The sequence below is a fragment of the Micromys minutus genome (assembly GCF_963924665.1).
Source record: "Micromys minutus genome assembly, chromosome: 10".
Taxonomy (NCBI): domain Eukaryota; kingdom Metazoa; phylum Chordata; class Mammalia; order Rodentia; family Muridae; genus Micromys; species Micromys minutus.
In genome coordinates, this window is record NC_137979.1 from 13,705,185 (window position 1) to 13,848,590 (window position 143,406).

Genomic DNA, 143,406 nt, shown 5'->3' on the forward strand with positions numbered 1-143,406 from the left:
TCAGAGGCACATGCCACCATGACCCGCCCCCGTTCTAGCATTTAAGCTTTCCTATCTACCATGTTCATCAAAAGCAGAACTTTAGTTATTTTGTTATTAAGAAGAAAATGTAAATCATCCCAAGTGTCTACTTACAAGTATTTACGGTTAAGCAGATCCACAGACCTGCGGTTACTCAGGCAGAGATATAGTTGGTCGGTGGACCCCTCAGAGGCCTGTCTTGGTTAGAAGCAAAGGTCTTCTTCCAAATCACACAGTAGGAATATGTGAGCAGCTCCCCTTATGGCCCCCATGGGCTCCCCACTGAAGTAGAGACATTCCAGGGCCCAGAGAGATACGACAGTAGACTTCCCCTCTGGGCTCTGGTCAATGAAGGCCTTAGATCAAGCAACACTCACCATGATTCTGTGTTGAAAAGAACAGACAGGAAAGAGAAACTCCATACAAGGATGAGAAAGTCTATACTTCCAAGCTGAGAAACGTCTGGAATAATCCCCAAACAGGATTCTAGAGGCTGGTGACTTGGCTGATTTCAGTTGTCAACTTGACTGGCTCAAGAGAAGTCTTGCCAGTGGTGCTTACCTTTAGCTCTCTGGAGACAGGAACAGATGGAAAAAAAAAAAAAAAAAAAAACCCACCCTCCCAAAAAAGAGAATTGTGTAGATTTGTAAAGCACAGCTCTGGGTGTGTACAAGGGTGTTTCCAGAGATACAGGTCTCTGAGCTAATCAAAGGGTTAATTCATTGATGGGATGGATGTGTTAGAGCCACTGAAGGTGAGGCCTGGTGAGTGGAAGTGGGTCACTGGGTCACTGGTGGGGTGGGAGTCTTAGAAGCTATAACCTGTTCTAGCCCCTTCTTTTGTTTTCTTTTGCTGTGTCGTTGGGGTCCTAGAAACATTGAGGCAGTCTACCTCTGAAACTGTGGTCCTTCCTTCCCGTAAGTCATGCTCATAGGTGATGAAAAATCTTACACAGATTCTAAGAAATATTTTAAGGTTAAAATTCATGCCTTAGGGCTGGAGAGATGGCTCTGTGGTTAAGAGCACCGACTGCTCTTCCAGAGGTCCTGAGTTCAAATCCCAGCAACCACATGGTGGCTCACAATCACCTATAATGGTATCCAATGCCCTCTTCTGGTGTGACTAAAGACAGCTACAGTGTACTTATATATAATAAATAATTTTTAAAAATTCATGCCTTAGACAACAAAGAATTTATTGACAATAAAGATTTATGCTTTAAAATTGAGGTCCTTGGTAATTGTCTTATGACAGTCCCTGTTTATATCTGACCAAGATGCCACAACGTAGCACCATAAGCTAAATCAACAGATCCAAGTGTATACAGGCTTAGTTTCTTCTGCATTCTCTTCTTGGCTTGTGATGGGCTTTCTCCTCCAGGGTCTTCATGTGGTATGTTTGTGTCTTGGTCCCTTCATCTAATACAATAAGTCATAAGGGACTTCATTTATAACTTAATTTTGTCACTAAAAAGCCCTTTTCTACAAATTGTCACCTTTGGGAAGTGTCAGGAGTTGAGACTCAACATGTGACACCACAGGAAACAATTTAGCCACGTGGAACTGGTGAATGAGGAGAACTCTGAGAGGTTTGGGGAGTCCAGAGGCTGGATAGTAAGCACACAAAACTGAACTCGGTCTCCTAAAAATAACCACAAAGGCAGAATTTGCAGCAGCTTTTGGACCTGGCTCTAGCAGTTGGCATGGAGAGACCCTGGAGATAGAGAAACAGGGACCACTTTAAGGAGGGGGGGCATAGAAAATGAACTTTCTTCTCATTAACCTTCAAACCATTGAGGTGACTGTTTACCCCTCAGCCCATTTCACAGATGAGAACACTAAGACATGGAGAGGTTGAGTGATTTTCCTAATGTTCCCAGCTTGCTTGCTCTGCTTTTTCTTTTGTTGTTGTTTATTGTTGTTTGTACAAGTCAGGGTATTATGATTTGGATATGAAATATTCTCACTGGCTTCTGTCTGGAACATTTGCTCCCAGCCGATAATGCTGCTTTGAAAGGTTATGGAACTTTAGGAAGTGGGACCTTGCTTGAGGAAGTGGGTGACTGGAGGCTGGGGACTTTCAGGTTATATCCTAGTTTCTGCTGTGACACAAGGGAGTAGATGAAATCTTGAGTAGATGTTTATTGTTGACATAAGCATGGCCATGCCAAGGGTGCCCGTGCCTCAGGCCCATGGGAGCAGAAGGCCTTTCCCTCGCCCATTCAGATACTGACTGAGTGCCTCTTCCCCCTCCCGGGTGGCTGTGGCCTGAGACTGCTCCTCTACAGGGACACCTCCCCCCACGGATGTTTGCTCACCTGCATCCTCATTCTGTTGAATAAATAAAACAGTGAATCGGCCAGGCTGCTGGTGCATCTACATCAGTGCACACGGCCCACCTGATCCCAGCTTTTCAGTTCCTGTGTTCGTCTGTTCTTTCCTCTGTCCCAGGCAGGTAAACCTCAACGCTGTGCCTGTCTCAACCCTGCTACTTCCTAGTCTCTTGAGGGCTAACAAGCTGAACTACCATCTTCCATGCCACAGACAGAGCCACCATGCCATCCCCATGGAGGTGGACTACATTCTTCTAACCATCAGCCGGAACCGATTCTTTGTCCCTTAAGCTGATTTTTCACAATCAGGAAAAGCTCCTGATACAGAGATGCTCCGGAAGCTGCCCGGTTGGTCTCTAACTCCTGAGCAGAAGCAATGCTACATATGCCCCCCTGCCGGGATTTTCATAGCAGTTTCTTATGCGTATACGTGTTTCTATGTGAGCCTATGACACATGTGCATACATGGAGGCCGGAATGGCGGGCTACGCCTTCCCGCCTCCACCCAGAGCCGGAGTTACAGGGAAGCTGCCTGATTCGGGGGTTGGGATCTGGAAGAATCAGATGCTCTTGACTGAACCACGTACCCAGCCCTACATGGAACTTTCGACAGTTTTCACAGCCAGGCTTGGGGGACCCAGCAAGCAGACCAGGTTTAAAGGAAGGAAGGAAGACAAAATTCAAACATGCTCTGCCCACCTTCATAGCTATAAAGTCCAAGGGGTAGGGGAGCAGAGACTGGGTCACTAACTGATGTTGGAGACAGCAAGAAAGGAGAAGGGGGTGACTGGTAAATCCAGAAGATACCATGCAGTGAGAATTTTTGTTCCTTTAAAAAACATAGAAATGTTATGTTGAATATGTTTTTGATTTAATCGCAAGCGTAGATATGGGCCTGCTTCAGACTGTCCACAGCAGTTGACTATGATTTGCCTTGTGCCCTGGCAGGGGTGTGATTTTGCCAGCTGCAGATAGTTTCTTCAAGTGTATAATGTTTGGAATTCTGGGGAAGTTTGAAAGGGTCTAAGAACCCCAAGAGAGGTGTGGTTGCAGCTGCTGTTCCTTCTCCGGCTGCTGGTTGCTGGTTGGAGATATCTTTTTTTTTTTTTAAGATTTATTTATTTATTATATATAAGTACACTGTCACTGTCTTCAGGCACACCAGAGGAGGGCATCTGATCCCACTACAGATGGTTGTGAGCCACTGTGGTTGCTGGGAATTGAACTCAAGACCCCTGGAAGAGCAGTCAGTGCTCCTAGCCACTGAGCCATCTCTCCAGCCCCGGGTTGGAGATATCTTAATGACAAAGATCAAAATTACCCCAAGGAACTCAACACCCCTAATCAGCAGGAAATAGTCTAACAATACCAACGGCCCCCTTTCCCCTGTAGCCTTCTTTCTCTCCTACCTAGTGCTGTGGGGTTGAAAGGGATAAGAGTAGGGAAGGTAGTGGATATAGTAGAAATAGGAACCCAGGAAGCTGCCTAGAGGCCGGCTACAATATCATAAGCATCCTTTCGGATGTTCATACCTGCCAACCCCAACAGGGAATGAGGTACGGTTTCTCACTGCTGGCAGCCAACTCATCCTCACAGATCATCTCCTACCCCTAAGTTAAAGTTGAGGCTTGGCTCCAGATGGCTCCCTTCCTCAGTACCAACTCCATGCCAACTCCCAACTGCCTACCATGACCTCTGTCTGGAAAGACCAAGCATCCAGGAAGTTGAGAAACATGGCCTTCTTGGTCCCTGTATTGCAACAACCCCACACTTCCCAGCTGGACCCAGACCCCTGAGACCCCTCTGGAGTGAGAGGAGACCAGATACAGCCGGTCTGATGTCCAGATGGGCAGGAACAAGGCTAAGAGATGGCTGTGCTCCAGACTTCTGCCCAGGCCCTCCACTGACCAGCCAGCCTGTTCTTTTCTACATAAACCAGACCAGCAGGATGGTGTGGGATTCTAACCATACCAGGCTTTGGCACCAGACAAGCCTTTGTTCAGAATTAGGTTCTGTCATCTCCCTGGGTGCAGCTACTCCCCTTTCGCTTTCTTAGAATAAAAGGGCTAATGTGATCACCCCTGCAGAACTGCAGAGAACTGAGCACAGCGCTCAATAAAAGCTGCTCTTCACAGACTGGTGGGAAAATGTGGTCCTCACGGTTTCCAGACCTTCCTAGCTCCGGGGAGCCTTGCCTTGCCTCTCAGACCCCTCTCCTTGTGGCCTCTGAGCCCTGTGAAGTAGGGTCATAGGGAACAAGCTTAAGGAGAGAAGGAAGTAGTTTTCTATAGTTATTGTGCTGATAATAACCGTCCAGTACATTTGCCAGGCTCCTTCTAATATGCTGTCTTTCAAATCTTTAATGTCCATCCAACTCCTCCAAAGGAGGGGGATATTGGCTCCACTCTACAGATGAGGGAACTAAGGCAATCCACATAGATTACAGCCAAGCCCACCTGACCTCTAACGTACTCCCCCCCCACCATGCCCACTGTAGTGTTTCTCTGAACCCCAGTCAACTGTGTACCTCTTTATGGCCTCCTAGTGCATGACAGGGCAGTGTGAAACAGCCCCAGCCAGACAGCAATCCTTAAGGCCCCAAGCTTGTTGGTGAAATCAATGTAGAATCATTGTAGAGTTGGGCAACAGGAAATGAACTCCTAACCCCAGAGGTCAGGAGGGAGGATGTCAAAAGATGTAGAAAGCACTTCTGCTTCTAACAACGGGGCTGATGGCAGAGAGTGGAGCTGCCCTACATCCTGTCTGGCCTCTCCACACACACAGGCATTTACGCTCATATATGGGTACCACACACACACACACACACACACACACACACACACTATACCACACCCACACAACACAACACACATCATATGCCACACACAATACACTGTCTCTACATCAAACCACACAACAATACAGTACACTCAATATATTTCGTGCACATACAATAAACCACATATATAATACACACACAACACTACACACACAGTACACGACCTGTATACATATAACAATGATAACATGTAAGACAAACATACAAAGACTCTAAAAGGAAGAAAGAAAGCAAATGGGCTAGGGAGTTTCAAGTCCTAGATGGCGGCTTCCTCAGGCATTTTTTTCTGCCTTATATCTCTAGACCAGGTCCTGGAGAACAGACAACCTGTTTGTGGAGTTTTTATGAGAACTCAGTATCTGGATACTTAGTCACCATGAGAACTCAGTATCTGGATACTTAGTCACCATGAGAACTCAGTATTTGGATACTTAGTCGCCAGCTGTTGGTGTTGTTGGGGAAGCTGTGGCGATCCGGAGTGTTGGAGCCTTTGAGGAGGAAGGACATCACTAAGGGTGGGCTTTGACTGTTTACACTCCTACCCCACTTCCATGTCACAATTGAGGATCTGAGCTCTGGGCTCCTCTGACCATGTCTGTCAGCTCCCATGCTTCCTAGCCATGACAGACCCATCCCTTTGGAACTGTAAACTCCAATAAACTGTCTTCTATAATTTGCCTTGGTCCTGGTGTTTTAAAACAGCAACAGAAAATATTTCTTTACAGCTGCGGAGGCCTCTAGCAAGCAGAAAACTCTAAACATACCTATCCCAGATAAATGTCATAAAAAAAAGACCACGGCCCCACCCTACCATGCCACAGAGGCTAAATCTTCCAGTCTGCAGGCAGTGACAAGGAGTTCCAAGTACATCCCACATGGGATGTCAGAGGAAGCCAAGTGGGGAGCTGTCCAGAGATCACCGGGCCCTCCCTGCTGCCATTCACATAAGATGTTCCCTCCATTCACCAGTCAAACCCCACTAAGAGCCCAAGAAAGAAAGAGGAACATGGATTTCTATCCTTGTCTGGCAGAAAGTGACAAGGGTATCAGAAAAGCTAGCTAACTGGGTTCAAATAAAATGCATTTTCTTACACAATAACATTAAAGGTCCAGATTTTTTTAAGCACTTACTATACCTAGAACCAGGAAGATCTCAAACTAAATGACAGAGCCATTGGCTAACATTGGCGTGGGAAAAGCAGAGTTGTTAGGACTATTTAACACAGAACTCAAAGCGGTCATAAAAAAAAATAAAAACCACCTCAGTGAGCAATGGCAGACAGACACACTGGAAACATGAATCACAGAAAGCTTCAGCGAACCCCAGAAACTATTTTTTAAAAGGAGCCAAATGGAACTAGAAATACGATAATAAAATTAAAGCTCAGTTTACAGGCTTCAGAGCAGGAGGAAGGAAGAACACAGCCAACAAGACAAAGACATGGATGGCCTTGCAGACAATTCAGACAAGAGAGACTCGAGTAGGAAATGAACAGAGACCTGTAGGACTGAGACAAGAATCTACATCTCTGTCATCACAGCTCTGACAGAAAAGTGGTCCAATCAAACATGGCTGGGTGTGGGTAGAGACCTACACAGAGCCAGGAATGTGAGCATCTAGGCAAAATAAAGCCCAAAGAAGTCCAGGGCAAAACACATCAGAATTAAATTTCGGAAAATTAGGGGCTAGAGAGAATGCTCAGTGGTTAGAGCACTAACTGCTCCTCCAGAGGTCCTGAGTTCAATTCCCAGCAACCACATGGTGGCTCACAACCCTCTGTAATGAGATGCCCTCTTCTGGTGTGTCTGAAGACAGCTACAGTGTACTCTTATAAATAAAATAAATATTTTTAAATAATAAAATAAAAAAGAAAGAAAAGGGGAAAAAAAAGATCTTCAAAACCTTGCAGCTAATATACAAAATGGCAGAAAGCTGGGTGCCTTCTCTTTGAAATAAGGAAAAGGCAAGGGCGGCTTCCCACTCTTACTCAACTCAGAAATGAAAGTGTTGTCCGGTGCCTTAAGGCAGGAAGAGGACAAGCACACAAATGGCAAGGTGTGACATGAGTTTGTTCCTAAATAAAAGAGTGGCAAACAAACACAACAAAAAATGTTGGGCATAGTGGCACACACCCTTAACCCCACCATTCGAGAGGCAGAAGCAGATGAATCTCTCTCTCATTTTTTTTAAGATTTATTTATTTTATTTACATGAGTACACTGTAGTTCCAAAAGTATCTTTGGAGACTGGTTTCCTTGGTCAGCTCATGTCACATGTTGCTGCCCTTAGTGAAGATGGCGGTGAAGCCAATTCTTGTAACTTCTTCAACCCTAGCAAAGATGGCAACCAGCCTGGTGGTGTTGAATGGAATGAATGAATGGAATCATGTCACATGGTTTAAGATTACCTAAGCACAGACTTTCGATGGCTAGTTTATGAGTTTTAAATTAACCTTTTGTTATAGATATTATAAAATTTTAACCATGTATACGTCAGTAACACTGTTTTTGACTCCAGACCTTAAAAACATGCCTGGGCCTGAAAAGGGGGAGCACTAACCAGTTTTCAGAGGCAGCGACAGAACTTCATAACGCAGAGAGGACCTCCATTCACTTTGTGCTAAGGTGTGTCTCTGTACATCCAATTGTTACCTGCTGGTCTGGCCGTGATTGATTAATTAATTGTTAATTAAATGCTGGCAGAATATTTGGTGCTGTCCTCCCCTTTACGTGTGAACGCTTGTCCTTCTTCACCTGTTGGAAAGATGACTTCTTTGAGACCATCACACCATGAAGGAGGTCGCAGAGCCCTCACATGTGTCCTGCAGCTGACTGTGTTCAGATTGGAATGTGAGTCTTTTGTAGAACAAATGCTGATGGCCAGAGGCTGGGCAGGATGTGGAAGAAGCGTCTCCAGGTAGAGGAGAAAGTGACTCTGGGAAGAAAGAAGGCTTTTTTTTTTTTTTTTTTTTTTTTTTTTTTGCCATGAGACACAAGAGACAGATGTGACTCCGGGCCTGAAAGGTATAGCTGTCCATGTGTCAGGTTGGGACTATATGGTCAGGTTCACTTAGATGAGCTACTTTAGAGTCTGCCTAGCTAAAGCTGAAGATTTAAAATACTAAAAGATCTTGGTGTCTTTATTTTTGGCTGAATGGCCACACAATAATATAAAACAGCAGTAGAACAGTAAAAAAAAAAAAACTATTTTAATATAATCTATATTTAAATTACATTTACATTTCTATTATATTAAATCCAGTGGCCAGAAAACCTAGAGGTGAACTGAGCCCAGAAAGCTGGTGTCAGGAAAAAGAAACAGCATTTATTCATGAATTCAAGACCAGGCAAAAAGAAGCATGCAGTGGCCACATTTAAGTTAGCTTTTATTAATCAGAGTAGACCTTTATAACCTTGACATAGCATCATTATATAAAGAATATTTTAAACCAGGGTTTGATCATATGTATATAGTACATTGTAGCAAATATAACTTTGAATTTCTATCATCATATAAAAATCCATACTAATTTAGAATATGAAATTTGTTTTCTTAGTCTAAAAGGAGATACATTAATGAACTAAGGGCTCAATAGGACTGGGAAGTTTTATAATTGTTGCTTTATACCATGTGGTCATCTTAAGATGGACTCACATAAGTTGCAAGTCATATGGTACTTATATCCTGGTGAATGCACCAGCAGAGATGAAGAAGAGCCATATGGTTGCTATTTAAAGCCATTTGTTTTTCTTATATACACATATGTATATAATATATATATTACATGTGTATATATGTATTACATGCACATGTACACATATGGACTTGAATTTAAATTATATATACACATATGCCCTAAAGAAGAGCTTAGTCATATTTTTTGAAATTATAAGTCTTATGTTATATAAGTTTAATCCAAATATTATTGCAGATTATATAGATTTAAAACCATACCTAATGAAAATCCTTAGATAAGAGTCTGCAGCATAATCTTAATTTTTTTTTTTTAAAGCAGAGTGCAAAGAAATCAGAGATAAAAGACCAAGAGCTAGGACGTAGAAACTTAGGTGTAGAACAGAGCAAGTTAAGATGTAAGATATTTGGAAATCATCTGTCCACGGCAGTGAGAATTTGGAAATCAGATGTGCCAATTTGTGATGAAATCTGAGTCTGTGATGGGAAAGAGCGTGAGAGTTAAGGAGGCCTTGGCTTAGTGCAGGCTAGCTGCAGGAAACTGTGTGAATGTGTGAGTGTGTGTGTGTGTGTGTGTGTGTGTCCTCGCACTTGAACACACAATGCACTCCCTAGTCTCACCTGGCTTCTACCTGTCTCAAACTTAGAGGCAAGACATTTACAGTGTGGGGAGAGAAAGCAGACAGAAAGAAAGGAGAAATTTTTTTCATGCTCCCATAATCGCTTGGCAGTATATTGAAGATTTTATTTAGATTTATTTAGATTTAGTAAGTGTAGAAGCGAGGTGTATCAAGACACAATTCAGATGGATAGGGTATGGAGGAGTCTTGGGTCCAAGGTGTCTCACAGAGCTCAGGGGTGAAGGACCTGAGAAGGCACAGCTGTCCTGGTAAATCACCATTCAGACAGGGGTCAGTGCTAAAAGCATGAGCAGACATGGTTTACCTGGTACCAGGAACTTCGAGAGAAGCCGGGAGGCTGAAAAAACAAAAAACAGACAAACTTACAAAAACCCACATGCGGGGGGGGGGGGGGGGGGGAGACGACGAAGAAGCCTCGCCGGGAAAATGGTCAGACTCAGAGAAGCATTTAAGAGTGAGAACTCACCAGTTGCCAGTGGAGCAGAGAGCAAATCTGTTGTCAGTGAGCATAGCGGCAGAAGAGATCCCAGTGTGCCCAGACCACCGCCACCGCCGCCGCCACCGCCACCGCCACCACCATGTCACAGCACCAAATGTTATGAACTATGTGGCAAGGGGGTGCCCTCGGTGGGCCGGAGCCAAGGCGTACTCGGAGGAGTTAGGCCAGGCAGCAGAGCTAGCGTGAAAGGGCTTTACTGGGAGAAGGGTGAAGAGTGAGGACGGGGAAGGGGTAGAGGCGGACAGATGGGAGGGCAGAGAAAGGGAGGCAGAGAACAGAAAGAGGGACGCCAGGAAGAGTGCTGGGCCGGCCCCTTTATAAGCGGTACAGGCGGTACAGGCGGGCGATGCAGGTGATGATGTTAACAATTGCGGGGTCCCTGAGGGCAGACCTGTATGGGAACAGTGAGCACCCCTCTCCTGCAGCCTCTGTCACTGCCACGCATCACTGCCATCAGAGCCCAGCCCCTTCAGCCTTTCCCCTGAGACTGTCCAGGGATCCTGTCGGCCAGGGTCATCAACACCCTGGGACTCCTGAGGCATTCCATCTTGGGGGCTGAGCAGATACAGGATTCCCAGCCTCTCCAGTGATATGTGTGTGTGTTGTTTTCATCCTGCTCCTCCAGAGAGCCCTGACTAATACAGATTCCAAGAATAAGCCCTCAGGCAAACCATAGAGGTTGAGCAAGGAAGATGAGTCGCCAGAGGCACACTGAGTTTAACAGATGTAACAGGTGGTGTGATGTTGCTATAGAGAAAGGCTGTTGGTGTGTCTGGCTGGGTACCGGGCAAACCCGTGTACCTTCTGTTCATTTTGCTGTAAACCAAAAGCTGCTTTAAAAAACAGTCTGCCCTTTTGTGGGGTATAGACCCTGGGGCCGTGCTATCAGCCAGAAGCGTTTTTTGTCCAGGGTCAGTCTGTACGGTGGATGTGGAGATTCCTACACCCGTTCTCCGCCCTGGGAGCAGCAGGTGGTGAGAACACAGTTCAACTGGCCCTGCAGAGGCGTCAATTCCTAGCACCCACATGGCAACTCATGAGTGTCTCTAACTCCAGTTCCAAGGGATCAGATATGCCCACACAGGCATATAAAACACCAATGCGTGTGTACATTTTTTTAATGTTCTAAAAGCAAGTCAAGAATCAAAATCCTATCTAGTTTTGTGTGTAGTATATTTGTATGCCTGTGAGGTGTTATATAGCAGAGGACTTCGGCAGATTGGCCAGGGCCAAGGAATGCTAAGAAGATTACATACACCACACAACAGATCCCATGCAAGGGGGTCGGAGTGAAAAGCCACCTTGTAGTGAGACGGGGGTGGGGGGGAGGGGCAAAGACAAAGAGAGATAGACAGATGGACAGAGGGACAGACAAAGGGACAGAGAAAGCAAGAGAAAAACAGACAGATCACAAGAGTGGGCCATGAAGGCAAGGACCTTTTCAAAGATAGGAGTGTCACATTTGGTGGCTGGTGATGACGTGGCACCAGGATCCTTATCAGGTGTCTCCCTCAATTATTTTGACACTTCACTTTTTTGAGATGGATATCTCACTGAATGTGGAAGTGATTGGTTTGGGGAGACCCCAGCGCTGGGTCCTCGGGCTTTGGCAGCACTCACTCCATCCTCTGCTTCTTTGCTCTTCCCGCTTAACGTTTTAGTCAGTAGAAATGATTAGGTATTACACTTAGGCTCCAGAAACTAGAACTTAAAACAAAATGATGAAAACGTTAGAGAGAAAAATAAAGGGGTTATGTAGGATGCCCAATGTCCAAATAGTAGTCGTCTAGAGAAGATGTGGGGAAGAAATTTAATGGGCCATTTTCTCAGAACTCAGGACACAAGCTTCTACTGTGCCGGACACAGAAATATGATACAACTCAAAGTTCACCTGGCCCCAGAAAGAGGCCTCTGAGTACCCCCTTTCCTTTCAAACCATGTAAATGAACTCATTTGACCACTGACCCACACGTATTCAGCTCGTCTCCATCTCCCCAAAATGCTACACTTCCCAAGTCAAGGTGAGCACCTAGACTTCCGGTGTCAGCTCACCCCTCTCAACACCTTCAGATCAAGTTTGTACGTATTAGCCTGGCGTCCAGCCCTGTCTCCAACCTCCCTCTTCTCTAGCTCCAAAAATTAAACGGTTGCGCATGTGCAGGTCAAAGGGTACCTGAGGCACCACTTGGTACTTACTGCAGGCTGACTGGAGTCTCCAAACTTCACATCGAAGCTCCAGCCCCTACCACCTGCAGAATAAAGTTATTTGGCCACAGGAGTTTAAAAAGGTGACAATATACTATGAAGTCACAAAGGTGGCCCTAATCTGATCAGGACTGATAGTCCCCCTGTCCACTTGGCTCCCAGGGTCACCATGTCCTGGCCCCTCTCACACCTCTGTTTTGCAGATGCTGTTATACTGTTGGGATAACCTCTAGGAGGCCTGGATTTGGCAGCTCAGCCAAAACTTCTGCTGGCAAATGACTCCACACCTCTTGCAGATGCCTCGCCTTTTCTGAGTAGGAGGATACACTAAGCCCCATCCCCCCTGCCCTCCATGGCCCTTCCATGAAGTGTATATGTAGCCTTCAAACACTTCCTGGTCAGCCTTCTCCACTCACAGTGGAAGAGAAGTGTGGCCATCATAGGCAAACCTCTGAGAGCTCTTGGCAACTGTGGAGAGGAATCTGGGAAGGCAGAAAGGCCCTATCAAGTATACAGCTATATTTTGGCTTTATCTTTTTTGTTTTGTTTTAAGACAGGGTCTCACTTCCAGCTCTAGCTGGCTTCAAACTCAAGTGATCTACCTGCCCCTGCCTCTTGAGTGCTGGGACTAAGGGGCTGTGTCTCAGCTTTACTTTTTAAAGGAGCTGTTTTCTTGCATTAAAGAAGCCAACCTGAGTGTTAGGTCATCCTGGATCTAGTACAGTTGGAAACCATTACTATTGCAGGTTGCAGGTGTCAGAGAAGAACACAGGATTATGACAGCAAGAGACTAGGGTCATGGCTAAGCTGTAACCAAAACCCTGTATTAGGGTGAAGGACACAGCCATTGCTAACAGTGCAATGCCTAGTAGGGCAGGAGCCAAAAGGAAGTGCTCTCTCTCTCTCTCTCTCTCTCACGCGCGCGCGCGCGCGCGCACACACACACACACACACACACACACACATGTCTCCATTCCTCTGCTGGTCACTGGGACCCAGATATACACTCCATGCATCCTAGTGCCTGGGTACCGAGCAGGTTGGACCATGGGCCAGGGAAGGAAGGCAACTGGCACAGGACCAGTCCAGAGACAGGAAACATTCACTTAGAAAATATGCTATCAAAATGGTACACAGGAAAATCAGGGAGTCTCCGGATGTTACTTAACCATCAGGATATGGCACTACTATGGCGTAAACTCTCCGAGGACATTAGTGGACACTTCTGCAAGCCTTGAGCCCCTTTGCCCTTTGAGTCCTGAACAATCTGCATTGCAAATGTGCGCTGTATCAGGCCTTCCCATTCCAGCATCCACCTGGGTTGCCTCAGCACTCAAATCAAAACAATACGAGGAGCATTTAAGGGAAGAACCGATAGCTCCAGGAAAGCTCCTATCACACGTGTGACCCAGGGAGGAAGTGGATGCCCACCCTGTCTCACGGCCTGAATCAGCTTGCAGAGACTCCAGCAGAAGAGTGTCCTCACTTCGTTCTTCTGACTCCTTCCAAATCCAAGTGAGGCTGCTCTCCAAAGGGCAAAGCCATGAAGAAAGGCACAGCGGCAGCAAATAGCATGTCTGAGGCTTCCCAGATGACCTCAGCTTCCACCAGCAAAGGCAGTGAGAGGCTGCCACCTGCAAGAAAATAGTCTTGATTGAAGCCTGATAGAAATACTAGGGGCTGGAGAGATGGCTCAGTGGTTAGGAGCACCGACTGCTCTCCCAGAGGTCCTGAGTTCAATCCCAGCAACCACATGGTGGTTCACAACCATATGTAATGGGATCCAACGTCCCCTTCTGGTATCTCTGAAGAGAGCAACAGTGTGCTCATAAATAAAAATTTTAAAATTAAAAAGAAACACTAGTACAAACACCTGTCACAGCTGGAGAGATGGCCCTGGAGTTAAGAGTCCTGGCTGCTCTTCTGGAGGGCCCAGATTCAATTCCCAGCAGCCAGTGGCCACTCACAGCCATCCATAACGTCTGGTACCTTCTGGCCTCCAGGAGCGACAAACATGTGAGACACACCACATTCCTACAAACAAAACACCCATACACAAACATTAAATTAATTTTTTTAATTAAAAAAACTCAAGCTGAGCATGGTGCTGAATACCTTTACTCTCAACACTCCAGAGACAGAGGCAGGTGAATCTCAGTGAGTTCAAGAGCAGCCTGGTCTACAGAGTGAGTTCCAGGACAACCAGGTAGAGCCACACAGTGAAACCCTATTTTTTAAAGATGTTCTGGCAGCAGTAGAACATTCCCTCCCCCTCCTTTCCTCCCTCCCTCTCTCTCTCCCTCTCCCTCTCTCTATATGTATATATACGATTCTTTGTGAGTTTCACATCCTACATCCCAATCCCACTAATTTCCCTGTCCCTTTGTGTCTGTCCTCCACCCTTGCAACCTCCCCACCAAAAGAAAATTAAAAACTAAAAGAAAAAAAGAAAAAAGAAACAAGAAAACATCTCATCGCGGCAGCTGCGGTGGGCCACAGTGTGCCCCACAGTATAGCCTTCTGTCCACACATCTTTACTTGAAGTGTTCGTTGCAATGAACATTACATTGATCCGGTTCGAGGCCTCTGACTTCTGCTACACTCTCAGTACTGGATTATCCCTGGGGCTCCTCTCGGCTCTCATGTTGCTGCCCTGCAGCTTTAGATGTGCAGGGGCTTCACGAAACCTAACAGTTCATAGTTGGGGTAGATACTGAGGTGGCCAACTCAAAGGCCTGGATGTGGGCCTGGATAGCTGAGTTGGTGAGCCCGGCAGCTCTCCCACATCTATGCCACCGGGGCCAGCTCTCCAGCACTGCCCTGGCTAGCTCACCCAGTGCCAACACTGGCAAGGGGTAGAGCCAGTTCTCCAACTTCCATGACCTGGGGCAGGGGGCAGCTTCCCCATGTTCCCTCACCCCCAAGGGCTAGCTCTACTGTGCTACCCTACTGTGGCACAAGGCCTGCTCTCCCAAGTGCTGCAGCAAGTGAGGAGTCCGGCCAGTTCTGGGCAGCCATGACCCTCAGCGCTTCCCTTTCGCGCATGCGCGCACATGCACGCACGCGCGCGAGCACACACACAAACACACACACAAACACACACACACACACAGCCCCCAGACCAAGGACCCGCATTGGCCCTCACTGTCAGCATGAGCCACTGGCGCTGACAACAGACCCCTGCCGCTGCGTGGTCACAGATCCAGACACACGACCTACAATAGCAGCACAGGCTGGAACCTCACGGTGACCCCAGACAGGCAGAGCAGGCCACTTTCATCCGGGCCACTTCTCGCTATCCTTGCATCTCCAGCTCTGTCCCCCTCACAATGTTCAAATCTTTCTGCCTCTCCCTTCCCCTCACCCCTCCACCACACATTGCAGGCAGACCACAGAGCCGATGGCCTTCTGGGCGTCTTCCGCCTGCCTGCTTCCTATGGCAGGGGTGCAGGCGGGCCTTATTTTCATGTTTTTATGCGTAGGACTGTTTTGCCTGCACGTATGCCTGTGTACTGTGTGCGCTGGTTGCCCGCAGAGGCCAGAGAGAGCATCTTAGGATTGGAGTGACAGATAGTTGGGAGCTGCCCTGTGAGCGCTGGGAATTTAACCTGGGTCCTCTGTAAGAGCAGTCAGTGCTGCTAACCGCTGAGCCATCTCTCCAGCCTCACTTCTTGTTTGTTTTGTTTTAAAATAATATTTATATTTCAAAAGTTTCATATACTCATACAATATATATTGAACATGTCCACCCATTACCACCTCGCTCCAACCCTCCCTAGTGTGCCTGCCTGTCTCCCGGTTTCATGTCATCTTGAAAAAAAACTGTTTGCAGCTGGGTGATTCTTTCTGACTGCTCGCATTTGTTACCACATGTCTCTTTAGAAAGAGTTACCCTAATTCCTAGTTAATTCCCAGTATTTATTTGGAAGGATGCCTGCCAACAGAGCACCTGCCCAGACAGCGCAGGTGCCCATTACCATCCAAAGAAGCCTACACTGATTTACTGAAAACATGATAGCTCTGGTCACTCATCTCATAGTTTCCCCTCCGACCATTCTTAGTTCTATCCTCAAAGGTCTCTGTTATTGGACGTTGGGTGTGTTTTATTTGTTGTGATGACCCCGCCCCCTTAGTTTCCCTTCTGTAGTTTTATGCTAATATTTGCTGAAGGAAGGATTAGGATTAAATACAGCTTGTGTTACAGGGGCCAATCCAGAGGCTTCAATTAAATGGAAGTTTCTTTCTCTTCCACAGGGTAGGACAGTGCAGGCCTGGCCTGAGAACCACTCCACCCAGCAGGAAGACCCCATACTTCCATCTGTCTCCCCTCTGCAACTCCCCACAGGAGGCCTCAGTCCTGTGTTCCAGGAAGCAGCTAGGACTCCATCCACTTCAGAAGCAGAAGGGAAAACGAAGATCTATCTATCTTCCATTTGCATCTTATTGGCCAAAATTCAGACCTGTGACCTCACCCAGCCACATGAGAGACTGGACAATGGCCCAGCTAAAACTCTGGACAAGAGCAAGAATGATTATCATGGGGTGGCCAACTCTGCCTTCTACAGACAAGGGTGAAAACTGTTGACTACAACCTACTCATCTGAGAACAATCATGATGTTTATGATGATGATGAGCTAATCTGGGCTAAATAGTTACTACAATCCACCAGATAGTATTTGGGAAGCCGCTGACTGGTTCAGCTTCTGCACCGACTCTGACTTCAGCTAACTACAGACGGCTCTGAAACCAATTACTCAACTAAGCTGTAACCAATTAAGCGGTCTCTGCTCACACTTGTCTCCTCTAAGCACTGTCAGATCCTATTATTACTGGGAGTTGTCTGAATCCGCCTTGGACTACTCAATTCGCAAATCACTTTTGCTTTGTGTTGCTTTGTTCTGTTTTGTTTATAATTGCTCAAATAAATTCACATTGAGTTTAATTAGGTTAAGATGTCTCCTTTGGACAAGTCGGTGTGGGCACTGTTCCTGGCACGTGTTACGTGGTACTGAACCCTTACCACACCTCCAAGGAGTAGCTTCCTTATTGCACAGAGGAAGAAACTGAGGCACGGAGGAATCTGCCCAAGTTATTCCAACTTTGAAGAGGGTGGGATGCATTGGCAGCTAGCTCTGGAACCCCCGAGGCTCAACACAACTACAGATAGCTTTAACTAGCAGCTACACTCCATGTTGAGGAGGCCCAGTTTTTCCTGGGTCTTTTCTCCTTTTCCAGGGGGTGGAGAGAGGATCTAAGCTATCTCTTTGCTCTGGACATGTCACATACTCAACCCGTCACATTTGTGTCCCTTCAAGGCATTTTGGTTCATTATCCAAAACATTCCAGGGGCTGAGTCTGCATCCCCAGCAGCAAACATATTGTATGGCACATAGTAGGTGCTCCAAAACTCTGTCCTTGATGACTATATCCGCTTTACTGAGTGTGCTGAGTGTGCAGAAATGGAGGTAATGAGCACTGCCCATTAGTACTCATAGACAGAAAGAAAGACCAGTGGACGTCAGGAGGAACAGCCCAGGCAAAGGCCCAGTGGCCTGCTGGCCAGAAGTCTGGGTAGCTAGACAAAGTGTAGGAATCAAGCAGTAAGGAACACGCTCTTGAAGGGAGGCTGAGCCAGACTAGTAATTCCTTTCAAGTCCCTGGGGGAAATGTTGGCCCCAGTCTTGAGGGAATAGAGAGCCACTGGAGGCTTAAACAGGGGAACACAGACCAGGCACCTAGGACACTCTTCCTGCACACAGAGGATGGAAGAGGCTGGGTGGCCAGGAAGGCGGGAGGCACGCAGAAAGCAGACTTGAGGAGGACAAGGAAAGCGGGCAGTGGGCTCGGTCTGGATGGAGGAGAAAGGGCGAACGGCTCAGCCCTGAGCAGATGGACTTGGAAGGGAGGAGGGGCTGAGCTAGGAGAAACAAAAGCACCCCAGATGGGCCAGGGAACTGTAGGAGGGAAAAGGGTGGGGGCACAGACACCCAGCAGGGGAGGGGGCCAGGAAGGAGTTGGAGAGGGCCCTGGCTTCAGTCGAGGCAGACAGAACTGCTGGCCGCCTGCAGCTTTGTGCTCATGGCTCAGAAATGTCCCAAGCTTGCCAGGAGACGTCGGGCCCCTGCTGGCCCTGTCTCCTACCAGGCCAGGCAGCTCCTACATTGGGAGCTTTGGGGCTGCCTCCCCTAGCCTTCCCATTCCCAATTGGAGACCCTTATCTCAGTCCCAGTGACTCTTCCATTTCTCCCCTCCCCCAACAGCTGATTGAACAGATTGCTAGGAATGGGGGACACGCAGACATCAGGAAGCGTGGGGGTCGGGGTGCTGAGGCCAGCTGGGGTTGCCGAAGGGCCCACAAGTCCAGCAGGGCGGGAGGCAGAGCAGGGTCCAGGGAGCAGTTGCAGCGAGTAAGGAGTTAATGTGTCTGGTTCGCAGTGCTTTCCTGACAGGCCTAATGAGACCCAGGTGGTCCTCTGGCCCCAGACGATGTAAGCTGATGCTGGGGGCTGGTTGTTGGGGTGGGGGTGGGGGGCATTCTGCAGTTTCAGGGGCGGAGCTGGGTCTGTGGGCTCAGACCCAGCACATAACTGTGGGCGGCTGCAGTCTGGGGCCCCAGACAGCCAGCCTCTCTCAACTGAGCTGACAGCATGAAGGTACTGGCCTGGAGGAGCGCTACCATTTGTGGAGACAAGCCACTTGCCAGATATGGAACAGAGAAGCATAGGGGTTCTCTTGAAACTTGAGTTCTGGGGATATTGGGCCTTCCTCGGAAAGTAGAGAGGGGAAAAAAAGACGGAGGGTGGTTTTAGGCAGGGAGAGCCCTGGGAGGTGTCTGGCCCATGTTGGGGGCTACACTCATCCCACTTCCCATCACCAGACCCTTCCAGGCCTGCCACTGCTGCTGCTGCTGTTCTGCACGCCTCCTCCCTGCGCCCCACAAGCCTCCGGGATCCGGGGAGACGGTAAGCAGCCCCCATCCACAGACATGGCCTGTTCAGCAGGCTGGATGACCTGCAGGACTGTTTCCTCCTCTACCAAGTGGCAGGTATCCCCCTAAAGAAATCTCCAGATTTCTCGTGACAGGGTCCCCTAGGTCTGGAGCAAAACTGGGATATGGAGGTGTTCTTATGTCTTAGTCTTTGTCCTTACGGTCCCCACACTGCCATTCGCAGCTCTGGAGAAGTCCTGCCTTCAGCAACCCCTGGACTGTGATGATATCTACGCCCAGGGCTATCAGGAAGATGGGGTGTACCTCATATACCCCTATGGCCCCAGTGTGCCAGTCCCTGTCTTCTGTGACATGACAACTGAGGGTGGCAAGTGGACGGTGAGTAGGCAAAGGGGCCTCAGGCCAGATGGGGTTCAGGCAGCCACACGATCCTGGGTGTCATTTCTGTGAAGGGGGTTTCTCATCTTTATGGGGACTGGATCCAGGGCTGCTAACACTTACTTGCTTGAGAAGGTTAATGCATGCTGTCCTCAGTGGTAGGTAAGTGCCTTTTCTAAATGAGGAACTTCGAGCCCAGATAAGTAGTATTATTAGCCTTGGGCCACACAGTACCAGAAACCACAGCCAAGTATTCTAGATCCTCCGGCTGTTTTTATCATGTGGGTGGGTGATGGGATGGAATCCAGGGCCTCTGGGCTAGGTGGGTGCTTTGCCACTAAGCTATGTCTATACAGGCCCTTAATCATTTCCCCTTCCAGTCTCTCAGTGGACAAGAGTCCTGGTAGGTAGCCCCTTTTCAGCAGCAGATGTTCAATGAGAGGCAGAATGTATTGTTTTAGCAGCTCCCTAATACCCACTAAAGTACCTTATAAACTGGCTCAGAGTCACCAGGGGGTACTGGACCTCCATCATCCAGCCGCTTGTCCACTTGCTTCCAGGTTTTCCAGAAAAGATTCAACGGCTCAGTGAGTTTCTTCCGGGGCTGGAACGACTACAAGCTGGGCTTTGGCCGTGCAGACGGGGAGTACTGGCTGGGTAAGGTGGGGCCATGGGGTGGGAGCTGCCCCTCAGCCAAGTCTTTGCTGACCAGCGCCACCCCTCCCTAGGGCTGCAGAACCTGTACCTCCTGACACTGAAGCAGAAGTATGAGCTAAGGGTGGACTTGGAAGATTTTGAGAACAACACAGCCTATGCCAAGTATGTCGACTTCTCCATCTCCCCCAACGCGGTCAGCGCTGAGGAGGATGGCTATACCCTCTACGTGGCTGGCTTCGAAGATGGCGGGGCAGGTACACCCCCCCCCCTTCAGCTTCTTCAGGGGCAGTGGCTGGGGTGGGGTAGGGAAGTCAATAATGTAGGATTGGCCTTGTTCCATTGGTTCCTTAAGGCCCCTCCTTCAACCCTTCTGGGTGTGGAAAAGCTTTAGCTCTGAGCAAACTAACTCCAACTACATGAACCTCAGCCCCAGGGAACAGTCACCCTGGCCCTGCTCCAGGCAGCTCTGTAGAACAGCTGTTCTCTCTGTGGATCAGGGAGGGTACCCTCATCCAACAGGATGCCACATAATGTCATCCCAAGTGTCATTCATCAACTGCTGTCACCCTCAGCTCCTGGCCTCCGTTTTTCTAGTCTTCCTCCCTCTTGCCAGGTGACTCACTGTCCTACCACAGTGGCCAGAAGTTCTCCACCTTTGATCGAGACCAAGACCTCTTCCTGCAGAACTGTGCAGCCCTCTCCTCAGGAGCCTTCTGGTTCAGAAGCTGCCATTTCGCCAACCTCAACGGCTTCTACCTGGGTGGCCCCCACCTCTCCTATGCCAATGGCATCAACTGGGCCCAATGGAAAGGCTTCTACTACTCCCTCAAGCGCACTGAGATGAAGATTCGTCGGGCTTGAGGGGCTGGCCCAAGCCGGCCCCATTTCTCCCCTGGAAGTCCCAAATCTCCATGATCTCCCTCCACGCTCTACCCACAATTCCTGAGCACCAGCTACGCCCCACGTACAGCCAGGCTGTTGCATTCCACCTGAGGCTAGGCTGTCAGCAGCCCGCCAGGCCTTTCTGTGGCCAAGCCATCCCAGCCTGGATCTGGCAGAAATCCATAAAATCTCCAAGTTGCTTCTACCCCTTTTTCACGACAGCTGAAAGCCAGAAGCTACCTTCTAGCTGCCAGCTTATGCATCCTGCCTCAGCCAATGTCCTCACTGCAGATCCATCTGTGTGGAGCTACCCTCCAGAGTGAGGCAGCCCCTATAGCACTGTAATCAGCTCACACATGGCCTCTCATAGCTCTCCTCATAATACTTCCTACCTTGTTCTCATCAACTCACTCCCTAAGCGAGCATCACAGAAGCCCGACCCGATGTGCCTTCACTCATCCGTCACATCAGTGCCTAAACCGTGCTCACCACAGCTACTGCTCAACAACTCTGAAGTGACCACGGAAAGTGGCTTGTTAATTTGGTCCCCTACTTCCCTAGGAATTGTCATTTGAGGCAGCAGAGAACAGTCTGTGGGCCTGGGAGTGGGTGGGAAGGAGAGGTCTCAATAAACCTTCAGGATCTGATGGACTGGCTTTGTGGACAAACATTTACTTGGCTCCAAATACTAGTACCTGGCTCTTCCTTATTCCCCTACTGTTGGCATTTTTACCCTGACTCCAAAAATGACACAGAGTCAGGTTAAAGGAAACCTTGTATTTCACAGGCCTCATTTTGAGGGCAAAACAAATGCATATTACAACAATAATAAAAAAAAATACAATACTGGAGAAGACTGCTCAGGGAGGAGACGAGTCTCCAATCCTGTTATGGCTCGGTGGTGGCTCAGGTGGCTGCTTAAGGCTAAAAGGTGGGTCTGAGATGAACCTGCAGAGTAACTCAAGCTGAGCCTCACCTGCCGGGCCCAAGGCTACAGCCCTCTGGACTGCACCCCTGGCCCGTGAAGCTGGGTCTGTCCTGGCAGCAAGGCACAAGCTTGTGGGTTTCAGGGCTCTTGGAGGTCAGGCAGGTCAGACAGCAGCATTGGGGAGTCCATCTGGATCTCACGCTGCAGAGACTCAATGTCAGCAGGGTTCATGCCGTGGCCCTCAAGCCAGTCAGCAAGGAGGGAGGCAGAGAGGGAGGCTGAGTCTGCTTGGCTGTAAGGAAAAGAAATAAATAGGGATGGGTGTTCTCAGCCTGGGCTGGCTGAGCAGCCATTCAGACCCTCCATTAAAGCTCAGTCCAGCCATCTTACCCGTCCTGTGGCCCATCAGCCACACCCATATCAAAAGACTGGTTTAAGAATTCCTCCAGGTCAAAGCCAACTCCGTAGCCAGCCCCACTGCCCTTTGGAGTGCCAGAGAACACAGGAGGCAGGGGGTCCTCCACCTGCAGAGGACAATAACAGGTTACAACACAGTGCTAGGAAGGACAGATGGAGGTCAGCAGGGCACACCCTGCCATCCCTGACTACTCCACCCAGATATCCCAGAGCATGAGCTTGAAATCACCAAGTGCTGGTTCAGGTGAGGCTGTCTCTAAGGCAGACATTATCCAAGCAGCGTCTACCTCCCAACAACCTCTACAATGGCCTTCTATGCTCCTTCTATGAAAGGGGGCAGGCTCAAGGAGGGAGGATGCCCTCTGCTGCTTCCTCTCATCCAACATGGAACCACTACCCAACCCACCTTCCAGGACCAGATCAAGATATCCCAGGCCTTCTCTCTTCTCACCTGCGACTTGGACAATTGCTGGGTCACCAGGTTGACATCAGGTGACTCTGATGTAGAATGCTGAGGGGTGAGCCCAGGATCTGGAGGTGGTGGGCCAGATGGGAAGTAAGGCAGAACTTCTGGGGCACCAGAACCAGGCAACCCACTAGGTGGCACAAGTGACTGAGAGGCCAAAAGGCTAGTAGAAGGGGCAGTCTGGAGAGGGGCAGGGATAGGGCCAGCAGGCTGGGGAACAGGGCCAGGAGGTGGGCAAACAGGCTGGGAAGCAGGACCAGGAATAGAGCCTGCAGGCTGTACAGGACCAGTAGACTGAGATACAGGTCCCGAGGGAGGACTAGTGGGTTGGGCAGAGGATGGTGCTGGTGCAGGAGCAGGAGCAGGAGGCCTGGCCATGCGAGTCCACCGCTCTAGCAGGCTTCGGTCATTGTCACTGAGCACCAGTCCAGCCAGAGGGTCAGTCGAGGGTCCCCCCAAGGTACTAGCCCCCCTCTCCTTGCGCTCCCGCTCTTGTCGACGCTTCTCCCGCTCCTTGGCTCTCTCTTGTCGCCTCCTGCGCTTCTCTTCTCGCTCTCGCTGGCGTTCCTGAGCTGTCACAGGCTTCCGAGGTTCAGGCGCCTCCAAGGGTGCACTGGGCCCATCTGCAGAAAAATTGGACAAGGGAAAGGTAAGGGCTTATAGTCCTGTCCCAGAATCCCTGTCTACCACTCCACTACCCACCCAGCTGCTGGTTACCTCTGAGCCGGCTCCTCAGGGACTTCAGCAGGGCAGCTTTGAGGGCTGCTTTGGTATTGTCGGAGATGGCACCCTCTCTTTTTGGTGGAGCAAGCTCATTGGCTGGCGGGGCAGACGGCACAGTCAGATCAACAGTGTCAGGCGCGGGGCCAGAGCACGGCGGTGGTGCTGGAGGAGGTGACTCCATGGCACAGTCTCCACTCGGAGCCCAGGGACTGGGCATCTCAACATCTGGACACACAGGCTCACTAGCCACAGGCTGCAGAGAGGGCTGGAAGCGTATTTGTTGGCGGATGCCCTCCCGTCGTGCATGGAAGTCCTCAATCTCAGCCACAATGGCCTCCTTAATGCGCTCCCTGGTAAGGGCTTCACGGTCAAAAGCAAAGTCAAAAGGTGGGGCGCAATCAGGCTCATCATCGGGGTCATGGTACTTAGCCAGGAAGGGGTGGCGAAGGGCTGCAGCCGCTGAGATTCGGGCACTGGGTTCAAATCGCAGCATGCGTCCCAGCAGTGAGAGGGCCTGGCGGTCAGCACCTGGGTATACTGTCTCCCAAGGTACAGGTTGCCTTGGTGGCAGGCTTTGAATATAGGCTCGCACCCTTTCAGCCCCCACAGCTTGGATCACAGCTGGTGATGGAGTCCCCAACACCATCATGATCAGCTGTAACTGGTGCACATAGTTTTTGCCTGGGAAGAGCTGTCGCCGAGCCAGCATCTCACCAAAGATGCAGCCCACAGACCAGAGGTCAATAGCCTGTGTGTACTCATGCAGGGAAAGCATGAGTTCAGGGGCCCGGTACCAGCGAGTGGCCACATACTCAGTCATGAAGTACTGGTGCTCGGCGGGCGATGTACACAGGCCCCGGGCCATTCCAAAGTCACCGATCTTGAGCTCACAGTTCTCGTTGACCAGAAGGTTAGAGGGTTTCAGATCACGGTGGATGACCTGAGCAGAGTGCATGTACTTGAGGCCCCGAAGCAGCTGGTAGAGGAAGTACCTCACATGTTCCAGCGTGAGCGGCTGCGAAGAGTGAATGATCTGGTGTAGGTCGCTTTCCATGAGGTCCAGTACCACATAGCTGGAGATGGGAGAAAGGTGTGAGCTAGCTTCCTTACATTAGTGAGAAGCCCCATCCTCCCTGCACTCCCAATTCCCGGGGTTATGGCCTTACAGTGAAACCCCAAGGACTAGGAACAGGGAATGAAAGAATAGCACCAGGTTCTAGATTTTCTACAGCTTTTTGTTGTTGCTTTTCAATACAAGATTTCTGTGTATCCTTATGTCCTGCAACTTGCTCTGTAGACCAGGTTGGCTTCAAACTCAAAACTCAAGAGAGCTGCTTGCCTCTGCCTCCCCAGTGCTGGGATTCACAGCATGCACCACCATCACAACTTTTATGAAAGTTATGTGTATGTTTTCCTGCATGTATATTCTACATGTGCCTTACGTCTACAAAGGCCAGAAGAGGGAGTCTGAGCCCCTAAAACTGGAGTTACAAATGTCTGCTAGCACCACGCAGACACTATGAACTGAAGCCAAGTCCTCTGCAAGAGCAAGTGCTCTTAATCACCAAGTCATTTTTTTTTTCTAGCCCCAACTTTTTTACAGCTTTGCTTTCTGACAAATCACTTTCTCCATGGACCTAGTTTCTCTGTCAAATTTTTATAAAGGAATGTTCAAAACTACCAAGACTGGCTAATATGGTTGATTTTGGAGCAAACTCTATAGTTTGCCAACAGCTACTCAAAAAGCTGTGGTGAAAACTATTTTTAAGAAAGTATTTTGTGAACAATTAGCTGTCTGCCATGAGAATAGGACAGTGCTGTGTGATAGCACACTGTACTGTCTGTTGTCTTATACAATTTGGACCTGTCCTGTCTGTCTGTCTGTCTGTCTCTCCTCCGTGGCTGTTTAGGTTTTTTTGTTTTGTCTGTTGGAACAGGACCTCACACAGTCCCAAATGACCCTGAACTTACTATATAACCAAAGGTCCCATGCACATAAAGAGGTATATCCTTATTTTTCCCCTTTAGTACAGGAGAGCCAACTTAACACCTCAAAGATGTTCATCAGTCTACCAGTGACCTACATCCCAGCCCCTGCACCCCTCTGGAGAAATAAGAACTGTCCCTACCAATGTCCTACAGGGCAGTAGTCTTAGAATCACGGCCCTTCCAGAACTTCAGTATGATTGGCCCTGGACGTCTGAACTGATCCCAACCGTGTCTCCTTCTCCTGGCCCACTCCTTACACAGATTTGAATTCTCCATAGGGCACAGTAGGTCTCAGGATGTCCTTGATGGCGATGATATTGTCGTGTTTGAAGTGTTTGAGGATCTTCAGTTCCCTGAGGGTCCGTTTGGCATTGGTGACCACATCAAAAGCATTAGGTATCTTCTTGATGGCCACCTGCTGGCCTGGAGAGCAGGAAAAGGGTATATACCACAGAGTACCTTCTGTTAGCTGCAGGTCCCTTTCAGCACTGCCCTTCTAAAACCCGGACAGCAATAAGTACCTACTGTGTGCAGGGCACTGTGTGCACCACTTATCAAATCTTAATTTCAAAACTACCTCATGAAGCAGCTACTAATAGCTCACATACAGAGGAGGCACAGCTAGTTAGTGGTGGTTGTGATTGTACTAATTCACGCTCTCTCCCCTCCTCACAGTTGCTCCATCCCAGATCCTACCCATTCCTCCACCACTCCATTGTGCCAATCTCTGGCTCTAGAACATATCTCTTTTGGACACCAAGGAGTACCACTCTATTCTGGCTTACAGGGATATCCTCTTCCTAATGAGAAAGTAGGCTGACTGGGAGAAGCAGGGTTCCTGAGAAGGGTACCTAACGGGGAGCTGGCACCTAGTCGGTAAGCGTGAGTGGGACCAGAATCCCCGGCGCAGCTGATCCTCCTGGGACCGTGCGGGTTCCTCACCGCCTCTGGAAAGCAGTCCACACATGCTGAGCCTCAGGAAGCCAGCTCACCCGTGAGGCGGCGGCGCGCCGAGGACACCACCCCGTAGGCCCCATTGCCTATGGTCTCGATGATCTCGTACTCGTCCCCCACGTCAAAGGTCACGTCGAAGGAGCGGGCTTTGAGCAGGGCTAGGTTCTTGGCCACGACAGATGCAGCGGTGTGGACGGGTTCTGCCTTCACCCGCCCAGGGGGCTCCCCAGAGCCATCTTCGCCATCCTCCTCCTTCAACGGTTCCGCCATGGTCTATATGAGGCGCTGGTGAGAAGACCGTCCCGAGGGCTTCTCAATTCCCCCTCTGTGCGCTACGAGGCAGGACCTGCGCAGCAGGCGAGAGGGGACCGCTGACAGAGAACCCCAAGGCCCAGGATCCAGGGGGGCGCGGCGCGGCCCCGGAAGAAAGGGAGGGGCGGGGCGCTGGGACTCCCGGGACCACACTCACCGACCGGCGGGCACCTCGCCGCCACGCCTCCTCGAGGATTTGGGGTTCCTGGGTCTTGCCAAACCCAGTTAGGAGTGTGCCCCCGGACTCGTCCACTTATCAAGGACCAGGGCCACCACCAAAGCCTCGCGTGCGCCGAAGCAGACCACCCCACCGGCCGCCCCAGGACCACGCTCCTCCAGCCCCTGGCCAATCGTTGAATGGCCCCGCGGAGGTTCCAACCCCTTCATTTTACTCTATCCAATCAAAATTTACCGGACGGGAAAGCCGCGCCCTTGTCACTCACGCGCGCGCGCGCGCGCGCGCCCGTCTGTCCCACTGGCGGCGGGAGCCGCCCAAGGGGGTGACGCGCGTTCCTCAGGGGTGCGCGCGCAGCCCCGAACCATGCTTTCACGCATGCGTACTAGTAGCCTTGGGAGCTGTTGGGGGGAAAAGAGGGCAAGGCCTCACCAAGTTCGTGTGCACTTCTGAGTTTAACCACTCCACGGGCCCGAAGGAGCGGAGATGGGGGTCGGGGGAGGGAAAGGGGTTGTTACCTAGGCAACGGGCTCCGAACCCACTCCCACCCCGCCTCTCCAGATCTTCTTTGCTCTTCTTCCTTCCTTGTTAGCTTCATTTCCTAGGGGATTTGCTGCGCACTCCGGAAGCTCTGGACGCCTTATCCCGGAGTAGTGACCAGAGAGACTCAAGTCCTCCGGATTCTAGAGCGTCTCTGACTCGCTCCCTCACCCCGCCACACACACACACACACACACACACACACACACACACCGATGCGCATGCGCTCTGGACCGCGACAGGGCCAGCACCTAACCTCTTTTTTATGTCCATCCCTCTGGGTCGTCCGGACAAGGCAAAAGCTGTTAACCCGAGAGCTAGAAAAGTTCTCGGTAGGCAAGCTTAAGTGGGGCCCACTCCAAGGAGATCTGGGATTTTCGGTAGACAAGAAAAGTGTGGAGAGGGAAACTGGGATGAAACCCAGTAAATCTGAATTTCCGCTTGGCATTTATTATTCTCAACTAAAAGCCAAAGGTTGTGTCCAAAGCAGAAATGAATCTTGGTAATCATACACAGTTGCTTATGTTGCCCAGCCTTTCCCACTTTGTACCAAAACTCAGGCAGAAAGGTTCACACATAATTCACTTTCACAAACTTAGTATCCGCGCCTCTGGTTTTGATTAAAATCTCCTATAAAACTGGGCATGGTGGCTCACGCCTTTAGTTAGTCCCAGCACTGGAGAGGCAGAGAATGGCTAATCTCTGTAAATTCAAGACTAGACTGGTCTACATACCAAGGTCACTAAGGTGTAACAGTTCTTTGGTGGCCTTTTTCTGGGAGACAAGGCAGACAACGTTTCCTATCTCTCTTAAGTATGTGCAGTTCAAGTCAGTACATAGTGGTACATACATTTAATCCCAATTTAGGAGGTGGAAACAAGTGGATCTCTGTAATCTCTTTAAAACCGGCCTGGACTATTTAGTGAGTTCCAGGCCAGCCAGAAATCCTTTTTTAAGACAAGATGAGAGATGGCTCAGTGGTTAAGAGCATTGGCTGCTCTTCCAAAGGACTGTGTTCAATTTCACATGGTGTTTCAGAACTGTCTGCAACTCCTGTTCCAGGGGATCTGACACAGATAGACATGCAGTCAAATCACCAATGTACGTTTAATAATTATTTTTAAAAATACAAAGTGAATAATAATAATTGGCATATTAATACAAAATACAACATGGCCAAACTTCTGTAGCCCCAGCTGACCTGAAATGCACTCTGTAGACCAGGATGGCCTCAAACTGACAGAAATCTGTCTGCCTCTGCCTCCTGACTACTAAGATTGAAAGTGTTCACTGCCTGGCTAAATGACTCCTTTTTGACAGAATGTCCAGAGAGTCACATTTCAGGATTACCCAGGGCTTGGGGGAAAAAAGATGGAGAGTATTGAAATGATTTTCTTTAGAGGATAATGGAGATTTTATCTTAAATGCAGCATGTTCAGCTAAGACCCCCCAGGTAGCCTTTGGCTGAAATGTTTCTGTTTCCAGCAGTCTGCAGTAGATTTTTGCTGAGATCATTCCTGTGCACACACGGCACATGGATCTGCAGGAAAGATGCCCCAAAGGGAATGTGTTGAAAGAGGACCATATCTGGTGTTTTACTAGATAATGCAAGATTCTTCTTCTTAGGGGCTGTCCCAGGGAAGACACCACCAATATGGGAGAACAGCTCAGGCTGTGGCTTCCAGTTGAACATTATTTGCCTGTGCTTCAGATAGGAAGTTACCCCTCATGGAATCAGATTTGTTACATTCAGGTCAGCATTTCCACACAGCAGTAATGGGCTGGAACCCTACCACTCACTGAAGGACACAGTTTCTTCAGTCCACCCCTGCCTCCCACTACTCTTTCACACCTCCCAGCACGGGCTCAGTGAATGATGTAACTTTGGTACTTGGACCTCTGTGTTCTGCACCTTATAAAAGCCAGGAAAGAGAGAAGTATGGTTTAAAAATCAAACGTCAGACCAAACATATGGAGGAGAGAGCTATAGTTTCAAAAGCCAAGCATATGGGTGGGAGAAGGGGAGCTAATGAAGACTTTATAGTGATGTATACAAAACTCACCTCTCTGGCTTCTGACTCCTGGTTGGCCCCTGGGCATTTAGCTCAGAATCCCAAGCTTAGGCTGCAGGGAATCACTACGGAAGTTTGAGGAAAATGGCTCTTTTGAGTTGTAGTTCTGAAAGATGCTTCTGGCAAACAGCAGCATGGAAACACAGGTGGTGTGGAAGGCTGGAAGCAAGGAGGAGGAGGTGGTCCAGGACAGGTCCACCCCAATGGGAGAGTGGGCTGGGTGGAGAAAGCATGCGAACAGAGCGTGACTCCATGAAAAACATACGCGAGGAGTATTGGGGTTCCTAGACAGGTGACAGAGATATCCCCAAGGCAGATTCTAGGAAGAGGAGGCAATTGGGGATGGTAGTGAGCAAAGACCTTTGCATTGGAGGCTTCCTGGCTGCCTGCTGTCTCTCTGGTAGTGAATCCAATCTGATCTGAGCCGTGTCCCACCATCTTTCCTGAGACTTGAGACCAGTAAGTTCCCTGTGTTGTTAAAAGATGATGTCCCGGATTTTAGCACCAATGTTAGGAAGAGGATGAACAGAGTGGGGGGCATATGGCCCATGGAGGTATGGGGAGGTCTGGGGGCAAGGGAGATGCCTCTGGGGGACCCATTATGGAATCCCTTCTCCCTGAGGGACCAGCCACACAACAGTATAGTACAGAATAGAGTTTATTCAGATCATGGAGGAGTTAAGAGGGTAGTAGAGGCAGAGAGAGAGAAGAGGGGAGTAGAGGAGTAGAGGCCAGCCATGAGCTCATGGAGAGAGGCAGGGGAAGGAAGAAGAGGGGCTAGGGGGAGAACAAGAGAGCAAGAGAGAGAAGGAGACAAGCAGCCCCTTTTATAGTGTCAGGTAACTGGGGCAGAGCATACCTGACTATTGCCAGGTAACTGAGGGGTGGGATTTACAGAATCCAAACACCCTGACCGTGGACACTTACATGCTGTCTTCAGGGGCGCTCAGTGGCAGACACTTTACAACCCTAGAGGCTGCTGTTCTGCCCGTGGGATTCTCTTTCTTCAGTGTGTTACTCCTAGAACAGTGTGGCTTAACGCAGGAATAAAGTGTTTATCAACAAAATTAATGTAACTTTTTGAAATAAAGAGTAGACACTGGACAAACACAGTATGTGAATTTTGTAAGAAGGCAAGGAAGGGACTAGGAATCGCTGCACCCTGACCACATCTATAAAGGATTATCCAGATTAGGTTCATTGAAGTGGGAAGATCCACCCTAAAAAAGGTGGTGTCATTCCCTAGGCTTGGGTACTGGCTGGACTACACACAAAGGAGAAAGTTTTTGATTCTGCATAGTCATCATACTCTGCTTCCAGACTATGGGTACATTGTGACTAACTGCCGCTAGCTCCTGACACAGGGACCTGCTAATTGATGAACCCTTTAAGTTGCTTTGCTTAGGTGTTTTTGTTGAAGCACCAAGGAAAGTAACTAAAATAAGTAAAGCACAAAACAAGTTAAAATGCTACATAAAGTAGCCATAGAATCTAATTATTAGGAATTTTAGGAGCTTCTGTGCATAACTAGATTGCTGTCTTTTCCTGTTTGAGTTGCCCTTACAACTGGGAACTTTTAGTGTAGCGTGGGGTCCCTTCTCTCTAAGCTTTATTCTAACACAGGCCATAACTACCTTTTCTGCTGGTAACAGATTTCTACAGGGGGGAAAAAGGAAAATGTCAGTAGAGGTATAGCTTGCCTTGCTACTTTGGATTGCTCTTTCTAGCACCCTTCACTATCCTTTTCCCACCTTTTAAACCCCTAATACTAGATAGGAGAGGGAAAGGGGTGACATCATCTTTAGAGGGCTTCCTGATGATTAGGGGTGTTGAGTTCCCTAAGGCAAGTTTGATCTTCACTGTCAGAATACCTAATTTCTTCTTCTTCTTTTTCTTCTTCTTCTTACTTCTCCTCCTCTTCTTCTTCCTCTTCCTCCTCTTCTTCTTCCTCTTTTTCCTCCTCCTTCTCCTCTTCTTTCTCTTCTTCTTCCTCCTCCTCTTCTTCTTCCTCTTCTTCCTCCTCCTTCTCCTCTTCTTTCTCTTCTTCTTCCTCCTCTTCTTCTTCCTCCTCCTTCTCCTCTTCCTCCTCCTTCTCTTCCTCTTCCTCCTCCCTTCTCCTCTTTCTTTTCTTCCTCTTTCTCCTCCTCTTTCTCCTTCTCTTCCTCTTTCTCCTCTTCCTTTTCCTCCTCTTTATCCTTCTCTTCCTCCTCTCTCTCTTCCTCCTCCTCTCTTTTTCTTTGTGCACTCAACAAACCTCCACCAACAACCACCCCACCTCTTAGGGCTCTAACATTTATCCTATGAAAAGTACACAGAATCCCAAACATCACACAATTGCAGCTGATAATGGCAAAATCATACCCCTACTAGAGCATGAGGAAGATCATAGTCACATGCTAGGGACAATCTGAAACTGTACCTGGGGTTTAAATGAAAGCATAGTCTTTATTTCTGATTTTTTTCAAAAAACTAAAAAGCACCACAATTCCAAAATTGTCAATACAAAGAAGGTTGAGAAAAGTTATATTTCTCAGAATTTATCTTTAGTTCTGATATAACATCTATATTAATTTTCTATATTTTTAATTTGGATGAAAATTCTACAACTATTTGTATATTACCAATTTAATCATTCTTTTCTCTAAATGTTTTAAAATCATAAGCAAGGAAGGCTGCTGATTTATGATCTTTTCTGTTTGTTTTTGTCTTTAGAGACAGGGTCTCTCTAGGGCTGTTCTAGAACTCATAATGTAGACCAGGCTGGCCTCCAACTCAAAGATCCATCTGCCTTTCCTCCCAAATGCTGGGAATAAAGGTGTGCACCACCACATCTGGCCCATTTATGATCTGTATTTATTTTTTGGAAGGGGGCATGAGACTTTTAGTCTAGTGTACAAAATTTTTTAAAAATATATATCAATGTTCCCCATTTCAGGACACATAAAGCAGAGCCGTCTTTAGTTAGATTTCTAAAATTTATTTTTCTAAATAATTTCAAGATGAATTTACATAGTCACCAAACATAAAAAGAGCTGAAATACCAAATGGAAGTTTTTTTGTGATTCTTCATTCCCTGGAGATAATGGGAGTGTGATAGGAGAAATAGAGTGAATGCTAACAAATTAACAAGCCCAACTGTGGTGGTTTAAATATGCTTGGTTCAGGGAGTGGCACTATTTGGAGGTGTGGCCTTGTTGCAGGAAGTCTGTCACTGTGGGTGTGGGCTTTAGTACTTCATCCTAGCTGTCTGGAAGCCAGACTTCAGGTTACCTTCAGAATAAGAGGTGGGACTCTCAGCTCTCCAGACCCACATTTGCCTGGATGCTGCCAAACTCCTGCCTTGATGATAATGGACCGAACCTCTAAACCAAGGAGAGGGAGGAGGAAGGAAGAGGAAGAAGGAGAAATAAGAAGAAGGGAGAAGAGAAGAAGAGGAAGAAGGTGGTGGTGGTGAAGGAGAAGAAGAACGAGTCATTGTTATTCAGGGCTGATGATGAAATGGGTCAGCAGTATAGGTCTGACACCATGAATTCTCTCCTCAGATCCCATGAGGTGACGAGAACCAATTTCTAAGTTCTTTTCTGATTCCCACATGTGATACGCCTGTACTCATGCACACATACATATAAGCAAGAATACATACTTTCAATGAAAATGTATAAAGAAAGAAAGTGCTCTGATAAGAGTACCTCAGTTGTAAAACAGAATCCTTTGAGATCACAGTGACCTTTCTCAAAAAAGGAATGTCTGTTGAGACAGCCTGTTGCCTTAAGGCAGTCTCACTTTGGGCAAACAGTCTTAGAAAGGAGAGACTGCAGACTCTAAGGTAGCCCCTATGGTTACCTGCTCCCCTATGTGGGCACCCAGTTCAGACTATGGTAGCCAGAATCTGGTGTCTCTACCATGCCTCAGAAATGTATCTCAGGCTGGAGAGATGGCTCAGCAGTTAAGAGCACTGACTGCTCTTCCAGAAATCCTGAGTTCAATTCCCAGCAACCAACCACATGGTGACTCACAACCATCTGTAATGGGATCTGATGCCCTCTTCTGGTGTGTCTGAAGACAGTCACAGTGTACTCACATGTATAAAATAAATAAATATTTTAACAACAAAAAAGAAATCTAATTCAGTGGTGCTCGCCAGGGGGCCAAGGCTCTGCTCCCACTTTGAGGTCATCCTCCTTTCATTCTGCCTCTCTGAACTCATGGCTTCTGCAGCCCAGGCATCACAGTCACAGGCTGACAGAGTACAGATGCAAGGAAACGAGGGCTGCCTCTGTTGTCACAAGAGCAAATGCCTCGTGGGAGCTCCGAGCAGATCTCAGAATTGTGTCCCATGGCCTGTTGTAGTATGGCTTCTTTCTCCCATAACAGGACCACCTCTTTCTCACTTGGCCCAGTAGTCACAATGTTGAAATAAACAAAACAATAGCTTGGTACGAAGAAATGCCAACTGACCTATTGACAGTCCCAATAAAAGGAAGGGAAGAGAATCGCCACGCCAGGACTCCAGCTTTCTCTTTCTCCTGCCCCCGTCCCTGGCTCCAAGTTACCTTGAGGAGTATAGGGGTATGTAGTCAAAGATGAACTGAAAGCGGGACTCTCCAATGCAGCTTCCAGAAGGCAATCTGGAACCTCCTGTTTTGAGTCACCCCCCACTCTCACCCACGCTCCTGTAAACCCGACAAACTCAATGAGTCGACCAGCTAGAGATGAGAAGAGCCTCGGCAGTCTGTCACCAGTGCCCTGTCTGTGTGGACAGAGGTTTATTCTCACCTCACCAGGAAAAGTGATACGACTGTCTCTTTCCTCTGCAAGTGGAGCTCAGAAGGCAAGCCCTAGGATAGAAATCTGGGTCAGGGTGTGCCATGAAGCAGCCAAGAGCAGACATTGTACAGTAGAGCTCATCTCCCTCTCAGGTGCTTGGTCTCTCCAGTACGGACAAAGCTCATCTCCTTCGAGGGGTGATTTCGGTATAGGAGCAGAGGCCTCATTCAGCCCAGAGCCAGATATGGGCTTCATGACAAGCAGCAGAGGCAGAAGTTTGTATGCAGCTGTGCTGACTGGAAACACTAATACCGCTCCTTGATTTCCCACCGGAGTGCCAGGCCACAATTACGATGTAACTCACTGCACACACCAATAGGGTATTCACAGGTCTACTTGCTTATTCTCTAACAGGGATGCCTCTCGTACACAGATTTCACTGTCACAGCAACACACAACTCCACACAGGCAGGCAACGCCCACTGTACATTTACAAACTAGGAATTATTATTTTTTTGTATAAATAGATGTGTGTAAACACACAGGGATTGCACACAGAGATCCATGAACTTCTAAGACATACACAGGGAGCTTTGTTCTTAGAGCCATCTTCTGCCTCCCTATAGGACAGGGTTATCCCTGCGGCCAGCCATGGAATATGTTTTGACTTGAAACATATTCAAAACAATCTATAAACTGGCTTTCTCAATCTTCCAGCAGCCTGGGTAAATGAGGGTGACCTCAGGGCCAGACAGATGAAGACATTAATGGGAAGAGTCCTCTTGCTTCTATCACTGTACACAGTGAAGCCCACTGAAGGCCTGGTGTCAGCTATACCACCAAACACACGTGAGATCACTTCACCTGGCATTCTACACATGGTGCCTGTATTGTTCCTTTAACTTTAAAAATGATTTCATCTTACTGCACAGATGGTGTTTTACCTGCATGTATATCTATGTGAGCATGCCAGATGTCCGGGAACTGCAGTTATGAGCTGCCATGTGGGTGCTGAAAATTGCACCTGGGTTTTCTGGAAGAACAGCCAGTGCTTTTAGCCGCTGAGCTATCTTCCCCAGGACTGGCAGTTTATGAAGATGAAAGCTTAATGCAATCACAGCACTGGAACTGGAAGTTACACTGCGGGGCCCTACCAATTGAGGCTTCTGGCTGCATCCACTCATGACAATGGTATCAGGGCAGGAGCATGGTTTGAAGTGGCCACATGGCAACGTGGCCGGTGATTCAGGAGCCAGATCTTTAAAGCCATCCATCTTCAAGACAACTAGCTCACTGAAGGCCTTCAAAAACATGTGCGCAATGTCCCATTTTATAAGATATATTCAGTGTCCTGCTGAGCATATGCAGGACTGGATCAAACCCAGCAGTGAAGAAAAACACAGCCATTACTCCCCTGAATGGCCTAATTACCTTGTGCCCACTCCACCTGTAGGAGACAAATCACAGCTACACCAGAGAAGGATGACAGGCCTCTGTGTTTGGCTCTGAGGCTGATATACTCCAACCCAGAACATTCCTCAGGCTTGTCTCACTTGCTCTGGGTGTTGGTGTGTGAGAATATATCTGTTGTCTGTCATCAGAACCCAGATTTGTAAGGAACAAGATGGTGAGGGTCATCAGAGCTGTTGTCATGGCAATACACCTCCTTGGTGAATTCTTTTTATCCTTCCTTCTTAGGGAACAGTGAAAGGACCCCAGGAACATCCCAAACTGTGTCTTTCTCTCCCTCTCCTTCTGACCACCATTGACCCAGACATATTTGGAGATTCCAGTACCATGGGATGACCACCAAGAATAGCAGCAGTGGTTGAGTGGAGCTGAAATTGTTGGGGTCCCCTGTGGCTACTGAGCTGCTCTTCCACCAATAGCCTCTCCTGGATTCGTTAGGGATTCCAGCCCTGCTAGAGCTCCAAGTGCCAAGCCTCAGCTGCTCTCCATGACTCCTTTAGGCATTCAAATCTAGCACCACTTGGGTTGACTCTTACACTACCAAGTTCAGGGGCCAACAACTCTAGAGACCTCTAGAGCATAGCTTCTGTGTGCTGACTCTCAGGAAACACTTCCCAGAAGATTCCACCTCAGCGATGCTGGGGTCTTCTTAATCACAGTTGATTCCTCAGCCCCAACTGACCAGACACCACAGACTCTTCCCACAAAAGACCCAGTGGAGTCTTCTCTTCCCCCTGGAACTTCACAAGCCAGCCCTCTCCCCCACCAACCCCTGCCGTCTGCACCGCCCTCAGCGTTCTTGTCCTTTACGGACCAGCTCACTGAGCTCCCAGCACTTAGTGGCTTTTCTAACCCAGAGTTCCGAAGTCCTTCCACAATCCTCCCCAGAACAGGTCTGTCACAGTATTGTCCCACTCTCCTGGTACCCACTTGTCTTAGGGTTTCCGTTGCTGTGATGAAACACAATAACCAAAGCAACTTGAGAAAGAATTTATTTGACTTACACTTCCCTATCATGTGTCATCAACAAAGGAAGTCAGGATAGGATCTCTAACAAGGAAGGAACCTAGGGGCAGGAACTGATGAAGAGGCCATGGGGTGGAGGGATCTTCTGCTTTTTGATAGAAGCTAGAACCATCAGCCTCGGAGTGGATTCAACTCACAATGGCTGGGCCCTCCCACATCAACCAGTAGTTAGGAAAATGCTCCACAGGTTTAAGTCTTAAGCAGGCATTTTCTTACTGGAGGCTCCCTCCTCTGACAACCCTAGCTTGTGACAAATTGACACAAAACTAACCAGAGCACCTGTCAGGCCCCTCCAGAGCTCTCTACAGCTGGTGGGTCTGAGCCTAGTGAAGCCTATTATCTTACCTCAGCAGTGAGAAGGCAGCTCTTTGAACTGGAGCATGTGATAGCCCCTGCTATGGATAGATACCTTTACTAACTAGATGGAAACATTCCCCTACAGGACAGAAAAGGCCTGAGAGGGTACAGGCACCAATCACTGAAATTTGTTTTCTTGTAGACCCCAGGACCACCAGCCCAGGGTGGCACCACCCACATGGCTTGGCCCTTCTCCAATCACTAATCAAGAAAATGCTCAACGGGCTACATGCAGCCCAATCGTAAGGGGGCTCTTCTCAGTCTTGGCGCCCTCTTCTTACATAATTATAGTTTGTGTCAAGTTGACTTAAAACTAGCCAGCACAGCCCCCTTCCCAAATATCTGGTCCTGTTAGTTTAGGACAGAAAAGCCTTATCTATTGAGGAATTTGGGGATTGAGAGTGCTTCCTTTCTTGATCCATGGGTCAGCCAGTAGTAGCCTGTAACTTTCCAACTCATCCAGTAAAGACCAGCAGGTGGCAGCCACCAGCTAGAGGGGGCCTAGAATCTCTGCTTGTATGACTTGTCTCTAAGCTGAAAGAATTTCTTACACTCTCGCGCCGGCAGCCCACCTGGAAGGCTGTGACTACATGCCAGCCCTCTTCCCCGCAGGTGGCTTTGGGAATCCAGCCAGCTGACTTCCAAGCTAACAGCTAGTGTGATGGCCTGGAGTCTGCAGACTGAGATCCCTAAAGTATCCACATCTGCATCCATCTGTTTCCGTGCTCTCTATTCATTAATGTGCTCTGTAATGTCTCCTTTTAAGTCCTGCTTGTGAAGCCTGACTCTGCAGCTAAATTACCGCAACGAATATGGCTAAATTAGCTTCCGGGTCTGGATTTCAGTCATTTCCTCCAGAAAACAGAGATGTTTTCTTTTCAATGATTATTCATTAAAGAAGTCGTTCCCAAGTATTTTCCATTGGCCTGGCAATGAGGACCAGGCACTGACGGCCTCTAGAGTCGAGCTGGGGATCTGGAGGCGGAGCCTAGCATTAAGCCACCCTGATAGAGTAAGTGCGGTTGTGTCTACTGAGAAGGATGCTGGTGGCTTGGGATCGAGCTCTGACATCCCTGAGCTGCCAGTGATTCTCCAAAAATGAGTGACTGATTCCGTGGGCTCCAGATTCTCATGCAGGAGCCGGGACTAGGACAGGTGGATTTTCCGGGTTTCGATTACTCTTTTTGCTTCAAAGGGCTGAAGGGCACACCTTTCATCTGAGGCAACGTGCTGCGTGATGCCCGCTGGGCCACACTGCGTACCAGGCTCCCCAACTATAGCGCCTGTGCGGTCGCTGCATATGGCCACAGCGACACCTCCTGGAGAGAGAACTCTAGCACGTGACTTTCCACAGTCCTGAGTCCGGGTGCTGCTTCTCAATATTCCAGCTTTCCAGCCTGCGAGCTTCAAGCATAGCCAGGAGAGTGAAGTCACAGTCCCTGCGGATCCGAGGACCCGCCCCTAGGGGTTAGGTTCCGCGCGGCGGAAACGGAGGACAGTCCCCCGCACCCCCCACCCAACACATCCCTATCCCATGGCCGTAAAGACCATTGCGCCTGCGCACTATTCGGCGCGAATTTGTCAGCTCTGAGAAATTTGTCCTAGATGAGTTGCCATCTGTTTCCAAGTCAACCCGGGAGCCTCCTGGCAACAGCGCGCGTTTGCGCCTGTCTCCCGGCCCAGCCGTGATGGCTGCAGCAAGTCCCAGCGTCTTCCTGCTCATGGTCAACGGGCAGGTAGAGAGCGCACAGGTAAGCAGCGTGGACTTCGCCCGGGAACGGCCCCGGCTCTTCCCTCTGCTCCTAGAGAGGCATTGCTCTGAGCGTCTCAAATAACTGGAAAGGAGAACCAGCATTTGAGAACCTTAGCGCCAGGTTGATGGACGGGACAAGCATGAGTGAACAGACCTCGAGGTGTTGAGCTGGTTACCAACGTCATTGTGGCCTCCAGCTTGAATCCTGTTTACTTGGTTGAGTGATGGTCTAGAACTAATGGGACTGAAATCTCAGCTGATGCATTTAACAGCTAGGAACTTACCGGAAGGCCAAAGTGGGATTCGACCCGGGTCTGTTTGACAGACAGAACTTTGCTACATTATTCTTCTGGGCTGCTTGTTGAAAACACTCGTTATTCCTACATTTTCTGAGGTTTGACTGAGTTGACTTAAGTTCTACCAGGTCTGAAGCTCAGTAGGTGTTCCTCCTTCCCATTCATTGGTACCGCATGCTCCCTGTTTCCCTATTCCAGTAAGAGGATGCCTAGCTGGGCTGCTCCCTCTGGACATCGTCTTTCAGCTTCTGCTGTGCCTTTCCTTCTGCGGGTCCCTCAGTTCTAACCATGTTCTTTGGCTCTGTAGCTTCTTGGGTTCCACATCACCATCATTTTTGTAATCTAATTTGTGCCCAGCACTGGGGACACACAGAGGCATGAAACTTGTTCCTTCCTCAGTCTAACAGGGTTGTCAAATAGACATTGGGTGCCTAGATCCAGAAACGCAGAGGAGCGAAGGGAGCCAAGCAATGATCCTTAAGCCAGCTAGAGACTCTGAGGGTGAATTCTGAAAGATGAGTAAGGGGCCTGCCACATGATGGACTGGGAAAGACAGAGAGCAGACTGAGCAAAACCACCAATGGGTATTGGCAGTTTGGAACTAACCCAAACTTCGTTTCCGTTCCCTGCCCCTGCTGAAGTTCATGCCCACAGCCTCAATCCCGGATGCCTCACGTTAATAATTCCTACCCACTGCACCTGCCTAGCTAATATGTGTGCCCAGTTTGTACTTTCTAAACAGAACCCTGTATATTTTCCTCTCAGTTTCCAGAGTATGATGACCTCTACTGCAAGTACTGCTTTGTGTATGGCCAGGACTGGGCCCCAACAGCGGTAAGTTGGCCTCATGGGTCTCCCCTAGTTAGAGCTTTGGTGGTTCTTGAAGTATCTATCATACCCTTCTATTCCAGACCCAAAAAGGTGGACACTAAGGTCAGAGATGACCCAGACATGAATCTGTTTCTGGCAAAGCTAGTTTACACAGAATACAGCCACTACTGGGTTCGCTGATACACCCCTGGAGTCTGTGTTGGTGGCAGCCAAGAGGAGTAAGTGGCAGCCTAACCAGGCTGGCTCTGGAGAACCACCTTGCAGTGGCTATGGACACTATCAGCCAATAGCCCCACCCCCCAAAAATATGGCCCCTTGTCAGAAAGCAGAAAACAACCAGGAGCCAGGACAGAATGCAGAATCTCTTCTCAAGGTTGTAAGGAATCTTTTACCACAGGTAGGGGCTGCGGTGAAGACCACCACCACACCATAACTTACTGTTTGCATAACATTCACCTGATCTTCACTATAGCTTAAAAAGCCAGCCAAACATTACAGCATATGACTATAATCCTGCACAGAAGGCAGAGGCAGGAGCATCTCTAGGAATTCAAGGTCAACTCTGGGCTACATTAAGACCAAACGGAAAAAATAAAGTAAAAGCCCGATGTCTTTGAGCCTGAGTTTCTTCATCCATATCACAGATACTTCTTGGTTTTTCCTTTATGATACTTGCATTTTTTAAAAAGTCATTTCAATATGTATTGAGATTATTTGTTTTAAGTTATGTGTATGTATATCTGTATGGGTATGAATGTAAGTGGCTACGGAGACCACAGGTCAGATCCCCTAGAGCTGGAATTAAAGGTGATTGTGAGCTGCCTTTGGGGCTGGAAAAATGACTGAACAGTTAGAATGTACTTTTGCAGAGGGCCCCAGTTTGAGTCTCAAGACCCACATTGTGGCTAACATCTGTAACTTAATGACTATTATTGAGTCCTATGGAGTGACCAATGTCCGACAGAAGTCCCCATCTTTGGAGACACTAAGTAGGCTATATTCTGGTCTATTAGCCAAGGATGGGTGGAATGAAGAGGGAGTGGATCAGAAGCTAATTCAGAGGGTAGAATCTAGAGGCATTTTGGGTAAATATTTAAAGGGGAGGTGGAGACAAGCAATGTAGAACTTAAATAACCTCCCCCAATTTGCCTACTTAAATAGAAAGGTCATGGGTTTCTGGAACTCAGACCAGCTCTCTCTGTCAATGCCTATACAGGGTCTGGAGGAGGGGATCTCACAGATAGCATCCAAGAGCCAAGATGTACGGCAAGCACTGGTGTGGAACTTCCCTATCGACGTGACCTTTAAAAGCACCAACCCCTATGGCTGTGAGTCTGTGGACCACGATGGAAGTAGATCCTCTGCCGCATCTGTCACCTCTCTCCATTAGGTGGCCACTGCCAGTGTCTGGGTTTGTGGCCTAGCTTTTGATGCATTCAACATCTGACTTTTTTGCAAACTGCAATTTGCAAACAAAGCCTGCTGGGCAGTGCTGCAGCCACTTGGCTGGAGGGTTTGACTCCAAGTCATCCAACTTCTTCCCATTGTAGCGCTCCAGTCAGCTCCAGTATTTGCTCATCCTGTGCTCATTGCTCAGGGCCCTCTTCTGAGCCTTTTGTTCATGTTCTGAGCAGAGTTTTCCCTTCATCCTATAGCCACCTTTCTAATCCCGAGCCTTTGCAAAGCTAGGAAAGCAAGCAAATCAATGGAGGCTGACCAGGACAGGTTATGGTTGATCTGCCAACGTTAGCAAGTGTGTGGTCTAGTGGCAGTTCAGAGAACACTGCTGGGAGAGCAGCCATTAAGAGTACAATGTACTGTATGTACTACTGAGACTTGCCTGCCTGAGTCCTTTCCTAAGCACACACCCAAGAGACCAGTACTCAGGGACGAGTACACAGTGTGACAAGAGCCCGTGTGTGACTGACCTGAGACTTACTGCAACAGTTCTCAAAGGAACAGCCCATGTGCCCACAATCACACACTGTTAACAGTTAATGGTGATGGTCAGATATTTAGCACTGAGAATGAACGAGCCACTATACAGGAACTGTCTGAGTAGCTCCAGGTTCTGGTGGTGGCAGAGTAATGGGGAAAGGCACAGACTTTTTTACCCTTCACTGAACATCACCTGTGTTTGGTACTATTCCAAGGCTTTTAGACACAAGAAAGGTTGGCGAACTTGTCTGAGGCCTCTTAACAGTAACTACAGAGCCAGTCTCCAGGCCTCGCCTGTCATTTAGAGTAGCAGACAGTAGTAACCTGTCTGCTACACCTAGAAAGAGCAGACACTAAGGAGGTGGAGCCACCTAGTAGGCTTAGCTGGATGTAACCAGGAAGCATTTGTAAGGCCACAATTTTCTGCAGGGTGTCAAATAGTTTGTAAAGACCACACACATCATCAAGGAAGAAAGCAGGGGCTCAGGGTTGGCACAGGGCCTCCACAGGGTTTCCTGTGTTTACTAAATGTTCTGGCTCTACCTTCCCAGCTGTGAGCAGAGGTATAGAGAAACAACACTTCAGGGCACCGGCAAAGATACAGAAAGTAACAGGTGAACAGAAGCCCCAAGTGTGGACAGGGTTCCCAGGGCTTTGGCCATCATTCTCTCAAATGTCTGTTCCAGACTTCAGCTAGGCACACCATTCACTACTCCCTTTCCCTGGTTTCCCTACATGCCAACCTTGTCCTTCCCAAGGGCCACAGATTGTACTCAGCGTGTACGGCCCAGACGTGTTTGGAAATGACGTGGTCCGAGGCTATGGAGCAGTGCATGTGCCCTTCTCTCCTGGACGGTAGGTGCCCGCTCTTGACCCGGCCCCTGGCTGAAGTTTGCCCCTTACTGAGCAGGCAAACCTTCAAAACAGCAGCTTTAGACTCAGGCTCTCTGGCCACTGCTCCTTGCTCTGACTTGGGCAAGTTATGTTGAGGGGCCTGGGTGGTCTGGGTATAGTCCTGCACCTTGGGAAAGATCCACATAGGTGGGAGTTGCTGGAGAGGGATGGTAGTGAGTATAGAAACAAGGAAGTCCTGTGTAGAGCCACACACTTTGAGGTTCCTCAGCACGTCTCTGTATGAAAACACTTGTTTCAGGCACAAAAGGACCATCCCCATGTTTGTGCCAGAGTCTACGTCTACACTACAGAAGTTCACAAGGTAGGTCTTTTGCTTACCCTTGATCTAATGGGAAACTGATTGGGCAGCACCTTCTACCCTCCTGAGACGTGGAAACCTCACAGGTCTTCAGATGGCTGTACCTAGAGATGGGTGGAAACAGGAATGCAGGCAGGTGCCACCGCTGAGTCCTTGCACTTCTTTGGCCACTTTCTGGAAGCTTACAGCTGTAAGGCTTTCTTCTGTGCCCTGTCAGTCTTTGTCACACGGAAAGCAGCACGAGGCAAATTCTTTAAGGTAGTCACAGTGACACTAGATTATGAGGCATCTAGTAAATGCCTTCATGCATTGGCACTGCAAGGAGGCCATTTTGGGTAGGAACAGAGCAGTAGCCATGAGGAATCTGGGAAGCATGTTCACACGTAGGGCCCTGCAACCTCTTTGCAGCCAGTGGCCAGGACATGACAGTAAGAAGGTCCCACACAACAGGACAGAAACCTTGGAGATGCCTTAGAGGAAAGGCCTTCTACACTTTGCCACATCCAAGTAGGAATTTGAAGGGCTGCTAGCCCAGCTCTGCCACATGTTGGCTGACAAGGATGAGAAGAAAATAAAGGGCCACTGGGGAGCTGGAGAGATGGCTCAGTGCTTAAGTGCACCGACTGCTCTTCCAGAGGTCCTGAGTTCAAACCCCAGCAACCACATGGTGACTCACAACCATCTGTAATGGGATCTGATCCCCTCTTCTGGTGTCTGAAGACAGCGACAGTGTACTCATATATAATAAAATGGCACTGGGTTCACTAATGAGCAGCTTCTTGAAAGCAGAGGGATCTGGTCAGAGTCCTGAAAGAAAAGAGCTCAACCAAGGAAGCCATCTGAAGTCTGTACAAGGAAGGGACAATATTCACCATTGCCACTATAATACCCTCTAGGGGGAGCTCTCAAAGAAAGAAAGTGTTTCTTAGCTGTGCCTGGATCACCTGAGACTACCAACCTTTGGGACCGAAGTAGTGTCAGGCCATGTTAAGGCTAGACAGTCCAGCAGCCATAGAAGGAAACTAGACCCTAGTTTTGAGAGGGCTTAAGAAAAAGACTTATGGTTGGCTGCCTTGATAGTGTTTGCCTTTACCTATGTTAACTTAATAACCCAGGATAGTTTCTGCCTTGCAGCATTCTTAGTAATACCTGCATGACCCTTTTCACAGATCCAGGCCACCTTCCCAACGTCTCGTCCTTACTCAGCATTCCTAAAGTGGTTACTCAGACCACTGCAGTGTCACCATCTAGTCTTTACAGTTAGGGTAGTGTCACTGCTGGAAGCGCCGTGGCTTACCCTCTGCATTTGGGAAATCTCTTGAGCCAGGATCGCAGTGGCTCCCTTGCTTGCTTCCCATAGGTTCCACTCTGCCTCAGCCCTTGCCTGGAACATTGTTCTGTTTCTTCTCAAATTGGAAAAGAAAAAAGAAAAAAAAACTCTTTTCATTTAAAAGAAATGTAGAACTTTATGGAACACCACTACCAGCATTCTGGTTTGCCTGAGGAGGTAAGACTGTCTTCTTTCTGGTCAGTTTGTAGTAGGCTTTCTGGTAACCATGACTGCAGAAGAGAACTGGAAATATGGTGAGGGTGGGATATGCCCTCATGCCAGGAATTGCTCTCTGATACGCCTCATAGCACTAAGGTGTGTGCAGATAGAATGCTCTGATGGGGAAACAGAAGAGGGACACTAGTTTCTTCTAGAATGCTCAGCTGTGGGAACCCTGGCTTCTCTACTTGGGTTGTCTGAACTTTTCTCCTGTGGCCCCTCAGGAACTCCTACCCACCAGTTTTAACAGGGCTGCCAAGGTCTAGCCTGGAAGCCCAGTGATCTAGCCATACTCGCAGCATAGCTGCAGGTGGGTGGCGGGTGTGTAGCCACAGTTACCAGAATGCCTGCCACAAACTGCCTAGGAAGACAACAAAGTCCTACCTCCTTAGGCAACCAGAAATGATGGTGGAGTTGTTCCACAAAGCCTGAGTTGGTCCTGGCTGCTGTGCTTAGACTAATTCTGTATGCGCCAAGCTTATGGTTTCCAGGAAAATGCTGGATCTGTATCCACGTGTCAGAGAGCCCGGGGTGGGGCCCAGGATCTGATGTTTGGGTGTAGCAGGATTGTGAATTTGTATGAAGTGCTTCTGAGTTTGCCATCCAGGGCCTGGGGGCTGAATGGAAGGTACCCTTAGCTAGGTGAGACTTTTAAAAGTCATTACCCACAGCCTTCCAGGGCCAGAGCCTCCCTAGAAGGGGTAATGTTTTATACAGTAGGTAATAGGGTACTTCACTTCATATAGTCTCATGAGTTAGTTGCGAATGTCTTATAGTAGATAGACAGGTTCGGTGATGGGGTGTGGCTTGTTCTGGATCCCATATAAGAAGGCAAAGCTTGGGAAGCTAATCTGGCCCGTTTTTGGATTAGGCTTTCTCTCCTGGTTAAACTACTTGCCCCACATCCCAACATTCACCCTTGGTTTAAAACCACAAAAGACTTGGCTGGGCAGGCTGGACACTCCTTGGAGCATCTGGAGTAAACACTGCTAGAACTGTTGGCAATGGGCCAACAGGGGACATCTCCTGGCACCCCACTTGGCCTATTAAATAGGTAGGTGGTTGTCCTAGTACATAGAGTTAGGGTTGTAAGAGAAATGCTTCCTTAAGCCTGGAGCACTCTTAAGTCCCAGGTGCTCCTGACTGTTGTTTTCCTATGTCCTCAGCTGGTTCATGGGACGGCGGCCAGAGTACACAGACCCCAAGGTGGTGGCCCAGGGTGAAGGCCGAGAAGGTAAGACTGATGCTCCCAACTGTAACTGAAGGGTTGAGATAGGCCCCCAGCCCCCAGGAGCCCAGAAAACAGATGTGTGAAGGCCAGGGACCTTCCATACAATGGTGACCTAGTGATATACAAGACACCCAAACCACCTACACAAGGGCTTCAGAAGGTGGTTTGCCATGTCTATCCCAGTCAAATCCAGCTAATGTTCAGCTTCTGTCCCCAGTGACCCGTGTTCGCTCTCAGGGATTTGTTACCCTCCTCTTCAACGTGGTGACCAAGGACATGAAGAAGCTGGGCTATGATACTGGGCCTGTGGACACACAAGGAGTCCTGGGTCTCAGCCTACCACAGGGAAACTCACAATAAAAACATCAGCCCTTCTGTCCACCACTGTGGACCAGATACCCTACAGACCACACATAAGCAAGAACATACCAACCTGGCTGGGAAGTGGGGGAGCTAAAGATAGTTTTATATAATAAAGTGTCACATCTTTTTCAGAGATTCTGGGGCCTGTATCTCTTGATTTCTTCATTAGCACTTCTCTACTGGGAACAGGCTTGAGTCCAACAGGATATACCCCAGTAAGATGCCATGCTGGAGTAGAGGTCTCTCCAGATTGCTAAGCAGCTTGCACAGAACTGACACCTTTTCAGTGCCTCCGCACTCCTTTATAAAACTTGTCTTTCCAGACGGCAGGAAGTTAGTCACTTGCTCCACAGCTGGTACTATGACTGTTTACCACACTGTTAGCAGAATCTGCAACAAGTGCCCCGAGGAGCACCTGCCTTCCACCATCCATTCCTATTCCCCACTCCCACCCTAATTCTCGTGCCAGGACACTTGAGGATAGGCAAGAACCGTCCCAAGCAGGAGGCTGTACCACCAGTGCGGGCTTCTGTCAAGCTCCACAGCCCAGCACCCTGGCATCTGCGGGAAAGCAACTGGGCCTCTAGTTTTCTCCATGCATGCTGATAGTGGTGACACACAAACATGTAGTCCAACTACACCACAACCGTTTGCCTCAAACAGCTTGCCGTGATGCCGTCTTCTCCAGCTGTTCTTGTGAAGAGCCTCTTCCATAGCCTCCATCCTTGCAGTAGTCTACACCCCACAGTTCAGCAACTTCATCACCCAATGGCCTCTCCCTCAGACCAGAACTCCCTCCTGCAGCCTTCCCTTTGCCACTCAAGATCTCCTGAAGCCCCATGTCCTTTCTGCACACTAGCACTCATGGGTGCAATCTGTACACACCCCACTTTCTGTGCATCCTTCCTTTCTGCATTCTAGCTCAGTAGTCTCACCCGCCATAGTGATCTCTTTATTCACCATCAAACCCCTAGAGCCTCACTCTGCCCAAAGTTACCATGAATTTCTCAGGCTACTCCCTCATACCAACCCTATCTTTAGACCTCAGCACATCTGTTACCACAACCTCAAGTACCTCCTCTTATCCTAGAGTTACTATCACATTCAAATTCCCTGCACTCTGTCTTTTCCTAGATATCACATTCACAAGGAGTCGGCCTTCATTGTCCCTCTGCATCGTACCTCATTCCATTGCAGGTCTTTTGCCCCAACACCCATGCCACCTGAATTAGTCCCTTTCCAGTCCATCTTCAGCCTCATTTGCCAAAGCTCTGAGGTGATTAACAGCCCTCTTGTAGGCAAATGTCCCTTTCTCTAACACTATATGATGCTATTTTAACACAAAAAAAGTTGATGTGACTTTGCAATGGATAACATAACCACCATATAAAATATTCCTGCACTCAGGATTCTGTCTGCAGTTTCCACATCCAAGGTTCTAGGGCCATAAACCAAATCAACAGAAATGTGCAGACTCTGGTCCCCATCCCTTGATCATAACAAGCATGTGTTATTTTCCTTGTGTTCGGTATTACTAGCCACCTATAGATAAACCACATGACTAACCACTATGCAAACACTGCAGATTTATAAGGGCATCTGAATGTCGTTTGGGTGCCCCAAACCACCCAGGACACCAAAGGCCATATCCTGTATTTGCATTTTCACAGCAGTCCACCTCTCCTCCAGTCTACCCTAGACTTAGCATACCCCTTGCTGCAGATTGCAGCATGTTCATTAGCCACCACTGTTTTATTAATCTTTCCAATGAGCATTTATGAGCAACAAGATTCATCTAAATCTGTGTTGTATGAATGGTTTCAATGAATACATACCTCAATCCCATTAAGGCACAGAAAGGAACCATTACCTAAGAGCCTCTTGCTTATCTGCCAGTCATGGTGAGAAAGCATGCAGTGGAGAACTTTGGAGGCCAATGGCTGGAGCATGTCTGTAATGTGGGATTATACTAGACATGTGACCATTAAGGCACATGACACCTTCGTTTATTGTTTACTTATTGTCAGTTATCCACCAAATTGTTCACTTTTTCCTAATCAAACCATTAGACTACATTTCCTAGGCCTCTTGTGACACTGAAGGTAGCAGCATGAGAAAACAGTGCAGTGGCAGGTTGCAGTCAGAAAGGGCACTTCAAGGACACCCTTGCAGGACATTTTTAGAGGAAAGTCTTTTATGTTCTATCCTGAACAGAAAGAAGGGAGGCGGTGGGACATACAGCAGTCCTGTATGGACTCTTGACAAAGAAACTGTTATAAAAAGTAAGCTGATGCTGGGACTAAACATCAGAAAGAATGGTTTATGGTGCAGACAGGAGAGTGAAGATCACACACTGAAGAGCAGAGAGCCACTGGCAAAGCTCAAGGAAGGCTCTGTGGCTGAACCAAGAGCTCGAGGAGGATAGGAGGATATGCCAGAAAAACAAAGTTTGGGGGAAAAAACAGGCCAGTCTGCAAAAGCAGAAATGGAAACATAGAAAGCTAAAAAATATTAACATAAGATTAGGAAAGGACTGGAGAGACAACACAACAAAAACCACTGGCTGCTCTTCTATTAGACCAGGATTTGACTAAGTCCTAGCAATCATATGGTAGCTCATAACTGTTGGTAACACCGTCTGAGGGGATCCAATGGCATCTTCTGGCCTCCAAGGGTAGCAGACATACACATAGCATAGGCATACATCCAAACAAAACCCTCATACATAATAAAAATAATTAAAGAAGAAGAAGAAGAAAAAAAAAAGAGCCAGACATGGTGGCGCACCCCTTTAATTCTAGCACTTGGAGTTCAAGGCCAGCCTTGTCTACAAAGAGTTCCAGGACATCAGTGCTGTTACAATCGTCTCAAAAAAACAAAACAAAACAAAAAAGTAGTGTGTCTCAATGGAACTTATAGACACAAAGCACTCACAGCCTGTTGAGATTCTGAGGGAAGCAGCCTCCTGTCAGGGTTTCTGTTGCTTAATAAACATGAACAAAAACAAGCTGGGGAGAAAGGGGCTTAATGGCTTACAATTCTAAATCATAGTCCATCCATCATTGAAATAAGCCTGGGCCACTGAGGGGTGCTGCTTACTGGCTTGCTCTCCAAGGCTTGCTCAGCCTGCTTTGTTATAGCAATCAGAACCATTAGCCCACGAATGGCACCATCTACAATGGGCTGGGCACTCCCAAATAAGAAAATTCCCTACAGGCCTGCCCAATCCTATTCAGACATTTTCTCAATTGAAGCTTCCTCACCCCCCAATGACTCTAGCTTGTGACAAGCTGACATAAAATTAGCCATAAAACCACAGGATCCATGAGCTTGGTATTCAGAAGTCCTGGCTGGCAATATCTATACACAGGCAAAAACCTGGTTCCTGGCTGCTCACTCCTGCAGAGCTGAGCCTGAGGCCATCCCAGACCCTTTCCCGTGCTGGGAGGCCTCACAGGGCCCCAGTGCGGCCCTCGCACTACCTATTTATAGCAGTGTCACTCACCCTGCTGCTCTGCCGGCTACCTCGAGAAGACTCTGCTTCCACAAGCCCTCAACTCTTAGCTGAACACAGAAAGAACCAATCAGACCTTTTGGTCTAAGAAAGAAGACTGAGGCCTTGGTGCCCAGAGGGACACCTGTAACAGTAACTGGTAACCTGCCAATCAAACTTACCTCCTACTATCCAGGATACATAAGATATGTGCCCAACGGACAGAGAGATCTTGTCTGTGTAGAGGGTGGGGAGGTATGGGTACTGATGATCAGAGATGTGGACGAATAGCCAAATGAACCCTTTCCTCCCCAAGTTGCTTTGGTTATAGTGTTTCATCGCAGCAATATTAACCCTGAGAAAGGAAGTGAATGGGAAACCACTAAAGCATACTGAGAACTGGCCTCAGAACTGACAGCCAGCCTTCAAACAGACCATTTAATGTCTTTCAAAAACAGACCTGAGCCTGTCCTTGAGCCTGACTGCAGACCAAGCCAGCCCTGCCACATCTTGTCCCATGGTTAAAGATGGGATAGCGAAAGGAGACAGCCAAAACCCACATCATGATACAAATGATAAATTATATTTATACAGTAAATAAGTATCAACAGTCAACACAAATCCAAAACCACCCACCAGCCCTGGGACTAAGAAATAGCTGGGTGACTTCCTGCAGGGTATTCATTAGGAAGGGCATGGTGGCATGTGTGCAACACACATGGCAGTGGCCAGCGGCTTCATGATCAGTGCAGCGGGTAACAGGGACATGTGCTGGATGGCCTGTGGGATAAGCCCAGTGGCTACTGGGATGGGGCCCCAGTCAGATGGGCTCTTGTCTTCTGGAGCAGAATCACGGGCCAACAGCAGGCAGGTCTGGCCTTAGCCTATACAATCTGAAGGAAGCACAATCTGGACTGGTGCCTGGCCTCCCCTGTCCTGTAATGCCTCCATCTCTCCCAGGCAGCCATCAGCCTTCCTGAATCGCAGAGCCTAAGCCTATCCCTAGGCTCTGGCCCTGGATGAAATGGGTAGTTAGGAAAGCTTGGGTTTGGGGGCCTAGGAGACAGCATGTAGACTCAGACTCAGGAGGGCTTAAGTACAGTCCTCTCTCAAACAGTAACCATTGAGTCAACTACTTGAGTGCTGAGGGCCAAAACTTCCTCTGGATGCAGAAAGGAGCTGGCAGGTAGAGGGTGTCCTTGGCGCCTAAGGTTAGAACTCCATATTGCAGGAAGGACACACAAACTGCCAGGACCAAGAAGGGACAGTCCTTTCTCTGAAGAAAGGCAAGTCTGTGGTCTCTAATTCAAGATGTAACACTTTCCTTAATGGTGGGTAGTGGGGACAGCAGGAGGTCGGGAGGGAAAGGCAGTATCAGTGCACACATGTTACATCTATGCCTCGTGAGGACTTCTTCATCTCCAACATAGGAAGAATATGGTTACTTCCTGGTCAGCAGCCTCAGTTGGAGCTGGCAGGCAAATAAACCAGGGCCAGTCCCTGTCATGACTCAGCTAGAGGGACGATCCCGGTGACCTCTGAGCCCACAAGTGTAGAGTCACCCCATTTTCACACAGTCTCATTAACCTGAGCGTGATGATGGAGCAGGCAGCCACACTTCTGGGCTGCAGTAAACCAAAGTCCCTGGCAATCCCTGCATTCCAGGTACAAAAAAGGGATTAGTTGATAAAAACTGGCAAGTCACAATCATGCGTTGTTTTTCCTTTTAACCTTAAGATGTCAATATACTAGTAGCAAAAAAGCCTCTCAGATCTAGGCAAAAATGCTGAAGAGTCAATTGATTTGGTAATTCATCAAAAGAGCTGAAGAAAAGAAAAAGGCAACTAGAGGCTATGGGTTTTGTTATTGTTGGAAGTTTTTTGTTTTGTTTTAATAAAAATCTTTTTGTGTAATCAAATTCTGGTTTTTTTTTTCCTATAAAGAATTTGCTTAGTTTTCCATAAGGCATATTTTTGTCATCCAAATATCTCTTCTTTTAAAGTTTTTTTTTTTACAGTTAAAACCATAAATAAGAGAAATTAGACCACTAAAATAATACATGCCAAGACCTTAATTCAGCCAGACTTGGTCAATTCTATCAAAACTAGACAGTTAAATAAGAACCACGTTATAAAAATATTAGCCAAAAAAAGACTATTAGATAATTTTGCAAACTCAAATATGAAACTGTACTCAACAAAATGTGCAAACGTGCACAAGCACAGAGCCACAGGGCAGGGTCGTGCTCCGGTCAGCTTAAAGCTCCACACTGGTAGTAGTGTTCACCTTAGACTCACACTCAGTCAAAGGAAAATAAAATATGCACAACCACTTCCCAATGATCAATGTCAAGTGGGGCCAGAGCTTCACCTTGTCCACACCCTAATCTGGGGGTGGGGCACATACAATGTGGCTGTCCCAGGTTCTGGGCTAAATAGCATCCCAGAATCTTGAGCCACACTGATAACACCTCCTTTGCAGACCTTAGTGGAGCTGAGCACTTAGGAAGACACACAGGAGCCCAACTAGGAAGGTGAGGTCATCCTACCCGCAACTCTAGCCTGAAGGTCTGGATTGTAACAACCACCCTTTCACCAGGAAGCTGGACCTGAAGCTCTAATACCCCTAACACCATATTCTCAGCCACTACACAAATCAGAGTGAGTCCCACTTGACGTCCTTGGGCTTGGCACGCTGGGTGTTCTCTCAGGCAAATCCCCACGTGGGCACTAGAGAAGGAAAGGGTTTGTTGTGCCCGTTGACTGAGCTGCTGATGGGGGAATGCCCACACTGCCTACCATGTTCATTGCTGTAGGGCCCAGTGGTGTCAACGAGGAGCCACTGGCCCCCACTGCTGAGGGTGGAGCTACTGAGGTCATGGGAGCCACAGTCTCTACCCCTGGACCAGACCCAAAGGATGTACTGCTTCCCAGGACAGGACTCCCCCGAAGCTGGTTCAGTGTCAGTGGCTGAGGCTGGTTAACCTGAAAGGGGTTGACAGGGGCTGGAGCAGCAGCACCTGGTAAAAGAACAAGAATACAGGATAAACCATTGAAAGGCACTGTCTCTTCAGGACAAGTGTACAAACCCTGCCTCCTGACTCCACTTTTAGCATTCCAACAATGATCTCAAGGGCAGAGCTGTGTTTCTGTAGGGTAGAGTCTCCAGGTGACACTGGCAAACATCTATAGACGGCTAAGGCCAAGAAGACTACCACTGTGAGAGTATGGAAGCAGTCCAGGGCTACAGAGATAAACTAGGCTAATCCAAGAGTACACAGGCTTGGATATTCTAGCTCCTCTGAAAAGTAGGTACCCAGATGTTGCCAGCTACCCTGCTCCCTCATTCTGTTTGTCAGTTGTGGTTACAGGTGCCTTGGACAGGCCATGCAGTATCCCAGGACATATGCACTGGTACCAGGAAGACTTAAGAAGGCCCACTGCTGGTAAGTTAGCCATCCAAGTCTCACTCAATTTCTTTAAACCTTGTTCAACCAAAAGGCTTTTCTACCTGTTGTGAAATAGCTGGTGGGTCTCGCCAAGGTACATGGAATGCTGTCAGTAAGTTCCTCTGAGTTTATTAGGCACCACTTAACCATTGTGGTCTGCTTATCAAGGGGCAGCATGAGACACCACGACAAATAGGAAGCTGCTATACTCTGACTCACTCTGGGGATACACTTCTACCAGGACCATTATGGACTGATAAAAGACAAAGGGGCTCTGTAGCCCTTACTCAGGAATAACAGATCCAGATCTACCCACGTAGCCCAGATATCTGCCAAAACTTCCTCAATCCGGCTATGGCCCCTAAAGTCCATGATAGGTTTGTAAGCAAGGCCTACCAAAGGGCTAGACCCCCTGACAGCACTTAGACTCTGGCACTGGGAACAAGAGTCTCTTGGGCAAGAATGGGAACCAATCTAGCTGAGAACCCAGGTCACAGGGTAACCTTTCTCTAGTAATACCATGCCTTCTACCATTAGGACCCTCAGAGTGGAATGGAACCTAAAAGTCCACAGCTCCTATTTCTGACCACAGGCCCTAAACCTTACTCCTCTGCCAGATCTGTAGGATCAGAGAAGTAAAGTCCTGTAATCCCCTGAAACATGGAGCCAAGTTGGAGTTGACACTGTTGAAGATACATTTCAACTCTTCAAAGGCCTAAGTCTGAAAGAATCCGTGCAAAGCAAGGGAAAGGGGGATGCACTAGATGAAGAGGTCAGCTAGGAGATGTGGAGAGAGGAGGACAGGCAAGCAGAGTGGATCACAGCATGGAGGTGAGTAAAAAGGATTGCTAAAATCTTGCACATGGTTATTTAGTTCAGTATAGCTGAGGTGAGACTCACATGGGGAGAAAAGGGTAAAACAATGGGCAGAATAGGGTAGAAATGAGCTGGAAAGTTAGAAATCAGAGGTCCGAGCCAGGCCGTGGGGACCACAAGTTCTAGGTTAAATGACTGGGGCCTGTCCTCTGGCCAGTACAGTACCTGGAACATGTGTAGAAACCTGTGCCAGGCATTATGACAGGAGCCCTTTGGCCTCAAGGGGTGGCTCATGCTAAAGGACTAAGGTAGTACTTCTCCTATAACATGCGATACACACAGGGCAGCAATCAGCCTTCACTAGACCCAAATCTAGTACTAGTGAGATTCTTCCTGCAGGGACGGTTTTCAGAGAGCTTCTATAGCATGTTCTCCTGTAGGAAGTGGTTTCTTCCCTAACCTCAGCATTTATACCCACCCCGCCAGGCCTAGAGCAATGTGGATTTCCTGGGGTTCTGCCCCTTCCCAGTCACAGGCCAGCTGTTCTAGAGAGGGGAGAAAGGGCTAGAGACTAGCCGTAGATAGTACAGCAATTGATAAAACCCAGCACATCCCTACCTGGTGCCAGGAAGGGATTGAGAGACTGAGCTGGTGGAGCAGGCTTAGTCACCAGTGAGTCCAGGTTCACCAGGGCTGCATTGGGGCCCAGGAAGGACTCAGGTGTTTTCCGGGCACTGCTAGGCTTGCTTGAGGCAGAAATCAAGGATTGAGACTCAAAGAGGTCAGGGCTTGTGGTTCTGCTGTCCTGGGGTGGTACTGAGGCCCCTGACTCAGCTGCAAGACAGGAACAAGACAAGTTGTTTTCTCACCCATTGTATATACTATTGTAAACAGTGTATACAGACATACATACATACAGACACAGACACACAGACACACACAGAAACCCACAAAATAAATAAACAAATACAATTAAAAAGCATTAAGTGGACAAGCACGATTCACAAAAGTGTGCACAGTGCAACTGTCCAGTAAGATTAAGATGTCGGGGTTGCTGGCAAAACACAGATATATACTCGCTCACATTTACTCTCTAGTTTCATTTTCTCAATTTTCTTTCTTTCTCAATTCTTGTTAAAATGTAAACAAACTATTGGGCCAGTGAGATATCTCAATATATAAAACTCTGAAGCTCTGCGTTTGATCACTAAACATCGCCCCCCCCCCCCAACACACACACACACACACACCAGATGACAGGGGGAAAAAAAAAAAACCAATGCATGCACATACAAAGGCACAAAGCTGAAAAAGCATGTTGCTTCTAAAATCAAGTAGGTGGTCAAATCGCACAAAATGTTAGACAAAAACCATCTATATCTACCTGTTTTTTTTGAAGTTCGAAGGTTGTCGAATTCAGAAAAATCATCTTTTACTGTACCGTTGAAATTATTGAAGAGCTCAAAGGACCCTGAGGAGGACATACAAACTGGTGACTGAAAGCGTCTCTTTCCACTCCCCAGCACAACAGGTACCCGATATGCATGGGGATAATGGGTTAACACAAGCCATAGGGGGCTTATCTTCCAAGTACTCCACATCATAGTGTTAAACTTGGGCCCAAGCTTCAGACACTGACTAGGAAGGCAACAGGTAGGATCAGAGAATATGAGTGCCTACCACTACCTCCACCATACTACTCCAAATGTAGTAAGGGCTGACAGTAGGAAATATGTGTTGTTCTGAACATTGATTGTGGGAAGTGTCCCCAAAGAGTCCTGAGGTCAGTCTGCCAACCATAACGGAGATCAGAACTCACATTTGGGACCCAATGTAGTGCCTCTCTCAACTGCAGGTATACAAAAGGGCCTGTGATGCCTGCTCCCATCTGGGATGAGTACAGAAATGGTCAGTCAGCCAGCTACTGCCAGTGTAGCAGAAGAGAGGGAGAAGTGGTAAAGCTGCAGGAACCAGGCTGAGCAAAGTGATCACCTGAGGCAGAACTGGGATTCGCAGCTCCCCAGGCATCAGCTGTTTTTCCTGCACTGGAGGCAGGCTGCTGGGAGGCTGTCCAAGGGTCTGAGTTCTTAGGGACAGTCTGTGTGCTGGCTGTAGTAGGTACTCCCCAGGGGTCCACAGAGGCAGCTGACTTGGTACCTGAAGAAGTCAGAATCAGATTCAGAACAGGGGCTGGAGAGTGTTAAAAGAGTTTCTACTGTTTTCGCAGAGGACCAGGGTTTGGTTTCAAGCACTCACAACAGCATGCTCACAATAGTCTGTAACTCCAAGGGATTTGACATTCTCTGGCCTTCTCAGGCATATACAACAACAACAACAACAACAACAAAACAAAGGTACAGACATATATACATACCACACCTGTAAGAACAGGCAGAGTTATGAGTCCAGAGGCTGCCAGATAAAAATGCCTAGAGACAGTCTTCTGGCAAGTGCACAGAGGACAAAGCTAAAGGCCTTCTAACATTTCCCATAACAAGGGGCTCACAGGGGTTCCCCCAAACCAAATGAAACTATAAGGAACATGTCTACTCCCCCTATAAATGCAGGCTCCATTCTAGACATAAAGTTTGGCAGCCCCCATCCAACTGCTTAGCTTTCCAGAGGTATTCTTCCATCAGCCTTGGTTGGGCCCTGCTCTCAAATGGTTGAGTATCAAGGAAAGAAGTAACAGAATAGGTGGGTACTCATCAGCTTTAACATTAGTGCACTTCCAAACTATGAGCAACAAAGGTTGGTCAACTTCGTGCAACACAACTGTCTTTCACAAGGGTGGGACAGGGCTGGTGGAATACTTCAGCCAGGAAAAGACCCTGCAAACAAGCCTCGTAATGTGAACTCGATTCTCAGGACTCAGATAATAGGAGAACTTCCACTAGTTGTCCTCTGCCACCTTCTACACATGACACACACACACACACACACACACACACACACACACACACACACACACACACACACAGGCACACACACGGAGGAAAAGCTTTAAATGAGGGGAAGGTAGAGAATATTTCTGTGTATATCTAATGTTAAATGGCAACCCTGTGTGTGGATTTTTCAATCACTATGTGAAAATATGAAACATCATTCCTTCTGTGGAAGACAAGAAGTGTTTAAACACTGCTACATTGCCAGGTCCACCACAAAGTGTCTCAAACCCTGAGCTGTTTAATGCACTTCATGTTTTGCCTTTAATTTACTATACCTTGAAACAATATACTGGATAGCTATGGCAGATTTCTGAATTTATTATACAAATAAGGTAAAGGTGTGTGTGTTTGTATGCATGTGTGTGTGCTCATTCTTTGGTGACTAGCTTTATTTACTACACATTTTATCTGTGGAATTAACCTTTGATGACATGTAGCTGAAACTTATCTATGTAAAAGCTCACAAATAACCACTCTGCTAGACCCTGGGTATGTTTTGTGTGGCTACCTATTCCTGTATCACATCCCTGTGTTCTGTGTACACAATGGCAGCTGTTAGGCCACAGGTCCCTGTGGTTTCAGTAATGCCAGAACTGTTTCCGTGCTGGTTCTAACAGTGTATAACCCTCTAAGCAGGACCTAACATCCTGGAAGTTGCCTCAAACTTTCTGATGTAACCTAGTTTTTCCATTTGTGCCAAAGTGGTATATAAGAAGTCCGTTCTGCAATAGTTTCATGTTTGTTTACTCCCTAATAAACATGTACATCCTTTTACACCCTCCTCCTACAAGGTCTAGTCTTTCATCAAACATCCTCTAGGGTTATTTCAGCTGTGCACTACTGGGCTCCTTAGTCTGTTGCACTGGCCTACTTACTAATTACTTCTCTGCACAATATTAATCATCTTCACACAGATGATGATGATTCTTTTCTCCCTTAAAACAGAGTCTCACATACCTCAGGCTCACAGGCCTCAAACACTTAGTTGGCAATGACCTTGAACTTCTTCTTGTTATTGTCTTCCTATTTTGGTTATCTGAGACAGAGTTTCTCTGGGTAGCTCTGGCTGTCCTGGAACTCACTATGTAGACCAGGCTGGACTTGAACTCACAGAGATCCACCAGCCTCTGTCTCCACAGGAAAACTGCACATTTGTTTTCAGCTTTAGTAGGCCCACTTCTAAGGACTTGGTTCTGACAGAGGAATTCCCACAATATATTCTTATCTTTTAAAAAATTTCCCAGAGCTGGAGAGGTGGCTCAGTGGTTAAGAGCACTGACTGCTTGCTCTTCCAGAGGTTCTGAGTTCAATTCCCAGCAATGACATGGTGGCTCACAACCACCTGTAATGAGATCTGATGCCCTCTCTTCTGGTGTGTCTGAAAACAGATATAGTGTACTCATATAAAATAAATAAATAAATTTTAAAAAGTAAAATAAAAATAAAGAATGTCCCTGGTTTAGATTTCTTTCCAATAAATCAGTATTCTTAAGTGGTCTTGGCCTAAAATAGTTGAACCCATACTGTCTAGCTTGGTGTCAAGTTTACCTCAGTCTCCAGAAACAAGCAGTAAGTTCTCATTTTAAAGGAATTTAGATGTGTCTGAATGCTAAAAGAATTTACCTATAAAACTCTCCATGTGACTTAGGGAAAAAAAGGTAGTTTTTTGATTTCTTTCACGGTAATTAATAAGCCTTATCTCTCCTTGTATTTTTTCCTTTCTTCTTTCATGTGACCTGGGGTAGAACTCTCTTTAACTTTTCTGTTACTTTGTATTTTAAGACAGGGTTTCTCTGTGTAGCCTGGCTATTTTGGAACTCACTCTGTGGACCTCAGCACTGGCACTGTCCAGTCCCTTCCCTGGACACAGTCTTGCTTTGCTCACATAGGGTACCTAGATAAGCTGCCTTAGCATTCTTCAGCTTCCTGAATAATAACCTTCATAATGTCCTTCTGGCTCATTATCTCCCTCAAAATTGAACTCTTCAGGAACCCCAAAAAAATGTGAGCTAGTAGAAATAGCCACATAGCTTCCATTCTTAATCCTGGCCACTGACTGCCTATGCTCCTGGGACATACCGAAGAAGCTGCCTTCGGTCACTTCTCTGCGCTGGTCACTCTGGAATCCTCCATTTACCATCCATCTAACCAGGGTCTTTTCCAGGACTTAATCTCCTATGCTAGAAGAGTGAGTAATTCCAGCTCCAATTCTAGCCATGAAGGAACACCCAACAAGACTGTGACAACTATGATATACCAGGGCTCAAAGAACAGGGACTTGTCAATCTCAGGAAGCATAGGTCTGTTCTCTGAGATCTAAAAAGGACCCCATTCCCCCTGGACAACTCCTGAGAAGTAAGACACTCCATTGGTTGTTAAAGATGACCCCATCATTAGTCTTTTGAGCATAAAACTTTATGCCTAGAAGACTCAAAAATGTCAAAGGGCTTACTTGGGTCCTACTCAGATATTGCAGTCACTATCCCCATACCCCTGTAACTTCTGGTCTGACTACGCCACTGGGTAGTATAGTGCAGGATGGGGTAGGAACAAATGCAACTTTCACTTATCCCCAGGCTTGCTGCAGACACAATCAAAAGCCTGACCTAGCTAGATGATATGCATTGTGAAAAAACACTCCCAAATGTCACTTTTCCTCTTCTCATGTCCTGCCAACTCCTATTTGGCCTGTCTCTAATGCTACTGCTCAGAATCACTAGGTTTCGAAAACCTTCAGACTGTCTCCCTGAGAAGTACCGCTAACCTTTCACCACAGCCTTCTAATTTCCCTATGGGCCTGAAACTATGCTTCTAGATCCTCTACTATCTGTGGAATGCTTTGTCAAGACTGTGACGGCCTCAGTTGGATTCATGATACAGGTATGGTACCTCATCAGGCATGGCTCTGTCCCAACTGGAGAAGGTATTATGGTAGAAATTCTTTGCCAGGGAGAAGGCTGGGCAGGAAGCCAGAAGAGCCGTGGCATAATGACACAGAGATCCCAGGACCAATGCCATATGGGAGTCCTAGGGATACAGCATGTCTTCCTGTTCTACCCCTGCTCACTGGTGCCTTACAGGCTCACATAACAAACACCCCACTATAAGGCCCACTGCTCTCTCAGCTAGATGCATTTGAGGGACACAGGCTGGGGCAACCCCACTGTCTTGTAGTCCCTGACAACACCGAGTATCAGTGCCTCTCAGAAGACTGCTGCTATCTTGTCCACATAAGAGACACATCACACCATATCCAGCCCCTACTACCCCTTTTAAAATGGAAGAAACCTTAATGTTCCATGGAAGAGTTTCCCCCTCACCCACTTCCGTAGTATAAGGGGGTCAGATATTGCCTTGACATCCAGGAAGAATCCTTGGGGTTAAAGTAAATCCCAACTCCCAAAATTCATACAGGATCTGCAGAGTAAGCTTCCCTATTCCCTAGGCCATGGACTTCTAGGGAGCCACTGGGTTTGTAAGAGAACATTGCGCCTCAGACTATATAGCACAGTTCCCACCCTGCAGGGCACCCATACAATGGCCTCAATTATAAGTGAATACTCTCTCTCCACAGGTGGAGCTGGAGCTCCTTCCTACTCTACACCTTCCTACTCTACACCGGGTTGGCATCAGGACTAGAGGGAAAAAAGAAACCTAGAGCTACAGGTACAGACATGAAGAGCCACTCTCATAGCTACACTGAGAATCCACACAGGAAGTACCCCCAAGGGCTTAGACTCAGTGGGGTACTAGGGACAAAGGGTGTGGGGCCACTACTGCCCTTAGAAAGCCCCTAGAGACTTTAGTAAAATATCCCCTAAGCACAGGGATTCTAAGGAAGACCTAAAATAGATATTTAGTGGTCTCTTGTGAGATAAAGAGAGCCAGAATGCATATAAATCTGACCTCCTAATGTACTCAAGAGCCCTGCCCAAGCCCCTCTCAAGGAAGAGCCACCTAGCAGAAACACTTAATAACCCAGGCCTCTTGCCCTTACTCTATCCTATATAGTTAGTTGCCTTACTCTACCCTATTTGTTTAGTTTGTTTAGCATTCCTCCAGCCAAGCCCTGGGATGGTCCCTGCCTCTAAAAAGAAAACAAGTCATTGTATCAATCTGAAGACAATAGGAAGCCAAGAGTCAGAACACAGGGCAAGAGGGGATTCTGAGAATAAGATGACCACACCTCCATAAACAAACACCCAAGCATGTCTTTAATAAGAAGAGTGGAGCTGGAGAGAAAACTCAGTGGTTACAAGTGCTTGATTGCTCTTCCAGAGGACATAATTTGGTTCCCAGAACCCACATCAGGTGGCTCACAACCTGTACTTCCAGCTCCAGAGAATCCAGTGCCTTCTTCTGACTTCCACAGGTACCCCTATACTTGTGGCACACACAAACAAATAAAAATGACAAATCTTTATAGGATGAGAGGGCAGGCTGCCTACCCCTCACAGTCCAAGTCCTGGAGCTCATCCCAGCTATCCACCACCAGTCTGAACACCTGTAACACCCCTCCTAAGGCAGCAGCATGCAGAACCAGTGGGGACAGCGTAGTCAAAACTCAGAGCTCTGAACATAGAATGAAATACACGCTCAGCTCAAACCCTTGTCAATCTCAAATGACATGGATCATCAGTGATAAACAGTTGAACCCAAATGAACTGTCAAGTTTGCATTCTGCAAGTAACACTGGGATCCAAGGTGTGTGTGATGGGGACTCTAAAAGTGGATGGGCTGAATGAATTTAGTGCCAAATGAACAGAACACCATTAACACAAGTTGGTAGTCCTGTAGCCAGCACAGTTTGTAAAGAAAGTGCCACCCCTTACCCCTAACTCCACAGGAAAGTAGCAAACATAGGGTTGCCCCAGCTGCCCTCAGGAGATAAAAGGGCAATGAGGCCATTACAAGGCTCTTCTATACCTTCAGAGCCTGGCATTAGTAGGTCCTGCAGAGCCACACACTCAATAAATAAAGGCTTATTTAAAGCTCAAATGAGTAGAAAGGAGAATGGAACCAAGTTCAGAGAAACAGCAGCTTCCGCCTCCTCTGTAGACCCATTCACATGGAGCCCAGCGGATAAATGAATATTCATGTGCACAGCCGGCAGTCACAGTCCATACTGGGGTCACCAAGAAGCCAGAACACACCTGCTACCGCCAGGCGGAACTTAGGCTCAGTCCTGGCCTTGGCTCTGGTAGGTGGGTAGATAGTAAGGGGGACAAGCTAGCCAAGGCCTTCTGAATTACCAGGCTGTGAGGCCTCTTCGGACCAGGTGGCAGCTTTGTGTATCTAGAACAGAGGAGGAAGTGCCCCGCTGACCTGGCAGACTCCAACTTCCCTCCTCTGGGCTCTTAGCATTTCCTCTCAAGGCCTCTTGGCTCAGCAGTCCCCAGTGATGCTTGGAAAGAACCGGTAATAACGAGACACACTACAAATGGTGGCTTTCAGAAAAGCATTCCTTTCATGCAGAGAGCAGCTCTGTGCTGTGGGAAGAGGCTTTAATAATTATGAGTATCCTGGGACTGAGGAGTGGCTCTTATACTTGGGTTTCAGCAGAGGCTAAGCATAAACAGTAAGCCCATATCACATGCCTGCTCCAGAGCCAGCTCAAAACTGCAGAAAGCAAAGCACCTGCCTGGGTCAGGTAGCTGGGGCAAGGCCCTGAGAACACAGTGACTTTGGAATTATTCTTCAATAGTACCTCAGTGATAGTACACATAGCTGCTGAAGAGCTAGTGGCCCAGCCACACAGTGCCAACTAATACCATGTGAATAGATACCATGGTTTCCAATAATACCTGGGCACAGCACAGCACGGAAATGTATGTGTGTCTGAGTGTAACTATACACAATGTGACCTCAATTAGGTTACACAATGTAAGGAGGAAAGGAAGTGGACAGACAGTTCAGATTTTACCAACAATATCTCCATGCTGGAAGGATACACTTGAACTTAGCAGAGTATACAACTTTCCAGCAATCCACTATGTACCACCACAATCTCAGATGGGGGGTGGGGGGAGACATTTCTGGGCTTTGGTGATCTGTGTATTCCTCCAGTCACCAGTAAAAATGTCAAATGTGTAAGAGCTGAGAGTGGGCAAGTTCACAGAGAAAAGCCACAGGGATTAGCCTCAGAGAGCTATCCATGAGTAGCACCACTGGTTCAGAATAGTTTAAATCCTCACCACCATGTAAAAATAGATATTGATCATGTGGGTTTTAGTTCAATCTTCTCTTTTGAAAATTAGATTCACAGTGGCCAGAAACTAAACAAATGCAAATGTCCAACAGGAGGAGAGTGTGTGCATAAGGTACCACCACAACCCTCGAGGGATACTTCTGTCCAGGAAAGGACTAAACACCTGCAGACAAACGTCTAACAAATGAAGACCACAATAAGCTGACTTTGTTAATAACAGCAAACAAAGTCTTTAAGAACCTAGGCATAATAGCAGGTTGGTGGCTAGGAACTGAGTATGGGTTCTTTCTGGAGTAATGTAAATAAATCCCATTCTACCTAGTAGCAGTAGTTATATAGCTCTGTGAATGTGTGGGTCTTTTGTTTTGCTTTGCTAAATATTCCATCTTACAATGGTCAGAACAGTAAATTTCATCTCCATTTGAAGAGCAAGCAAAGGACGTACCCCAACAGAGCTCATGGTACCTGTCCCCACAGCAGGCTATCACCTACTCAGGCTTCCTGGCACAGCCTCTGTATGTGACCCTGATCCAACCCACTAGGAATTCTCTATAGCTGGACCTGAATAATGGTCATTTAACAAAAAGACTGTGTTACAGAACTGGGAGAAGAGAGCGTCAAAGCCAGTACTGGAAAGTCTATCCCTGGAGCACCACAATACTTCCACATCTGCCTGTACCCTGCTCTTCCAGAGTACAACCTCCATAGGTTTCCTGGTCTCCAAGGAATAAGAACTCAAGTAACACTACTTGGCCCCAGGAAGTCGGTAAGCCCCACATATCACTGTAGCTAAAAATATGCCAAGGAGCATCTGAGGCCGACATATCTTTTAGACCAAATAGAAGAAATACAAGCACTTGCAAGATAGAGGCCAGTCCCTGATTACTTGACACCCACTCCTTTCCCCTCACCTTTCTACCTGCTACCCAAATTGCAATGCATGGGTTCCTGTGTCTAGATTTGCATATGGGTTCCCCATCCCCCCATGGCTCCCACACCTTCTGACACACTATTCTATAGACACTGTTTCTAGGTGCCCACCCACCTCTAAGATGCTCAACTCGCTGCTCTGATCTGACAGGCCCTTGCCAAAGTTTGGATGACACAGTACTGCTACCAGCTGTCCCCATCCTGCCCAGGACAGGAACCATTCATTATCTGTATGTCCCAGATTCTTCACATGGCAGGACAGAGCCTAGCATTTGGTACACTTTAACAAACATCAAAAGAACTAGGTGGAGTAAAAAGGCCCAGTTTAGGAAAAGAAGAATACAGGTACACACATCACAGGAATGTCCAACAGGGTTCAGAGAACCAGGCCAGAAGCATAAAGCCTGTAAAACCAAGCTCCCTACCAGCAATTAAGAAATTTCATGTTTCAGGACTATCACCCACAATAAATTAATTCTGCCAAGTTCATGTTTCAAATCAGACTAGCAATTCTCTCACAGTTACCAATAAGCAAAACTCATTAAACTTATATAACTAGAATAGCAGCAAATATGTCCTCTTTTCATAAGTAGTGGTGGTAAGCACATCTCACGTCCAGCTCAGTTTAGGTTTTTCTCTGTGTATGTATTATGACAGCTTGAGCTGGGTGCAGTTCAGAGAACAAGTCCACAGCAGTGACAGGTTGTTTCTGATATATGGATTCGTCAGGAAGAAATGAGCCTGCTGAGAGAAGAAAGTACCTATCTCCCCATCAAACAGACAAGCCTAGGAAAAAATTGCAATCTATTTACCAAATGATGGCCAGGGGTCAGAAATGTTTGCAGGTGCCACTGTTCCACCCCAGGGATTGGTCTGGTTGGCAGAGGCGCCTGTACTCCAGGGCTCAGTTTTCTGTGTAACAGGACCTGAGCTGGGGAGGGCATCCATTAAATCCAACAAGGTAGTCTGCTGTGAGTGGGAGCCTGGCTGTTAAGACAAACAGAAGGAATGGTTTCATTTGGCTACATGCATAGCAATATCCACACACTAAGCATAAATACTAGTTCTCACCACAGAATAGGCTTTCTGGGCTAAGTCCTGAATAACTTGGAAATTGAGCTGCTCCAACCCCAAAGTCTCTATCTACTATGTCTCTGCTTCCCAGAGGAGCCAAGGATCCAATATACCATGGTACTTAAAGTTTGCCATATGCCCACAAGTTATAAGTTCTCAGGGCTCCCAAACTCTCTCAGGATAATTCTGGCATCGGCCCAGACTGTGGTCACTCATCAGCATCTCTCTTCACCTGTCTTTAGTTTCCTGGCTACCAGCACCCAGCCTAAAGGAAGGAGAGGGGGCTGGCTGGCTCTCTGTGTCTCTGTGTCTGTCTCTGTCTCTCCTTCTGGCTTCCCACCCTTCCTATTCCCATGACTGAAACATCTGTCATCAGGGCCCTGTCATCAGGTGATGCCAGTAGTACCCCTGGCCTGATAAGTTTGTCACAAGTAGAGCCACATCCTAGTCACCTCTATGTCACAGCCTAGCAAAGTCGGGGGGATACAAAATGGATTGAGGGGATGAAGACCAGTAGTTAATGGCTTGTGGAGACCAAAAAGTGTCCAAGTACCACTCTGAGGTTGACACTGCTGATGTCATTCTCCTTTTACAGGTGGCATCAAGTGTCTTCTCCCGGTCACTTTGTGTATGTGTCTTTTTTTTTTTTTTAAACTGTTCTCACTGGTATTCTCTACAACATAGGTTCAATGTGGAATTTAGCATCCAACCATGTGTCCTACTCTCACTGGAGGTCACAGGATACCTGAAACAACCACCTAGAACAACTTCAAACATTTACCTTGCAACAAGCTTTCACCTCTTTCTTCTTTGGAACTTTTACTGTGTCTCTCCGGCTTTCTTCCAGAGCCATCTGCAATCTGAGGTCATCACCCCGCCTGAGGCGTTCTTCCTGGAGTGGGACAATGGAATTTGAGGCTGAGGGTAATGTTGACAGCCACACAGCAGGGCACAAGGCCACAGTGGCCAGCAACAGGAAAGGCCCTGCATCATGTGGCATTTCAAGGGAGAATATAGTTCAGCTGAAAACAATGGCTTTCCATTCCCAGAGGGCTCACAGAGGTTCCTCCTTCAGAGGCTGTCTGAGGTCATACCAGCAGCACTTAGGCACCACCAAAATGGGGAAACAAAATATTTAATCTCAGGGCTGAAGATGGCTCAGCAATTAAGAGCACTTGCTTTTAAAGAAGACCCAGATCAGTACATAGCACCCACATAGTGGCTCACAACTATCTGTAAATGCGGTTCCAGGGGATGCAACAGGCATGCATGTGGTACACATACACGCATGCAGGCAAATCATTCATCCACATAGAATGAAAATGGTGTTTCCTTATAGAACACAAATCTGACAACCAGGAAAGAATTAGAAAATCTGAAAAATACATATCATTCCAATCCCCAAAACAACTGTGGACACTCCCTAAACAACTGTGCAGTTGTATGGTTTCTAGTAGAAACAGTTCATCTTATATAAGGGTAAGTCACTTGCAAAAGACAGTCCTGGCCTAACTTCTACATGATCAAAACATACTCTTGGGTTTTAGCTAAAAAGGCTGAAGCCATCCACCCATCCCAGAAACTTGCAGTAAGACCTCCTCAGCACCTTGATCCCGTGGAGCCATTAGCTTCCACATGGGCAGATTTAATGGCTGCAGGTTCTCTACAGGGGGCAGAGGCCAGGATCAAAGCTGCCCATTGTTGCTGTTACAGACATACCAACTATGCCGGCCAAACCTCTCTGTGTTCTCATTTAACACCCAACATTCTTCTCTCCATACGAGGGGTGTACCTTGCTGCCTCTGGCTGTCTGCACGCTTTCTGATGACTGAAAGCAAAGGGACACTGTCTAAAGGTGTTTGAATCGCCCCTTTTGCTCCTCTATTTTAAAGTAACGCATGCTTATTTAAAAAATAAGGCATAGAGGGGAACAAAACCACACACAGGCTCAATATTAGAGCACTTCCTTACAGAGGGGTCTGGGTTCCATCTTACACCAAATACTTCTTTTTAAACAATGTATGCTGCTTCTACCATGCCCGCATGCACGCTCTTTCCTAAAACTTCCCTTCCAGCCTTCTAGTCTTCTCCCACACATCTGCCACTGGGTATATTGCCCTGGCAGGGACCAGGCCACCCCACCTACCCACCACCCTCAACCCAGGCCTGTCCTGCTCACTGCCCTGTATGCTGGTACCTCAAGGAGGCTGGAGGCACACAACTCCCTTAGGAGTCCCTAGACAGTAAGTCTGCAGAGAAACTTCACTCAGGGTCAGCTGCTTCTCTGGACACTGACCTCCCTGAAACCCTTTCCTAGTAATACCCCTGCCTGGGATAGGGGCTCAGAATGCACTGTAGCCACAAGGCATGAACTCATCAAGTGCCTTAAAGACAGGGCTGTGTGTGTGTCATCCTTTCTGGGAACCATAACCCTCCCTCAGAAACACCAAGGTAAAGACTCGCATGGGCTCTACCCCACAAGCACTGACCTGTTCCGCAACCTCTCTGCTCATGGCAAGTGCTAGTTGCAGCTGCAGCTCCTCTTCTCCACTTGTCTGTGGCCGGGCCTGCTCCAACTCAGAGGACACTCGTGGAGAAGTAGCTGTGAAATTGGGGGGAGGGGGGTGGATAAGAGGCAAGTCATCACATGCAAAGACAGAGCTGTCTTTCTTATTATTCCTATCACAGGAGAGCACAGTTTTCTTCTCAAACCCACATGGCCCAGCAAAAGGATAAGATAAAGCTACAGGTATTTCAGAATTAAAATTAAGGAATAGTCAAACAGGGCTGTACACCTAAAGGAGACACATGTTGGCTCAAAGTCAGGCCTCAGAAGGATCAGATCTCAGTCTTCACAGCAGATCTCTGCTCCAGAGAAATAGACCATGAAACAGAAACCTAAGACAAGAGTTCTTGAAGGGCCTTTGGTCATAAGAAGGAGCTCAAGAGACCAAAGGCTCCAATCAAAACACTTAAGGTTTAGAATGCATGCTTAGGAAAAGGAAGCCCACAGTTCTGTGTAAAACCAAGTACTTGTGTTAACACTGCACACAGGTGTGTTTTGCTCAAGTATCTAGCTAGTTAACACTAACAAGAGGCTCCTGTGAATATTATTTCTATTGGAGGTATAAAATGCAGAGTCCTAGCTGAGGTACCAAATCCCAAACCAGGAATCCACATTTACAATAACCCAGGGACTTACAGGTTAGAAGTTGAGAAATGCAACAGGATCTGATGCTCAGAGTATGAGAGAGCATGAGTCCGAGTGTGTACCCACCTCTGCACACTCCCAGCTTCAATAAACTGCAGATGAAAGCCTACCCATGGAAGGAGCCACTATGTCTAATAGTTCCTGGCTCAGGTCTTCTTCTGTGTAGCTCAGCACACCCTCTTCCCCCTAATTGCCAACTGCAGAGCTTTAGCCTCTTGCACTGGGACCCACAGAGTAGCCAGACCTCACCCCAGACCAGTAAACCTTATACAGTGAATGGCTGCATTCATGGACGGATGGGTAGACAAAAACAAGGACAACTTCATAGCTTGGCTAATTGTTTTAAATGTTCTAATCTGTATTAATACTTCCTTCTTTCATACATTCTAGCAAAGATAACTACCCAGACTGCTTACCACAACACTTTCTCCATCTCTAATCTAAACTTGGTTCCTACGAGATGCCTCCTTGGCAGAAGGCAAGAGGTCAGGAATAACTGCTGTTTCTAGATAGCCAGCCAGGCCCAGGCTACAGAGATGATAAAATTTAACTTGGAATTGGTGGTGGTGGTGTAAGCAACCAATTGCCTCACATTGCCTGTCCTAAGCAGGCAAAACAAAAGCTGCAGTAAAAACTCCATCCTAAATAAAACCAAGCCTAATCCCATCCTAAAGCATTACCCCAATTACACTTTTCACAGGACCCTTTAGAAATACAAGTAGATAATAATGAAACTGTTTCAAATCTACTTTGCCGATTAGACTAATATACTTTTAAAAAAAATATATATGCTTTCTGGTTGATTCTGTTCCCAATCTCACTGATACCAGAATACTTAGCTCTCTATTTCTCATACTTAAGGAAAGAACTTATCAACCAGACTGGAGGGGACAAAGGCAGTGAGAGATAGACCAGGAGGCAGACCTGGGAAATTCCCGCTCACTTAAGAGTGTGGCTTCTTTGTACAAATCCATACCAATGAAAAATGGGAAATGAATGGTTAACAAATCCCCTACTGAGTTCAGATATAGCACTGTTTACAATAAATAGGAATCCTTGCTTGAAAAAGTGCTCAGAAAATGAATCTTATCCTGCAGAGAAAGCTGTTCACTGGGCATCGAATCACAGGAAATCCACCAGGTCAGGTAAAAACAGGGCTCTGAGCAGACTTCCTGCTTCAAAAGTCTCTCCGTTCTCAGGGCAGCTAGATATACCTGTATGGCCAAATGGGGTTCAAATGCCAGTGGAACACACTACTGTTACAATCACCAAGGTGGCAAAATGATGCAGAAGTCAGTCAATGTGGACCTTCAAGACAAGGGGTACTAAAGGACATTCCCTACACACTGTGGGTTCATAAATGGATACACAGCTGCACAGGTGGCAGAATTCACAGCCACCACCCAAACAATCAGCTGAGTATGCATAGCAGGCCTGGCTTACTTAGAGACACTCTGGCCTCAGTGATGGCATCTCAACTCCACAAAGAGACTTTTGTGCCCAGGCACATGACAGGGAACACAGATGTTCCTGTGAGCCAGGCCTGAATGGATTCTCTGACTAACTAACCTGGCCCTACTCTGAGTATCTGAAGGCTCACATTTACAGATACACAAGGAAAATCAAGCATTTCCCTCAAAGTCTGTCCCTGAAGATGAAAACACAGGCTCAGTGAATAAGTGTGCTTGCTGAGCAAACATGAGTCCAAAATCCTCAGCACAAATTTAAAAAGATGGGTGTAGCTGTGCCCTCAGGTAATAACCGCAATAGTAGAGGTAGAGAGGGAAAGGAAAAAGGAGTCACTGGGATTTGCTGGCTGCCAGCATAGCTCCATGTACAATGAGACACCTGTCTCAAAGCATAAAATAGAGTGATGGAGCAAGACACTCGAGTCCTTTTCTGGCCTGTAAATACCAACAGTTGGTCCCACAGGAAGCCATAGAGAACAGGGTTCCCCAACTTCGCAGCATTCAGCCTACTCCTGATGAAGCCAGGTGTGGTGACACATACCTGTTACCCGAGCCCTAGGAAGACAGAGGCAAGAGGATCTGGAATCCAAGGCCTTCAATGGCTACATCTTAAGTTAGAGGCCAGTCTGGGTTACCAAAAGACCTGTCTCAATAAAGACAAAAGTGAGCACATGAAGTTCTGCCCAGTGATGACACATGCACTTGGGGGCAGGATGGCAGTAGGGACAGGGCAGAAGGATAGCCTTGACTGCTTTTGAGTTGCAAGTCAGTATGGCCTACCCTGTTTAACATCAAAAACTGAACAGCTGAGCAATCTAACCAAGATATATGCCCATGAACAGTTTGTCTATAACTTTCTATTATCTGTATAATACACAATGTTGGAACCAAACTCAGGCCTGTTGTGCAGATGGGTCAGACTGGCTACCCTTAGGGGAAGTGGACCCTGAGCTTCAGTTCTCTTGTTGACAGACCTGCTTGCTGTCAGTTATCAGAGTTTTACTGCCTGGAGGTTCCCAAATCCCCTCAGGTCCCAAACTGGGACCCTGCCACTGAAAATTGCTGAATTACCTGGTGAATAAGATAAACCTCTTTTTCTGTTTTGTTGTACTTTGTTCGTTTGTTTTTAAGACAGGCCTTTTTATACAGTCTTGGCTGTCCTGGAAGTCATTATGTAGGCTGGCCTAGAACTCATAGATCTACCTCCACCTGTCTCTAAAGCTGGGATTAAATGTGTGCACAACACCAACTTAAAATAGGAATCTTAGAGCAGATAAAGTCAGTCCTGTATCAGTGAAGGGAAAGGTGTGTATATTTTTCTTCCATTTCATTTCTCCCTGGTGGATACATAAAGCAATGGTTAAGGAACCAAACCATTTCTCACAGCCAAAGGTATCATGAACAATGCAGGGCAGTCTCACAGCAGGAGTGTCAGCTCACATACAACTACTGCAGGCCATGGAGTCAATCTTCCAAGGCATTGGTGGTTCTGGATCCAACACTAAGGATATTAAGGCACCACTATCAAGTGTGTAGCTGTTAAAATATTTATAGACTTGTGTGAGAACCTGGAGAACTGCTTCTGTTAGAACAGCATGACATGGAAGCTGTTATGAAGTTGCATACACAGAAATCTGAAGAGACTGAAATGTCCAGGAAAAAAATTCAGGAGGAGTACACCAACAACACCAACAGCTACCAATAGCAGGGCTGCAGGACACCCCCTCCACTTTCATTCTTTCTCACTCATATAATGAAAATTGAGCAGACTGACTTACCTGGGCCAACATCACAGACACTAGTGACTGAATGCAGGAGAGGTGAGCCCATGGAAGAAGCTGGCCTGAACAATAAAAGGAGACTGACTACCTGCTGCCTTCAACTATCCAAAGGGCCTTGCTACAGGCCATAGGAAAGAGAGAGGGGAGGAAGAATGCTGAAGAACACTACAGCTAAGTGAAGCCTGACACAAAATTTAACCCAGAGCTGTATTTTGCAGTATCCCGGCACCTCACACACAACTGTGAAAGGGTTTTTGATTTGAGGTGTGGTCATGTGTAGCCCAGGCTTTGGGACTTTTGGAACCATCTAAAAGTTCCTGGACAGGGACTCAATATGGTAAACTGCTTACCTGGCATAGAGGAAGCCCTCAGCTTGATCCCTGCACCATATCAACTGGACATGGGTGGCACACGCCTGTAACCCCAGCACTTGAGGCAGGATAACAGAAGTTCAAGGTCATCCTTGGCTATGTAGTGAGTTTGAGGCCAGCCTGAGCTACATAATACCGTCTTTATAAAAGGGTAAGGGGTGGGAGCTAAAAAAATTATAACACTGCAGAATTAAAAACATTGGCTGCTCTCTCAGGACCAGGGTTGATCCCCAGTACCCATATGATGGCGCACAACTATGTGTAACTCTAGTTTAAGGGGATCTGATACTTCTGACTTCCGATGACATCAGGCACAAACAGGGTTCACATACATACATAGATATACATACATATGCAAAAACATTTAAAACACACATGTACACACACTTTTAAAAAAACATTCTTATGCAGACATCTCTAATGAAATTCATTAAGTATGTCACACCCAACCCCCAAAATAGGAAGTAGTAAATAGAGTTGGGAATAGAGGACTTGGTAGGAAGGAATAAGAGAAACTGAGACTTCAAAAGTGGGTGTGACAGCTCAGGCTAGCAAATGCTTATAAGCTTGGCCATGTGTGCCTGACATAGCTTTCTATTAGGCAGACCATGTTCTAGGGACCAAAAGCCCAGCCCTGCTTGAGACTCAGGAGAAAACACTACTGAGACCCTTCTCCACCTGCCCAGAGACCAAGATACCTGCATTATAGAAAAAGAAGAGCACTGTGCACTTCTAGTTGAAGCCCACAGGTACAGGAGAGCACTGGGATTTAAATATGACATGGTGCCCTGGTCTGTTTATAAATAATCCCTGAAGAATGAGAAACTATTTTGGGAGTTCTTTCAAGAACTTTGAAAGATGGATAAAATATATATAACTTATTACTGAAACAAAAAGAAAAAAATATTTTAAAAATTAAAGTTTCTGCACAGGCAGTTTAGAAGATGGTGGCATAAACAAGTGAGAGAAGACAAACCAAAAGCAGCATGAATCACGCTGTTTCCTACCTCACCCTTTGTGAATTTGTTTTGTTTTGTTTTGAGACAAGATCTCATATAGCACAGCTGACCTCTAGCTCACTATGTGGCCAAGGGTTCCCTCTTAACCCTTGACCTTCCTGCTCCTTACATCCCAATTAAAACCAAAACCAACTATGTCTACATAGATTCATGAAGTGGTGACGTCACTCACCTGCTTGCTCTCTCGATGCCCCCCACACCCCTCCTTGCTGTGGACCATGGAATCTGTCTGCATGCCTGCTGGGCCACCAGAGAGTTGAGACAGTCAGTCAGCAAGACTGCAGGGTTGGCAGAGCTGCATGGTGACAGCTACAGGACGTGGTTCCCCAGTGTGGTCCAGTGTCTGGGGCACCTGCCCCCTAGCCCTTCCCTCATACCTGCAGAGTCACAGTAAACACCTGGTTCTCTTGTACTTCCTTGGATCCTGAACTCTTGTTCAAAGCCAAAGAGAAACTATCCAATTTTGGGGTCAGTAGCTGAGATGTTCAAAGTCAAATTTAGACCCACCTCTAGCAACTGTGTATGTCTCACTCTCATGTTCCTTTTGTCCCACTTCTAGTACTTAGTTAATCCTGTGGCACTGCATGTGTTTTGTAAGCCCACACAAATCCTCTGTGAAGCGAGCCTTGCAAAGACATGAAATGGCCATAATCTCCAGTAATCTCCTGGTAAACCTGTCAGGGTACAGGAGAGCAGTAACAGTCTTTGCACAGATTGCTGAAGCTCAAGGATCCCCAACATTTTCCTTGGGACGTCCCTAGAATCGCAGCACAGAATGCTGAAGGTCTCATCTAGAGAAGAGGCTACCAGGTCATTCTGAGAAGATGAGGTGACAGCACCCACCATGGACAAACCGCCACTGCCATGATTCCTACACTACGAAGTATTCTGAGGCACTAGAGCACACCCGGAGGTAGCAATCTCTTCTGCTTTCCCCTCCTCCCTCCCTAACTTACTTTTTAAGAACAGTTAACTCTGGAAGTTATCAGGATATAAGAGCAGCTCTGGCTCCAGAGGCAGATTCAGGAGAACAGCAAAGTAGCCCATGACATTGGTGGGCTGGGCACAGTAGCAGGCAGGATAGACAAGAGGGAGGAAGGAGCTGACACTGTCAAACCAGCTTACAGCAGTCTTCTTCCCCAGGCCTTGTTTGCTAGCCCCACAGCAAACTAGCACCCAGTGGCACTGCCTTAAATAGAACCCGATGGTGCTCACATCTGTACTCCAAGCTAGCTAACTGTCATCTCTATGATCTGAAACAAACTCCAACCTGAGACTCCCCTGAGCTACATGGCTTTTGTTGACACAGCTGTCTCAAGCACAACTGCATACTTCAACAAGCGGCCAGGAGACAGGCAGAGCCCCAGTCTTTGTGAATAAGAGCATCAGGGGAGGCTAACAGTGCACAGCTGAAAACACTAGTCTAGAACAACTATCTGCCATTCTGCACTTTGACAAGCAGCCCCAAACTGCTGTTCCCACAACCCTCTCTCTTCCCTGCCTCTTGGAGGCTGAGTTTGGAAGCCTCAAAGCCGCTCTCATCTCCTCTCCACATCGGCATGATCCAGGCCTCCAATAAGCCTTCTTGGGTCTTCTCTACAACAAATCCAAGGAGCAGCTGCCTCCATCTGTCGAGCTACCAGTTGCATCATCCTGCAGCCACTGAGGCCTCTGCTCCTGCTCCAGCTCTGCCTACCTCCTGCCAGAGAAACTCTCCCAGCCCTTCTCAAGTGCTTCTGAGCTTTCATTACCCACCCATCTACCCTGATCCCTTCCTCCCTGTGTAAAAGGTAAAAGCCTTTTTGCTTGCAAATTCTAGTCCACTGAGCCAAGTATGTGACTTTTGAAAGAGTCAGCACAGTGTCAGCATTTAGAAATTCCTATCAAGAACTAGGAAAGCCCTGACCTACAATCCCTCCAACTCCATCCACTTCTACCAGGCCCTCTCAAGGATGCCAAAAGTGATAATTCTGCAAGACATCAGTACTTAAGGGACTCTAAAACCATTACAAGAATGAAGGGTGGGTAGAAATGGAGACGCTGAGGACAAGGAAACCAAACAGAAGCCAGCAATGGATACAAGTCATGGATGAGATAAAGAACAGAACCTTAGAGATTTCCAAGGTTATTTCTACAGATGTGAAGGCAGTGAGGAGAAAAGAAAAAAAAAAATGTTGGCTTGTGAAAGAAAGCTATCCTTAAATCACCATCATGTCATCTTTGATCTGGACAAGTCAAAGTCCCAAGACGTCTTCTCCTGTGGTTACTGTGATGCGAAGTCTTCCCCTGCCCTTGCAGGGTCTGGAGACCTAGGTGTCTCAAACAACTCACCTGGGTCACAGCCTAGGACAGAGGAACAGGAGAAGAACTCCATGAAGCTCTAGGAGAGCCTGAGAACAGATCCTAAGTAAGTGGTAGCAAAAAAATGGGTATGCGACGTCCATGTCACTGGGAACCTCTTCCAAACAAGTTCCAACCCTGATATCAATTCCTGTGCAAAGCTGGTCCTCCTTACCTTTCCAAACAGTAGAAGAAAAATCCCATGCAAACTCTTAGAAGACAGGACACAAAGGAAAATATCCCAGAACTAAATATAGGAATCACACAAATACTCAAGTTAAGCAAGCTGTAATATTAATGAGGCACGAATGAGTGAGGAACTGTCTCCAAGGCTCAATAGAGGTTGGCTACCTTATCAGGGAAATTACACAAAGGCTTGCTGTTGGTGCCCCTTGGGCAAAAGTAAAAGAGAGCTTTCTTCTCAAATGGAAACCCATTTATGACCAAATGGAGATTAGACAGAGTATTTTCTTGTGAGCAACAGTGAAAATCTGTTTCCAGTTTAACCTGCAACAGTGTAGCTCTGACCAGGATGCATTATTAATTAGGCAAAAAGAGAAGCCCCATTTTTTAGTTACCCATTGAATACAGCCTCTTCAAACACAGTGACCTAGAATTGACAGTACAGCTAACTCTCTGTTCATTGTGACAATGGGGATCTCAGCATTGATAACAGGCCATTGGAAAGCAAAAATAATCCCATTGGAAGCCCCACAGTTTTTGACACCTACATTGGGAATGATGGCTTCCAGTGGCCATCACTGAGGGTCTGCTACTAGCTTTCAGAAACTGAAAGCACACATTTCCATCTCAAAAAGCCAATCACTTGGTCCACTACCACTCTGTGGCCTGACAGGCAGCAAAACACCCTCTAGTCTGTAGAACAAGGAATACAGGGAAGACAGGATCATCACCCATGCCTACCCCCTATGTAGTTCCCCCTTAAGCAGGTGGAACATGACTGTGGGCAGGAGAGCACAGGGCTGTAAGATCCCAGAAAGAGAGGCAGAAAGGATTCCAAGCACTGGAAGCTAGCTAGACAGGAGGTCCAGCAGGAGGCAGGGAGAGAGTTGGCTGTACTGGCATGACAAGCCCCACCCTCAGCAAGCTGTATGGCATTTCTAGGAAGAAAAGTAAACCGCTGTCCCACCTCGGGCTGCGCGGTCACAAGTGAGGCAGGGCTGGGCCCAGTCGCCATTTGGGTGGGAGGCTAGGCCCAGGTGCGGCAGGCAGGGGTGGCGCTGGCTCAGTGGCTGCAGCTCCTCACTCTGACCCAGCATGGCCCCTGTGCGGTGCTGGGGGCACAGCGAGGCCTCTGGCGCTGTTGAGCAGGGACACACACACATACACAAAAAAAGACACACCATTAGAGGATGCGTAGCAGTGTGTTGGGGACATAGGCCAAGACCACCCACGGTTCTGCCTCATCCCTGAAGTCAGCCCTCTGTGCCTGGAAGTCATGAAGAGCCTGTTGCTACACTCTGACCCTGAATTTCAGTTCAAGATCAAAGTCTAGGAAATAAGAACATTCAGAGCTAAAGCATCAGAACCTTAGAAGCCAGGCAGGGTCAATAGCTACAGATCTCAGGCATGGTGTAAGAAGGGTCTGACAAAACAACCAGACTTCCACACTCCCATCTCACCCCTGTACCATGATGTTCTACCCTGTTTAACTATGGTGGTTCCAGTCCCTTTGTATCCTCCACAGGAGGGTTCTTGAGGAAAATAAAACAATTCTCCTAATAGGCCAATCTTATTTTTAATTAATAAAGTAATTAGTTTGTTTTATTTTGGTGGGCAACTTAATCCTTAATGCAGGGAGCTGGTTACCTTCAGGAATAAATTATCTCACAAGTCACCATCATCACATAATGAAAGCAATTCAAATTCAAAAAAGAAAATTATGATAGCCAGAAATACAACAAGAAAATGTTAACTTGCTCCAACCCTAATAATAACTTAGAATTCCTAGAAGCAGGAAGCCTCTTTGATATGCAAATCTCTTACACAATACATTCCTCAAAATTCTAATGGTGGTATAAAGAAAGTCAGACCGAAGCCTATTATACAAAAGTGGGAAATGCTGGTATGTAGCAAATTAAGAAGGAAAAGTGTTCTGCCACACTGATCATGCAGATAGCACACACCCATAACCCAGCACCCTATAGGTTACACAAGGAAGATAATAAGTTTGCAGCCAACCTGGCTACACAGGGAGATCCACTTTCAGAAAAACAAAAAGTTTTCTGTTACGCTGACATAATGTGCTGTTCCAAAGGATTCGGGTTTGGAAACCTGTTTCTGTTGCCATAAAATAAAGCTTATGCATCCAAGGGAAACCAAAGCCACCCTTCTTTCCAAGTTCACAGTCCTTAGTAGCTGCCCAGCCCTAAGTAATAGAGGATGAACAGTGTGCTTGGATAACTTCTTGCCAGTGCCCGGGAGAGCAGCAGGATCAGAAATCCACTTCTACAAGGCCCAAACACCACTCACTTCCTCTCCCTGAAACCTCTTCTGAATATAGAACAAAGACCCAAAGTGATCCAACACACAATAAGAACATAGATCAACCCTGCACAGCAGACCCAACCACACAACCAAATCAAATCCTGGAGACTTTTGCACATGTGAGGAGGAAGTCTTGCTGGTACTAACCTACAGTGTTCCTTTCTAAGTGAAACAATGACATCCAACCCTGTCTCTCTGGTTAATGACCTATAATAGTAAGCAATGGGCCTTTACAGAGACCTGTAATTAAGTCGGTAGAAAGACAATGACTGAATGCAAGATTCAGAAATAAATGATCAAGTGCAAGGGTCGTTTCCTCCTGGCTACCAGTTATTTGAGTCCCTGTATGTTTGGACAGCGGGACAACCCCTTTGCTGACACACATTCTTAGACACCCCTTCCCAAAAGAAAAAATCTGGCGAGACTGGCCTTGGGACCCACTTTCCCAAGAACTTAAGCATGGGCATAGCCTTGACTAAATCCTCAGAAGACCCACAGAAAAGCCAGGGGACCAAAAGTCCTTTTGTAACTAACTCAATCCAGATCAAGGAAGCTGTCACCTGAGTCGACAGAAGCTGAGAACTGAGGTTCTCAGATGCTCAGCCCCAGCATCTGCCACTCAGTGCTCGAGTGAAGGTGAGGTACTTTGTTTACTCACAGCCGTGGTACGATGCTGGTGAGCCCCCAGCCTTGCCATACTCCTGCTCTGAGTAACTGGTGGAAAGGTTGGGCTGGCTGGAGCCACGGCCGAAGGTGATCTGGTTGCTGCCTACCCCAGTGGCCACCTGAGCCATGCGCTCTTTGGTTTTAAGAGCCTGAACCCTCTCAACCTTCAGCCGCTCCTCATCCTTGAGGAGAGCAACAAGTTGCTTTGACTTCTCTCGTACATTAATACCCTGGTCTTTGCCATCACGATCAATGTATTGGAAGTCCTTCAGAGTCTGTATGGCAAAGATGTTCTCACGGCACTGCTGGGCCACCCGCTCAGAACCTGTCTTGATAAGGTAGTCCAGCAGTGTCAACGCCTTGTATACATGCCGCCAGTTCTTGCCGTGGTCATTAAGACGCTTCCAAACCATGCTCATGATCTCCGAGAAGGCTACCACATTATAGGTCAGGTCAGCAATCTCAGTCATCAGAGAGCTGGATGGGCCCCACGGGTCATTGGAGGTGGCTTCCCGGACTTTGATTTCAGCCTCTGAGTAATTGTTCACAATGTTTTTCATCTGTCGTCTGATAGATGAAGTTGTCATTTTTATCTTCTTTGTTACAGTGTGAAGCCCTTCAAGAGAAACGTTCCTGTCCCCTAAGCCTGAACCTTAGGATGTTTCCGTGTCAGAAATGCAGATGGAACAAAAAGGTCCTCCACAGTCATTTCCTCCTCCAAAGCCTCAGGTCCCAGAAGCTGGCAGCCATGCCCTAGAGAGAAAAAGAACACATTGCTTTGATTAGAAGCACTGGTGAAGATGGAAGAGCCCAACACAAGCTGTGTACAAGAACATATCACAATACCATGGATACAAAAACATCCATCCTGCTTTCAAAACTAAGATCAGGTCAGAAATACCACATGCTAAATAAACCTTAAACTCAAGTTTAAACCTTAAGTGAACACTGTTATCATTGTTCGATCCCCTAAAGCTTTCGCCAGAGTGGCTAGCTTGCAGGCTGTATTCTCAATGACAACCAAAAGCCGAATGTAGGAAAACTAGGGTACTGGGGAAGATGTCCAGATATATGTATTTTAACCTCTGCTGGATACTGAACTCCGGGCCACATGCATATCAACCATGTACCTCAGCACTGAGATGTACTCCTGTCCAGTCCTGAGAGTTTTACTTGTGGGAAGTCTCATTTCAAGAATACCTTAAACCTAAAGTGCCTGTCCATGACTTTAAAATTGGGCTGGGCTCACAAAAAAATTCTCCTTAAGTGCCATTTCTCTGTGACTCTTCCTGAACATGAATTAGTGAAGTGCTTACTGCTCTTCTAGAGAAAAGCTAACAACCTACACTACCACTTCCCATTCCCCATCTACCCCAGCTCTCAGGAGCTTCTAGCGTGTGACCAGGAGCAAGCCTAACACCTCATCTCACAGAAGAATGGCAGAGACCCAGAGCTAAATAATCACAGGCTCCAAGTGCACCCATCTCCTTTCTTTCTTCAGATGAACAACAGGTAGAGCAAGATCCACATCTCGTATCTCCAGCATGTATGGTGATCACCATCTGTCCCGTGACTGACTACCCAGCATCCAGTACTGTGCCCAACATGAAATAAGCACTTGAAAAAATTATTCTCATTTTCTTACCCCACCCCTTTAAAATTTTATGTGAGTACACTGTTGCATCTTCAGGTACACCAGAAGAGGGCGTCAGATCCCATTACAACAGATGGCTGTGAGCCACCAGGAGGTTGCTGAGAATTGAAGTTAGGATCTCTTAAGGAGGTGTTCTTATCTCTCCAGCCCTAGAAGATTCTCAAGACAACTGAAGACTAAAGAGACAGCAAGGGCTCTAGTCAGCCTTGCTATAGCTGCTCACTCCCTAAATTCCTTGTTAACAGTAGAGGTAGTTCCTTCCCATTAGAGATGTAAAACATGAGGTGTGAAGTCTTAAAGTTGGCTAGCTACTATAACAGGCTAAGACCCTTCCCTAAAGATAGATCCTCAGGCAGCCCAGAACCTGGCACCTAAAGTGAACCTTCCTCTCTGAATTGCAATGGTGTTTCTGTCAGAGAATCACTAGACTTCCCTAGTTTCTTCAAGACTCAGTCAAGCAAACAATGGGAGCATCAAAATAAAAAGGAGACACAAGGAATACAATGGTCATTTATCACCTACAGCCACATAGGTAAGAAGGAGACAATTCATGAAGCTTCAGATGCCTTCTCTGCTCACTAAGATATGCTGAGGAGCCTGTCTATGCCTGAGGCCAGAGCACTGACTTCATCTGATGGTGGGCATGTTCTGCCTTTCTACCCATCTGTTTAGCTCTCATGAATCCCCAAAACCTGTCAGAAAACAGAGATAAAACCTTTTTCAGAGTGACTGTACATCTGGTTTAATTAGGTTATTCACTCATAATTTACTGCACACAGTAATAGGGTGGGCCTCATGAAAGAAAAAGGAAAAAAGTGCTCATTTTCAGTGAGCACTTCAGCTTAACCACAGATGTGTCAAAATTGTTAAGTCATTTCAGAACCACCTAATGCCCAGAACTTTGGGATACGTCACTTGATTTGAGATCTAGCAAGTATGCCTGGCCTATACTAAGAGGTCTCAAGTTCAATTCCCAGAACCTACATGACAATCCAGAGAACCAGGCATATATGTAGACAAAGCACTAATACAAATAAAATAAAAATAAATCTTTAAAGCCAGGCAGCACTCAGGAGGCAAGAAACAAGCAGATCTCTGAATTAGAAGCCAGCCTGGTCTATACAGTAACTTCCTCCAGGACAGCCCCTGTCTCAAAAAAGCATTAAAAAATAATAATGAAATAATCTTTAAATGAATTAACAGTTCCTGAAAATGTCCACTATTATAACCACAACAAATGGATGAAACACCAACAGCAAAACTGAGTTAGCAGCTGGTCTGGAGAACCAGTGTGAGCAGTACAGTAGCAGAGGCTATTTGACCCATGAGGTCCTAGATTCTAACTCTCACTCAATAGAAGAATTAAGGGGATGGAGAAATGGCTTCATGTCTAAAAGCATTGGCTGCTCTTCCAAAGGACCCAGGTTCAGTTCCCAGCACCCACATGGCAGTTCACAACTGTCTGTAACTCCAGTTCCAGGGGATCTGACAGCCTCACACCTATGCATTTAAAACAAAATAAATTATTTTTAAAATAAACAGGGAGGAGGGACAGACATGGCTGTCTGCACTGCAGCTACTAAGAAAGCTAAGGAAGAAGATTGAGTGTCTGGGGCCAGCTTAGGCTACACAGTAAGATTGAAACTATTGGGGAGGGAAAACAAAAAGGAAAAAGAATGTTCATTACATGGGAGTTCTGAAGGCTTCAAAACAATCTTGAGTAATGGAAGGGTAGGTATATCCCCTTTTCTACAAAAGAGGTTCTCTTGTATAGCCCAAGTTGGCCCCCAAATTATGTGTGCTAGCCACTTGACTGCTGAATCCTTTCTAGCCTGGAACTGAAATATGCAAGCTTTACATGTGAAATAATTATCTCCCACTGTATTACAAAGAATATCTCAGTCTTTTTTTCAGAAGTGGACATGAAGGACAGGGAGAGAAGTGGGACCAATGAGAGCATTGGAAACCAGAATGGATGACCTGGAGACCACTGAATAGGTATTTACCTAATAAGAAACCAAGAATGTTAATAAACTTCTGGAATCCATCACAAGGCCAGGACCAGAGGCTACTGAAGTCAGAAGTTAGACATAGGAGAAAGTAAAGAGGCTAATTTTGGTTTGGTTTTGGTGTGGGAAGGAGTATAGTGGGGTTGGGTTGGGTTTGCTTTTAAATACTCGTCAACTTCTAGGAAATTTACCAAAAACACTTTTGTTTTAGTGAAATGTGTTAGAGAGAGAGAGAGAGAGAGAGAGAGAGAGAGAGAGAGAGAGAGAGAGAGAGAAAGGAAAGCAAAGTTTACAGACTGAAACAAATGCCACTATTCTTTAAGGAAAGGAGGGCACTAGCCAAGGTATCACATCATGTGAACCCCTAGATGTACCTTGTCATGGACTGCTCAGCTGCATGAAAGCACCTGCACTCTGCAGTAAGGCATGTTGTTATAAGCAACATCTGAGAACACAGAGGTTCGGGAACACTAGCAACAGCAGGTATGGGGTAAAAAACTTCTTGAGCCCAGCGGAGCCTCAAATAAAAGCCTGGTGCAGCCATACGAGACTCCAGCACAAATGCCAGGCTGACATCAACAGGACTCAGTGCTCCCCAAGAAAGCAGCACAGTCAACAGAAGAGTGGGGGCCACCTACTCTCCTGCTAGTGACATGACAGGAAACACAGTAACCATTACATCACTACATCTGGGGAGGTAGAGTCCAACATGCTTGAAAATGTAGTCCAAATTCAAGTGACATTGAGGACTAAAAATAGACAAATGAAAAACCTGAATAAAAATTCCAAGGCTAGGATGATATCCATCCCTAGAAGCAAAATAATCTCGTAAAAGTATGTCCTTAAGACTTGTGCAGCTGGGCAGGGAAATCCCTTCCAACCTAAAACTGCACAGCTCTAAGCAGCCCAGAAAGGAATCTGTCAAACATAGGGGCTGGACAGGTGGCTGAGCTAGGAGTGCTGGCTGCTCCAGAGGACAGAGGGCTGGGGTTCAGATCCCAGCAACCACAAGGTGGCCCCCAATCGTCTGTAATTCCGATTCCAGGGGCTCAGATATCCATTTCTGGCATCTTTGGGTATCATACATATTACACATACATACTTACAGACAAATTACTCAAACATATTAAATAAAATTTAAAAAGTAGGGAGAATCTGAACCATTAGTTGACACCAAAGCAGCTCTGTGGTTACTATCAAGGATCAGTGCCTACTCTGTGGAACACAACAGCTATCTGTCAACACTCAATCCCCAAACCTAAAGACACAGGTTATCCTCAAAATCCAGGCCCAATCAATAAATTCCTAGATTGACTAAGCATCCTTGCCTCCAGTAGAAACTCAAATTGGGAGCCTGGCAGCTTCCTGTGACTTTACACATACTTCATCTTTCTAAAAGAAGCTGACAGCCTGTGAAGTGGATGGGCCTACATTTCCACCAGTATCATGCCAATATGTCCCACATACTCTTTTTACCACAAGTTCCTGGAAACCTATTCATAATCCAGAAGCAGAAGTTGGGGGGTGGGGGGAGGTTAGCATCAAAAGACACACTGAAGAAAAGTCACAATGCCTACCACCTTATGAGGAACAGAAACCTGAATGAGGTATAACTAGGTGATCCTTAACTAACTGGCTATCTCCTGTATAGGGAGTCTAGAAGAGGAAAGACTTAAGTCTTATTCAGAGACAAGTACTATGGTGTCCCTCCGAGGAGGGTACTGAGACCACACAGTTCATGTGACAGAGCCAAGCAGGCCCTCCAGAGGACAACAACCCAGTCAGAACAATATGGACAGTGCTACATTCTTTTTAACAGTGATCGTTTTAGTGTGAAGAGAAAGGGCTATTGTGTCTCTGCCTCAGCCAGGCTAGCTTTAACTTAAAGCCTCATAAACTGCTGCTCACAGAGAGGACAAGTGAAAAGGGAAAGTTCTCTTCTCACAACATAAAAACAGTGGAATTCAGCCACCAAAAAAAAAAAAAAAAAAAAGTCCTCTTCTTGAACCTCTGTTTAAACCTAGCCACCTTCATTCCAGTAATTTCTGGCTGGTTTAAAAAACAAAAACCCAATGTTATAGTCACGGTAAGAAAATGGGCTTCAGAAAATCTTTACATTCAAAACCATAAAGAGCCCAGAAGGAAGACAAACATGACCAGGCAGGTAGGTGGTGGGACAGATAAAGTCACAGTTTTACATTTTTCTTCACAGACCCTGACAGTGTCAGTCTGAGAGCTCACTGAGCAGCCCCATGTGGCTCAGCATCGTCCTTCAGGGCAGGAGGTCTTCCAGAAAATGAATCAGACAGTATCCCTGACGATCTGACAAACACTGCAACAAGCTCAGGAGAGCTGTCAAGTGCCACTCAGCCTCCTGTGGTTTTTGTGTCCATAACTTAATGCAAAAAAAAAACCACAAAGACATACATGAGGTATTTTTCTTTTTCTCTTCATTAACAGGCTCCTGTTTAGCCCTTGGGAAGAAGTCAGTGGACACAGCCATGAGCTTGGGTGCTGATCCAGAGAATGGAACTCTGATGAGCTAAGCCTCCTACCAGAGTAGATGATGAAGCACCCTGCCCTCTGCAAAAAGGCCCCATAAATAAGCCAACAAGGAACACAGTCTTTTGTCCCACGTCTCCCCACCTTGCTTGGTTATTTTGCAATTAACCAAATCATGGGCAGCATCATTAAAATCATGTGAAAAGGAATGCCAGAAGTCGTGGCAAGCCAGGAGAAGAAGCAGGGAAACAAGAGACCACACTACTGAAGGTTTTGCTGGCCTAACAGCTACAAGAAGGTGCGAAGGACCATGTCTTAACTCTTAAACAATGGGATTAGACTAGATGTCCTCTGCTAGGCAATGGATTGTTCTGTTAGCCCATAGATTCCTTGTTGGACCAGGGGAGGTTTTCTGCCTTTTGCAAGTACAAAAAGCAGCTCTCAAAACCTCATTCCTCAATGCCAGTCTAGGCTACAAGGCGAATTCTAGGCGAGCCAAGGCTACAAAGAGAAACCCTATAAGTGGATAGGGAGACAGGCAGAACCACATCACTTCCTCCAAAAATGTAACCACAGTCTATTTGTTAGATGCTGTGACTAACACTGGCAACAGTTGGGAGGGACAAATGCCCATACTATACACACCTGGACTGGCCTCTCCCACCTAGGGGCAAGCTGTAGATGACAGTTCCAGAACTGTCCAACTCAAGAAGGAAATACAGAGCTGCCTGGGAAAAAATCTCAAGTCCCCATGATTTTGTGCTTAATTTAGACCTGGCTGGTGACTGGGTGATGCTAGTGCTTAGCTGTCAGCATCTCCTGAGGATCCAGAGTATGGCAGCAATGTGGGTAAAAGGTGGAACTCTCAGCCACATGCCACAACCTCTAGGCTTCTGGCCCTGCAGTGATTTCATGTTTTCCCCAAGGGAGCTGATAGTGGTTGTCTGCCCAGAGTAGACCACAATTGAGGAAACTGAGTGCTTGGCTCCCTGCTGCACTTCTTGGGGTCAGCTTAGCCTCTGCCCACAAAGATGTGAGAGAGGAGATGGATTCCTGTGGATACAAAGGGGGTTACTTACACAGACTGCTGGAACTGGTAGCTGGCATCCCTTGAGCCTACAGCTGGCTATGTGCCCCACTTCAGCAGCACTAGAGCAAAAGACAGAGCCATTTAAGCTCCTCACCAAACCTAAATGACCCAAAGCATCCAAACTAGATGCTCTGGGGAATGGTCAGGTCTGAGAGTGGCTGTCTGGTGCCACCTGAGTGCAATACCCCCTTTTTCTGCCCCTTCCTCAATTACTAAACAATGCACTGTCTTGCAGAGAAACCTCCCTGCCAGACAGTAGGCTCCTGCTTAGAGCCCTTCCCACAACTGCTTCCCCAACCATCTTCACCCTTCTCAACTGTCACTGGGCTGGCTCCTCCTCATTTATAGGTTAGTTAAATAGGACCTGCTCAAAAAACAATGGCATTCTGCAGCCTCCTCCTCTACTAGACATTTTCCTTTTTGTTTTGTTTTGTTGTTCATGGTTTTTCAAGACAGGGTTTTTCTGTGTAACCTTGACTGTCCTAGAACTCTTTGTAGACCAGGCTAGCCTCAAACTCCAGAGATCCATCTGCCTCAGCATATGCACAATCATGCCCAGCATCACCTGACATTTTCTTTTTTCCAACCTGCAGGCCTCACACCCTCTCTCCCTCTATATTCAATGACAACACAACCACCTGTCTCTTCACCAGTCTCTGGGTGCCTAGTGCAGCACTTGGTACCTGTAAGCACTCAATCCCAGTAAGTGAACACAGAAGCCAAAATCTAGAATGTCACATTCCGCATGCTTGGTTGGTTTGAGTTAACCCTAACACTGTGCTCCAACTTCCTCTGCCTCTCCCCCACTCAACTTGGCCCCTCTGAACTGCTGCTGCACTGCCCAAAGATAAACTGTTTAGTGACTGTACCACTCACTACTTCTACTCTGCACCACAAAACAAACACCTGCTGTGCCCTATGCCCAGTGTCCCAACCCGGAGTCACTTGGTACTCTCTTAGCCTATACTTGGCAGTTCTGCTGCCTAGTCAGTCCTGGCAATGTACTCAGGCTCAACCAGATAGTTCTTCCCACCACAAAATCTACATCTTGCAATGTGGTCAGAAGACAGTATATGTTCTTGCTTTTCTGGATAGCAAAAAGCAACACCAGCTGCTGCTGAATGGAGCTGGCAAATGACAGGTATCAAAAGAGTTCTTCCCTTACTTGGTCCAGTGACACAGGCATGTCACCAGGCCCTGGGGACACTTTGCAGGAGACAACACAGAAACTTCTATTCCAAAGAAGGCAGAGAGAGAGAGAGAGAGAGAGAGAGAGAGAGAGAGAGAGACAGAGAGACAGAGAGACAGAGAGACAGAGAGACAGAGAGACAGAGACAGACAGACAGACAGCCTGGAGATATGACCTCTTCTTCCAGATCCAGTGTAGATAGAGCACTCTCCTCACATGGACTGCTCTTTAAAGGTATTGATTGACTCCCAGGGATAGTAGTAAAACTAGAAGAGTTCTAGAAAGCAGAATGGGCCAAGCAGAAGCTTTGAGTACTGACTGAGTACTTACTACCCTCCAGGTGCTGTTTCAAGGAGCTGCAAGTGTCTAGCCTTTAATCATCATAATTCTATGAAAGAATTACCTGATCTCCATTTTTATAGTGAGGAAGCCAAGTAATAAAAAAGGTAAATGAAGAACTAGACATAAACTACACCACTAACAAATGGCAGAGTCAGCATGATCCCAAACCTACAGGCCTGGGGAAAATCCTCTTGTCTGGGTGTCTGGAGGTAGTGGCTGGGGAGCAACTGTTTCTAGCTAGCACTGGAAAGGCTCTGCCTCTCTTTAGAATGTGCCTTCCCACCAGGCAGATCAGGTCAGCGGACAAAACAGTGCAGTCTCAGTCTACCACACAGGCTCCAAAGATGAACAAGAATGTGTTTTTTCAAGCCAGCCATGGTATTACCAGCCTGGACAAGAACATCTTGAGTTTGAGACTATCCTAGTCTATCTACTGAGATCATGCTTTTAAAAGATATAGATATATTTGTTTTCCTAAACTTATATCCTTAGGAAATGGTGTCTCTTTACTATTGTGATTATCTTCCGCTAAAACATCCACCTGGACTGTGAGGACCTAAAGTTCATGTGCTTCCTGTGAAATGGCCTCTTATCTAAAATATCAGAGAAAAACAAGCCTCCAGAAGCTAGAAGGTCAGTTCCCTGTTTTGATGCCCAATTATTACTTCTTTTGTCCCAGAGGTGTGTGTCCCAGGCTTTTATCTACTATTCAACACTTACTGGTGGTATGAAACTGTGCGTGCAAGCATGTAGTCGTATGGTGGGTGTCTGTGTATGTATGTGTCTACGTCAGAGAGCAACTTGTGAAAGTAAACTCTCCTTCTACCATATATATCCCAAGAATCCAATTCATTCAGATTGTGAATGGGCACAAGTACATTTTACTTGTTCGGACAGAATACTATATAGACCAGACGAGCCTCAAATTAAAGAAATATGCCTCTGCTTCCTGAGTGCTAGAATTAAAGGTTTGTGACATCACCCAGTCTCTTTCTTACTCAAGTATCACCACTGGCAGTCCCAAGAAATGAGAGAACAAGCACTCCTACCTTCTGGCTGTTTTTCTGTTTATATAATGTTCTATCAGGTATGCTGGATATAAAGAAGTTATGGACAAACCAGATACACAACACAGGCAAGTGAGCCTCAGGGTGTCACAGCCCTCAAGGCCTGAAGCACCACAAGATCAAAGGAGGACCTGCTTCCCTGCCCTCTTCTCCAGCTTGAAGCCTGGGTCTTCAGTCCCTAGCTATTGTTTACTTTATTATCTGTATGTGTGAGTACATGAGAATTCTTACCATTCCATGATTTCCAGATTATCAAGTTTGTACAGCCTTTTCTGACTGAACTATCTTACCAAACATACTTTTAAAAGGGGGTGTGGGATGGGAGGGGCTGCATTAAGCCACCCAGGCTAATCTCAAATGCCAGTGTTTGAGCTATTCTCCTGCCTCAGTTTCTCAGTAGCTGGGACTGCTATAGTGGCAGGCCCCACTGTGAATGTGGCTAGTTCCTCACTTTCTTTTAATAGCAAATATACCTATCCCCATGTTAACTGTTTGCCTCCGAGGAACTGACAAAGTACTAGGGCATATTTTTGTTGTCATTGTTGGTTCATTGTTGTTGCTTCTCAAACCAGGGATTCTCTTGTGTAGCTGACTGTCCTGAAACTCTGTAGACCAGGCAGGACTCAAAGTAAGAGATGTACCTGCTTCTGCCTTGAACACGGAGATTTAAGGAGTACAACACTATCACCTGGCTGATAGAGAACTATTAAAACTACCACTGAACTGCACAACACTGGCAAGTATTTAGGAAATACTGCCAAAGGCCAAGCTACTAAAAATGGATTTGTTTGTTTTACTCAAAGTGGTATTTCTGAAATCTTCATCAGGGAGTAGAGACAGAGGCCAGGTGGGGAGGATGAAGACAGGACACAACTTGAATGCCACAATGAGGAGAGCTGATAGGGCAAGAAGTGAGAAAAGGCAGAAACATCAAAATAACCATGGTAAAAGATTCCTGATAACCATACGTCATAAGGTCCAAGGCCCAGAACAGCAAATAAAGATGAAGAAGCTTCAGAGGAAGCAGAAGCTTAGTTTTCACAACAGACTCAGCTAGCCATGACAAGCCTGAAAACAGAGGTAGCAAGTGGCAATTAGCACTGGAAGGCATGGGAGGGGCCTAGGGTTAACATGTTCACCTGGGAGGAGCAAGAAGAATAAGGAATCAGGAGGCAGAGTACAAAGGGACATACTTTCACACAGCAACACACAGATAAGAAGACCTGCCTTCTACTAAAGGATCCCCAAGAATAACAGTGCAGGTGCCCCGTACATGTGCGACTAACTGCACACCCATCCCTCAGCAAAGCTGACAGCCCAGTAATGTCAGGGATTCCCTGTCTGGGACCTACCACCTGCGCCCATTCAGGCCTAGGTAAAAGACTGAGAGGCCCAGGAACTTGCCTAGACTTACTGCATTGTCTGTACCCTAACCACTTCTTCCTATAAACACCACATCTGAGTCTATTAGTGGATAATCTCCATACTGATTTACTACAGGCCTGGTCAAGTGCTGGCACACATCTACTACACAAATGAATGACACCTCCTGGCAATGGATCCAGCCATCCTACTCACATTTTTCCCATCCTCTCTCCTATAGACTACTAACCTCCATACCCTCACTGAACGTAAAGCGCACCAGTGCCTATCAAGAACAAAAATGGGGTGTTTGTGCACATCTGTAATTCCATCTCAAGAGGATTGTGTAGAATTGTCCTGAGTGTAAGGCCAGTCTAGTCTGAGATACACAGATCCTGTTTCAAAAACAAAACAACCAAACAAAAACCCTACCATGGTTATATGGATATTATTACAGTTTTAAAAACAACTCAGCAAGGATGGACAGACTACTGTTTACCTACCCCTAGTCACCACCATGTATCTCATCTATAAAATGTGTCCTCATTTACAAATTAGGACCAGTCTTCAAGCATCAGCAGGGGGCCTGAGAGCTATGAGGAAAAAAGGCTAACAGCACCTTTTCCACTATAAGGATCCCAGCCTGAAGGATTCTGACTGATCTTTTCTGTCCCACTGGTCCCTTGATCACACCCCTCTCCAGAAGAAAAGCAAAACAGAGCAGACGAACATGGAACAGGAGGAGGAGTCTATTTCATACTAAATTTAACAAGCATAAACAAACAAGTTTGCATACCATAATTTTTTAATTCTTTAAAGATTCCAAGTATGTTGCCAAATGTCAAAACAAAAGCACCAAAAGGAAATGAAAGTTGTTATTTTAGTGGTTAGATTTTTTAGTGTTTATACTGCCACTGTCCTGCTTTGTTTAGGAAAATAACAATCTAGAGGTTCATTTCAGCACTGACAACTGCAAGTTATGCAGATCTTCATACCCAGCAGCTCCTTCCTTTGCCCAGAAAAAACACCCTCTCTGCTTTAGAAACTCTAGCAATGATGCCCACAAAGAACAGTTGATTTGTCCTCGAAATGTGCATGGCTGCACATCAGCCTCTCTCACTCCTCTTCTCCTTGCACCATGCAGGGGAAACAAGGCCATGAGGACTGGACAATCCTGAAGTATCTTCACAGGTCTTATCAAGAGAACCAAACCCCGCCCCACCCCACCCCATATGCCTCAAGGGTCTACAGCAATGCCACAGATAACTGTATGTCCTGCTGTTCACACAAACTTAGATCAGCACCTGACTGAATGCTAACCACTATACCTAGAGCTGACCCTCAAGCAGATCCCAGTTATCGGTCTGAGACTACTAGGGAAGTACTTCGGGAACTAAATGAAGCCACTGAGCTGGATTGATGAAGCTCTGTGCTCTCACTAATGAGTCACAAATGAAACCACCAGACCTCAACTCCAGTTCAGTGCTGACAAATACCTGCAACTTCTTCCTAACACAAAACCAGCCTATAATCCACAAATACATAAAGAAACTTCAGGGCTGGAGATATGTCTTAGTTGGTAGTGTCAACCTAACATGATGAAACCATAAAAACTGGGTATTGTAAAAGTAGTGGGATCAAATGCATATTGCTCAGCAGCAGTCAGGAACACTGGCTTTTCTTATGGAGGACCCAGCTTCAATTCTCAACACCCACACTGAAAGACCCATAGCCACATATAACTCCAGCTCCAAGAAACTCCAATATTCATTGGACTCCACAGATACACATACACATACAATTTTGAAAAACTCAATCTTAGCCATGCATAGTGACACCTGCCTTCAATCCCAGCACTTGGGAAGCAGAGATAAGCAGATCTCTATGAGTTTGAGGCCAGCCTGACTTATGTATTGAGTTCCAGGACAGCCAGAGTTACATGGTAAGACCTTGTCTCCAAGACAGATAGACAGGAAGAACGGAACCTTTAAAAATTTAAACATATAGAGTGATTCAACATGTGATAGTATGATAAGCTCAACTTCAGAAGAATACAAATTAAAACTATACTGAAATACTTTTCACACTTCTCAGGTTGGCAGGAATCTAAACATGATTACACCTGAGGCTGGCAAGGCTGTGGGGGAAATGAGCAGCCACACTGCTGGTGGAAAGGCAATGTGAACACTCTGGAGAAAATCTGGGCAATCTGTCAAAATGACTCAGGAGGTAACGCCTGCCACCAGGCCTGATTTCCTGAGTTAAATCCCTAGAACCAACACAAAAAGAGAAGCAATTCTTCTGTCGTCTGACTTCCACATGCACAATGCAGAAATGCCTGCCCACAGATACTATCAATAAATGTAAAAAATGGATGGATGTATGGATGGATATATGATGTATGGATGGATGTATGAATGGGTGGATGGATGGATGTATGGATGGATGGATGGATATATGATGTATGGATGGATGTATGGATATATGATGTATGGATGGATATATGATGGATGGATGGATGGATGGATGGATGGATGGATGGATGGATGGATGGATGGGTGGATGGATGTATGGATGGATGAATGGATGGATGGATGGATATATGATGTATGGATGGATATATGATGTATGTATGGATGGATGGATGGATGGGTGGGTGTATGTATGGATGATGTATGGATGTATGTGTGGATGGATGGGTAGATGCATGGATGAGGTGGAAAGTGAGAAAAAGATACCTGGTGCTGACCTCTAGCCTCTACAAGCACATGAGCTAGCATAGCACGTCAGAAAATCTCCATGCATGCAAACAGAAAGGGGGTAGTGAATGAACACACACAGAGAAACTAAAAGTAATAGAAAGGAATGAGAATGTTGAGGTTTATAAACAATATGCTTTTGTCTGATAAAAAGAGGAAAAAGATCTGGGCTTAGAGGCATACATCTTTAATCCCAACACCCAGAAAGTAGAGGCAAGCGTTATCTCTGAGTTTGAGGCAGCCAGGGCTACTTGTTGAGATCCTGTTCCAAATAAGGAAGAAAGAACTCACACATGTGCTACACTAAGTAGTTACCAAAAGAAAAAAGAAAAAAAAAAAAAAAATGGCAGGCAGAACTCAGGTGATCAGCAGTAAAGAGAAATACTTCCCAAAGTATCGATTTTTTATGACATTTATTTATTTACTTATTTGGGTAACACACATGCCACAGTGCAGATGTAGAAATCAGAGGGCAACTTACAAGGCTTTTTTAGCCACTCGGCCATCTCACCAAGCCCCTAAGTACTTTAATAACCCTTCAGGCTGGAGAGATGGCTGAGGTTAAAAGCACTGCATTGACTGCTCTTCCAAAGGTACAGAGTTCAATTCTCAGCAACCACATAGTGGCTCACAACCACCTTTAATAGAATCCGATGCCTTCTTCTGGTATGTCTGAAGACAGGACAGTGTACTTATATTTAATAAATAAATATTTAAAAACCTTTCATTTAGAAGTAAGCATTTCATTTAAAAAATATTAAACATCCTATTCTTTTTTTTTTTAATTTAAAAAATACCAGAGCCACACCAAAACCTTCAGTAAATCAGCCCAGAACCCACTGTGATCTCTGCACCCTGATGTGAGTGTGGGGGGGGAGTACTAGGCACCAACAATGGCTAGGGGTAAGGTACCAGGCCTTCCTGAGGCTGTTCCTCCTGTAGTGAGGCTCCCCTCCAATCCCTTCCAGCTGCACATTTCAGTGGCTTCCCCCAGTCCATTCTAGCCTGAGCTTTCCCTCTGGTGAACCCGCCTTAGCCATATATAAGCTCTACCCAGTGGGTATCCTAACAGCCTGTGCCCATCACCAAGTAGCAGGTCATTCAAGCTCCCCACCAGGCTTAGCCATCCACACACCAGGCCTTACCCAGCACTTATCCCCATCAAGACTGGGCACAAACTGGAGCATGCAGACCAAACAGACACACAGCTTACTCTCCAGAAGCTCAGTAGACACAACAGAGAGCAAGGACAACAAGGACAACCAACTTACCCTTTCCTTTGAGTAGATAGGAGAGGAGCTGCTACCCCAAGAGCTTATCTGTCAATACAAAGAAATCTCTACCTCAGTCACCCTTCAATGTTGCCCTACATCAGGAAACAGACTGAAGTGGCCTAAGGCTCAAAGGATTGAAGGTCATCAAGCTACTGTTCTCAATCACCAACAGCCGCAACAAAATCTTGTTTCCACATCACCCACCAGGAGAAAACCTCAGACCAAACTATTTCCGAGGGCCTCAGAGGGCAGAAGTATCCATCCAAGTGCTTGACTGAGCATCAGTAACCACAGGCTGAGCTTTCTTGCTAAGAAATATTTAGTTCCCCTTCCTGAGCTCTAAACTGATTGTTTTTCTTCTTAATAAACCTTTTATTATAGCCTTTATTTGCCTAGCAAAAGTTTTTTAAAACATTTAATATGGCTTCCAAATGTACCTTTTGCTGGACACACTGTACATAGGTACCTGCCAGCTTTACTGATGATCAAGTCTTGGGGAGACTAATTTATCTACACATCTACACTGGAGGTTGTTCTATGGACCAGCCAGATAAACCTAGCACCACCGCATGTTACACCCAGGATTTTCTCACCACAAAATTTAATTCACAGGGATTCATACAACTCTTGATTTATCCACATGCAGGATGAATGTCAAGGACCCCAGAAGGAAATGACTAGGCACAGCATGCCATAAAGAGCCTGGTTGGCCCAGGGCCTGTTCCAGCTCCCTGCTTGCACCACAGTTAACCTCAGGCAAACATATTTCCTGGGCAACAGGCCTGTTTCCTCTTCTTGGGACTCCTGCTTTGCTTTGTTTTGTTTTTCGTAAAAAAAAAAAAAAAGCAATAGGCTAAGTAGAAAGGACCAACCCTGTCATAAGCCAACATAGCCTACCAAAGAGATACCACATACCCATAGAAAATGATTTCCAGTCCAATGCTGCTCTCACTTGGGACTGGAAGGTCTTAGAGGCACTTGGTGTAGTGTGTAGCAAAATAACTCTTTTATACCATGAAGATAGAGAAAATGAGACCCAGTGACTATTCAATAACCTTGCCCTAAGAGTCACTATGCCACATTATGGAAGCCTCCAAAGAGCATACAGCAATGCCAACAGTTTGGTTCTACAACCCAGCCTTAATCCTCCTGCCCTGCTACTCTTCCTCTATACCCTACAGCTCAGCAACAGCACCAAAGTACCCCAAATTGCAGCTCATTCTTCCTACCAGAGCACTTCCAGGTCGTCACCAAGTCCTGTTTCTCACAAAGCCTCTTCCCTGTCTGACCCAAGCCTCTGAGGGCTTGCTAACCTACTACAGAGGAGGAGTGAAAGCATAACAGCTCTCCTGGAAAGGAAAAAAAGCAATGCAAACCTCCTCACAGACCGTGGCCACCAGAACCCAAGGGTAGGAGAGGGGAAGGGTGGTGGATGTAAACTGACAAAAATAAGCCTGAAACCAGCTAACAGTAGTCACAGTTGACAACTGTCAAACTTGACAAGCCTTTAGGTCAGGTCTTCAGTATATACTTCCAAATTTCTCTGATGATCTTTGTCAGACTCAGAGTAATAGCATAAAAATACGATGGTTTTGGCATACTTGAGCACTATGAATTGAATAGCAGTGGACAGCCTCAGAACTAAGAGTCATTTGACCATCTCCTGTCCTCCTCCTGTCTGTTGTCTCCTTCCCGAGACAGGTCACAAAAACCAAAAAGGCCCCTTCTTCCCAAAGCCAGCCACACACTAACCAGGAAGCCAGGATTACTCTGACCCCTCATGCTACCCACCACTCTGTCAGGGATCTGGACATATACTCTGACTTACCTTAACCACAATGGGTCCTAAGATGTGCAAAATCAGAGTCCTGTCCCAAACTTTGGAGCAAGGGGGGCCCATAACTAAGAGAGCAGGGAGAAGCAAAGACAGATCTCATTGATTTTATCTCAGTCTAATACAGAGTTCATACCCTATCTATCTAGCCCCAATCTGCTAAAACAGACATTCTAAAGGCTTGTTGACGTTTAAAATGATTACAGAGATCAGCTACACTTTTCTCTTGTATATTTTTCATCATGGGGATATCAGTTATGGCCCTATGTAGGAAGACTGGGACCCTACATCCTTACTTAACAATCTTAGAGGACTTGTATAAAAAGCCAGTACCTTAGCAGGATCATAGTAAAGCACACCTTTAATCCCAGTACTTGGGAGCAGAGGCAGTCTGTGAGTTTGAGACCAGCCTTGTCTACAAAGCAGTTCCAGAATAGCCAGGGCTGTACAGAGAAACCCTGTCTTGAGGGGGTGGGGAGGGGAGGGGGAATAAAAGAAGACTCTGAACTAACTGAGCTTCCTAGAAGTCTCAAATCAAGTGGATTCACACTTAGTACAAGTGAAAAACAAATCAAATACTCAGGGATTTTCTTCATCCTGGGCTCTGCGATGAATAGTCCCCTGAACTCTCCAAAGTAGACACATTAAGTCTGATGTGCTCCCCAACTCCATGGATGGAGATGAGTCCCCATCAACAGAGCATGGGGGACACTGTCTTCCAAAAGCAGCCCTTGATAAGGGTACCCACTATCAACCCATTGCTTACAGTAACTCCTGTAAGAAAGCAGTGTCCAACATGCAGACCATTCATTCCAGCACACCCACTCAACCCCCGCTGAGTTGACAAGGACAGACTTGACCTATCTCTAGGACCCAGTGCATGCTCCAGGAAAACACAAACTTAAAACTTTGTGGGCAGCATAAACAAAGACCCTGCCTTGGAACCTGGGAATACCATAAAAATACAAGTTTGTCTCAGACCACTGAGCATATCCTCCACACCAGTACTGAGAAAGCCCTCTACCCATCCTAACTCCAGCTTAGGCTAGAGCCAGAGAAGGGATGAGCATTTCAGCAGAGGAGCAATTCAGCTAACAAACAGCCCAAAGAAGACTAAGCCCTTAATTTCCTCCAAAATGTGTTTGTTGAAATAAACAAACAAGCCACTTCCTACCCTCACATATGTGATACTTTCTTCATGATCCATGTACTCTATCACCACATTCCAAATTAAGCAACATGTAATTAAATTAAAATAGCAACTATTCACAATAGCAGAAATTAAAACTTCAAATGACTATCAACAGGAAGGTAAACAAGCTGCCATCTACTCGGAGATTACTCAATGATAAGAAGGAATAGAGTGCTGATCCATGCTACAACATGAAAAACCTGGAAAGAGGCCAACCAAGAGGCCACATGATATAAGATGCTAGGCACAGGGAAATGGCTGAATCAGGCAAAACAGAGTTGGAAAACAGCTTAGTGATTAGGCAGGGTGGTACACACCTCTATCCCAGTCTAACATGGTTGCAATGGTAAATTTCATAAATAACTTGCAGTAACAAAATTAAAATAGCAAAATTCTTATTACTGTTTTGCCCTAATAAAAGTGATAACACAATTCAAGCCAAGTGAATATTTTTGTTTAGAGATCATCACTATTTCACAACTGGAAAAAGTCAGCTTTGTACATGGAGCATATAAAAATCCACACGAGAGTCAGGCATAGTGGCACACAACTTTAATCTCAGCATGGATCCCTTGAGTTCATGGCCAGCCTGGTCTAAAGACACCGAAAGTTTCAGGACAACCAGGAAAGAAAGAGTAAGAATTAAAAGGACCCACAGTGAAAGCTGGGCTTAGTTGTTCACACTTGTAACTTGAATGCTTACAGAATCATTAAGTCGCAGGAAACCCTGAGTTACAGAATAAGACCCTGTCTCAAATAAAAAGAGCAATGGTTCATCTTTACCAAGGAAGTTTACAGAAAGTCCAAATCTATTAAAAACAGACAGCTAAGCCATTATCAATAAAGTTTGGAGGTTGTTTTAGAATATCCATGGGAGAAACCTAGATTTAAAATGCTGAAGCTGAGTGATGAGTTTCACTAAATTATACTGTTTTCATTCATTGAATCCTCCAAAATGAAGCCAAGTTTATAGCCAAGTTTCTGGATTACACTCTACATAGATAAAAACAGCAGATACCCTTAGCTGTCAGATGACAAGGGCTCTACCAAGTGTCCCCACCCTGAGCCAAGGTTACTTAATGCATTACCCTCTACAGGAGGCCACAGAAAAATGGCCCCTCAGAAGAAAACCAAGAGTCCCAGTTCAGATTACCAAGCAGAAATACAAGGAAGTGGCTAGCTTGAACCCTCTCCAATGAGCCAATGTAAAGAAGCCTGTAAAAATTTCAGTTATCAACTAGGTCCAGGCAGTGTCTGGACACAGGAGGATATTTGTCAGAAATACCTTCAACAAGAGCTCCAAAACAGCCCTGCAAAAACAATATATATAAGCAGGTGGGGCCTGTCAGCCTGGGAACTGAAGAAAACAGACCCCACCCCCATATGCAGTAGCATCCTGACACTGTCACTGCCCATTCTCCTGGTTCTCTCCCTCTTTAGAGTAAGTCTCACATGGACAGCAGCCTCCTAGTATTCTGTCACATTCCCAGCATCTAGGGGAGTGCTTGGCACTGAGATGCCTGACCACAGACTTGTGTAATTTTGACTTTTGACTGAAATGGCTCCAGAAGCACATTAGGACTCCTTTTCATGAACTTCATTCAAGCATGACACCCAGAGGAAGGTACCAGAATACACTACAGACTACAATTGGGTGCCCAAAAAAAAAGGAAGGGATGGGAACAAAGAGTCACAGCACGAACAATACCACCTAAAATAGCATCAGCAATAGTACAGAGCACAGGGCCTTGGGTCAGAAGGATACGGAAAAGTGGGTGCCAGGTAGGAACAGGAGAGACTTTGGGTCAAGAGTCTGGAGACAAGAAATGAGGTAAAGTGCAGGGGGTGAAGAGAAGAAATGAAACAAGAAGGTGGTGGTAAGCTCAACCACCTGAACAGAGAACACTTCCACGACTGGACCCAGTAAGTCCTTGTGTTCCCAAAGTAAGAACAAACAGGGAGAAAAAATTAGTGGGCACCATGGGAGGGCTGGAACCCACAGAGAGCTGGCACTCACAAGTCCCATCTAGAGATGATGGCATCCACACTGACTCTGACCCACTGTTACCAAGCAACAGTGCAGCCTCCAACTAAGTGTTCCCATTTGCCATGAAACTGCTAATGTGGAAAGCTGCACAGGATCTGCTTTTCATGTTGGCAACTATAGTGGGCAAATAATGGTCTCCTAAAGGCCTAGTCCCATAGACATCCACAGCCTAGTCTAAGAACCTGTGAGCATGTTAGGCTATAGGGCAAGAAGGCAGCAGAGAAAATGAAAGCATCTCCCCTAACTTGAGATAGGGAAAGACCACCCAGTGAGTCAAACAGAAAAACAGGGTTCTTTAGAATAGAGATGGGAGACAAGTGACGCAGTGTCACACTCGTGTGAGATGGTCAAAACAGCCACAGCTGGCTAAGATTGGGCCAGAAGCAAAGAGATTTGAAGGTTTAGAAGCTGCTTAAAGGTAATCAAGTGGGTTCTCCTCCTTGGCTGCCCCAGCTCACATTAGGACTGTCAACACGATGGCCTTAATCCCCAAGACAGCCAAAAAACTGAGGCAGCACCCAAAACAGACACCATCTATACAACCAAGACCATCCTGTGGTTTAATCCTAACAGCTTTCCTCTTGTCCATACTAAGAACTGCAGGTTAGAATCATCTCATCTCCCTAATAACCTGTACCCAGCTAGGGGACAGTATCTGACGTGTGTCTCAAGCTTACCAGAGAGTTCCTTATCTTTACCACATGGCCATAAAATTTTCCAGGGATTTCTAGAAAACACATTGCTCTAAGTGTGGGCATTCTAGTCCCAAAGGGCCATGCATGTCATGACAGCACCAGCCCAGGATAAAATTATCATTTTGGTCCTGGGAAACTGGCCCGGAAAACAGGGTGGAACAGGAACTCTTTTCAGCCCCACCCTTCTCACTGTCACCAAACAGTCTTACTCAGGTCCTTAGAACCTGTGGCCATCTTGCTCCCCAGTACCTGTAGAAGATGGCACCTCGGCTGCTGATCTCAACACGGAAACCCACTTCTATTTAGCAATGTTGCTTTCAGCACAGCAGGGCCATTCAGGTAAGGAACTGGGTGGGAACTTACAGCACTGCTCACTCACTCACTCAGCTACCCGTTGACGTTCAGCCTTACTCAGCTGTTGCTGGAGCTGCCCTTCCCTCTTCCATTCTCCACTCAACCAGACACCATGTGTCCAGCCCTCTGCACCCAACACCATTGCTCCTCCTCTATCTCCCATAACTGTACTTTCAAGATCCAGATGGTTTCCAGATCAGATCGGTTCCTAACACTTTCTCTGACCCTCAGATTCCATCCATGTCTAACACCACTTTTTACACTTGTCTATCTGCGAATACACCCAGGCCAACAGTATTTCTCACTCTGTCAGGAGCCAACATTTACAAACCTCAAAACTTGTGGGCAGAGACTTACATTTTACTCACTAACTTATGTGGTCACAGACCAGCAAACACAAAGAACATGAGTGGATTACGCATCAAATAGGGGTATAAACTGAGCTACTACCTTTTTGTCCATAAAACCATAAATGATATGGCATTCATTAAATACTAGGTTTAAAAAATGCACTTGAATGCACTTGTTATTTTTGACTAGTAACATTAAATATCAAAGTTATGAACTCTTTAGTACAAACTTACTTTTAAACACATATTTTGCTGAGCATGGTGGCATACCTGTTTAATCCCTCCCTGCACTGAGAGGCTAAAGCAAGAGGGCCACAGATGTTAGGCAGACTTCACCAGAAAAAAACAAACAAACAAAAAACCAGAGGAGGGATAAAAAGAATTGCAATTTACAACTATGTTTTACAAATATTGGACTTTGAAAGATAGCTCAATAGTTAAGGAACTGGCTGTTCTTCCAGGACCCAGGTCAATCCCAAGCACCCCACGACAGCTAACTACAGCTCCAAGGGTTCTGATGCCCCCTTCTGGCCTCCAGTGCACCATGCAAGCATTTGATAAACACAAAAGCAAGCAAAGCGCCATGTAATATAAAATAAAAACAAATTTTGCAAATATTGCCGGCTGAAATCACTATAACAATCTGGAGTATGAGAAAGAACCCCTGATGGGGAGATAAGAACCGGCTCTGCCTGCTCATGGCCTGGGGCTCAGGTGGAAAGGATTGCCCAACAGATCCCAATCTCTCCTCCTGTACTTACTTTCTTCACCCTTTGCAAGTACCCATTTCTCCAAGGTGGTTTAGAGGCCATCTTCCTTCCTCTCTTCATCTGTTCCACCTTTCCTATGTGGACCATTCCCAGTGACTAAGAGAGCTTAAGGCTCATGACTCTCAACTCCTTCACACACAGGCTTTCTCTTCTCTAGCTCCCATTCCCTTGCATCTTCCAGGCCCAGGTGTTCCTAAGAGGCTGCCTGCCCTAAGCATAGGGCTCCGCTCTCCATTTGCACAATTAGAATTGTCTGGGAACTTCGAAACATCTTTGGTCCCTCCCTGACTGGTCTGGGAAGAGAACCCCACTAGAAACATTGTTTTAAAGTATTCCAGACTTCATGACTTGTAAGTATACCAGGAGAGCAGCCCGGGTATCAAATCCAAACTCTGTAGCTGCAAATTACCCTCCTTAGCAACACAAATTCAACACAGCATACAACCAAGATGTATACACAAGGCCACACATACAAAAGCCCACCTCAGAAATCCATCCAGCTGACCACATGGGAAACTCCTTCCCACTTGTTTATCATATATCCCTTTTCCTTCCAGGCCCAGCTCAACCTACCTTCTCCTCCCTGTCTCTTCTAGATTTTTTTATTCTACCTTCTTAGCCTCCTGACAAAAATCAAAATTACAGTTCAACACACTGATGGCTTCTAATTTTCTCACAAATGTTAACTTTGTCCTCTCAGTCAGATTAAGTATATCAACAAGAAACATTTTATTCCCACCCAATGGTCTGACCCCAACCTCAAATATCCTACCTAAAGTCACAAAACTGTCTTCCAAATGCCCATACCCCAGTGCCTCTTGGTTCCTACTCAGAAGGTAACTTTTTTTTCCTAGCAGGGTGGGGTGAGCTATTGTCATAGAAATCACTTCATAAAATTTCACAATAAAACCAGTGTCAGTCAAACCCCTTCCAATCTGAAAGCACTAATCTGTGAAACGCCACTTAGGACTGCTGTGAGAAAATATTGAGGTCATAGAAACACACAGCTTATCTCAGGGTAAAAAGGAAAAACAAAGTTCTTGAGTTTGACCCATGTGACTATAAAATATGAGCTACAGTGATGGCTCAGGGGATATAACATGCTCTAACACGTGGACTCAAATCCCCCAGACCCAAGTGAAAAGCTCAGGATAGAGCACATGCCTATAACCCACATTGATGGGGAAGGACAGACCAAGAGCTCACTGACCAGCCAGCCCAGCCAAACGAGGCATCATGCTCAGTTAAAGATCCTGTATCAAGACAGCAGTTGTAGAGCAACAAAGATACCTGGAAAGTCCTGCTCTGGCCTCCATATGAACTCCCACTAGAACTCAGCATGTACCACATCATAGCCACCCAATACACACATCATACATACACCACAGCCACCCCTGCATACTAACATACACAGACAACACACACGCCACACACACAACAAAATACCACTCATTCACTGTGAAGCCTGGTACAGGTTGCAAAACCCTGATCATTAGTTCTTTCAAAATGTAAGAGACATGGTAATAGGTGGAAAAGGGAAAAGTTTTTTCTCAAATTCTATAAACACCAAAGAATATTAAATGTGAGTGAAGAAGTGATTTTCCATTAACACCAGGACTGATGATGACTAATGGCCCTGAGGTGTTCTGCCCAGACAGACCCAAGACCAACAACCAACAACAACCTCTCCATGCTCCATTTTTGGCTCCATAAAAGGCCAAAAGTCATCACCAAGCTGGCCATGCAGGAATGCACCTGCTTTCCCAACAGGATAGAGGATCTACTGCCATTCTGAAAGCCTCGTTCATCTCACAGAAGCATCTTTAAAGAAAAGGAACCAACTAAATCACACAGGAAGATGCTTGTAGCCATGCTCCAAATCATGACAGGAAAAATCAAAGTGAGACCAGGGCTCAGAGAACCCAAATTCCTTTCCAAATGCCATACTGCCATCTTCAGAGCAATATTTAGAAGCATTCTGATTTCCTCTGCACAGCCAGCGGGTGCTATGACACTTCACATGCTTTCTCTCTCAGTCCTCAGGCCTAGACTCCAAAGTCTAGTCTCCAAACTGGCATCACACGTAGCATGCAGACACTGGTTATAAATGTGTGTTCTGTGGGCTGCTGACGAGATGATTCAGAAGGTAGACACTTGCCACCAAGCCTAACAACCTGAGTTGTATCCCTGGGACCTACAGGACAGATGAGAACTGACTCCCACAAGTTGTCCTGACCTACACACACACACACACACACACACACACACACACACACACACACACACACACACGAACAATGATGTGTGCACATACAGGAATAACAAATGTATAGGAGCCACAGGGATGGCACAGCAGTTAAGGGTACCATTTAATGCTCTGCCAAAGGATCTAAATTTAGATCTCAGTACCCATCTCTCAGTGCTCACAACCACCTATAAATCCAGCTTCATGGTATCCAATGTTCTTTTCTGTATACAGTGGTCACCCTCACCCACTAGCACAGATGCATTTATATAAATTAAAATGTGCATATATAAATATAAAATTATACACACATTTGCCTTTAAGAAAACAATAGCTGACCCACTCAGAAGGCCAACGCAGGTGGATCTGACTTAAGAGGCCAGCCTAGTGTACCCAACGAGTTCTAGAACAGCCAGAACTACATGGTGTGACCCTGTCTCAAAAAAGTAAAACAAAACTAGTAATAAGTGTACTTTTTAAAAACTTGAATATGCATTCTCAAGACTGGCTATGACACAGCCAGTGGTAGAATGTTTTGTCCAGAATGCTCAAAGCCCTGTTGAGTTTAATCCCCAGCACCAAATAAACCAAAGCATGGTGGCACATACTTACTTATCTTAGCATTTAGGAAGCAGAGGCAAGAGATTTATAATTTCAAAGTCATCCTTAATTAGACAGTGAATTCAAGCCACCCTAAGCTACACAAGAGCCTATCCAAAGAAGGGGGGAAAGTGCTGTCAGGTTTTATCTACTGAACTGGAAACCCTGGGGTGGAGCCTGGCAACCAACTGAAACCAACCCTCTAGGGAATCCTGATGCACAGCAAATTAGAGTGGAGGAGTGTCTTTCCCATGAAGAAGTCCTTGTTGGTCTTACTTTAGGAGTAGAACAAATCACACTCAATGATGGGTGGGCCCCACCCAGCCAGGAGGCCCACTGGACCAGGCCCCGGCTCCAAAGCAATCTGCCATGAGGCAGCCAAAATATGCCATTCGATTCTCTAAACCACTATACTGCAGGATGAGAGAGATGTGACAATGACATTACCAAAGAAGGGTGAGAGCAGAGGAAGGATGGATGCAGCCTGCATTCAAGTGATTAATTATAAATGCTTTTAAATTCACATCATGCATTAGCCCTGGATGGCCAGCCATCCCTCAGGAAGCGTTTATTTCTCCATTTGTCAGCTGAGTTACATGACCAAAGTCTTAGATAAAATCCCTATGGACCAACTCTGAGCTGCTTTGAACAGAGAAAGCGGAGTTACCCATTCTTTCTCTAAAACACCCTTAAATGCAGTACACGGCTTGAACTAGGATTTACAGGAAGAGAAACCAGGACCCAACAGTGCTGGGAAAGTTACCAGAAGAATCAATCCACCCTAGGGAAGCAGGGACCTCAAAGAAGCGAGTTTATGTTTTTTTTAAACTCCAAACCTAAAAAAAAAAAAAACAGGTATCATATTAAGTAGTCCATTCAATTACTGAAATTCAAATCACAATACCTCCACAGACCTTAAGGTCTGGAGAAAGCAGGAACTTTAATGCATTTACAGAGATCCCAGCCTTTCAAGGATTCACAGACCCAGTGCGAATACTATGCTGAGTCTTGCAGCTTAACCCAGCAGATCTAAGCATTTCCACTCACATATAGGTTTCAATCCCAATGTTATAATCTGATGAAAATGATTCTGTTTTAAAGGCTGCTAAAAGAGCATCAAGGTTTTAGGAGTCAGACTTCTCAATCATCAGACTGATGGTAGGTATGGTCAAACACACCTCAAGCACACCTCTAAATACAGTGGCTGAATACACACTTAACTATAGACATGTTTCCTCGTCTAAATTTCTATTTTTAGGCACTACCAACAAACTAAGAAAATCCTAGGCCAGATGTGGTGGCATATACCTTCAATCTCAAGTACCTGGTTGGGAGAGGCAGGTGGATCTGTGAATTAATTAATCTCAGTACCTGGGATGCACAGGCAGGTGAATCTGTGAGTCCAAGGCCAGCCTGATCTACAGGACAAGTGAGGCCTACCTACATAGACCCTGAACCAAAAAAAAAGGAAAAGGAGAAGGGAGTAAGGGAAGGAGGGATGAAAAGGAGGGAAGGAAGAAAGGAGGGAAGGAAAAAAGGAGAGAGAAAGGAAAGGCGAAAGAAAGGAAAGGAGGAAAGACAGAAAGACAAGACAGGAAATAAATTTGAATTGGAAAGATGCCTCTGTGATTAAGAGCACTAACTGCTCTTTCAAAAGTCCAGATTTCAATTCCCAGCAACCACACAGTGGCTCAGAAGCATCTGTAATGAGATCTGATGCCTTCTTCTGTCTTGTAGACATACAGAAAATAAATTTGGAGGTTGGAGAGATGACTAAGTTAAGAGCATTTACTGCTCTTTTAGAGGATTCAAGATTAGTTCCCAGCCACCTATGTCCAGAAGCTTGTAGTATCCCACACCCTCTTCTGGCCTCTGAGAGTACTGTACCCATGTACAAATAGAAACACACACACACACACACACACACACAATACAATAATAAGCAATAAAAATAAATCTTTTGTTTTAATTAAGATAGCTAGTCATGGTGATGAATACCCTTAACCCCAGCACCAAGCCAACCTGGTCTACATTTTGCGTTCCAGTGCAGTCAGAGCTACAGAGCCAGTAACTGACTTATCAGAATGTTTGTCAGCTGGATACAAAAGCAGAGTACTTTGCCTAGCATGTGAGAAGCCTTAAGTTCAATTCCCAACACTGCATGGGAAAGAAAGAAAGAAATCTACTGACAGTCATTTCCCGATACAGATGGCCAAGAGTAGTAGTTTATGTCAGAGGAAGGTTAAACAGTGGGACTTGTACAGAATCGTAGAAACAGCATCCTGGCCTGCAGACCTGAGTACTACTGTATGTCACAGACTGAACGGAGCCTTGGAAAACAAAGACAAGGCAACCACTGGCCTCAAAGACAACAATCTCAAAATGCACAAAGTACCCTAACAGACCCTGTGTGGAGGGGAGGTTGGGAGAGTAGAGAAAGAAGGGCCCAAAGATGATAGCTGGCAAAGGCTTAACAGAGAGGCAAGCTTAAACCCAAATACACTTAACCAGCAGACCAAGGACCAAGCATGGTAGCTGGTGCCCTGTAATTCAACCCCTGAAGAGGGTGAGGAAGGAGAATCAAGTTCCAGGCCAACCTGGGTTACACAGTGAGACCCCCTTTGGGGAATAAATTCCCTGAGTAACACTCAGGGTCACTAGGTGCTCATGGCAGTCAACCATACCCCAACCACAAAACAGGAAAGCTCTGCACACAGTGGAATAGGATGAAATTCATTCTTTCCATGCTCAGTCCACAAAGAACTCAAAAGTTGCCACTGTTCGTGAAATTTAAAACTTCCTTTAACTTAAAACACACACACCACACACACAAGCCATTCAGATAAATCAGATTCTCCTAAACTTTTCAACTACTTTCACAGGACTCTTATCAGAATCTCCACTCTTGGGAAATCTATTCCTCATTATGAAAGATTACATAAGAGGCAGTCACATTTCCACAGAGAGGTTCTGCAAAGGATGGGCCATTTTTCAAAACTACCAACACCACGCCAGGTATTATTACTTAGAAGTTTCAAATACCTGGGCTGGGGAGAATGATAAGCAGTTAAGAGCACATACTTTTTTAAAGAAACAGAGCTCATTTCCCAGGACCACATCAGACCACTCTGAACTAAATGTACTCCAGCTGCAGGGGATACAGACAGCCTCTTCTGCCCTCAGAGGGCACACACACTGCCTTACCAGCCACACAGAATTTTTTTTTTTTTAAAGTTTCTTTGTAACTCAGATATTTAACACCATACACCCTGCAGGGAAAGATTAACAGAGGCCCCCATCCTACCTCGGGGCTCAGGGAGAGATCCAAATATCCCACAAAATTACTCAAACTCAGCCCATGTGGTACAGTACAATTAATGTTTACGAAAACAACAGGCCAGCCACACAGTTACAGATAACTAGCCTAACTTTAAAACTAGGAAAACCAAACTTTAAAGTCACAAAAGCAGCCTGGGTGTGGTGGCCTTTAATATCTCCACCCAAAGAGGCAGATGCAGGTGGATCTCCCAGCATTCAAGGCCAGGCTGACTACCTAGAGAGACCTCATCATAAAACATAACAAAAGCAAACATACAAATAAGAAATGAGACCCACAGGTGTTTCCCCAACACAATCAAAAAACCCAAACACCCTTCAGAAGCAAGCAGGAGTTCCTCCCATGCTCATTTAAAAAGAGAGAGCCTTCATTACCAACAAAATATAGACAGAAAGCTTCATTACCAATGCAAAGCCGATCACTGTGGATCCAGTATCTGCCTAGATCACTCTAGATCTAGAGTTACAAGACCACAAAGTGCCCGTTAAGTCTTCGTTATATTACATAATAATGGGAACATCGATCATAGAAATTCACCTTTCTCAATCATCTCAACCCCATTTTAATCCCTTCTTCCACAGGGTATTTTCTGGAGCGTGCAAAAAATTCACACGTCTTTCTCATCTTTCTTTGCCCGTTTTCTTGTATGGATGTTAAAAATAACAAGGCAAGAGATCTGGGGAATCATCAACGTTGAAGAAATCCTTAAATGTCCCGGAGTTGGGGCTTCGAGCTCTATGTCAGACACCCTATCCCTAGATGACCTTGGGCAAACTAACACATTTTGGGGCCTTAGTTCCCCTAGTCAAAAATCACAAGAATGTCTAAATCCTATCTTTTCTGAAACATAGACTTCAAATGCGTTCCCAAGGCAGCACTAAAGTGAATAGGTCGCTGGGAAGGACTGAGGCCGGAGACCAAAGAACGGACTTAACACCGACCGACCTAGGGTTTCTAGGAAGCTCAGACGGTCTGCTACCCCTGCAAAACCACTGGGCCAACTTCAGGTTGCAAACAAAAACCTGTTGGCCCGGACTCCTCTAGGAATGGCCTGCCTCTCCCAACGCGCTCGGCTCGCGCTATGCCGGAGCCGGCCCACAGGAGAGCGAGGGTCTCCCGGAAGAGGCTGAACCCACGCGCGGCTCGCCCACCCTGACTCGCCCAACAGGGCCGCCAGGTCTCTGCCATCCCACGCGGAACAAAAGGCAGCTGGAGCCTGGCTTCGCCGCCCCCGTCCCCGCTGTGCTGTGGAGTGGGGGCCGGGTAGGGGAATCCAGTCCCGGGGGCTAGAAAGACGTGGGTAAGGGTCCTCTGTAGGAGGCCGGCCGGCTCGGACCCGGTGAGCTGGGGAAAGAGCACACTCTGGGGAGGGGCGGGGTTGTTCCAAACTGAAGGCTCCGGAGATGAGGTGCGAGGCGAGGACCTGAGCCGAAGCCGGCAGGCAAACGTTCTCTCTCAGCACAGAGCGGGCTCAGGTGGGGCGGAGCCTGGCTGAGCAGTCCAGCCGGGTGGGGTCCGGCTGGCCGCACGGTGCACGCCCCGGCCGGCGAGGGGGAAGCCGGTGCTCTAGGGGCGTCCACGCACTGGAGAGAAGGTCCGCGCCCCGCCCCGCCCCGACTCCCGAGCCACCACCACACCAAGCCCCGCGAGTCCCGGCTCACCTCCGTTCCTGGCCAGCGCGAGTGCAAGGCTGCAGCCGCCGGCGACGCTGAAGAGGCGGGAGCGACCCAAGCCTGTGCCGCGTTTGACACCCACACGCCAGCCAACATGGCGGCCGAGAGGGGGCGCGCCGGCAGCGAGCGCGCGCGCGCAAGCCCCTCCCTCTGAGCGCTGAGGCTCCTCCCCACAGCGACTGGCTCCACCCTTCCTAGCTCCTAGGCCCCGCCTCCAATCCGGTTCGCTCCTCCCACATATGCCCCCAAGGCTTCCTCTAAATAACTCCTGCTACCACACAAACCTAAACAAATTTATAAAGCCCTAACTCAGAGTCTTACACATACCTGCTACCTCAACAATTCCCCTGGGAATACATAACCATCAATCCATGTTCCACCCTTAAATCCTCAAGCTAAGAACCCCACCTAACCTGCTCAGAACTATGGCCTTAAGTCTTTCCACTTGCACGTGAAAAAGGCCAGGTGCCAGACCAGGTTGGTTTTTTTTTTTTTTTTTTTTTTTTTTTTTTTTTTTTTTTTAGCTACAAGTACGTTCATTTCGTGGAGATTCACTCATGCAGATTTCTGATTTGTGCGTGCATTTCAATAAAAATGTTGAGTCCAGAACTTTGGCAGCCTGAGTGGTTAAACCCTCGGCCCCCTAAGTCTCCCTGAGTCTCCCATGACTCTGGGATTTAGCCGCCCCAACTGCAAACCTGCAATCTCTTATGCACCCAACAATGCAATGTAGGCCCGAATGCTAAACTATGTTGGGCACACAGAGACAGGCCAGAGATGTGAGCAGAACCTTATCAGGAAGGCAAGCAGGGATCCTGACTTCCCTGAGGGAAGATCTCAGAATCTTCCACACAAAGGTGAGCCACCCTGTGGTTGCTGGGAACTGAACTCAGGACTTCTGGAAGAACAATCGGTCCTCTTAAATCTTGTTCTTATAAGAGTTGCCTTGATCATGGCATCCCTTCACAGCGATGCAAACCCTAACTAAGACAACTTCGGTTACCAAAATTCAGTGCCCCAAATTTTCATTCTGTCTTTGCTCACTGAAGGAGAGTTTGCAGGTCATTGTACTCCTCAGAACCACAAATACATTCTTTCCTATAAAGAACTTACAAATTCACATTTAAAAAAAAAAAGTCACATGGGTCTCAAAAGCAGGGAATCTAGAGTCCTTTTCTCTGCCCACGATATAACAAAGCTGGAGGCTGAACACATTTGCAAGCTCGCGTGGTCACTTTTCTTTTGAAAGTCTAACTTGAGAACATTCTGGATGCTGGAAGCCCTGACCCATAATTTACTGCTAGAGTGTGTTCCTGGATTAATGGATTAATGAATGAAATCACACATTATGTACCTGCTTTGCCAAGAGAACTATAGTTCCATTTTGAACAGGCCCATCTGGTAGGGAAAAAAACGTATTTGTGATTTCTCTGCTCTTTATCACAAGGTAACAGCCTACTCTCCTATAACAAAAGACTAGTTAAGAAGAGTGGGCAAAGGACTGGAGAGATGGCTCAGTGGTTAAGAGCACTGACTGCTTTTCCAGAGGTTCCTGAGTTCAATTCCCAGCAACCACATAGTGGCTCACAACCAGAGATCTGATGCCCTCTTCTGATAGGTCTGAAGACAGCTACAGTGTATTCATATATAATAAATAAATAATTAAAAAGAAGAAGAGTGTGCAAAATGCAGCTGATTTGATCATTTGGGTGGCGAAAAGCCTTTAGCAGTGAAGATTCAGAGAACCCAGAGAAAACTGATTGTAACCACCTATGTGTGTTCACTTGATGAAAGTTGTGATTAGACAGAATGGGGTGGCTCTAAGGTAAGAGAGGAGACCAGCGAGGTTTGCCTCTTCTGATTCTTAGCTTCTCCTTATGGCATGCTATTCTAGATATGTTCAGAACCCTTCCTGATTGCAAGGTCTGGTGACCCACAGGCTAACTTATAGAACTTCTCCACGGCCAACACAGAAAGGTTCTCTGGGGATTTCTGGCCGGCTTTGGTGGAGGGGAATCCTGGTTTCTATGGCTTAAGGGGTGGAAGGATGTAGGATATAGAAAGGCAGGAGAGGGTCAGAAAGAGAGACTTTGCTGGCAAGACCTTTTTAATGCCCTTCCATTTAAACTATTCTGCATGTCAAACGACACAGTTTGGGATGTCACTTCTGAGCCCCAGCCACCTCATTATGGAGAATGGAGCTTAGAGGAGAAGAGAACAATCCTAAAATGATGATACCCTGCCCCATGTATAACTCCAGACTGACAGTGACAGCAGCCTGGAAGGGCAGAGACAGTTCAATACTCTGGAACAGTCTGATAGATTCTCTTCAGAGGCTTCCACTGAGACTCAGGAGAAAGGGCAAGTTCTGAGTACAAAGAGGGAAAGAAGAGCCCCTGCCTCCAGAGTTTGGATAAAATTCTTTGCCAGCTAAGAACCAAAAGTTCTGCCACAATTAAGAATAATTAATAATATTTGCTATAAAAGTTCACAACATAAAGTATTTATCTTATAAAAAGACGTTTTCAAATACAAGTGTCAAATAAGGCTGGGAGTGATGGTGCACACCTTAAATTCCAGTACTTTCCACAGAGAACCAAGTGACCTGTGTGAGCTCAGCCTGATCTGGGTAGTGAGTTCCAGGCCACCAAGATTATATCCTGAGACCTTGTCTGGAAAGGAATAGAGAGAGAATTAGAGAATGTTAATAGGATAATAAACAAAGCTCAATCCCTGAATGAATAGGGCCTGGGTCTGGACTCTCATACTACCCCCAAACATTGTTTACAATGGAGTTAACTGGCCCTTCAAACTTCTTGCCTCCCGGGGACCTAGAGTTTAATGTATCAATTGCAACCCTATCTGATACTCCTCAGAAACCACCTTAGGATTTCATTCAGATTCTTTACCAATGTATGAAGGTGAATAGTTCCAAAACAGGCCAAAGGATACATAAGGCTATATAAAGCTATTGCAACAATTTGTCCTAGCAGGTGGCATGTCTGAGTACAGCCAAAGCTACACAGAAAAACCCTGTCTACTTAAAAAAAAAAAAAAAAAAAAAAGAATTCGTCACATCTTAACTCTCTTAGTTTCTTCCAATGTGTCTCTTTTTCTTTTAACCTCGTGCTTAAATTAAAATATATATTAAAATCTCTTTTAGGGGATGAAAAGGTGGATTAGTAGTTAATAGTGCATACTGCTCTTACAGAGGACCCAAATTAAATTCCCAACACCCACATCAGACACTAACAACCACCTCTAACTCCAGCTCCAGAGGGTCCAATATCTCTGGCACACATAGACACTTAACTAAAAATAAATCTTTTTTAAATCTCTTTCAATAAACTAACTCTGCTTCACACTGGCTTGTCCAAGGGTATGGCTTCATTTTGTTTTGTTTTGCTTGCTTGCTTGTTTGTCTTGGAGAAAGGGCCTCACTATGTAACTATAGTTGTCCTAGAACTCACCTTGTAGACCAGACTGGCCTTGGCCTCCGGGAGATCCTCCAGGAATTAAGGCATGCTCCACCACACCCAGTCAAGGGAAGGGTCTGGTTTATCTGAGTCAAGGTCCTTAAAAGATTAAAGGGAATGTCTCCAACTGCTGTAGGTGACAGAACGGAATGTCACCTCCATCACTGTTAACTCTGAACCCAGGATTTTTCACGGCACAAAATAATTTGAGGGTGAGCCAGTGTGAAGCAGAGCTGGTGTTCATTTAGTTTTGTCTTGTTTTGAGACAGGTGCTTATTAGAAAGTTCTGTCTGGCCTGGAACTCTCTAGTTAGGCCTCAGGATTTAAAACTGAGGTCCACATTAACATATCAAAGCAGATGCTAGCCACTTCAGCCAGCATCACCCAGTACCTGGGTCTCCTGCTGTTCTTTATCACCCTGCCCGCATCCCAAACGTGTCTTTCCCAGGGCTGGACTTCTACTGAGCTCCTGATTCCCCAAGCCAGATTCCTACATAACTCAGCCATTTTTGGCTACTGTGGCTTGGCCTGAGCCTCCTCTTGCTCCCCTCCCATCTCAATGATAGGAATGTCTGTCTGTGCTGTTCCTCCCCTCCCCCACTGCCATATGCCCCCACCCCAGTGTTTATCTGTGTCCCGTGACTGTCCTGGAACTAGTTCTGTAGACCATGCTAGCCTTGAATGCAGAGATCCTCCTGGTCTGCCTTCTGAGTGTTGGGATTAAAGGCCTGAGCCGCTACCAGCTTTCTTTGCTGTCTTATATGGTGACCTGCTGCAAGTGATCTCTGCTGTTGGAAACAAATATTCTCAGAGCAAAAGTAATTCAGCAAAGCAATTTCTTCTTAAGTAAAGAGTGCACCCAAACTGGGACCAATCTACCAAACATACCGAGGCAAGAAGCTTACTTATAGTTTTGGGCTTTGGTGGGGCTGTTGTTGTTTTGTTTTGGTTTGGTTTGAAGACAGGGTCTCTCTGTATAGCGCTGGCTGTCCTGGAACTCACTCTATAGACCAGGCTGGTCTCAGAGATCTGACTGCCTCTGCCTCCAAGTGCTGGGATTAAAAGCAAACGCCAACAGCACTACCGCCAGCTATTTTCTCTCATTGGCTGTCACCAACATCCCAGTCTTCCAGATTGGCTAATTTTAAAAAGAACAAAGGAAATGAAGGCGGAAGGGGTCATCAAGTTCCTGGAATAGGAGGTAGGAGCTTTGAATAAAAAAGATTTGGATTCCTTTGCGTAGTTGTTTTCTAAGGTGGGAGAAATTTATGCAATTTTGGTCCTTGCTAGGCTGTGTGTGTGTGTGTGTGTGTGTGTGTGTGTGTGTGTGTGTGTGTATGTGTGTGTATGTGTGTGTGCCACATTGTGGCTGGTCTCTACAAAGATCAGAAGAAAGCATTGGATCACGTGGAACTGGAGTAAACAAACCGTTCTAAGCCATCCTGTGGGTGTAGGGAACAGAATTCAGGTCTTCTGCAAGAGAAGTAAGTGTTCTTAACCACTGAGCCATCTTTCCAGCCCCCAAATTTACACAAATAAAAGATAAAGTTTTTAAATTTGACCCTTCTGGGGCTGAAGAGATGACTCAATAGTTCAGAGCACTTACTACTCCCACAGAAAAGACCCAAGTTCAGTTTACAGCACACACACACACACACACACACACACACACACACACACACACACCTTTCTCTATCTCTAAACAATGCATCTAGCAACTTTAAGGCCCCACCTACATCAGGTTGCAGGTACACCTCTCTCTAACCAACAGTATAAGTCTGTCCACCCATAACAATAGTTAACCTTAGACAGTTTCTATTCAAACGTTCTCAGTGTATCCAGTAGAAAACATAGAAAGACCTATTGGGCCTGAATTGGTTGTGATATATGTGCTATAAAACAAAATTATGTCCTTGTGTAAACTTTTAGGTTTTTTGGTTTTTACCATTTTATGCATATGCATAATTAGAACCATATATGACTAAAATCAGAGGTGTCATGAAGGAACTCAGTAGAAACAATGAAGAAAAGAGAAATACAAAGTTCACCCTTTGGCCCCCTCACTCCTTCTTTTGAACCCCTTAAGAGGAAGCCCCTTGAATACCCTCACCCACCCAGAGGCCCACCATCAGTCTTGACAGCATTTTCCTCTTTTAATCTGTATGATGTCTGATCTTGCTTCTTTCGAAAATCAGTGTGAGTCTTATTTTCAGTTCTTTCTAGAAGAGACCAAGAGCCTGAAAACACCCAACCTTGATTCGATTCCTGCCCAGGAAGAGAAAGAAGCAATTCCATGGCTCCTGCTCAGCAGGACCTTATACTGGGTTCTCAGACCCAAAGGTAGGATTTGTGCTAGCAACCAAGGACGGCTTGTGTGCCATCAATCAACCTCCTGCCCACATGAATGTCCTCCACTGGGTTAACTGTAGCATCTATTGACTGCGTCAAGAATAGTGCCACAGGGTGGGGGTAATCCCAGCACTGAAGAGGCAGAGGCAGTTGGAGTTTAAAGCTAGCCTGCTCTACATAGTGAGTTCCGGGACAGCCAGAGCTACACAGTGAAACCCTGTCTCAAAACAAATAGAAAAACAAGCGAAAAAGAATTTGCTTGTCAGATCTCACTTCTGAGGTACTGAAGCTGTCTGGGATAGTGGTGGTCTTTCCCAGCCTTGCCTGGGCTGCCCGATTTCTTTCCACAAACGCCTCTCTCTCTCTTTCTCTCGTAGACATATACTACTGTTCAGTCAGAGAGAGGTGTGTATGCAGCCCCACCCAGGTAGGGCTCTGATGTGGCAAGGTCTATTGCCTGAGCCTGGGTATATGCTGCAAAGTACATATTTCCTTCTATCCCATTGGTAACTAGAATCAATTTCTGTTTCTCCAGACCAAAGAACTGTATGTGATGTCTTCCCTCTCCATCTGTGGTTTAATCACGCACAAAGACAGCAGTTCTCCCAGTCCTGTGGCACCTTCACACCCTTCACGAAAGACAGTGAACTGTGTTAAGCCTCTGCTCCTACTCATGCCTCCCTTTTCTTGTTGACACCAAATCTATCAGCTCAGGATACTCACTGGATTCATGCTGGAATCTAGTTGGTTTTTACTGAAGGCCCTTCTACCCATGTTTTATATGTAGTAACACATCAAGTCCTGCTTGTTTAAAAAAAAAAATGTAAAAAGAGCCGCCAAGCTGGGAACTGTCCCCAGGAGTCTGACGGCTCCTAGCCTGCATGGCAGTCTATGCCAGCATCAGCTAATCATTTGGAACAAAATGTCCAAATCAAGACAGGGATGAGTTCTCTGGATGTGTGGTCTCCAAGGCCATGGTCCAAATCCTAGCTCCACCTCTGGAGTTGACATTGCCTCCCCAAGGACCTACACTCTCCAACCACCTCAGGGGAGCTAACGGTCATAGCATTGCTATCTTAAGACTTCTACCAGGATCTCTTAAGAGGGGTCAGGTCAGAATGCTTCCACACTGTTTCCTCAATTTCCTGTCTGAGCCTCTGTTTTTTTCTCAGCTGGGGGGAAAAAACTGGATAGAAGAAAACTCCTGCTTCATTTGTGTTACCCACTGGACAGAAGACTTCTATTACTCCTAAGATTTGAAGTGTTGTGTATACAAGGAAATGTCGTGTGACCTTTGGGGCTGCCCCAGCTATGCAGTACTGCTTTGAGAATAGCCATAATCCTAATCCCAAGAAAAGCAGAAGAAGCCACCAGGACCCTGAAACCAGGCCCTGCCTAAATATTCTCATACAGGCCAAAAAAAAAAAAAAAAAAAAAGAAGCCAGGCAGGCAACTGCACCTTGTCACTGGTTGTCATTGGTGGGGAAAGGTTGTCATTTCTGTGGAGAAACTATTCCTTCCTTCCTGCCTTCCCATTTGGGAACTGTCCCCCTGTCTAGACACAACCCACATGCAGCTGTTGAAAACAGTTCCTAGCAAAAATGCCCTGCCATACCACTGTTGTGTGACTGGGAATAGGTCACAGGTCACTGTTGCTCTCGGAGCTTTGAGCTGCCTTTTGCCTCTGCTGAGTGGTGGATGGGTAAACTGCTAACTCAGAGTAGCAGGGAATCGCTCTATGCATAGGAAACAGTTCAGGGCCAGGCTGACAGAGCTCAGCATCTGCAGGGCTATCACCTGGATACCTGTAGGCAGCTCCCTTGCTGCTTCTGCCCTTGCTTCTACTTTGCAGGACCGAGGTGGAAGCTCTGTCGCTGAGCCTTCAGAAATAATACAGACATAGCTACTGAAAAGTCAAGATGTAACAATCCAGAAAGAAGACAGAAGACCAGGGCCCCATAGAGTAGGAGAATGAAAATGTAGCCACATGCAAAAATATCTCCCAATCTTTTATTGGTTGTGTGTGTGTGCGCGAGTGCGTGCGTGCGTGCGTGTGTGTGTGTGTGTGTGTGTGTGTGTGTGTGTGTGTGTGTGTGTGGTGTGTGTGTGTGAATGTGTGTGGTGGGAAAGGTGAAGCAGGAGAATCAGGAGTTCAAGGTCATATTTGGCTGGCTAAACAGAGAGTTCAAGACTAGCCTCGGCTACACAAGCCCTGTCTTAAAGCAAAGAAAAGGTAAGTTGAAAATACACAGCAACAATCACTAATAATTTGTATAAATGTGCTTAGCTGAGAGGCTCCGAGCAAAAAGGATGACACATGGCACCCCTGTTCCTTCCATCTGGGCTGCCAAGCACAAGCCGCCTACATCCCAAAGGGCAGGTTAACCAGCTGGCACCTGGCGACCCCAGCTCTGCTTTCTCATCTCTGGAGCTACCCATCGCACAGATGGGGAAACTGAGCTCCCTGTTCTTCAGGCATCTCATGTCACAGTTTCTTAAGCATCTTCGGCCCCCAAGTTGTCTGCCCATGGCCATTTCTGAACACGAATATGTGCACCCACCCCCTCCTATGCACAGACCCCTTCTCACTTTGCTCTGGCCAATGCTAACAAGGGTGGTGATCAGGATTCGCCCTGCCCTGGGGACCTTCTCTGGCTGCTCATCCTGCTGATACCCATCCCTTAGATGAAGACATCCCAGTTCGGCTGTAACCTGTGGGACTGTTCTTACTTACTTCTGGTTCTGACTTGTGTGACGTCCTGGCTGCAGACAGCAATGCCTGGGTACAGTTGTTGAGTCACAACCAACAATGCCTGTGAATATTTGTTGGGCCAAGAGAGGAGAGACCAGATACCCCAGAAGAGCTGGCCCATGTATACGTTGTGGTTGAGGGAGGCTGGGGCTCTACCTGGTGTCTAGTGAGACATTATAAGCTGAGCTCCAGCCTCAGTCCAGGGCTGTAGGTGTAAGATGTCAGGTCAGAGATAGGTTTGAGATAGGTTTGAAGACCAGTAACAGTTGGTTTTCCTGTGATCCCCTGCCAGCCATGGACATCTGTAGTAAGAAAACTGAAGTTCATAGCGCATCTGAGCACTCTGAACTGAGAAATCGCTTTGGCTTCTGTTTCTCAGAAATGAAAATGAGGTCTGCACATGTATGGCTAGGGGTGGTGGAGCTGAGAGGCTCAAACCGTGTACTAGAAATGGCTCCACACAGTCCATTCCACAAGGCCCATCGTGGTTAAGAATCATTGTCTGGGGTTATGGAGGGTTTATGTGCCCATACTCATAGTACTAGAGATCCTGAGGCCGGAGGATAGAACATAGCCTACTTACTATTACATGAAAGAAGCTTTCCTAGGAAGATGCCACCTAAGAGTCTACTCACCTCAGACAGGGAGCTCATAACAGGCCTAAGTACAGATAACACCAAAGTCTGAATGTCATTACTGTTGTGTGACAAGACTTCTCCTGGGGAAATGCAGCACCCATGGCTACTCCCAGATAAGGAACCCAGACAAACCAAAGTCCAGTTTGGTGAACCAGTGAGTTTTAAAGGGGATACTTACAGGAATATGGGTGAAGGATTGCTTTCAGGAGCAGAAATGACTTGAAAAGCAACTTTGTTAGACAAAAAAAAATTGTTGCACTATGAGTTCTGAACCTCCTTTGCAGCTTGTCTTGTCTTTGAGGGAGTCCCTGCTTTAAATGCTTCCTCTGGCAGGGAGGGACCTAGTGCCTCTTTTCAGTTTCAGGGACTTCCTGAGCAGATTTGAGGGGTTTACTTTTCCAGTTTAAAGGGTGCTCCTGCAGAACTGAATGTTTCAGTGTTGGAGAAGACTTAAATAACACCTATGTAGTAGCAAGATCCTGCCTCAAAAACAGCAACAGGGGCTAAAGCCATGGTTCTGTACTGAAGAGCTGCTGTTCTTGCAGAAGACTTGAGAATTTAGTTCTCAGCCCCCAAATCTGGCTGTCACAACCACCTGTAACTCTAGCTCTAGGGGTCTGACTCCCTCTTCTAAGCTCCTGTAAATGAAGTTACAGTTGTGAGCTTTCATGTGGGTGCTGGGGACCCCAAGCCCTCTGGATGAGCAGCCAGCGAGTGCTCTTAACCACTGGGCCATTTCTAAAATTAAGACATATGTCTTAATTTTAAAAACAACTAGGTATGTTTACTTTAATTTGTATGTGTGGACATCTTGCCTGCGTGCATGTATATGTACTATATGCATGCTTTGTGCCTAAAAGGTCAGAAGAGGTCATCAGATTCCTTAGAGTTAAGAATGTTTGTGAAACACCATGAAAACCCCTGGTCCTTTGCAAGAGCAACAAGTGCCTTAACCGCCAAGCCACCTCTCCAGCCCCAAATACATCTTTTAAAAAATCCTCACCATCTGATTGATAGCAAGAAGGTTTCATACACTCACCACACCCCAATCTTCTGCTTTACACAGTGAATCTCCCCCCACCCCATGTCCTTTCCTGCTCCTTCTGTCCTTCCCTCAGATTCTATTCCCTTCAGCTCAACCTCAGGGCATGGCTGGCTAAAATGGTGCCGTAGACCAGCCTTAGTTTGACAACATCCCTTATCCCTAGCAGCATGTCATAGCCTTATTCTTCCATCTAAGTACTGACCAGGCCTGACCCCACCTAGTCTCTGAGACCAGGTACACCCTGGGTAGCTTAGGGCAGTGTCCCCAGAGCAAGATCAGGGAGACTCAGTCAGGTGAGGCACTGGTTAGAATCGCAGGCAAACATCCAGCTGCCTACATGGAAAGTGGTTCCCCTGGGCTTTGTGGGATGGGAAGCATCCAGCCTCTCCCTCTGCCAGTCCTGGCTACCAGCCATGGGGGATGCAGATCTGACTTCTATTTCTGAGAAACAGAGCCAGGGTTTCCCCTCAGCTCACCCCACACACCATGTTCTTGAAAACCTGAGTCACAGCCACCTTTTCTGAGTCAGCCTGGCTAGGGTTCCAGTCTCCATACCACCCCTACCAGCCACCACACCCTATAACCATAGGAAGTCTGCAAACCTCTTTAGACCTCTGTTCATCAATGACATGTAAGTGACGGCCTTAAGGAGTGACTCAACCTCGGTGAGGGGGAGGAGTCCCCCTCTCTCACATAGTCACAGCACCACAACCAGGACCAACAGCATCTTTGGCCCAGAGCCTAGAGACCATTATAGCAGCCCTGCTCCTTGGCACTGCAAGGTCTGTATAGAATGGGTACATGCCTGCCCCTGGGTACGGTTTGAGAAAGCTTCTACTGTAGATGAGGGAGAGAACACAAGGCATCTGGAAGAGTCCAGAGCAGAGAGAGGAAATAGTAGACTAGACATGGCCAGGAGACTCAACTGGCCACGAGAAGAGAGAGACGGAGGATGGTGAGAGAGGAGAGAGCAAAGAGAGGAGAGAGCAAAGAGAGGGGACCAACAGTGCACGTGGCCATCCCCAAGAAAGCATGTGGCCAAAATGGCATGGTTATATAGGAATGAGAAGCTGGGGGAAGGGAGGTCTGTGAGCAGGAGAAGGTTAGGGTAGAGTGGGGGTGGGGTAGAGAGGTGAGTGGAGCCACAGCTACTGAAGGGACCTGGAGGCCAGCAGACACTTTGGTATGTTAATAGGCATCACAGTTAGCCATTTGTCCCCAGTTTCTTTTGGACCTGACCATGCCATCCTGCCTCAGAGCAATAAAGGAGAAAATTGTTTCATGGGAAAGTGAAGTCACTCGTTTCTGGTTGTGAGATGGCCAGCAAACTGGAGCTAGAATCCTAAAGACCGCGTCTCCTTTCACACCCCCCAGTTCCTCAGAACTTGTCCTGAGGATGCTGAGAGCCCTGTCCTCAGCTCCCCCTGGTCTTTGAATCAGCCCAGAGAGGTGGGGATTATGACGAGACCACTTTACACAAGGGTACCCCACCTGTGTGAGCCACCATGGCCCCTCCTCACTAAAATCTGTGGTACTGTGGGGGTTAAGGTGTCTACGATGGGCTCTGGTCGATAATGGACATGGTGTCTATCAGGGGATGGAGTTCATTGTCTCAGAAGTAGAGGAGAGAGAGAGAGAGAGAGAGAGAGAGAGAGAGAGAGAGAGAGAGAGAAGCATCACCCACTGTGTTAACCCCAGTTCTCCTCTTCTCAGCACTGGTTGAAGTATCACAAGGAGCCTTGAGGGAAACCAACTGACACCAACACAGTGACCTTGGACTCACCAGCCCCCAGAGCCATGAGACAGTACATTCCTGTTCTTTGCAGCTGTCCTGTCTCCAGTTCTCTGCTATAACGACAGGAGGCAACCTTTAGAGGACCTGGCTTGTCACAGGCTACAGGATTCCATCTCATCTTCCACCCTGATCCGGAAGGACAGCCTACTCTTAACCCCTCAGGAAAGCCATATACTTGGCTCTGTCCTTGGGGTTGTCCTTGTCTACCCCAGCCCCTGGCTGTGCTATGGAAGAGAGTTATCACTTGGAGCACCCCAGACTCCAAAGAGCAGGGCCAGGCCAGGCTACAACCAAAGTGTTAGGGGAAAGCCTGCATTTGGGAAGCTCCAACATGTCAACTATCTATCCCAATATTCCAGTTAAAGGGACATGTTGAGAACAACAGGTAAAGGGGTCCAGTGACCCCCAAGTTTATCTTCAGGTTAAAGCAGAGATGGAATCGGAAGCAAGACAGGAGGTATGCATAACCTCAGCTCTGGTCCTGCAAGGTGGTCCAGGAAATTGTTAGTCTGCTCATTACTGTAATTCCTTGATGGGACTAACCCAGTTTAGGAGATCTTCCCTAATGTGCAGCTTCTCCGTCCTAGATCACTGTCCTCATCTGAAGGGGTCTGTCTGTCCTAAGGGACCCTGCTGATTTTGGAATCCCAAGTGAGCATTAACTTAGGGCATGACTTATCTCCTTGCTTTCAACCTGAAAGGTGAAAGGACAAAGAAAGGGATAAGGAAAGGAAGACAGGGTAGAGAGCTATTCCTTAGTAACTCCTATGTATAGTCAAGTATGGGTCTGAGCTAAAGTAAAGGAGACTGCAGCAAAGACCCAGGCTTCCCTCCATGCTTTCTTACCTGGGAGGCCCAAGGAGGAAGTCGGCATCTCATAGAAAAAGCAGATTCTTGGCACCCATTCTAGAAGGGCAATTAGGAGACTAGACACACACCTAAAGAAGCCTAGCCTCTACTCCCAGCTGTGCCCTCACCTCCCAGCTGTGCATCACCTCCCAGCTGTGCCCTCACCTCCCAGCTGTGCCCTCACTTCCCAGCTGTGCAGTCACTTCCCACTTCCCAGCTGTGCAATCACCTCCAATTATGCTCTTATCTTCCTGATGTGCAGTCACCTCCCAGCTGTGCCATCATCCACAGCTGTGCCTCTACCCCCAATTGTGCATTCACCTCCCAGCTGTGCATCTCCTCCCAGCTGTGCCCTCACCTTCCAGCTGTGCCTCTACCCCCAACTGTGCATTCACCTCCCAGTTGTGAGACTCCTGATTGCACTTCCGCAGTTCATCAGTGTCTATTTATAGAGGTTTTCAGAGTGTTGGAACCTGTGGAGGGCAAACAAGCTCCATTCCCCCAAGGCTACTATTCCAGCTGTCCAGTGTGGGCTAGACTCATTTTCTGAAGGCTCTAGCAAAGAGGGGGTGGGGGAGAATATTAAGCCTCCATGCCTTCCCAAACGAAAGCATGTCCCCTAAAACCCTGCTTCCATCCCAGGTCTCTCTCCCCAGGCAGTTCTGTCTATCAAAGATGAGACCTTACCCAAGCCACCATCCTGCTAGGAAATGCCTGCCAGGCCTTCAAAGTCCAATTGAAATGCAACATCTCCCCAAAGGGGCCAGATCTCACAGTGTAACAAATGTCTTCGTTGTTGTTCTGTTATATCAAAAGTACCCTGCCTGCCAAGGGCCAATATTAAGATGCCATAAATCTCCCTCTCCACCACCCTATAAAACACTTTATACAAATCCCTTAATCTCCCTCACCTGGTAAAATTTTTGCTCTAGTAAAGGCTCTGCATTCCTGAAACCTGGTGGTCTGGAGCACTCATCCCTTCCCCCATTCCTTAACTTCCTTTGCTCCAACTCTTTTTAAACTAGCCAGTCTTCAAAGTTTGTGAGGTAGGACCCTAGCCAATGGGGAAAAGACTAGGCACCACCGTCATTAGCAAAAAGGCCAAGCGAACTTCCTGCTCCTTGTGCTTGTTAAAGCTGTTTGAATTCTGGCGCTCCCTTTTTACAAAAAGAAATTTCCTTGCCAAGCTACTTTGTTTATATGTTCCTTTGTGAACACCAAGATTTTTGTGTGTGTGTCTAACACCAGGTGCTCTGGCCTCACATCAACCACACTGGGTTGCTAGCTTCTGTGAGCAGCTCCTGCCTCCTTCACCAGCCAAGGGATCAGCAGGCAAAAGCAGCCTATGATGGAGGTCCCCAGAACTTCAGAGTATGGTGGCCCAGGCTCAGGGGAGCAGCCCAGCCAGCAGAAGCCTGGCAGAAAGACTAACAGTCTTCACTGGGTGTCACTGGGAGCCTGCCCTGAAACAATGGTCCCAGTGCCAACTCTGGAATACGATCAGGAATTATTTAAGAGGGTGAGACAGAAAAAAAAGAGGATCCCACAAAGGAGTATGCAGGAGCACCTCAAACAGCTGGAGACTGTCACTCAGATTTGGGGTGCATTGGGGTGATGGTACCCTGAGCTAAAGTTCACTCTTTGATGTGGGAATGCTGGGGAAACATGATCAATTTGGGGGGCAAGGAACTCCAGCCAGCTTCTTGATAAAGTTCCTAGGCTCTTGGCTGGGAGTCTTTGGGTCAATGAATCTAGATAAGTGCACTTCTCAAGGTGAATGAATGAAATAAAGAATGAATGAATGGCTGTGGAGTGTCATTGAACAATTTAGGCATCTCCAAGCATTGGACAGACCCAGTGCTTCTAATCGTGTGACCCTGGAGTAGTCACTGTCCCTCTTCAACCCATATTTCTTCCTCAGTAAGGCAGAATGCCAGCTCTAACCTTGCAAGACATAAAAAGTGTGTGTGTGTGGGGGGGGGTCTTCAGAAAGTGAGAAGGGTAACACTTGGTCTCTCAGCCCCAGCCTATCCACAGGAAGCAGGACATGGGCCAGTGAGCACTATGTGGGTGAAGAAGCCACAGAAGGCAGGCTCAATGCCCAGATTAGAACCACAGGAGCCCTACAGAAACCACATCAGGGCGACCACAGCCCCACCCGCCCACAGGGACTTCCTCTCCCAGGCAAAAGCCTCCACAGACCTGCTCACTGCTGTGCTTCTGTGACTGTCAGCAGAGTCTGCTGCCCCACACCATTCTAAAGCCTCAGGGCTCTGGCTCCTGTGGTCCTAGGCTCATACTCCTCTATTACAGGGACAAATCCCAATGTCACCTGCGATTCTAGGCTAGATCAGCCTCTTCAGGTGTGGTACCAGGATCTCTTTCCATCCTTCCCTCTCTGCTTGAATGAAACCTCTGCAGTCGTCTCAGGTGGTCTTAGGGAAGGGAAGCCCCAAGTGGTCACACTGAGACAACCAGACCCTTCCCCCACACCTGGCACTCTTTCCTTATAGATTAATCCCATGCCCATCTCCTGTTTCCTCCACTGCAAAACCCACGGAGCTCTACCTGCCTCTGCCTCCAAGTACTGGAATCGGAGGCGTGCACCACTATGTTGTTGCTCGGAATTGAACTCGGGACCTCTGGAAGAGCAGTCAGTGCTCTTAACCACTGAGCCATCTCTCCAGCCCATCTTGAAACTTTCTTGTACCTGTCAGTTTACTCAATACCTGGACATTCTCGAGACTTGACTCTCCTACCCTTCCCTCTGGTGTCAATTAATAATAACCCAAGAGCATCAGGTTGTGAGGTCCAGTTCCCACCAATGGAGCGAGGCACAGCCACTACCCTGTACTAAAATAAAAACCAAGTGAGCTTTCCCATCATATGCTTGCTAGCCCTGTTTGGGTCATAGCATATGATTTTTACAAAAATAAGTTGCCTTTCTGGGTTACTTTCTCACTGTGTATGACACTTGGAACATTTTTTTTTTTCCAGTAGGCAGGGCTGCAGAGTGAGACCTGCAGCCTTAGTTACTTGTCTACTGCTATGACAAAATATGATGACCAAGACAACTTACAGAAGGAAGAATTTAAGGAATGCTTACAGTTCTGGAGGGAGAGGAATCTATCACCATCCTGGTAGGGAGCATGGGAGCAGGCAGGCCGACAGGCAGGCAGGCACTGGTACAGCTGAGGGCTCACATCCTGACCCACAAGCAGAAAGCAGAGGCACACAGGGAATGGAGCTAACTTTTAAAGATATATTTATTTTATGTATATGAATACTCTATCTGCATGTCCACCCGCATGCCAGAAGAGGGTATCGGGTCATATTATAAATGGTTGTGAGTCACCATGTGGTTGCTGGGAATAGAACCCAGGTCCTCTGGAAGAACAGTCAGTGCTCTTAACCCCTGTGCAATTTCTCCAGTTTGGTGGGAGTCTTTTGAAATCTCAAAGCCTATTCCTCCCAGTGACATATTTCATCCAACAAGGCCACAAGTCCTAATCTTTCCCAAACAGTTTCACCAACTAGGAACCAAGTATTGAAACCTATTTAGCCTATGCAGGGCACTCTCATCCAAACCACCACTCCCTGGCCTCCGTAGGTTCCTGTTCATACCGCAAAGCAAAATGCAATCGGTCCATTTTCAAAAGTTCCCATAGTCTCTCCATTTCAACACTTTAAGAGTCCAAGATTCAAGATCTCTTCTGAGTCTCATGGCAACCTCTTAATTATGACCCCCGCTTTAAAAGAAATACATGCTTCCAACATACAATGGCAAAGAGCATACATTACCATCCCAAAAAGGTAGGAATGGAGATATGGTGAAGGAATATGGGCCACAGAAAGGTTGAAACCCTGCAAAGCAAAGTCCTATAGCCCCATATCTGAAAAGGGTGTAGATGGCTTTTCCCTCCAGCTCTGCTGCCTGCGAATCTTCCCTCTCCTTGGCTGGTTCCCCTCCCTGTGTACAGCTGTCCTTGGTAAAATGTCTTACACTCTGGCTTCACCAACATCTTAAGGTCTCCTGTTGCAGGATATTTGATCACACTATGAACCCTGAGATTGTGTTATTTACTGAAAAAAAAAAAAAAAACTGTTTCTTATGTTGAGGCTCAGCCCTTAGCACACACCTTTAATCCCTCCGACTGGAATAGAGACATGCCCTTTAATTCCAAGCAATGAAGGTAAAGTTAGTTTGTAGAAGGAAGCACCCATGTTTAAAAGTGATGTCTAATTGAGTGTCAGACAAAGTGGTGGATTGGAGAAAGCTTTGACAGGATAGGGAGATGCTCAACTCTCAGGAGAACAGAGGGAGGAAGAGAAGGCTACCAAAGAGGAAGCCGCACAGACAGGAGGGAACTTTACCAGGAGAGTCTGACAGAGACAGCTCAGAGAGAACAAGCTAGACACAGGTGAAGGCAGAATGAGAAGGAGCCGGGTTAGAACAGGTTGCCAGAGTTAGCTTGAGGCCAAGCAGAGTAATTCAGGATAAGCTGAGAAAAGCCAGATTGAATCAATCAGCTGGGAGAGGAGTTTGAGCCAGAACAGCTGAGTTGAACCAGCCAGCAAGAGTTCAGAAAGAACTAGAAAGGGTGAAACTTGTTCAGCAGTCTCAGAGGCTGAAAACATTCTAGGCCTACATTAGATTATACAGAGGCTAGAAGCTTCCACTAGGCTTAGGTTGGCAGACAGAGGGAGTGAGCTTCAGAGACGATTTCAACAGGAGAATAAAATTTAACCTTTATAGTTTCTAATGCAATCTTGGCTTCATCTTCACAGAGTCCTGCAATGGCCTCTGAGAGCTTTCATTCAGGGACTCCTGTGCCACACTCTGGGCCTCAGTGACTCTCCTTAACAGCAGAGGAAGATTTCACAACTTCTCTTCTGTATACTTCATAACTCTAAAGCTAGAACCACACGGATGGTGCTCCCATGTCCAGTTGCCTGCTTGGGATGGAGACTTCCCCCTCCCCCTCCATGTCTCCAATTACATTGGCAAGGGCTTTTCTTCCTTGTTGGTTTTTTAGAAATAGAAAATTCCTCAGGCCTTTTCCTTTCAAAAAATGGAAGCTTAACTGGGTGGGGTCTTGACCTGAGGGCGCCCCTCCTTTATATTCAGGGAGGACCAGGCCTCTCTTTAATCGCCTTAAGACTTTCAGCACAAACCTTGGCTCCAACCTTCAATTTCCTGGTGCTCTTTTTCTCTCCAAGCATCTAATGTACATTTTGTATTTCTTTTTGCCCTACTTGCTCTTTTTCCATTGTAGACCTGTATATGAGTGATTTCTAATAACCACACAACAGAATGTAATTAATAATAGGCTTACAATCTCCTCGACTAAGGAAATTAGTGCATTGCTTTTCAATTTAGTCCTAGGTAAATTCTCAGGACAAGGGCAGAAGACAGCCACGGTATTTGCCAAGACATCACAATAACTGCCTCTAGCCTAGTTTGCTAAAACTGTTCTCCTCTGAAGCCTTTCAAGCTGAACCTCCACAGTTCATGTGGCTCCTAGCACTGTCTTCCAAGTTTCTAGTAGGATGGTCCATTAAACTCTGCTTATAGCTCTCAACCACACCCCTAGTCCAAAGTACTAAAAACTTCCACATCCCTAATCCCCCCCAAAACCCCACGTGGTCAGGTTTGTTATAGCAATAAACCCACTTCCTAGTACCAACTTCTTACTCTTCTGTTGTGACGAAATACCTTGACCAAGACAACATATAAAAAGACAACATTTAATTGAGAGTATAGTTTCAAAGGGTTAAAATCCCTTTGGTGGGCAAAGACGTGGTGCCAGGAAGAGCTGAGAGGTCAGGTCTTGACCTATAAGCACAAAGCACTGAGCACTACATGGAAATGGCATGTGGATTGAAACCTCAGAAGCCCACTCCCAGGGACACATCTCCTCTAAGACTACACCTCCTTGTAAAGGTTTTTCTGGCACAAGAGCATCTTGACCGGCGGGAGCCAAGGCATACCATACAGTCACACCACATAACAAACCTTACACCAGAGTTTTATTTTGGGGAACAGCATGGCTGCCACAGAATGGGAAGAGAGACAGCAGAGGGGAGGGCTTTTATAGGTTTTTTTGGAGCATGTTCAAGGCTCTGGTGGAAGAATGCAGGGTGGCCGGGAGTACTGTTAGTCTGACAATGCTGAGTCACCCCACTGGGGATTTCCAAGTCTCAGGAGCTCCAGGTCAAGCCAGGGGCAGGGTGTTTTTCCCTTTGCACTGGTCTCTGACTTGGGGTCAAATCAGGGACAGGGTGTTCATTCCCTGCCCCCCGCCCCCCTCCTAATCCTATCCAAACAATTCTACCAACGAAGTCTTCAAGTACAGAAGCTGTCCTCGCCACAAGCTGTCTTAAAAATAGAAAGAAGGAAGGAAAAGAAAAAAGAAAAAAAAAGAGTAAGAGTCAATGTTACAATTGACTCTTTGGTTCAAGAGCTAAGAACTCAAGAGGCCAGGGCTACCCATGCCTGTAATACTAGCACTTAAGAGGACAAGGCAGGGGCTGGAGAGATGGCTCAGGGTTAAGAGCACTGACTGCTCTTCCAGAGGTCCTGAGTTCAATTCCCAGCAACCACAGGGTGGCTCACAATCATCTGTAATGGGATGTTTGCTTCTGAAGTGTCTGAAGAAAACTATCAAGTACAGAGTACACATATATAAATTAAATAAATCTTAAAAAAAAAGACTAGGCAGGAGGATTGCTATGTGTTTGAAGCCAGTCTGGACTACCCAGAACATTCTAAACCAGGCAGGGCTACACAGGGAGATCCTGGGGGAATGGGGGAGCTCAGCTGATACTCTTTGTATCAGCCAGCTATGGCTTCTGTGTTACCACGTAACAAACATACACACACCTCAAACTCAGCAGCTTAATACAACAGTTATTTAATTCTCTTTGATGCACTGTAGGGGAATGAGTTTTGGCTGGTATATCTGGGTACATCTGCTTCAGGGAGTACTTCAATTCAGGCTGTGTGCAGGGCTGTGGATGTTCTATATGCCCCATTGTGGGGCATGACTAAATGGATATGCCTGGGCAGAGGGACATTCCTTTTCAGGAATGACGTCAAGAAGGCACCTGCTAAGCCGGCATGTTTGTAGTTTCTTCATATCCTCTGTTACTATTCATTGACCAAAGTCACTTTGGTCAGTTCAGTACAGAGGCTAGGAGTAGTGTACTATACTCACCCTGAGGCTGTGTTTTGGCACTCCATATTATCCACACCATCCAGTGGACTACTTGCTTTTCTTATTGGGGTACTCTGGAGTCCCAGGAGAAATGATCCACAGTGGGCCACTGACCGACCAAAGTATGGATACCGCCAAAGTCCAACTAGGTGAACCAGTGAGTTGTATTGGGGATATTTATGGGAATACGTGTAAGGGGTCACTTACAGAAGCAGAAATGACTCGAAGACAGTTGCCGTACCAAAGCCCATTCCAACACCATTGACAACTCATAACCTGCAGGCAGCCCAACATTGAAAAGTTTCTTTTCCAAATGACTCCAAATGACTCTGATCTAAACCTCTCAAGCAGCTAGTCTGGTTTGAGACTTAGCAGCTCAGTTTTGCTCCTCTGAGAAGTCTCAGCTTCTATTGCTTACTGTGACAGGGAGGTCCCTAGAGAATCTCATCAATTTCAGGAACTTCCTGAAGCATTTTGAGTTGTTTTATCTTTCTGCTTAATGAGCTTCCCTGCAGCATGGAGAGTTTCAATCTCAGAGGAAACTGCTACACAATGTTTTGGACTCTCACAGACCTGGCCTCTCTCCCTGTTTCTCCTGGCAAGCAGTGAGGCCTCTCCCTGAGCCTTGGCTCCTTCATTGTAGACTAAGTCTTCAGAAGACCAAGAAGAGGTCTGGTAATGTTGGCTCATGATGACCTCCTGTCTGCGAGTGATTGTGAGTGCCAACTCAACTGGATAGAGATATCTAAGAAATTAGTGCACTCGTTCAGGGGCCTGTGAAGACATTTACAGATGTGAAGGTTCTGGGTTAAGCAATGCTTAATCTATGGATAGATTTAAATCTTCTGTCTCCCAAGCATGGTGAACAATGCAAAAGAGACAACAGACCTAAGTTTAACTCCCTGTCTTCTCCCTTTGAGAAACTGGGAGACTTTGGGTTGGGTATGGAAAGCGGAGGAGAACAGACAGTGACAGTATGTGGGTCAGTCAAATACTGCCTGGAGCCACAAGTTCTCCAGGTCTTTTCTTTCTAACTGGGTAAAAGTGCCACACCAGGCTACTAAGATTTTCAATCAGAATTAACTATTTTAACAAGTTGGTTTCTTAGGTACTTAAACTCCAGTTAACACAGGGTCAAGATCTCCAAAATGGCACCAATTAACTATCTTCTGTTTCTCGAAGTGCTTTCGAAGTAACAGTACCACCTAAGGGAGTTGGACACATCTCTCCCTCCCTTCTGCATTTTTGTGTGTGTGGGTTTTCTTTCTTTTTGTGTGTGTGTGTGTGTTTTCTTTCCCAGAAAGAGCTGTACTGAGGAGCCTAGGGGAGTCAGACATCACAGGTACTCAAAGTTACGATTTGTGGTACGACATATAGACTCTCTCCTTCCTTGGTTTGAGACCATGGAATTCCTTTCTCTGCTTCTTGACTTTTCTAGTTTGACCTAAATACACAGGGCAATTTCTTCTGTCATATTCATACTGATCTAAAATGAATGTTTAAAAAAAAGAGTGATTGTCTGCATTTAATCTGTACGGTGTGTGGATCCCATAGGACCTTTTGCCATAGTGGGGAATTACCTTATCTTGTAATTCAGCTCACCATAAACAAAAAGGTATTATGTGTTTTGTTGCCATTTTGTTGCGAATGACATCATTGAGACGTTGAGGGCCTTACAGTTCATGCTGTCAAGACCCAAGACCATAGCATCCCTAAAACTTCCCAATACCATCAAGCTCCCAGGAGATCACCATGGATCTAGAATTTCCTGTGCCACAGGCATTTGGTTAGTTAGTTACATAGTCTAAACCTCTTCTTCTGAATATTCAGCTTCCTGCTGTCTAGTGGAATCATGTTAATGGGAGACCCAGAGGAAAAGCTAGAGCAAGCCATATTGCCTAGTGATCAATTTGATGCATTTTCTCTATCAGACTAAGAGGCAATACGAGACCTCTACTGCCTTTTTTAGACTTAAATATTTAAAAAATTTTTATGTTGTGTGAATTGGTGTGAAGGTGTCAGATACACTCGAACCTGAGTTACAGACAGTTGTGAGCTACCATGTGGGCACTGGGAATTGAACCCAGGTCCTCTGGGAGAGCAACAGTGCACTTAGCCATGGAGCCATCTCTCCAGTCCCCCTTTTCTAGACCTTTGACACTTTATTTGCATGATATATTTACTGGTTTCTAGTACGGAATAAAGTGTTTTCCCAGCAATATGCCTCCAGCACTAGCCAGCTACTAGTAAGAACTGACACTTTGAGATGTAAGAATTTACAGTGGGCCCGGGTCAAGTTCGAGTAAAGCACAGGTCTGAACCAAGACCCAAAGGATAGCTCAATCACCAAGTATAGAGAACAGATGGAAACCTGAGTGGGTGTGTTTTGTTGTCATGAGCGCAGCCATGTCAAGAGTTCCAATGTCACCAGGCAGTGGTGGTGTGCCCCTTTAATCCCAGCATTTGGGGGGCAGAGGTGGGTCATTCTCTGATTTCAAGGCTAGCCTGGTCTACAGAGCAAGTTTTAAGACAGCCAGAGCTATCTCAAAACAATGAAAGAGGCAAACCAGTCCAGCAAACAAAGAGTGTGTCTGGCACTCATGGAAATGACAAGGTTTTCCCTGGGTTAGGCTCAGGGGAATGGCAAAGGCTTTTTCTGGTCTAGCATGGATGTTGACTAAGGTTTGACCTTTAGCTAAAAACAGTTCTTGCACAAAGTACTGGCCACGGCTTTCTGTTTCATCATCACCCCCACCCCAAGAATGCTATCCTACAGAGACGCCCTCCTGAGATTAGCTAACCGGCCTAGTTGATGGTCTATATAATAGGTTCCCTCAGCATCCAGGCACCCTTGAATCTCCGTCCGAGTGCATGGCCCACTCAGTCCAGCTTTACCCTACTGTGTCTGTCTTGCCTAATAACCTTTCATTCCCAGTCAGGTTTCCAGGACCCAGCCAAATGCTAGATAAGTTGCTGCCAGTAGGCAGCTACACCAGCCAGAGGCAAGGAGAAATCAGTCGGCTTGTGTGGGAGGCTAGAGAGGCGGGCTTCACTGGATTTTAAGACCAGCTCTGTCTGCCGTGTCTCTGAGACTATTTTTTTCTCTAATTGAGACAGAACATCCCACTCCTTCTTGACACTTCTTTGTTCCAGTCTTGCCTGGTTTTGTTTTTTTGTTCCTACCACACTGAGCCCTGGGCAGCCTTTCTTTTGTTTGCCCTTTCTCGTTACAGTAACATAAGTAAACTAAGGACAAGACCAGGCTGATGCCATCTATCCCTTTCAGGTTCTTTTCAATGTAATTGTGCTCTGTGGCTCATATTCTCTAGGATGGTGATTGATGATGATGATGAAGTAAAATTGAGAGGATATGGAGGGTGGATGGTCCTTTGCCTAACAGAATCTCACAAGTAATTCTGGCATCCTAGTTTTAGCAGGGTTTTCTTAGTTAAGTTCTGCTAGATCTTCTAACACCAATTTGGTGATGTCCTACTGTGTGCTGGCACTTTCTGTCTTTCCTATAAGCTACGCACACTCATTCAAAACCAAAACCTGTGCTGTGGTAGACCGTTCTTTGGCAAAAAAAAAAAAAAAAAAAAAGGACTTCAGAAAGATTTATTTGGAATTCTGTATCTACGTGTGGTTTGTGTGTGGGGGATGTGCATGTGAGGATGCAGGTTCCTTCAGAGTCTAGCACAGGCTGTCCCAAGTTCTGGAGCTGGAGCTGCAGGCAGTCGTGAGCCACCTAATATGGGAGCTCAGGTGCTCTGTGAGAGCAGTACGAATTGCTCTTAACCACTGATCCGTTTCCTCAGTGATCCAGCCCTGAACAAGATTTTGATTGTCTTGTGTTTTACCCCGACGCTTAAAGGGCTGCAAAGTTTAAGTCTGTGTACAGATGATATTCATTTGAGTCATTATCCTATGTATGTACCTTGGATTTGGCCTTTTTAAATAAATATGGTGATGCAGAAGACTGGCCTCAAGCCAAAAATGGCCATCTTCATCAGAGCAGCTGCGCCTGCTGGGCTAAGGTCTCGGAGTGAGGATACTCACTGGCATATGCAGCCTCTGCTCCCAATCAGTTGTATGCAGTTCTGCCCTAGCTGCATATGGACTCAAGGCTGGGAAAGACTAGGAAGAGGGGGTCCACCAGCTATGGGGAATCCATCATCCATAGTGGATAAAGACTTCCAAGCACATTTGCTTTACGGTCACCCACACTTCTTCAGTAACACCTCCTCCATGACCTGTGAGTGAGAAAAATAGGATTTTTTTTTTCAGTAAAAGAAGACTTCTAAATGAATATTAAGATAAATGGCTGTTTTTCCAGAAAGGAAAAAAAAAAAGTTGAAAAGCTTAAGCAGGTTACAAAGGTCTGAATGTCATCTAATGTATATCAAAGATGAGACTTTGCACATGTTATCAAACTTTCTAAGGTTAAAGTTCAAGACATCAACGTCAAACTTCTATTTAAACCAATGGGGTTGTTGGTTTGCTCCTCAAACAATTACAAGGACAAGAGTATGCAGCCAATGGAAGTTTGTTTTAACCTGTTTGTTTGCTTGGACTGAGTTTTATCTCTATATTACACAGCAGTGAAAAAGCCAACATGGCATATTCCACATTCTTGGTGTTCAATGAGCACATATGGAAGCTTATGCTAATGTGATCAGGACAATTTAAAAAGGGACAGTATCTTATTTCATGGCTTTTCCAAGGTCAACTAGGTTCCAGGGGACTATTGAGTTTCTCTAGAAAATGCCCTGCCACTGAGGGGAACCATTTGTTTTCTTTTTCTCAGAAGTTATGGAGACTCTACCCAGTGAACTCTTACCAGTCTACAAAGAGGAAAGTCAATACAGAGAAAAGATTTCTCTCACTGCTTCCAAATTAAACCATGGTCAAGAAAGGCTTTTGATTTATCCTCACATGAATAGAACAACAGGTCAAAGGAGATCTAGAGGGTCCAGAGGGCCCTCTCAGGCCAAGTGACCCCAGAGAACCAGATTCTCAAACTAACCTTTACAGTACAGAAAAGTACCAATTTTGTCCTTGTGAGCCTCAAACATGCATTGGGCAAGCATAACCAAAGACTAAGGCAACAGGTATATTTCTTTAGCTTCCAATGCATCACATTGCTCAGGCATTAGGCTTAAACCCATGTTAGATGCTATTTTGACATCCATTTCTCACTAATGGCTTCCTTCTCCATAAGAAAAATGCTGCCCAGATATAAGACTTCAGGTCTTGGTTCACTGCAGCGGTTACCCACTGACTAGAGAGACGGGCTCACTATTGTTCCAATGTAAAAAGTAAATGATGGCCAGGTTTCCCTTCTCTCTCCCTAGAAGCTTTCTGGGAGGAACATCACGCTGGCTTTAGCCATTCCAACAGTCACCAAAGTGCCTGAGAGCAAATGGGACTTGGAGGCACTCATCAGAGACGCTTCATCTTGCAGTAGACAGAGGTAAGTAACACAGAGAGCCATAACAAGACAGGATGCAGAGACAAGAGATTTTTTGGAGCATTTAGTCCTAAGTGGGAGGTGCGCTCAAACCTTTGCCCTGAGGCTTAGGGAACCTTACAAAAGAGGTGGAAAGATTTTAAGAGCCAGAGGAGGTCGAAGCTGGAGGAAACAGTATTATCTCAGAGAACTCTTACCTAGAAAATGGGAAAGAAAGGGGAACTGTCCCAAGGAGACAAAACTCACTGCCCCAGGCCATCAAATTCCTACAATAAAGCAGTGGACCTTTATGTAAACAAAGGTTTTACAGGGTGTTTTGATCAAAACTTAAAAGATGGGCTGGAGAGATGACTCAGTGCTTAAGAGCACTGACTGCTCTTCCAGAGGTTCCAGCAACCACATGGCGGCTCACAACCATCTGTAATAAGATCTGATGCCCTCTTCTGGCGTGTCTGAACACAGCGGTGGTATACTCATATACATGAATATTTTAAAAAGAAAAACATAAAAGATGAGGAGGTAAAACAATTCACATTCTTTGTCCTAGACACAAGTTTTATAATAATCGACAGAAAAGACTCATGTGTAGTTTTTCCCCCTATGGGATGAAAGATAGAGGCCATCTTGGGCACCAGGCATACTGTTTGCTAGCCTGGATTAGGTCATGGCACACCCTTTTTCTGCAAAAAGAAATGCCTTGTCAGGTTAACTTTGCTTGGTTTGGCTGCTTCTTTGTGTGACGCAGAGAACATTCTTTTCCAACAATTAGATGGGACGGCATGGGGACAGTACTTCACACAGCAGCAGCATGACTGGGCCATGAGGTGGGGGAACAGTAAGGACACATAAGAAAGTCGGCTGAGGGTAGCTAGATGGCAGTGGTCTGAGACTCTTGCCACCAAGCTTGATGACCTAAGTTTGAATTTAAGCATCCACGTGGTGGAAATTAGAAGTGACTTCTTCAAGTGGTCCCCTGACCTCCACTCATGTACCACAGTGTGGGTGCACACACACACACACACACACACACACACACACACACACACACACAGTATACTCATACACACTAGTAAAATGTTAATTTAAAGGTAAGATTGCTAGCTTAAAATGAAAGGGTAAAATCGCTACTACCATGGCCGGACACTAAGAGCTTTGGGGAGAGAGTGAGTGTGAGCCAGTCAGGGAGAAAGACGATGGAGCGAGTCTGACAAGCAGAATCTACCTTGGGTGAGGAGTCTCGTCCTAGCTCAAAACCAATTTGGGATTGGTTGGTGAACAGTAGAGATAATGAAGCAATAATGTTAACAAATTCCCCTCACGTTCTTAGGAGGTGATAGGGACCAGAGCAGCAGCTTTGTCTCAAGGGACAGACTTATCTGGCCTTAGAGCAATAGGCCCATGATCAACTGAAAAGCATAGACCTCCAGTCTCTCTATCCTGTGCCTACCACTCACCTACACCTTTCTCTTTGGGCTTCAGCCTGGCAGCCCCCTAATCGCCCTGCCCAATTCCTGCTCCCCTAAGTGGGGAACTTTTGTCCGACAACTGTGTCTGGAGTGACAGCTATGAGCTGCTTTGTCCCCACCTAGTATCTGACTCAGATGCTGCCGGCCACCAGCAAATGCATAGCACCATCAGGCTGTGGCCCTGGAAACGTTGGGGGAGTGACAGACTGCAGGAGGACTTGGGAGAGGTGAGGACATCAGCTGCCTGCCTGTGGTGGGGACACCTTGTATAGCACTGTCCAGAGCTGCCTCCTCCCCCCGGGAGACTCGGCTCCTTCGAGGTTTTCCTCCTTCCTTTGGCTTTGGAGGTCTGGTGTCCGCAGCCCTCTCAGGCTTCTTGCCGGGCCACACTAATTCTGGAGTGGCTTCGGCTGCTCTTGAGGCTCTCAAAAGAATTGCTGAGATTCCTGCCACATCATCCCCATATCTTTTGTCCCCCATTCCATTCTGCCATTGCATTCTGGAAACAAGCTCCCTTCCTCCACTCGCCCCTATTGGCCAATTGCTATCACTGTCGCTGGGTGCAAAACCCTCCTGTAACTTCCCCAGCTGTGCATCTGGCTCCTGAAGAAAGGAGCCAGGATCCTGCTCCTTCTAGCTGCCTCAGCCTTCACCCCTGCCTGCCCAGCTTTGCTTGCTAGAGGAGTGTGACAGGAGCCCACCCCTTTCCCTGCTCGGACGAGGTCCCTGCCCACAGCCACAGCCACTTTAGCGGTTGACCAGGGTTTACCCAGCCTGAGGCTTCTGGAATGTACAAGATCTTTACAAGGTCTTTTTGACGTTGTTGTTGTTGCTTTTCTGAGAAAGGGTCTTGCTATGCAGCCCAGGCTTAGCTTCTGGCCTCAGTTTCCCTCCGTGCTGGGATCACAGGCGTGCAGAGACTTGCTTCGCAACAACTCCCCCCCCCCCCCCTTCAAGCAAAAGAATACTACCGGAAGAATACAAAACAAAACAAGCTGCCAAGAAGGTGAGGTCAGGGGGGAAGCCTGAGGGGAAGCCAGTCTAAGCCACTGCAATGGAAAGAGTGTGCAAACACCAGCAGCCAGGCTCAATGGGACGTTCCTGAAATCAAACACTCCAGCAGCCCTGAGGCCCAGATGGGGGGTGCAGCATGGGGTTTGTAGTCAGAACCCGCCCTTACCCCACCTCAGAAGGCTCACAGGTATTCAGGATGTGCCACAAACATACATTATAAGTGAAAAAAAAAAAAAAGATTTGCTCGTCTTATGTAACTACCAGGCAAACGGCTTGGCAGCGGTTAGGGAAATCTACTCTTTAGGGGCTCACAGCCAGCCCACAGGAGTGTGTGGGCATGGGCATCAAGTGATTTGCCAGAATGTTCCCCACGGTTGATAATAGCTCCAAAGTGGTACCCGATGAAGGCAAGCAGAGCCTCTGGTCTGTCCTCCTCCCTCCTCCTGGCTGTGAATGCCGCCGCTGCCGGGTTGAGTCGGCTGGCCTCTGTGCCTCGGCTTCTTCAGTGAGGAATGAGTTTCCAGGCCTGAACCACGCTTTTAGAAGTTCTCAGTGAACCCGACCCGAACTGCGACCAGTACCTCTAGACGTCTCCCTTCTCTCAAAGCGGGTTCTTCTTAAACAGACCTTGACGCAGGAATTCGGGTGCAAGGAAGTTTATGTTTTTAAGAAGTGACCCCCAGGAAGCCAGTGGAGACCATGGGGATGTAAAGGCAGACAGGCAGAAGGGGGCTGAAGACGGAGGAGGAACTAGTCTCTATCAGCCTCGCAAGGCAGCACTGGAGATCTACGCTCAGGACTGCCCTGAGTGTGTGACTCCCCGCCCCCGCCCCCACCCCCAATCTTTGCTTTTTATCTGGGCTGTGTACTACTACTGTGCAGAGGAAACTGTGTGGCGAATGGTACAAAGCAGGATGGGGCACTCAAGTTGAGTTTGGAAACAGCAGATAGCTTTTTGTTTTTGTTTTCTTAACGAGTAGAAACATTCCAGACATTTGCGACATACTTCCATTAAGGAACTATTCATTGTTAGTGTGAAACTAAGTTTAACTGGGTTCCTGTGCTTTCGAGGTGGATGTGGATAAGAAACATTCCTCAGCTGCTGGCTGGAAGCTCTGCTCTAGCTGTGATCTGGAAGTCGCAGTCCTCACCAGAGTGTTTCTGCCTTGGACACTGGACAAGCTCCCAGAATGCCATTTCTTTCCAGCAGCTGGTGATTCTCTTGGGAGGTTTTGTATGTGGTTGTTTTGTTATTGTTTATTTTTAGATAGGCTTTCCTGGATCCCAGGCTGGTCTCGCTATATCTATGTGGCCCAGGACCCTGCCTCTGCTGACCAATTGCTGTGACTGTGTCTGCTGACGTGCCTGGCTCTCTAGAGGCATTAATAGGTTCTTATTACTCTAAACAGCCACAAGTACAGCCAGCTGAGATTCTAGAAGCAGTATAATTAGTTTCACTTCCGGTGGAATCGGAACCTGGAATGTCTCCCAAAGCCCATGTGTGAAAGGTCCCCAGACTATAGTGCTATTGATAAGTTTGGAAGTGGGCCCATTAGAAGAAAGTTAGGTCATTGGGGCCACACCCTTGAAGAGAATATTGGAGCCTCAGTCCTCTCCTCGGGTGTTTCCTGGCTGCTACCAGATGAAGTTTTACTCCCCACACCTCTGGCTGGGATGCATGTAGTATGCTAGTTACAACAGGTCCTTTGAAACTGTGAGTCAAAGTTAACCTTCTCTCTTTTTAAGTTGATTTTCTCAGGTTAGTTTGTCACAGTGACCAAAAGCTAACACACTTACTAATGCAGGGATGGTGTTCATGGGTATGCATGTCGAGGGAGGGGGATACTGATGGTGGCCATCTTGAGAGTGGCTGGAGTGTAATGAGAAAGCAGTTCTGTTTTATTTGAGGGGCCACTGGGGCACTGGGGACGAAGCCAAAGGTCCCATGTGCACAAAGCACATGCTGTACCACACAGCACATGCCAACCTGGCAGTCTCTCCCTGAAGTTCCTTCAGTCTGTTGGTTACATCATGGTGTGAGGACAATGATCTTAAGTTTGCATCAGTCTTCCCGCCGTGGTCATCTGGGTGACGGGGTTACAAATGTACAAGACTAAATTTTATTTAATTAGCGATTTCTGAACATGTTCAGAAGTATCAAGTATGAGTCCCTACCACACAGCCACCAGCATGTTCATTTGCTTTGTTATTATCATGACTTGTCTGTCTGTCTGTCTGTCTGTCTTTAAGGTAGGGTCTCATTATGCAGCTCTGGCTGGCCTGTAAATCGCTTGTGGAGCAGGCTGGCCTGGAGCTCAGAAAAGGCTGCTTCTTGTTTCCCAGCTCTGGAATTAAAGGCACAGGCCACCATGCTCAACTACATCTGCCTACTTTTCAATGTGAGGAGGGGGAGGGGGAGGAGGGGGAAGGGGAGAAAGAAGAGGAAGAAGAAGAAGAATTTTTGCTTCATTTTCTATGTGTCTCTTGTTTTGTTCGAAATACAACCTCTCTCACTATGAAACCATGAGTCGCTTTATGAGCACCTAAATTAGAATTTATATTCTGAAAACGTGCCATTTTGGTCGGGGTGCAGTTTAGTGACAGAGGACTGATCCCCAGATGAAACCAAACTTGCTGTCCGATTGTTTGCCCATCTCCTTTAGGAAGAGAGCAAGCTTTTTTCGGCTCTTAGGCCAGGGTCCTTCAGCGCTGGACACCTTTCTTGTTGGCAGTACTTGTTTGTGTTGGTACCTCAATGAGCCTGACCCATCAGAGCTCTTTTTTTAAAAATAGCTACATACGCATTTTATTTTAAATCAGATGATGGGAGAACCATTCACGAGTTCCGGGGCTGGAAAATTTTCCCGAGCGCAGGAAAAGCAAGACAGAGGCGCCCTCAGCTGGCCGCTCTTGGCCAACTGCCCTCGCGACCGCGCCCTGTGGTGCTGGGGGGAGAGGGGGCGCTGAGATGGGGGAGGACTGGGGAGAAGTGGGGGTGTCTAGAGAGCTGTGGGCTGAGATGCTGCAGGGTCGGGCGCTAGAGAATTGGGGATCCGGAAACTGGGGAGCTAGGGAGCGGAGGGAATAGGAGCGACGGCCACCTGTGGGGCTGGGGATCTGGGATTGGGGAGCTGGGGTCTGGGGATCTGGGTAGGCTGGGACGCCAAAAGCTGAAACCAGGGTCTGGGTGGGTTTGGGGTCCGCAGAGCTAGGGGCTGGGTCTGAGGGGAAAACTGGGGAACTTGGAGACCGGGTCTCTGGGAGTTTGGGGATCCGTGGACTGGAGAGCTGGGGTCTGCTCCCTACCCCATCCTGCCGGCAGCTACCACACACTGTACTTTCTGGTCTCTGCCTGGTTCTTTACATTTGAGGAAACTCGGCCTGGGTGGCCAAATGCCTGCGTTGGGCTAGGTCTTGATGGTTTGAGCGTCCCGAACGGCGGCAGGAGGGAGGCCTGGAGTTCCGTAAATTGTCTGCCGCAAGGGGGCAGAAGGGCGGTGGTTACTGTTTGCAAGTCGCTGGGAAAGTGCTTGTCCCAGCGCATGCGGCTTCCCTCCTCACCCCTGCTGAGTCAAACAGGCCTATGTGGACCAGTAAGGCGCGCCCTAGCCGCCTAGTTCTTGAGTCTGTGAAGGGATGGGGCTCTCTACTTAGTGAACGGAAGTTAAGAAATTTTTATTTAGCTGGTGCCTCATGAGGGTGGGGGATAAACTGATTAGAAGGAGGGTTGGGCAGAAAGACAAGAGAATCAAAGGGCTAGGGGAAAGCGGTGTGTTGGAAGTTGGCTAACGTCTGTACAGCTTTGGGTTCCATTCCCACAGCTTTTCTTTTTTAAGTGCTCGTAGGAAAAAAAAAATCTAGGCTAGAGATGGCTTAGTGAGAGAATGGAGTCTGGAATTGTCTGCACTGTGGAGGTGAGAGGGCTCTCTCTCTCTCTCTCTCTCTCTCTCTCTCTCTCTCTCTCTCTCTCTCTGTCTGTCTGTCTGTCTCTCTCTCTCTCTCTCTCTCTCTCTCTCTCTCTCTCTCTCTCTCTCGCGCGCGCGCACACACACACACACACACACACACACACACACGGATGGATAGATAGATGGGTGGGTGGATGATGGATGGATAGATGAATAGTTAGAATGGGAAAGCCAGGCATGGTGGCGCATGCCTTTCATCCCAGCATTCAGGGGGCTGAGGCAGGCAGAACTTACCAGCCTGGTGTACATACAGAGTGACCCCGTCTCAAACAAACAGGATTAATAATGGAGGAGAAAAAAAAACCAACCAAACAAACATCGGTCCTCACTCTCTGCAGGAGGTTCTAGCTTCTGCACTTGCAGACTTTTTATCAAAGCACACTCAGACATGTACAAATATTTCAGACATGTAGAAAATTTAAGGGTGCAAGAATTGTCATATAACTTTATTAAAATTGTTTAATAAATGTGTGTGTGTTTGTGTGTGCACGAGGAGGACAGAGGTCAAAAGGCGACTCCCTCCGCCACTCTCCACCTTGTGTTTTTCAAGATTAATTTTTAATTAGGTATGTTCTAGTTTGATTTCTGTTGTTCTGATAAAACACTAAGGCCAAAAGCAACTCGAGGAAGAAAGGTTTTGTTTGGCTCACACTCGAATGTCACATTCTATCATTAAGTCAGGGCAGGCTTTCGAGGTGGAAACCAGGAGACAGGAACCCAATAAACTCATTGGTTCCGGACAGTGAATGCTGATGGAACTGTGCCTCAGATTTGTCACTGGCACCTTAAGAGAAGAGGTAGAAGTTGTTTATGTCTTCCACTAGAAAAGAATTTAGCAGCCATCTTTAATTGTTCTTTTTTTTTTTTAAGATTTATTTATTCATTATATATAAGTACACTGTAGCTGTCTTCAGACACACCAGAAGAGGGCATCAGATCTCATTACAGATGGTTGTGAGCCACCATGTAGTTGCTGGGATTTGAACTCAGGACCCCAGAAAGAGCAGTCGGTGCTCTTAACCACTGAGCCATCTCTCCAGCCCCACCATCTGTCATTGTTAAATAAGGTTATGGTTTATAGTAGACTTCTTTCCTGCAGTGCATTCTGAGGGTGCAGAGGGACAGCTGTCCATCATTAAAATTACCCACAACTCTACTGCTGTACAAACCAATGCCTGTTCCTCCTTTCCCTAACCTCTGGTGACCACTGATCTTTTAAAATATAAACATACTTCTACTTTTATTTGAAACACAGAAATTGTGTATGTTTCTGAGGAGTTGTGTGACATTTAATGCATGTTCACATGTGAGTACGGATCAGATTATCACTGATCTTGTCACCGTCCCTGGAGACTCATCTTTTCCTGAATATTCTGTTGTTGGAACCAGCTGGTATACAGCCTTCCAGGACCTCTTCTTTCACGTGGCAAACATGCACCAGTTTCCTTATGTCTCCTCCTGGGAATCTGCCTCATTTCTCGTTAGCATTGAATAATTCCTATTGTTTGGCTGTACCAGGTTTTAATTATGCTCTGTGTCCCCCCCCAAGGGACATCTTGGTCGTTCCCCCATTTGGCAAATGTGGACATAGCTGCTATAAACATCCATGTTGCAGGTCCTTGTGTAGGCATACATTTTCAGTGTGGACATACATTTTCAGCTCATTTGGGCAGATACCAAGGGCTGAGCTTGCTGAACCATATGGTAAGGGTGTGCTTAGTTCTCTGAGGCTCTGCCTGACTTAGTGTGGACTGCCACAGCAAACCCACCGGGCAGCTTAAACAACAGACACTGTTTCTCACAGTTCTGGGTTCCAGCTTTCCAAAGCCAAGGGACTAGCAAAGCAGGTTTCATGCTCATTCTTTTCTTTTGGCTTAGAGATGACTGACTGCGTGGTCCATTCAGCCTCCCATGGAAGAGAGGGGAAGGGAGCACAGGGGGAGGGAGGGGAGGGGAGAGAAGAGAGCTGTCCTACTGTTTTACCTTAATTGACCCCATAAAGTCTCTCTCTCTCTCTCCAAAAACAGGGGGAAGAGCTTCAGCATGCCACTCTGAAGGACACAGAAACATTCCATCTAGCTGTGTGAAACTGTCCTCCAAAGTGGTTGCCCCAGCTTTCAGTCACACCTTCAACAAAGACTTCTGTGGTTCTGTGGCTCCATGTCCTCAGCAATGTGGTCGATGCTCCATGTTTTGGGTTTCAGGTCTCCTCCAGCTCCTCTTTTTTTTTTTTTTTTTCTGTTTGTTTGCCTGAAATTCTAATTTCATAAAACCT

General features: G+C 46.7%; 4 protein-coding genes across 6 annotated transcripts; 2 read left to right on the plus strand and 2 right to left on the minus strand.

Annotated features, from left to right (window-relative positions):
* The first annotated feature begins 18,834 nt into the window (after positions 1–18,834).
* Positions 18,835–21,763, plus strand: MFAP4 (microfibril associated protein 4). The gene is made up of 6 exons (XM_080922510.1): positions 18,835–18,885; positions 19,110–19,194; positions 19,405–19,559; positions 20,120–20,216; positions 20,288–20,470; positions 20,830–21,763. Exons 1-6 carry the CDS (start codon positions 18,880–18,882, stop codon positions 21,075–21,077), a joined length of 774 nt encoding a protein of 257 aa, XP_080778636.1. The 5' UTR covers positions 18,835–18,879; the 3' UTR covers positions 21,078–21,763.
* Positions 21,764–21,871: 108 nt separating this feature from the next.
* MAPK7 (mitogen-activated protein kinase 7) lies at positions 21,872–27,174 on the minus strand. Of its 2 annotated transcripts, XM_080922508.1 has the most exons (7): positions 27,045–27,174; positions 26,614–26,921; positions 25,879–26,044; positions 23,627–24,705; positions 22,895–23,532; positions 22,417–22,550; positions 21,872–22,318 (listed from the first exon to the last, which is right to left on the minus strand). In XM_080922508.1, exons 2-7 carry the CDS (start codon positions 26,843–26,845, stop codon positions 22,165–22,167), a joined length of 2,403 nt encoding a protein of 800 aa, XP_080778634.1. In that variant the 5' UTR covers positions 26,846–26,921; positions 27,045–27,174; the 3' UTR covers positions 21,872–22,164. The 2 variants fall into 2 exon arrangements, with proteins under 2 accessions (XP_080778634.1, XP_080778635.1); XM_080922509.1 differs by having other exon boundaries at positions 26,614–27,124.
* An 11,789-nt stretch (positions 27,175–38,963) lies between these two features.
* Positions 38,964–46,550, plus strand: B9D1 (B9 domain containing 1). Its single transcript, XM_080923405.1, has 7 exons — positions 38,964–39,045; positions 40,109–40,177; positions 41,391–41,502; positions 42,871–42,967; positions 43,266–43,328; positions 46,041–46,108; positions 46,323–46,550. The coding sequence occupies exons 1-7, from the start codon at positions 38,983–38,985 to the stop codon at positions 46,463–46,465; spliced, it is 615 nt and encodes a 204-aa protein (XP_080779531.1). The 5' UTR covers positions 38,964–38,982; the 3' UTR covers positions 46,466–46,550.
* Positions 46,551–50,522: 3,972 nt separating this feature from the next.
* EPN2 (epsin 2) lies at positions 50,523–109,197 on the minus strand. Of its 2 annotated transcripts, XM_080923080.1 has the most exons (10): positions 109,084–109,197; positions 78,743–79,503; positions 67,875–67,987; positions 67,178–67,213; positions 66,167–66,277; positions 65,124–65,298; positions 56,218–56,382; positions 55,610–55,696; positions 54,844–55,059; positions 50,523–52,980 (listed from the first exon to the last, which is right to left on the minus strand). In XM_080923080.1, the coding sequence occupies exons 2-10, from the start codon at positions 79,335–79,337 to the stop codon at positions 52,691–52,693; spliced, it is 1,788 nt and encodes a 595-aa protein (XP_080779206.1). In that variant the 5' UTR covers positions 79,338–79,503; positions 109,084–109,197; the 3' UTR covers positions 50,523–52,690. The 2 variants fall into 2 exon arrangements, with proteins under 2 accessions (XP_080779206.1, XP_080779207.1); XM_080923081.1 differs by lacking the exon at positions 67,178–67,213.
* Positions 109,198–143,406: the final 34,209 nt, after the last annotated feature.

Excerpts from the sequence above, each read along its gene's own strand:
- MAPK7 (XM_080922508.1), bottom strand. The coding sequence starts at position 26,845 with ATGGCGGAACCGTTGAAGGAGGAGGATGGCGAAGATGGCTCTGGGGAG. Across the intron at positions 26,045-26,613 it reads GGCGCGCCGCCGCCTCACGG|GCCAGCAGGTGGCCATCAAG; the intron begins GTGAGCTGGCTT and ends CCTGCTCTCCAG. Across the intron at positions 24,706-25,878 it reads TATGGAGAATTCAAATCTGT|CTATGTGGTACTGGACCTCA; the intron begins GTAAGGAGTGGG and ends TCCCATCTCCAG.
- EPN2 (XM_080923080.1), bottom strand. The coding sequence starts at position 79,337 with ATGACAACTTCATCTATCAGACGACAGATGAAAAACATTGTGAACAAT. Across the intron at positions 66,278-67,177 it reads AGACAGCCAGAGGCAGCAAG|GAAGAACGCCTCAGGCGGGG; the intron begins GTACACCCCTCG and ends GTCCCACTCCAG. Across the intron at positions 52,981-54,843 it reads CAATCCCTTCCTGGCACCAG|GTGCTGCTGCTCCAGCCCCT; the intron begins GTAGGGATGTGC and ends TTCTTTTACCAG.
- B9D1 (XM_080923405.1), top strand. The coding sequence starts at position 38,983 with ATGGCTGCAGCAAGTCCCAGCGTCTTCCTGCTCATGGTCAACGGGCAG. Across the intron at positions 42,968-43,265 it reads GTGCCCTTCTCTCCTGGACG|GCACAAAAGGACCATCCCCA; the intron begins GTAGGTGCCCGC and ends CACTTGTTTCAG. Across the intron at positions 46,109-46,322 it reads CCAGGGTGAAGGCCGAGAAG|TGACCCGTGTTCGCTCTCAG; the intron begins GTAAGACTGATG and ends TTCTGTCCCCAG.
- MFAP4 (XM_080922510.1), top strand. Across the intron at positions 20,217-20,287 it reads AGACGGGGAGTACTGGCTGG|GGCTGCAGAACCTGTACCTC; the intron begins GTAAGGTGGGGC and ends ACCCCTCCCTAG. Across the intron at positions 20,471-20,829 it reads CTTCGAAGATGGCGGGGCAG|GTGACTCACTGTCCTACCAC; the intron begins GTACACCCCCCC and ends CCCTCTTGCCAG.